Source organism: Haliotis cracherodii, unplaced genomic scaffold (genome assembly GCF_022045235.1).
Source record: "Haliotis cracherodii isolate W230 unplaced genomic scaffold, xgHalCrac1.p SCAF_4, whole genome shotgun sequence".
Taxonomy (NCBI): domain Eukaryota; kingdom Metazoa; phylum Mollusca; class Gastropoda; order Lepetellida; family Haliotidae; genus Haliotis; species Haliotis cracherodii.
The window spans coordinates 40,416,225-40,534,240 of NW_027266297.1; the positions used below are offsets into that span (position 1 = coordinate 40,416,225).

The 118,016-nt window shown below is 41.4% G+C and overlaps 5 protein-coding genes across 6 annotated transcripts; 3 read left to right on the forward strand and 2 right to left on the reverse strand.

Annotated features, from left to right (window-relative positions):
* Positions 1–358: 358 nt before the first annotated feature.
* On the forward strand, positions 359–14,025 carry LOC139480588 (uncharacterized). The gene is made up of 6 exons (XM_071263729.1): positions 359–455; positions 1,108–1,163; positions 10,038–10,112; positions 12,548–12,632; positions 12,964–13,112; positions 13,826–14,025. The coding sequence occupies exons 1-6, from the start codon at positions 433–435 to the stop codon at positions 14,023–14,025; spliced, it is 588 nt and encodes a 195-aa protein (XP_071119830.1). The 5' UTR covers positions 359–432.
* A 5,371-nt stretch (positions 14,026–19,396) lies between these two features.
* LOC139478629 (lipoamide acyltransferase component of branched-chain alpha-keto acid dehydrogenase complex, mitochondrial-like) lies at positions 19,397–37,582 on the reverse strand. The gene is made up of 11 exons (XM_071261189.1): positions 37,526–37,582; positions 35,932–36,064; positions 34,777–34,849; positions 33,754–33,932; positions 32,936–33,078; positions 32,272–32,368; positions 29,869–30,170; positions 29,093–29,170; positions 26,954–27,145; positions 26,138–26,209; positions 19,397–25,643 (listed from the first exon to the last, which is right to left on the reverse strand). The coding sequence occupies exons 1-11, from the start codon at positions 37,580–37,582 to the stop codon at positions 25,476–25,478; spliced, it is 1,494 nt and encodes a 497-aa protein (XP_071117290.1). The 3' UTR covers positions 19,397–25,475.
* Positions 37,583–37,630: 48 nt separating this feature from the next.
* Positions 37,631–56,335, forward strand: LOC139479084 (serine/threonine-protein kinase Nek8-like). Of its 2 annotated transcripts, XM_071261840.1 has the most exons (17): positions 37,631–37,763; positions 38,392–38,597; positions 38,827–38,882; positions 39,718–39,894; positions 40,572–40,621; positions 42,986–43,067; positions 45,053–45,261; positions 45,895–45,971; positions 47,110–47,282; positions 48,098–48,242; positions 50,191–50,267; positions 50,364–50,481; positions 51,534–51,684; positions 52,799–52,941; positions 54,791–54,949; positions 55,084–55,242; positions 56,107–56,335. In XM_071261840.1, exons 1-17 carry the CDS (start codon positions 37,717–37,719, stop codon positions 56,136–56,138), a joined length of 2,061 nt encoding a protein of 686 aa, XP_071117941.1. In that variant the 5' UTR covers positions 37,631–37,716; the 3' UTR covers positions 56,139–56,335. The 2 variants fall into 2 exon arrangements, with proteins under 2 accessions (XP_071117941.1, XP_071117942.1); XM_071261841.1 differs by lacking the exons at positions 37,631–37,763; positions 38,392–38,597; positions 38,827–38,882 and adding an exon at positions 38,977–39,048.
* Positions 56,336–58,551: 2,216 nt separating this feature from the next.
* On the reverse strand, positions 58,552–67,060 carry LOC139479085 ((R)-phenoxypropionate/alpha-ketoglutarate-dioxygenase-like). The gene is made up of 4 exons (XM_071261842.1): positions 66,430–67,060; positions 64,114–64,253; positions 62,188–62,343; positions 58,552–60,456 (listed from the first exon to the last, which is right to left on the reverse strand). The coding sequence occupies exons 1-4, from the start codon at positions 67,034–67,036 to the stop codon at positions 60,313–60,315; spliced, it is 1,047 nt and encodes a 348-aa protein (XP_071117943.1). The 5' UTR covers positions 67,037–67,060; the 3' UTR covers positions 58,552–60,312.
* Positions 67,061–71,261: 4,201 nt separating this feature from the next.
* LOC139480156 (uncharacterized) lies at positions 71,262–92,402 on the forward strand. The gene is made up of 2 exons (XM_071263190.1): positions 71,262–71,854; positions 89,886–92,402. The coding sequence occupies exons 1-2, from the start codon at positions 71,545–71,547 to the stop codon at positions 90,899–90,901; spliced, it is 1,326 nt and encodes a 441-aa protein (XP_071119291.1). The 5' UTR covers positions 71,262–71,544; the 3' UTR covers positions 90,902–92,402.
* The last annotated feature ends 25,614 nt before the right edge of the window (positions 92,403–118,016 follow it).

Genomic DNA, 118,016 nt, shown 5'->3' on the forward strand with positions numbered 1-118,016 from the left:
GTAAAACCTACATGCCAAAAATACACTGACGATTGGACCAATTTCTTATTGTTCTTTCTTTCACACTTTTCACACATGAGAGTCAGTGACGCGAGACAGTAGCGAAACAATTGAAAACGCCCGGTAATTTGATTTAATACCTAATCCCAATCTTTCAACTCAAATGGTGCGCAACGGCGAGTAAAAACAGCCGCATTGTCCAGCAATGACAACTGGGCCCAACGGAATACGATTCTCACAGTTAATTGGTTGAGGGCGGCACGTGACCATGTCAATCAACGAGCCCTGCCCCCTGGGAAAGGGCTAAATCAGTGTTGCAACACGTGGGAAATATAAGCTTACAAACATTAGAGGGATTTGGATGGAGTCAGTGCGAGGGGAAACCTTGAGAGGGGATATAGTTACAAAACACTGGAACATACGGAAATATAAATGGATTTATACACTACTGTCAGGTAAGCAAATCACGTTCGCTTCCTCAACGTGTTTTATTCATCTATCATACTTGTTTTGACCATGAGTGAAAACATTAGCATCAGCTGATGGGCACGTTAATGACCAAGTACTTTCTATACATATGAAATGAACTCCTTGGTCATGACAATTCTGTTTATTGGAATATATGTAAATAACTTACGTTTATAAAAAAAATGTTATTATTCGCGACAGTAATGTTAATTACTGTAAGTTACAGACCCACTGGAAGTGGAGATAATATACATGAACTCTATACACATTTGTTATAGTCGAACGGTTTTCTGTATTTAACTAGTAGTGCGAATATTGTATATTAATATTTCCCACGTTATTAGACAGGTCAGAAAAAGGGCACTGTGTACCTATTTGTTCGTTCTATCTTTGTTGACATCAAAGAGTTGGTCACGAATGACCATCATCTGTCAAATGTCATTTACTTGTCAACGTGCAGAATCGAGCATGACACCTCACACGGCCGAGACAGAATGCAATTTGAATAGAAATAGTTTTATATCCGAGTTGTTTTATTCATCAGAGTATAAGCTTCTCAACGTTTGATGGGGATAGTCGAATATTTCTCATATCTAATATAATACCTTAAGTGTACCACAATTGAATGATGGTTTTCAGATACCTGTGCACCCTTCTGATTTGGATTATGTATACTACAGAAACGATGTCACAAAGTAAGTAATATGTTTTTATTTTGTCTATATATTTTTTGTGCGACTCGCTGCAGGGAAAAGGAACATTAACCGTATGTTGAACTGCGTTCGTGTGAAGCGTGACAACAGGGGACTTCTAGCCAACACATCACAACACATATCTATATATACCAGCGTCACCGATGGATAACGCTTTAGAAGCGTTGCCATGGGAATCAACGAATTCTTTCTCCAACTGTTTCTTCCCATGGTACTGCGTTACGCTAAAGTATAGTGCATTGTGAGATGGAGGGATGGTTACAGCATCGCCGATAGCTATACACTAGGGGTTGTTATGACGCAATCTTCCCTATTGGGGGACCAGTGGTAATGATACCACACAGAGGGTTATGGTGGTGGGGAGAGCTCGCGTATCAATATTATACCCACTGTGGGTCCTAATTACATAGGATTACAAGGGTGTGGGTTTGATGGGAGAACACCATCTTGTGCTGCATCCAACTGCCGTGTGTTGACATAATGTTGCTAGGGATGGATAGACGCAAGTTGCATTATGCAAAAGGAATACCTAAACAGCCTTTTGGCTGTCACTAATAGTTAATTGTGGAGGACAAAATTGAATGTTTCCTTATTAACATGTAGCAAGCGAGTATAACCTTAACGCTGACACAATATTTGCCATTTTATGCATCCATATCACAATCTTTTCAAAATGCATTATTTTGCTCAAAATGATTTTCTGGGTATATATCCTTCCCTTACATCTCGGCCACGTACCACCAAGACCAATTAAATTTTCACTCGTAACATTGCCTTCCGACAGTTTCTCTTCAGCATCTTCGTCGAACGGGTACCAGTAACAATTTTGATCAGTTCGTAGTAATACCATATTAGCTCAGCGGTAATAGCAGGTTTACTTTGGAATGTGGATGGTATCCATGTACCCCACATGGTATTATGTCCCACGACCTAAGGATCAGACCATTGGTAATATACACAGCTTAACTTCATACTATATTAATCCCCATTATAGTATATAAAGATTGTTAACAATATTAAGTCCAGCTTCTAACGCAACACCGTCCCTTATTGCTTTAGCAGAAAACTCTGTAAGAAAACATGTCATAAGCTCTGGTCAGCAGGTGCCTGTCAGACCTAAACTCCTCGAGTGACTAGCCGTTTTGTCGCCCTCCGCTGACACTGGCCACAGTCCGGTCCAGTACATTGTCCTCACGCCCCCGGGGTGTCTTAATTACGATTGACACTTATATATGCCTCTGACTCAAAATCAGATAAATTTCATTCCATTTAATCCGGCTCTGTCGTCAGTAACAGGTGCGTCTTCCTAGAGGGCCTATTTGTATAAGATCTGAGATGTGGTCCGTCCTGTTTAGCACTGTCCCCCGGCATGCACTGAGAACAATCTTGCGAACAATCTTTATTTAAATTTATGTAAGATTAAATTAACGTGGCAACAAATGTTATTTTACCAGACCCATTCTATCCGTCCCGTGATTAGCATACATTTACATTAAGTAAATATTTTACCTGTACCACAGGCGGAAAAACTGGTATTACGTATTACGGTTAGCGAAATAAGGATCTTGACTAAATTACAAAACAAAATGTGTTGACTGAGTCTATAACTACAACTCACAACAATCTTTTTATGGGTCTACACATTCAACCACGTATACAATATTCTCGTATGAGTAAATGTGTAATAGTGAATCCAAAATGAAAGAAATGTTGTTCCCAATAACTCAGGGTCGATAGGGTCCAGCGTATCACGCTAGTCTTAGATATCGCGACAGCATCAGGTTGATGTATGAATTACCCCATACGTCAGACATAATATAGTCCATGAAATCTTATATTATATCTCCTTTTTCTTAAACGTTTTTCCCCTGATGTTCATTTCATATGTGGAATGGAGCTGGCTAAACATTTTCTTGGTTTCGGTCTTCTAAAAGACATGTTTTCCAGGGATGGAATCAGACAATACTCGGAAGTGTGAAAGACACTGGCACTCTGTGATATACCTGCTTCTAAGGGAGTATGTGGGATACATTAGCACCTACCGCTACTGTTACAACTCGCACTTCTGTTACTTCACTTATGACCTCAAAGAGAGTTTATTATCCGTGAACTCTCGCAGGTTCCTTGGTGGGTCAAACTGACCCCGTATGTAGGTAGAAGCAGCGCGTTACTTCCAGTTCACGGACAATGTAGCATCTTCGTCCCCCATTAGGTGCATCTGCAAGCGGCTTGTTTGAACCACTCGCCCTCTGAGTAGGCGTATCGTTATTGAGACGAAGAAACGCGGCGGTTGTAAACAAGGCGATGGTCGTTATCTTGGGTTTTATCGCCTGTCAATCTGACGTGTTATCATCGTTTTTGATGGATGTCCATCCATATTGGGGAGGGTAGAGTAGCTATCTATTTGCCTCGTTATAGCGCGGGAAGAATTTTGATTACTTTGAATAGCTGCCCGGGTCAAGCGATTGGTGTTATAGCAGGGTATAAACTTTAACAATGCTTATCTGATTGAACACAAGACTACATCAAAGCGCACAGAGCGGATATTGTTTTATACGTTTTTTTAATTTCATTCCTTGGCATTTGTTCTTTGTCTTTCATAGAAAAATTGAGATAGGTGCTATAGATAAGATTCGCCGATCAAGATACATGGAGCATTGTCACACCTCAACACAAAAAGCAGAAAAAAACACTTAAATTTTAAGGTTAGGTTTACCTTGCTTCACGATTGTTGACGTCAGACACGTGGAGCAACGTCAAAAGAACCGTCCCGAGAACGTATTCACCAATGTTTGATGGGGGCTAGAATTAAACAAATACACAGTTTTGTTTTGGACCTTGATTTTGCAGTGTTTCGGCGATTTTGTTATCAGCCTGGTAACGTTTTGATAACGTTTGCAATTTTGGGGTTAAATCCAGTTTATACTTCTTTTGCCCGGCAGTGCATACGAGATGGTGGCTCTATCATAATACAAACGTCAACTGTATATGGTCTCTAGTGTTAAGGATTAAATTTGGGTCAAAGAAAGCATAACGTTACTTTATGGTAAAATATAAGGTGCATTAAAACTATCACTCCTATGCACTCTTTTTTTTTACTGTTTCGACACATTAACCCCTTTACTTGCCACAATACTTGAGCCCAACACAAGCCCGGTACTATCAGTTACAATCACTGCTCGTGCTTTTAATTATCTGATAATAAAAACATTTGTCCCCAATTATTATGTTAAAATCCCCTGAGGTACCATCCTCCCCATCATTATGTTCCCCCTCAGCGTTTGAAGTTACCCGCTGTCTTGGAAGTCCGAACTAAGCATGAGAGCATCGCAATGCGCGATAAACGTAGTTCTAATTGACCCTTGTGTCCCGCGAGAAAGTTTATAGTGCCTGTTACCAGCGGGAACCAGGTCCGACGTATTGCGCTATCTGTAACGGACTACTGTCCATTTATCCCCGCATCTCCGGCCCTCCCATCTGGTCAAGGGGTTATGTTTGCATGCTGGGGCTGACGCTGCGAATGACCAGCAACAGCTGTAGATGTTGTAGTTGCAACTGTCACTGAAAATATGTCAGGGACGCCGTGCTTAATACGGTGAAGCCGTTTGAAGAACTGCAGGCATCATTTTAAACATATGGTGGGTACATGTTGAACATGGACGATGATAACAGGCTTTTCATTTACAAGTCTTCGTACCCTGGGCCCCGTTTCACAAAACAATCTTTGCGCTACGATATTTGTAAGTATATGTAAAAACATGGGAGTAACGATCGTCCTTGCACTACGAGTTTCGTAAGTTTATGTTTAAGTATGGGAGTTAGATCGTCTTAGCGCTACGATATTTGTAAGCATATGTGAAAACATGAGAGTAACGATCGTCTTAACACTACGAGTTTCGTAAGTTTATGTTAAAGTATGGGAGTTAGATCGTCTTAGCGCTACGATATTTGTAAGCATATGTGAAAACATGGGAGTAACGATCGTCTTAACACTACGAGTTTCGTAAGTTTATGTTAAAGTATGGGAGTAAGATCGTCTTAGCGCTACGATATTTGTAAGTATATGTAAAAACATGGGAGTAACGATCGTCTTAACACTACGAGTTTCGTAAGTTTATGTTAAAGTATGGGAGTTAGTAGATCGTCTTAGCGCTACGATATTTGTAAGTATATGTAAAAGCATGGGAGTTACGATCGTCTTAGCACTACGAGTTTCGTAAGTTTATGTTAAAGTATGGGAGTTACGATCGTCTTAACACTACGAGTTTCGCAAGTTTATGTTAAAGTATGGGAGTTACGACCGTCTTAGCACTACGAGTTTCGTAAGTTTATGTAAAAGCATGGGAGTTACGATCGTCTAAGCGTTGCAGTATGGGGGTTATGGTAGTTCTACGATTGTCTTATGTCTTTGTTAAAGTATAGTAGTTATGATAGTCTTAATGCTAAGGTCGCTTTGTTGAACGGGACCCAGGTAAGTCTCAAATCAGATTAAAATCATTTATCGGTTTAACAAGCTCACAATTAGAGAGAATTCGTAAAGCAACGATTTCAACCTGATTTTCGGCAAAGAGATCTAAATGAGAAAACTCATTCGTTTTGAAGTCAATGAATTAATGCGACTATATACAAGTAGTACTATTAAACAGGTTCTAGTTTCTAGTTAACAATGATAGGAGAACACAACGTCAATCAGACATTTCCTTGAACACGATAAGTCGATTGCGATGCTTCTTACACCTTAGCTCCATGCTGCACCAAACCCATCCCACTCCCACAAGAACAAAGATATATATCCGGTCGTTGAACCTGACCTTGTAGTTGTGGACACAGCATGAAAACAAGCGTAGGTATAGTAAATAGTGGCTGCTGCACGCTGTTAATAGCGTACTTATCAGAGATACCTCAAAACTGAGGGTACAGTGACCCTTAAGCACAGAGTTCATTCCGTTACTGTCTTATCAGTGTTTGTGCGACTTGGTAAACACCAGAATCGTGCTAATTGTTCCGTGATTATCCTATAAAGGTTACGTCCTTATGGTGTACTGCCATGGTGAAAGAAGTCGGTGTTTTGACGTAAACGCGACTCAAAGCGACGTGAACGTTAACAAGTCCTAAACGTGTACTGCGACATAAGATAAAAACACGTTCACAGAAATTGCCGGTTTAATTACATATGAAACACTGACGCTGACGAAACGGAACGAATAATAACTGAAATAAGTATTTAGTAGGCAATTATTTACATTGCACGTCTTGTGATACTACACTGCTATTTACAGGTTAGTCAGGGTATCCATGATCCTTGATACAGAGCCATAACGTTTACCCATAGTACTCGCAGTTGCCCGGGCTTTGAAAATATTTTTTCAAGCAAAATCATCGTACTAAGCTGACACCTGTTGTATCGTTTCGTTTTGTGTCAGTTGTCTTACGGATTTCAGTTTCTACAATCAGTGCAACGCGATTACTTGATAAAGGTATTAGCACCCATACCGAATCCTCCAACTCCAGTTGTCTTCCATAGAGGAATCTTCAAATCAGTTAGAATAATAATAAATCGTTTTCAGCTTGTTGCGCGAACCCATAACAGGGCATATGTTTCACATTAAACGAAGTGGTCTCTCCAAGCCTTCCGTCTAACCTCACCACCTCCCCAGCAAGCCAGTGGTCATAAACGTCCATTCACGAGTACCTCAAACGAGGGCGACGTCATGCGCCGCCAGCCGGGAGGACATGATTTATTTACGGTTGATAGTTTTGCACTGAATCTCTCCTTGAACCCAGTCATGATAAAGTAGAGCAATTTACCTTTGGTAAAGGCATAATTGCACATGATGCATGTAAGTAGTAGAATTTTCTTTGAACTTTACGACTGTTCAAGCGCATTTTGCACTCTTAAGAGTGTGCCATGTATACATAGCACCAACAGCTGGATGGTCATTTCCTGTTTCTGCAGAGTTTAACGGTATAGCAATAGACATGGTAGATGCAGTGCATGACACGCGTTACACATTATACTTACATACCACATCGCGTAATGGGTAATAATACAAGGCTACACGCAAAGGGGGCTGCGTGTCACGTTTGGTAGAGCTAAATAACCATGCATTAAGATTGCATTCAATACGTTGAGTCCGTAAATATATACGTGGGCTGTATAAATGCAATGCTGGGAAAACTCGTTAATATCGCAAAAATCCGAAGTTCGGATCTATGCCTCAGTAGGGTGTTTGATATCAAAAGAGGCATACACTTTTATAGTATTTAGATCTTACGTCTTCGATATCGTTACACACACTTGATTTGACCGGAAATTTACGAACGTTATCGAAACGTTACTAGGCTGAAAACACTCGCTGAAACACTGCATATGTAAGGTCCAATACATCAGGGCGCGGTCGGGTGGCCCAGTGGGTAAAACATTCGCTCGTCACGCCGAAGACCCGGGTTCGATTCCCGACATGGGTACAATGTGTGAGGCTCATTTCTGGTGTCCCCCGCCGTGATATTGCTGGAATATTGCTAAAAGCGGCGAAGAATCAAACTCACTCACCATCGAATAACCCTTACTTGTTTGTTTCATTTTTAGCCAGCATCAAACATGGGTGTATACTTTAACGCTGCAGATTACGTATAAGACGATATAACCTCATGGTCTATATCGACACCATCCTTATCTCGAAGTACGAAACACTAGACTCATCTTCCATGGGCTCGAGTACGGTTTTGCCGTGTATGCAGTGCACAATAAACCAGAATAACCCATAAAACGTTTAATTCGGATTAATAAAAATCTGACGTAGACACTCCGTGCTGTGTATGGGAGATAATCATCTCACTCTGTGGAACTGCGTCCGTGGGGTAGCCTTGTGGGTAAAGCGTTCGCTCGCCACGCCAAAGACCAGGGTTGGATTCCCCACATGGGAAGCCCATTTCTGGTGTCCCCTGCCGTGATATTGCTGGAAAATTGCTTAATACGGCGTAAAACCATCACTCACTCTGTGGAACTAGGATACCGAAAGACACTGAAACATAATCCCGAGGACGGTGCATAGTTGACGGTCTGATGGAGTTTTTGCATCACCTGCCGTTGAGCGTGTATTCATAAACCTGTCCAAGTACTTGCAATTTTAAGAAAAGTAACCACCCCAGGTCAAACTGATATGAAATCAATCACACGGAACGGATACATATCTCCAGTGAAGCAGAAACCTAATATTAACGTACGTCAACTGTGGACGTCAGTCCTACACTGGGTGATAAATGAACACCAGCAAGCATTGTCCGAGGAAGCGATGTCCGGCGGCATGACATATAGGTAAATTGTAGGCCTGAGCGGACACCCTATACTTGGTATTCATATCATGTCCACGGTCAGTATCCCTGACCTCGCTGACCGGGGTCACGGGAGATAACCCCGTGTCGGATAGCGCTGTGGAAGGTTCTGTGTGTCAGGCTGTTTGTTATGGTAGTCCACGGAACGCTCTTTGTTTATTTACACTTGTGAATATCCCACATTTTACTGTTCTGGTGACTAATATTTAGCTTAACGTCGCAGGTCATGTTTATGTGGTGTGAAAGTGTACATGCCTTTCCATATTGAACGTAAATAGTAAATGTGACCTATTCTCACGACCCTAATCTGACGATGACGTCAATATATTTTCTTTAAATTATTCTCTGCTTCATCTGAACCATTTCAAAGAAGATGTACGGCTTAAATGGAGTCAGCGTTATATGCATGCGATAGGGAGTCTGGGTTCTAATCCACAAGAACACCCTAACAAGTGAGCCGTATTTTCGTCATTTTACCACTAATTTAGTCGACAAAAGAGGGTTGGAAAAATCAAGAAATATCTTTTCAGCAGCCGCAACCATGTGACAGTTTTAACACATGACATAATGTATATATTCAATGTTGTTTGGACCAGACAAACCAACTAGTAGGTCAACGACGTATGACTTGACGAAACACAACGAACTCATTCATGACACATGTTAGCCTAATATGCTTTCCTTAATTAGGTTGTTCTGTTTTAATCACGAATAACCAGTTCTGGAAAAGTTACGATTACAAGTGCTTTTATACTACAAGTGGCTCAAGCCAGTAAAAGTCGATGCCATATCCTTCTTTACGGTCCTTACCACTCAACTTCAAGTAGTTCTGCCGAGAGAAAAAGTTACCCTAATGATGCTAATTGTTCGTCGCCACTAACGGGCGGTACTCTCGAAGCCCAAACCCTCTCTCATTAATCCTCGCACGCCAGTTAAAGGATTAACTCGGATCACAAGGTTACGGGTTTAACGCTCAATCTGTTGTGAGGTTAATCCGTTAACACGCCGCTCTGATTGTTTGAGCCAAGTGGTTGTCCGGGTGAAGGGAGAAATGAAAGAGATGCGATAACGAGGCTACTAAGAGCCAGGTAGATACCAACGATAGCATCTCCTTGCTAAGTGAATGAAATTGTGCGAAATATCTTCAGGAGAGATACATTACATGGATTTAGTCTCGGGAAGATCGTAAATGATAAAGTTTTGCAAATATTCCAGTGGTTACTTAGGTTGAGAGGGCAATTCGCGAGTCTGCCGTGTACAGATTGGCGCCATCTTCTTGTCACATGTCAGTCACGAGGCAACGCTGTCAAATATTGTCTCCACATGACTGTATGTCTTCTTGATGTATGGCCTGATAACGTGAATGTATTAGTGGTGTTTCGCGTTTATTAAACTGTCTGTACCGTCTATCAATTGTAACATGCAAAGACACGCTACAGTAGATTCACCCCAACTATGTTAAGGACACACTCTTGTAGCTTGTGCTGAACTGATTAAAACAATACTTTTTGTTTTTTTCAGACTCCCCAAGATGGTTAAAAAGCATCATACATTCCAGTACAAGAAACAAGCGATTCAGCTTCGGCTACAAAGCAGGTAAGCCAGAAACGCGAGAGGGAGAGGTTCAACAATACAGTAAACTACGGTTATAACGAACACCCTTATAACGAACTGACGGATATAACTTACTCTTTGGTCCCGACCACTTGCTGTAGTCATGCTGTATATGTACTTATAACTAACTACGGTTATAACGAACTAAAATTAGTAGTTCGTTATAACCGTAGTTTACTGTATATGAGTCATCACAGCGTGTTTGTGTGAGTGATACGTGCTGGCTACCCTGGCACAGCTGAGGGACTACATTTGATGCACATGGAAAAGAACATATACGTTCAAAATTCAATGGTAATGCCCACAAGAGGTACCACAGTAGCCACGTGTTTCTTTTAAGCTGTTTAATTGTTTTTTTAAGATTCGTAGCATCACAAGTACCAACCTTAAGGTTGGACCGCTCGTTAGCTAACTTTCACCACTTGCGTGTGATCAGTTAAGATAAAGACGATCGTGTAGAGGGTAAACCGGGGTGTTAGAACTGATACGGTGTGCTCGGATGAAGGATGCCTCTACAATTACCCACCAACCCCCACCGGCCTAACATCTGTAATTCTGCGGTATGTCGCAATGCCCCCACTCCGATAATGAACTGCACGCGGGGGAGTCAAAGGCAAGCATGTTTGTACGGAGATTTCTTATCTCTGTTTTTATTCCTTTAAAAGCTTTTGATGAGGTAATGAATTTCAGAGTTGGTTCAGCGATCTTACTGATACGTGCAAATGTTTGTAAGGCGAGCTTTGTGGCCATTTCGACCCTCAGTTGACTCAAGGTTTATGGTCAAGGTGTTATAAGAATGAAACAAGGCTTGTAATCTTGAATCAACGAAGACACCCGACATTGCAAGTACACATGATAAATGTACCTCAACTGAAGAAGCGTCCAACTCGATAGCTTGGTGATTTCCACTACAGATCTAGAAGCTGCTACTAGAACCTACACTCACATAGTCCCCGAAATAAATGTGTACGGTTAAATATAAGTAATAAACTACTCAAAAGAAGACGCTACACTGCTATACCAGATTAACTTTAGTCGAGTGTTCTTAACTTCTTTTAATCAGTGTATATAGGACACACCCCCCCACCCCCCACCCCCACCCCAGCAGCTAGGAACCCTCGTCTCTTTCTATTCCTAGAGCTGAAAAGGGGATGAGTAAAGGCTGCTTGAGCTGAAAAGGGGTTGAGTATAGGCTGCTTGAGCTGAAAAGGGGTTGAGTATAGGCTGCTAGCGCTGAAAACGGGTTGGGTAAAGGCTGCTCGAGCTGAAAAGGGGTTGAGTATAGGCTGCTTGAGCTGAAAAGGGGTTGAGTATAGGCTGCTAGCGCTGAAAAGGGGTTGGGTAAAGGCTGCGAGAGTTGGGGGTGTATGAAAATGGCAAGGGGTATTAAATATATGCTCTGAGACAAGTAGAACATTATGTGAATTTAGGCGTTGTCTTGATGTATTATTTTATTGTTATTGTTAATGAACTGATCCAGATTGCTGGTACTTCAAAGTGACATAAACCTTAAACACCACATTATACATTCTCCATGTTCACAATGACAATACGATTCTTAGTTTAACCCATACCCGCCCGTAATACAGTCCGTTCCCTATTGCGATGGCCCATGTCTTTTGAAGATGCCTTAAAAGATGCAAGATGCACAACCGTTCTGCTTCAACTGTTAGCTTCAAGATGGACCGCCGACATGCTTCAAGTGTTATTGCATAAACGTAATGGCTCACATATTTGCTCAATAGATTTACTTATACGTGTGGTATATAGCCGTTACATCACGACCCTGTGTCGTATACTGCCGTTAACGGTCATATATCGAGATGGCAAATGTAAGCACCAATCACCCGCCAACGTTATTTAACATCCTTGAAAGTTTATTCCCCTGAGAGCCATCAAGGGCAACCGTGGAGTATATTACGACCCTAGTAACCTAGCAATTCACATCAGTAAAGGAGATTACGTTCCTGACCAAAACAACCCAGGTACCCTAATTGCAATTAGGTCCCCGACTGACGCCATTCCTTCCTGTCCCCAACCCTCATAGTTACCTTGACCCCCACTCGGATGCCCTCGGGCGTTTCCGTAAGCTATTGTAAATAGGCATACATTAATCGCTACCTCTATTGTCGTCGTTGCTGCGTGTGGATGAAAACGGTGTTTGATAATACTAAATTGTGGCTATCTGTTCCATTTAATCTTAAAGGAGTGTACTTGAGGTTTAATAAAGGCGCGCGAGAAATTTAAGACCGGTCATGGACTATTGTTCGTTGATAAATGGTTACTGGTCATTTCTTTACTCAGCTAAAGAGTGAAAGTTAATCATTTTATGGAATGTGCATTGTCCCTGACAGTGTCGGGTAGTTTCAGTTTGTGTGAGGCTTTTTGTGTTTAAATCAAATGTTTCTTTCCCTCAGAAACCCAATCACCAGAGAGGTATCTGAAGGAATGCTGTAAGAACAACGGCGTGTGCATCCTTGGGAGCTTCTGCCAATGTAAAAAGTAAGTTGATATGTGTGATATCTACTGCTTTTTTACCACACATGTTTCCTGAATGTTAGTGGACTAAAAAATGAAATTTGAATATATATACTACTCCACAATTTTTGGAATATGATGGACAAAACTGATTCTCATGATATGTTATGTATAAATTTATTAAATGACGTCTGATTTCCCCTAGCAAAAGTAATGTAATATGGAATTATAACTAGATATAAAAAGAAAAATGTGACACAATGCAATGTTTTTATGATTGGGTAGATGTAGGATGATTATTGATCAAAGATCCATTTTGTGCAAAATGTCATTTGTTCCGATGGTATTGTTTCAGAGAGTTTTACGGGCGGTACTGTGAGTATGAAGTAAGACGGAGTTGGTGCGGCCCGGTCCGCCATGGGCAGTGGTTCCGGTCCGACTGCAGTCTCTGTCGCTGCGTCCAGGGACAGTCCATCTGTTTGGAGGGAGCCTACGGGAAGTGCTGTAAGTCATCAACCCGTGATACCGACCTCTCGTGCAATGCCAAGTATCGATACTTCCCTTATACTACCTCAAGTATTGATACGCCCCTCTTACCACCCATCGATACCCTACCATCATGCCACACAATGCATCAATACCCTTCCCCCAAATTCCCAAGCATCCATTTCTTTCATTCAGGCTACACCAAGCATATCAGCACGTTGCTAGTCTGAAGACAGTCGCCGAAACATTACAAACTTCCGGTCCATACCACAACTATGATCCCGTATCAAATACATCACCATCAAATAACCATTTCTTGTTAAGTCTAAGCTTTAGCATTTAGAAGTGATACACATAAGGAATAGAATTTATGGATGTCAACTTCTTTATTATGAGGAACACAACGTTTCGGAGGATATGCTTACTCCCTCATCACCTGATAATAAAGAAGTTGACATCCATGAATTCTCTTCCTCATTTCTTGTTTCATTTTTAGCCACGATCAAACATTGCCGGCAGTTTACAATGATCCGAGAAAAGGAACCCTTCTTACACACTTCCCAGAACAAAGAAATACTTCTCTTTACACTTCCCAGAACATAGAAATACTTTTTTCTTTATTTTCATAGTGACCCATAGTGACCGTTAGGTGTAAATAAAAACAACCCTTTCAAAACCATAAGACATCTCTGCTAAAGTCATGGTAATGCATTGACATATTTCGCTTTCAGCTGAGAAAATATCCAGGAAGGGCTACAAGCCAGAAGACCCCTCCAACATTGTGAAGATCTTCCGTCTAGAGGAGGGGGAGGACTACCTGGAGAACAGCTGGGCAGACGACACTAGCATCGCGTCATCAGTGGACAGACGGCATCCTCAGATCACGTTCCTGGCTCTCGTGACTCTCATCATCGGCATCGGGGTCGTCTGAAACTCCACCACGTTGTCAAGGTTTAGTACAAGGAGCCTCCCATTGGCTCAAAGTGTTGGGGTTGGGGTGACCCGACTTCCGCAGTGTTTCAAGGACACTAGCTCTGGACAATGTGGTCCACACCTGCCGAAACAGCCCGTGGAAATCGTGGAAACCTTGTTCCATCGAGTTGTCGTGTTCGTGACGACATTGGTAAACGCACCATGGTAACACATTGGAGGCGTTGGCTGCCAAGCTCGGTCATAAAGGTGTAGCTTTTACTGACCTCCAAAACATGGACCTTCCGACAGAACAGAAATCGGAGACGTCCAAGAATAAGCAAAGGAATGCTTGCAAATGAACTTTCCGCGACGGCCCAGTGATTTCTCAATGATCTCATTATATGAAGCACAAACAGCATGACAGGAGAGATGCAGGTTCCAGGAACCGCCCCGGACATCATGCGAACTGCCCCTCCCCCCAGCCTCCCGTGGCTATACATGTGATACAGATACTGATGAATCCACGCTTGTTTATTTATTCCTGTATTCCTGTATTCCTGACTCCGTGTATTCCGAGTTTAATTATTGACCATGGTCTTCCGACTTGAATGGAAAATGTTTATGGAGTACAGTTTGGAATTTCAACAGCCTGGGTTCATCAATGACAGACTAAGTGCATGTACAGAGAATATTTTCATATTTATTATATTTATACAACATATCTAGTAGCCTCATGTGCCAACTTCCAGAAACGATAGATATACCTTAATGTGATTGGTGGGATTTCAAATGTCTGACTTCTGATTGGTCGAGACACCCTCTGCATTTATGTGCTAATATGTAGTAGTGTAGTTATGTGTCTTTCTTTCGTCTTAATTGCTAGTCCTTGTCAGTTCTTCCAAATCAAATCAAGCATAGTCACGTAAATATATGATTCGCAAACCTATGGATTTTTTTCAGCTGTACTAATACTATGCAGATACATATGGGTACCATGAATTTACACATGCAAAGTTTATATTTTATTAATAAAACAATTCATAAAATGTATTCTTTATTTTTGTGTGATCAAAACTGACTGAACCTAGTAAACATCCAGACCGATTAGTGAACAATGAACCAGTTATCATCTTGACGCGATGACACGAACTCGCTGAATATTCAACGCTTTTTGGTTCGTCGAGAAAGAATACTACCCTTACACTCAGTGAATGCTCGAAGGCGATATACACGCACATCATATATTCAAGCAATATGACGGCGGTCTGTAAATAATCGAATCTCGACCAGTAAAATCTAATGATTGATATCATGAGCATCGATCTACTCACTTAGGATTCGATGACGTGCATCCACCAAATCAGCGAGCCTGATCACCCAACCGAGTTAGTCGCCTGTTACGACAGTGAGTCGCCTGTTACGACAGTGAGCGAGTGTGGTTTTACGCCCCTTTTATCAATATTCCAGCAATATCACGGCGGGGGACACCAGAAATGGGTTTCACACATTGTACCCACGTCGGGTTTCGAACCCGGGTCTTTGGCGTGACGAGCGAACGCTTTTACCACGAGGCTACCCGACCGCCAGCCTGTTACGACAACTATGGGTTACTGAAAACCGGATCTTCATGGGTCTTGTTAGTATGGGGCACAACATGACCTCCACCGTCTCTGGTGCAATTGTCCAGGCTGCTGCCCACAGCGCAACGTACATCACAAGATCATAACGGACCAGCCACCAAATGGAACAGTTTCCCTGATAAGTCCGGGTATTTATTCATTATTGGGTGTCCTCCATACAACATATACTCCGTCAGGTGCATGTAGGATAAATCTGCACACCAATCTCTAGGCTCGAAAACGTTTTCGTACTCTCTACTTAAACACAGTTTTGCGTTGGTTGGAATATAATTGGTTGTATAACTAAAATATATTTCGTGTTGCGTTGGCAAGGTTAAAAGGCAGTGCACATCGTCTTAAATTAGAAACTGGTAGATCTACACGTGGGCATACCAAAAGAAACTTTATGTGAAATGTGTTCCTATGAATATATAAAAGGTGGATATCTCTGATATTGTGTAGTGCAAATCAGTACTTGCCTCAAATGTGTGTTCTCACAAAGTATTATATTGTTCCTAGATTTCATAAATTGAACATAATGTATGTGAACAAGTCGTATATCATAAACAAACTATGGGAATGTTTATTTGAGAAAGTATTTGAGAAAATAACATGACTTTCCCCAGGCGCCGGATGGGATACCACCGTTGGTCTTCAGGACCTTGGAAGACCACTTCAAGAGGTATAGACGAATTTATTCTTTTTCAAACTACTGCTAGTCGACACTACTCGTGCCCATTCACGCCACCTCGGCTTCTGCGAGTCTACATCTGGTTAAGGCTAATATAATTCAAGTTAACATGTTTAATTTTAAGAAACTTTTAAAGTATTGTACAGCAAATAGTGCGGAGGTAATCCTAGAAGTTTCACTTGATGTTGATTTATGCAACCTATTTCCGACATGGCAAACGTTCGAGGGGTGTAACGCGACAACAGTATAAGGATCTATACCGAAACGTCGCCTTCACCATATTAAAGAAGTTGTTATCCACAAATTGTGTCTACTTTGTCATCCGTCAACTTCTAAGCAATGCCTATCAGACAGTTCGTACGAGGGGTAGCTGAAAGGATCTGAGCCTGTGTACGAATGGTGTATAGTGCAGCCTTAATAGTTGGCATGTATTGAATATATTGTACATGCTGCACTTGAACCATTAACACAACCAGGCCAGTTCTTTTCTGCAGGCATCAAAGTTACTAGGTATTCTCTGTTCAGTGTTCAGAAGGGGAAGAGAGAGCCTCCAAGATCAAAGATCAAGAAGACCTTCAACTGCCTTCTTCAGGAGAATGTTGGTAAAATACTGGTACATATCCTGATTATGGATGATTGACGACTCCCCACACGTCACATTGCCAATATGGCCAATGCAGCGGAAATGTAAGGGCGCTACAAAAGTCTCCTCCCACGAAGAAGGCAAAGTCTGTTCCATCAACTGACACGGCTTCGATTCTCTGATATTCCAAAGGTATCTTAGTGGTGGACTACCTCCCGAAAGGTCATATAATTATTAGCCAACATTATGCTAATCTGCGTGAGCATATCAAATCTAAACGTCTTGGAAAACTGGAAAACTAAAGGTGTGTCCCACTAGGTCAATGCACCTGAGCGCAATGCATAACTGTTGCTTTGAAATTGTTGAACATCCTCCGTATTCACCAGATTAGGCTCCGTCAGATTTCCACCCCTTTACAACTTGAAGAGTTACTGTCTGACAAGCATTATGCAAATGATGGGGTCATTTTTGGAGGAAGCCTTCTTGACCAGCGGGATCCAGTCCCGACTAATACCGGTTTTATATATAGTGCTAGTCCACTGAGATACCATGCCAGAGTATATCCCATTCACATGATACGGTATACCGAATCCGATCCACCAGTCCTTGTTTTAGCCCCTACAATGTTTTAGTCCTTTGGTATGACGAGGACGACGATTGAACCAACGATCTTCAGCTCCCTAGACCACGAGGTCCTGAAGTAGTGTTGTTCAAAGGGTTATTGAATAACGTAGTGTGGCAGATTGTAGTACTACCACACTTTGAGACAGCATTGTTGGCTGCTCTTGCCAGTTATGGCACTGTGCTGGTAATGTACAGGGATGTAAGCAGGTTTTCCCGGAAAAAGGAGAGGAAAAGTCTAGGGGGTCTGGGAGCATGGGGTAGTTTTCTACCTAATCACACGAACAACTGTAAAAAATCTCATTCACTTATAGGCTAAAAGACAACTTTATCTTAAAAACAAACCATCATCTGACTCTGAGTATTTACAATTTCTGTGTGACGCCACCCCACGTTATAGCGCAAATATTCGTGATAGTTAACGTATGATGTCCGAAAACCTATGATGCTGTAGGCTTTGACCGAAAACAGGACAATCTGTGCCCATATCCGGTTTTCGATCATATTTTTCGGAGTGTTTTTTTTAAATCTTTGATTATATTTTTACGCGGACTATTGCTTTAAAAAACGCGATTTTCCGCGTTTCCGTGCAGATTTCACATCCCTGAATGTACTATCTGACCATAGTAATTAAACCTATCAATCATCGCGTCCAAGATTACTGCACTTATATAGTGACGAGCGTGCATGCGTCTTCCAAGACCAACAGTGGCATCTCTTCCGGCGACCTCTTCGGGAAGATAGTTTACCAATTTGGTATCGGTTTTTACCATCATTTTATTCACCAAGTGTAGGCCATCGACCCATTGCATGTTGCCACAGCGCTGCACACAATGGGGATCGATGACATGCATCAACTAAGTCAGCGAGCCTGACCACCCGATCCCCTTAGTCGCCTCTTACGACAAGCATACCCACCTCTTACATTTACGGAAAGCATGGGTTGTTGAAGACCTATTCTACCCCGGATCTTCAGGGGTCTAAATTTTTGTATTCCAGAAAATATATGATAATTGTTTAGGACACACAATGGACGCAAGTGCTTATATGCTCAACTCAATATCAATATCAAATGATTTTCACCTTATCCATAGGAACACATTTCACATAATCTTTGTTTTTGGTATGCCCACCTGGGTGGGTGCTGTGGCTGCTTGTACTTGTCCCGACTAATGCTGCTTTGTATAGTGCTAGCCCACTGAGATACAAGACGCGGTTTCACATGGATACCCACTCAAACACAGAAAACTGACTCCGAGCCAATCAGTCATTGATTCAGACCCTTGATGCCGAGTGCCAGGCAGGGTATCAACAAGTACCATCTTTAATGTATGGTGCGGCCTGAATCGAACACTGCAAGAGGGATGCAATACATGAATGCCCAGAATCCAGAAAACAACAGAAATCTGCATATCTTTGCAGCAAATAGTGAGTGAGTGAGTTGTGTTTAACACCGCTTTCAACAGTATTCCAGTTATATCACAGCGTGTCAGCTTAATGTGTGAGTGGGTGAATAAGGTTTTACGCCGCTTTTAGTAATATTCCAGCAATATCACGGCGGGGGACACCAGAAATGGGCTTCACACATTGTACCCACTTAATGTGTGAGGAGAGTCGGAAGTGATGCAGGTATCAGACGTTTACCACTTCTGTGAAACCCACGAGCACGGTTATGGTGCTGACAAACATAGAAACACAATCAAGGCACACATGTATTTGAACCCACAATCATGTTTCTGGCATGCCCAAGCGACACAATTCTGCACAGCGAATCGCGACGACTTGGTCACCTGTGCACCCTGCAGAAAATAGATTTGAATAGTCATCACGTTTTGGGAAACAAATACAAACCACATTTACTTTTCATTGTCTTTATTATCAGCATACCAGTACCATGACCTGAATTACCTCACAACACACATCTCAGAGCAAACAATAGGAGTTATCTCCCTTTACACCACTACACATTCAAACTTACAGTGCTCAATTCAACAAATAATCGTCTACCACAACCGTCTAGGAATAAAAATGTGATATAAAGAGATTAAACATGGGAGACTAAGCATCTGTGGTTGTCCCAAAGAGAGCTTTATGATCTGTTCCCTCTGTAATGGCAGCTCTCTGCCTGTGTGTCTGTTTAAGGAGGCATTGTCAGTTGTTACTGGTCCTGACAATACCACTCAACTTTTCATAGTGATATTCCTGTTAATATACCACACACCAAACTAATAACTTATAGCATGGAACAGTGCATGAGTGAGTGAGAAAGTGAGTTGGTTTGATGTAACTTTTAGCAATATTCAGACTATATCACAGCCAGGAACCACATAAACAGTCTAAATAAGTTGGGAATAAAACCCAGATCTTGGCTGTGACGAGTGCACCACTAGGCTATGCCACCATATACACCCTAATATAGTAGACGGTCCCAAATGGTTTCCATGTCAGTAATGAAAGTTGAATAATATTGATAATTAAACAGTAGACAAAAGTTGTTTCAATGAACCAAGGCCTCTCAGATTAAATACAGGCTTGAATATATAACAAGCCGTGCAACTTCTGACCATGTTATTATTTCAAAGAAGAATCACAAACCTTCTGGCGTTCTGACTAATTGATATCAGCATATGTCACAGGCCAAAAAAAAGAATTATAACATTAATGCATTCAAAAACAAACAAAGATTGTGATCAACCTCAAGTTTGGCATAGTGGAAATTTGGTCAACTTTATAACGACTGCCTATTTATGGCACAACCAACCAGTTGTCAGTATTTTCACATCACATACTTAACAAATATTATTGTACAATCAGGATAGATTTTACACTTGGAATTTAATAACAAGATTGAGTTTGCCTCTGGCATGAATGTTCAACAACATTTGAAGTCTGATTCAAGAAAACAATCTTTAAGCTCTATCATAAGCCTATATACCAGCAGTAAGTATTTGTTCTAGTTAGCTATAAGACAGCAATCTGTGTTTGTTTGTTTGTTTCTTGTTTAACGCCAGACTCAGCAACATTAAAGCTATATGATGGCGGTCTGTAAACAATTCAGACCAGACAATCCAGTGATTGACATCATGAGCATTGATCCAAGTCACCGAGTCTGACCACCCAATTCTGTTAGTCGCCTCTTACAACAAGCATGGTCACCTTTTTCGGTTGCTGAAGACCTATTCTACCACAGATCTTCACGGGTCCAGCAATCTGTGAAATATTTTGTCTGGACCACACAACTGGGATGTGATAACATGCAATTTTAGCAATATTCCAGCAATATCATGGGCTTTACACATTGTACCCTTCCTGGGAATTGAACCTGGATCTTCGGCGTATGGTGTTGACAAACCATGGACCATAATCAGCACAAATATGGCGTTCAAGCTCATGAGAATAGGATCCTGGCACATATAAGGGATGCAACTGCAGATTCTGGAACACAGCCAACCGTGCCCACATAAACCTTCAGCATACTGTAACCATGGTAACTCAAATATTACTTGAATGGTCAGCAAACTGCAGCTAGCAGTAGGACAGACAGCAACTTGCAGAAAGACCACTGACCATATGAAATATCTACAGATCAATTCGTGAGTGTGCGCTTACAGTAACACGGGGCATCGCTGAGGTACAGATCATCACACACGTCATATACACAGGGAGTTGCGACAGGCCACGACTATCTAAGCTTGTGTTCTCGCTCTGATTCACAATCTCACCTCTGACAGAGACGCACACAACACAGGCTACACAAGTAGAACACTAATACTGATATGTCAAACTCAACCTCAAGGTCACATTAAAAAACCCAGAAACAAACATCATTGACGTTAAATAAAAGCCTAAGTAAACAAATTGCAAAACAATAATGATTAGTTATTTCTGAGAGGAATAGCCTCACGTACAACACATGACCAGCCGCTGCCCCCAGACACAAGTAGGAAATGTTTGATGTGGAATATCCTCACACATTCATGTCCTGAGCTAATCCTGAGTAGTATGCTAACTTAAACCCTTACTTCAATATGGTCATGAAGATCATTCACATAACATTTAAGTTATTTTAAACTTTTTTGCCAGTATTTGCCATTGATCAGTCTAAGACTTTTCTGAAAGGTTAACTTATTTTAAGTTATAGATTTAAAGGTGCAAGATCAGTGAATGAGTGAGTGAGTTTGGTTTTACGCCGCTTTTAGCAATATTCGAGCGATATCACGGCGGGGGACACCAGAAATGGGCTTCACACATTGTACCCATGTCGGGATTCGAACCCGGGTCTTCGGCGTGACGAACGAAAGCTATAACCACTAGGCTACCACGCCGCCCCAGGTGCAAGATCAGATTGGTCATCTTCTTAATTTTAGCGTTACCAGAATTTAACACAGGGTAAAACTGGACATGCCAATGGTTATCAACAGATTCATTGTGAAAACAACAAAAGATGCCAGGTCTACAAGCCATAAAACTGACCCAACTGACCCTGGAACCAGGCTGAGTCAGTGAGTAAATAAGAAAACATACAACTTAGTGGAAAACAACAAATGCAATAAACCAGTGGTTGTTATCCACACAGGTGTATGTTTTCTTATTGAACCTGGAACCAGTCGACATGACAAGGGCTGTAATGCATTAGGTAACAATGGACATCCCCGTGTGGAACTTCTGAAAATGTTTGAATACCCAAAATGCGCAGAAACTGAATGAGTGTGTGTTTAACATGACATTAGGTGAGTGGGTGAGTGAGTTTGGTTTTACGCCGCCTTTAGCAATATTCCAGCATTATCAGGTACAGGGGGCGCACATGGTACCCATGTGGGGAATTGAACCTAGGCCTTTCAATGTGTCGAGCGAACGTTTTAACCACTAGGCTACCCAACCACACCAACATGACATTAAACATATCAAACAATTCTATTGTGATGAAGAAATAAATATATTTCCGAATATGCAAAAAAATCATAAACCCACGAAGAAAGTACCATTCCTCATGCAAATTTGTTCTTGCACCTCTAAAGAGTTACACCCACAAACAACTGCTCTTTCTAACAAGCTTTCAACAGCCAAGTTGACACATCTTCACACATCAGTCCACACCAAAAGCAACATTTCTACACACATACAATCACAGCTGAGATTCTTCTCTAGACCTGTCTTCTGACATACAATCTGAGCTATTGTAGTCCAACATTAGTGGAGTGGAGGGCTTTGTTTACCAATATACCACATGGGTAAGAAAGTGTGTACCCTCCTGTCGCATCTGTTAACACACTTCAGGAAAAAAGAACCCTCTGACGATACTTAGTGTTTGAAGCAGAACATTTTTTTTATAATTTAGCCTTCTGACCATTCAGTCAAACGTCGTTGTTTTGAGATTTGAGGTGTCAAACGGTTGTCCCGAAATAAAAGTTTGGTCCCTGCGTATTCTGTCTTTATTCATCATTTTTGGTTGTCGGACCTCGGACAACTGGAGGTAATCACGTAGGTCTCTTTAACTTCGATATTGGTGTTTGACTGTACTTTAATAAGAGCTCACATTAACTTTGATATATATTTATGTCAGTGAAAAAGATACCTTTGTAAACCATGTAACAAAAAGTGACATTAGATGCTGCAGGAGCCTGTTGGGATAACATAATACTTTGGACAGTATTGACGAGAAATATATATCAATATATACCACTGTAATATATATGTTTATAATACATAGCTAGGCAGGCTTAAAGGGTCTATAATTGAATACCGGTAATTGGAATTATCGTCGATGGGAAGAAATATTAACGATCATCGAAATGAAATTGTCATTGATAATAACTCACTATAACTATTGTGATGGAATAAAGTTTAGATTTACCGAAACACACTTGCTATTGTCAATCTTGTCAATTGTCGAAGAAGAAAAGCAACTGTCCCCAAAGTAATCCATGCATAATGTGTCACTGCTCACAGTGGTGTGAAATATGTTGATTTCTTACGGGATTTTGTAGCACATTTCCTGAAAGTTACTTCTACAATAATTATCGATAAATTGATCGATATTTAGATTGCTATTATTGACCTAAATGATCTATATCGATAGCCAGCCCTATCCATGGCCGTGTGAAGGGAAAAAGAATAGTCAGAAACTAGGATAAATTGTTCTTGCTAGAAAAACCAGTAGTACGCAAATTGAGACAAACGTCCGGGGTTCAATGACTGACCATGGGAGCATGGCACAATGACTGTTGGCTTTACACTGTACATCTTGGTATTTGTGGCTAATCAGCTTTCAGTAAAAGAGTGAGTGAGTTGGGTTTAACACTGCTTTTAACAGTATTCCAGTCATATCACAGCGTGTCAGCTTAATGTGGGAGGAAAGCCCGAAGTGATGCAGGTCTCAGACGTTTACCACTTCGGTGAAACCCACAAGCACGGGTATTGTGCTGACAAACCTAGAAACATAATCGGGGCGAACCGGGATTCGAAACCACAATCATAGGTTTCTGGCGTGCCCAAGGGACGCAACTCTGCACAGCGAATCGCGGCGCTTTAGACGACTGGGCCACCCGTGCCCCTCATTCAGTAAAAGAGTGCCTCCATTTATAGGACATCAACATGATCAGTGTCCAATGCATGACTGCTCCTGTGAGTCACAACAACATCGCTGTGAGAGACAGTGAGTGAGTGAGTGTGGTTTTACGCCGCTCTTAGCAATATTTCAGCAATATCACGACTGGGGGACACCAGAAATGGCACACATTGTACCCATGTGGGGAATTGAATTCGTGTCTTCTGTGTGACGAACGAACGCTTTAACCACTAGGCTACCCACCGCTTCTGTGAGAGACAGGTATTTTGAACAGAATAATCCATTTTTTATTAGAAACCATGGTAACTTGATAATCTGCCATACACACTCTATACAAACTATATATACATCTTGGCAAGTCTTATATACAAACATAGCTGGTTCTGTTATATGACTGTAGAAACGTATGAATGGCAGCTAAAACCTTGTCAAGTGTATCAAGGGAAGTAATTTGTAAGTGTCAGGATTACCTCCCTTGTGTTGTCAATTTTTATCTTCAACAGGAGCGATAATCTGTTTTGGTCATATCACCAGCATTTTTATATTCAAGAATTGGATCATTTAGAAAGCATCAAGATAATTCTGCGAAATTAAATGTCAAAGTATTTTGAATAATGTCATTTTATCAGCACCTTTCACATTACGTTTTATGTTATCTGTACGATCTATTCCAGTAATGACTGTCGTCGGACTATAATTCCTGAGTAGCACAATGGAACATACCCACCCTATTTGATTGTACTCAAACATTATGACATTGTGCCATGTAGATTCTGGAGAAGTTACCTTGTATCATCTTCCCGAGGCAAGAGACTTAACTGACTATAAAAGTCCAGTGTCCACCCTTGCCGAACTAGGCTGGCAGTAGGGAGTTACAATTTGGCTGGACTAATGAGCCTATGCATAACCCAATCAAAATCACGCAACAAAAACGAAATTTGGTTCGTAAACTGTCATGCAGATTTCAGTTGATGGCAGGATTTGCAAAGCATGTGCACCGCCAACTCGTTGTCAACAGATATTTTCCATATGTTTTCATGTTTTTAATCAAGGTGCTCACCTGATTGGATGCATTTTGTGATGTACAACTCGTTTTATCACAATATAGATCTTGATTATCGATCAGATCATCCTGACTGGGTGCTGCCATTTTGTTTGAAGCAAATGCAAGTGATATGAGAAGTGGAATTTGATTGGTCCATGGGAGAGGCTTAGAAGGGGCATAACTTGTAATCATAGGTGCGACGATCGAGCCCAGGAATTCCAGCCTAGTTTGGCAAGGGTGGATACTGGACTTTTAAAGTCAGTTAACTCTCTTGACTCGGGAAGATGCCTTGTGTTTGAGTTGCAATGAGTAATATCACGAGAATACTATGTACATATCACATCACTTCAGATCCAGTATCATTGTGGTTGGGTTCTCTAAATACATCTTCCACAAGTTGGAGAATCGGGCCATGGTGGCACCATCTACAATTCGATGATCGGCAGACCAGCTCACTTGCATGATGTGAGCTTTACGCACGTTGCCATCACGGTCAAAACGAGGCACAGCCTGCAAGAACAGAAAGCAATCATATTCCTTTTGTATTCAAAGCATAATATCTATAATTATTTATGAAATATTTACATTTATGGAGCCTGACAAATGTATGGGCCACAGGCCAATAAGTAATTCCAAGTAATTTTATTGGCTAACCAAGTAATTATAAGGATGATAAAAAAAGATTTCAGAATAATATGAAATTTATCATCGGTTCTGGGGGACTAAATGTTAATGTGTATATTGTAATGGCATGGATCACAAAAGTGACCCTTGATATAATGAAACCGGCAGAAAATTCTTATCTCTGGTCAACAATTTGATCTGGACCAGGCAAACCAGTGATTGAAATCATGAGCAATTATTCATGGCATTGGGGCACGATGACACACAATACGCAAGTCAAAGAGTCCAAGTCCATCCCTTCTCTCATGACAAGGAGCTTGTGGATCGTTTTGTCCCTGAATACCCCCGTGGTCAGTCACACGCTGACATCAAGCACTCACCTGTATCCTGCCGATGGCACCGATGGCAACTTCAGGAGGAACGATCACAGGCCTAGCATATGTCCCTCCAATCTGTGCGAGTGAAGGAGAGTTAGTGAGTCAATGTCATGGTACGCTGCAGTCAGCCATAGTCAGGCTTTATCAAGCAGCTTGAAAATAATGTCACAGTGGTGTTAGAAATAGCGAGTGACAATCCATGGCCATAATGGCAATAATGTCACAGTGTTGTTAGAAATAGCGAGCGACAATCCAGGGCCATAATGGCATATTAACATGCAATCACCAACTAGAATGAATTTTTATTCAAAAACATATGTCTTCCTGCTCCTTTTTCTTTATACATTAGTAAAAGTTGTTACTGTAAATGTGTTTGCAAAACTGAAACACAATAATAATAAATCATAGCTCAGAAAGGTAATGGTTTCATTAACTGTTGAGTTTTGGCATGAAAACAAACGTCAAATTGTTTCCATGGAAACACAAATAAAAAAAATAAAAAATAAAAAATATGGAAAGATAATAGCTGAGCATGTGGTCTTTGCACATGTATAGTTTCATGCAATTATATTCATTAGTTTGAAAGTGATTGCTTGGAAACAAAGTCTAGAGTTGTTTTAGACAAAATCACATTGCCTAACCACCCATTTCATTAATAGGTCACCCCTTATGACCAGCATCAACCAGCAATACTCCACTTGGATCCCCATTGGTAATTCATTAAAGCTAAAGGGATTACAGATTCGCAAACCCCTTTTCCACTCAATGATTGTTTACTTTCAATCTGTCTACCTATCTATACACTAGAAGAAGACTTACCGATCCTATGTTTGACAAGGAGAAAGTTCCACCAGTGAGATCTGATGTGCCAAGTTTCCCTGCTGACCCTAATTGCTGTAGTCGATTCAACTCCGCTGCTAGCTCGAAGATGCTTTGTGATTGGACATTTTTAATATTTGGAACAGTTAGGCCATCCCCTGTGTCCATGGCAATGCCAATATTATGAGAAGCCTGTGAAATAGAAAAATTACATGAGCTGACCAAAATCCCAAAATCAGGATGAATCGGCATTGGTACAATCAGAGAATCCTTGCATGACAAAGGGACCCAACTCTGCACTGCTAATTGCAGTGCTTAGATGACGGTCCCCAGTAAGTGATGGTTGTTGATTGCTGCAGACAGCAAAGTTACAACCACTACACTGATTCCAGTTACCTATTGTACCGATTCCAGTTACCTATTGTACTAATTCCAGTTACCTATGTGTACTAATTCCAGTTACCTATTGTACCGATTCCAGGTGCCTACTGCACCGATTCCAGTTACCTACTGCACCGATTCCAGTTACCTACTGCACCGATTCTAGTTGCCCACTGCACAAATTCCAGTTGCCTATTGTACCCATTCCAGTTACCTATTGTACCCATTCCAGTTACCTATTGTACCGATTCCAGTTACCTACTGCACCGATTCTAGTTGCCCACTGCACAAATTCCAGTTGCCTACTGTACCGATTCCAGTTGCCTATTGTACCAATTCCAGTTACCTATTGTACCGATTCCAGTTACCTATTGTACCGATTCCAGTTACCTATTGTACCGATTCCAGTTACCTAATGTACCGATTCCAGGTGCCTATTGTACCGATTCCAGTTACCTATTGTACCGATTCCAGTTACCTAATGTACCGATTCTAGTTGCCCACTGCACAAATTCCAGTTGCCTATTGTACCGATTCCAGTTGCCTATTGTACCGATTCCAGTTACCTATTGCACCGATTCCAGTTACCTATTGTACCGATTCCAATTGCCTATTGTACCGATTCCAGTTACCTATTGTACCGATTCCAGTTACCTACTGTACCGATTCCAGTTACCTATTGTACCAATTCCAGTTACCTATTGTACCGATTCCAGTTACCTACTGTACCGATTCCAGTTACCTATTGTACCGATTCCAGTTACCTAATGTACCGATTCCAGGTGCCTATTGTACCGATTCCAGTTACCTATTGTACCGATTCCAGTTACCTACTGCACCGATTCCAGTTACCTCTTGTACCAATTCCAGTTACCTATTGTACCGATTCCAGTTACCTTTTGTACCGATTCCAGTTACCTATTGTACCGATTCCAGTTACCTACTGTACCGATTCCAGTTACCTATTGTACCGATTCCAGTTGCCTAATGTACCGATTCCAGTTACCTATTGTACCGATTCCAGTTACCTCTTGTACCGATTCCAGTTACCTACTGCACCGATTCCAGTTACCTCTTGTACCGATTCCAGTTACCTATTGTACCGATTCCAGTTACCTATTGTACCAATTCCAGTTACCTAATGTACCGATTCCAGTTACCTATTGTACCGATTCCAGTTACCTATTGTACCGATTCCAGTTACCTATTGTACCGATTCCAGTTGCCTATTGTACCGATTCTAGTTACCTCTTGTACCGATTCCAGTTATCTACTGCACCGATTCCAGTTACCTCTTGTACCAATTCCAGTTACCTATTGTACCGATTCCAGTTACCTATTGTACCGATTCCAGTTACCTACTGTACCGATTCCAGTTGCCTTATGTACCGATTCCAGGTGCCTACTGCATCGATTCCAGTTGCCTAATGTACCGATTCCAGGTGCCTACTGCATCGATTCCAGTTGCCTGCTCCACCGATTCCAGTTACCTACTGCACCAATTCCAGTTATCTTTTGTACCAATTCCAGTTACCTAATGCACCGATTCCATGTTGCATGCTTTGAGGAATTAAAGTTGATAATTGTTCTCTTACAATTTCCAGTCACACGGTACTACATTGTACTTGAAAAATGATGTTCCCCAGAGATTAAACCCATACCCCTGTTCCTATTTCATATCATGTTGTCCAATAGAACCATCATAGTAAACATGCTATTACAGTAATGAAACCAACAGTCAATATTGAACTTGAGTACCTTGAAGATGATGTTTTCTACTTTGTCATCAATGCTGGAATTTAGAACAGGGAACTGAGACAAGGCCAGGGACGCTGCCTGTGAAAAGAATAATATTTAGCATGCGGTATTATCGGTATATCAGTAAATGGAGGTTCATCTTTCCACGATACGTATCACAATATCATTTTGTCATCCTATATATATCGGGTGATGTCAAATAGCGACTTTTTAATGTCATTTTCTTGCCAAATGTCTTCACTGCCCTGAAGCATGCGTCAGGGGCCCCAAGATGGCTGCGTATTTATTGACTGAGTAAACATCATGTTGTACCAGCATCTTGTTTTTTTCCATTTACCGGTATGAACTTCAGTTCATACCTTAATGTATCAGATTGCTGCTGAATTCAAAATTTATAATTATACAATATATCGTGATACACTTTAAACTTCAAATACCCATCCCTATTTATTACATTGAGTTTTAATTCAGATGCTGCAAATAATGACCTGATGCACACACACATGAAATAACCAAAAGAAGAATGTTTTTTCTTTTTAATTAACCTTGACATTGTTTCACTGTGATCACAATATATCCACATGAATTTATTTCGGTACAAACTTTCTTAATTGATTCCATAGCTGAGAAAATGACTGTGATGTTAATAAAAAAGTACCAGTATTTATTTAAACAAATCTGTTAGTGTTAGACAAAGCAAGACAATAATCAGGTTCTGAGTTATCTCCCCTGAATGCATTCACAGGATAAAGCTATCAATAGTCAATGGCACAAACCTTGATAAAAACTGGCATGTACGAAAACTTGATGCCCCTTTTTTCCGCCACCTTCTTGAGATCTTTCCTGAGATTAACAAGTGTTGTGACATCAATTTCATCATAATATCCAAAATGTGGAATCTTGAGAGCAGCACTCATTGTCTTCACCATAACCTTCTGCATGCCTTTGATTGGCTGAGTGTAGTCCTTTCCCACAGGAGTGGGGGTCCTTAGGACAGGGGTTGGGGTGGTGGCAGGTGCCCTGGCTGCCTGGGGCGACGAGGCGGGGGATGGAGGAGCAGCCTGTTTGCCTGTAAATGCTGTAACATTGTAACATGTCGATGTAAACACTGTATAATGTTGATTTAAACATTGTAGCATATCAATGTAAACACTGTAACATATCAATGTAAACACTGTAACATATCAATGTAAACATTATACCATGTCGACGATGAAAACACTGTTCATATCGATGTAAACATTGTAACATGTCGATGTACACACTGTAACATATTGATGTAAACATTGTAACATGTCGATGTAAACACTGTAACATGTCGATGTAAACATTGTATAATGTCGATGTAAACATTGTAACATGCCAATGTGAGCATTGTAACATGCCAATGTAAATGCTGTAACATGTCAATGTAAACATTGTAACATGCCAATGTAAACATTGTAACATGTCAATGTAAACATTGTGCCATATTGATGTAAACACTATAACATATCGATGCAATCATTGTAACATATCGATGCAATCATTGTAGCATGTCGATGTAAACATTGTAACATGACGATGCAATCATTGTAACATGTCGATGTAAACACTGTAACATATTGATGTAAATGCGGTAACATACTGATGATGCCATTAGGACACAATGATCAGGGCCATGTTCTCAAAGTGATCTTAGTGCTAAGGTGATCTTAACTCCAATACATTAACACAGACTTCAGTGCAGCGTAACATGGCTTGGTGGAAGGGGCGCAGGGTACCGTGGTATGAAGCCATCTTAGTGCTAAGGTGATCTAAACTCCCAAACATTAACACAGACTTCAATGCAGCGTAACATGGCTTGTTGGAAGGGGCGCAGGGTACCATGGTACGAAGCCATCTTAGTGCTAAGGTGATCTTAACTCCCATACATTAAAACAGACTTCATTGCAGCGTAACATGGCTTGGTGGAAGGGGCGCAGGGTACCGTGGTACGAAGCCATCTTAGTGCTAAGGTGATCTTAACTGCCATACATTAACACAGACTTCAATGCAGCGTAACATGGCTTGTTGGAAGGGGCGCAGGGTACCGTGGTACGAAGCCATCTTAGTGCTAAGGTGATCTTAACTCCCATACATTAACACAGACTTCAATGCAGCGTAACATGGCTTGTTGGAAGGGGCGCAGGGTACCGTGGTACGAAGCCATCTTAGTGCTAAGGTGATCTAAACTCCCATACATTAACACAGACTTCAATGCAGCGTAACATGGCTTGTTGGAAGGGGCGCAGGTCACCGTGGTACGAAGCCATCTTAGCGCTAAGGTGATCTTAACTCCCATACATTAACACAGACTTCAGTGCAGCGTAACATGGCTTGGTGGAAGGGTCGCGGGGGTACCGTGGTACGAAGCCATCTTAGCGCTAAGGTGATCTTAACTCCCATACATTAACACAGACTTCAGTGCAGCGTAACATGGCTTGGTGGAAGGGGCGCGGGGGTACCGTGGTATGAAGCCATCTTAGTGCTAAGGTGATCTAAACTCCCATACATTAACACAGACTTCAGTGCAGCGTAACATGGCTTGGTGGAAGGGGCGCAGGGTACCGTGGTACGAAGCCATTTTAGTGCTAAGGTGATCTTAACTCCCATACATTAACACAGACTTCAGTGCAGCGTAACATGGCTTGGTGGAAGGGGCGCAGGGTACCGTGGTACGAAGCCATCTTAGTGCTAAGGTGATCTTAACTCCAATACATTAACACAGACTTAATTGCAGCGTAACATGGCTTGGTGGAAGGGGCGCAGGGTACCGTGGTACGAAGCCATCTTAGTGCTAAGGTGATCTTAACTCCCATACATTAACACAGACTTCAGTGCAGCGTAACATGGCTTGGTGGAAGGGGCGCGGGTCACATGTTGGGTGATGCCAACATCCAGTTAGTTTTGGGAAGTGATTGATTGAGTAGATGATTGTGAGTGATTGAGTATGGTTTTACATCGCTTTTAGCAATATTCCAACAATATCATGGCGGGGGACACCAGAAATGGGCTTCACACATAATATCCATGTGGGGATTCAAACCCAAGCCTTCAGCGTGACGAGCAAACTCTTTAAGCACTAGCTACCCCACTGACCCGTTTTGGGAAGTGACAAATATACATAAACATTAAACAGTTGTATGACTGAAGCTAACCAGAATCCCCGTGGTCCAGACTTTCGATGTGTCTGGTGATGTCCTCCTTCAGTATACGGCCATCTTTCCCCGTGCCCTCCACATCCTTCAGGTGTATCTGACAAAATACAAAACAGTGGAAATGATGTTGATGAATAACATTTCACAGACATGGATCTTTTCACCTTTACTAACAATGACAACAGCCAGTGCTTCTGGTAAATAATCATCTTCTTGCAACTGTGTTCAGCATCATGTAAAGTAAACAAAAAAGGCTGATGCTGGTCATGTCATGATATTAGTGTCTGTCACAACAATAAATACAGTAAAGTACCGTTATAACGAACTCAAGGGGACTACTAATTTTAGTTCGTTATAACCGTAGTTCGTTATAAGTATATATACAGCATAACTACAGCAAATAGTCGGGACAAAAAAAGTAAGTTCGTTATATCCGCCAGTTCGTTGTAAGCGTGTTCGTTATAACCGTAGTTTACTGTAAAGGGTAAAGAAATAGGAAGCAACAAATTCTACTTCACAATATTCGTTCACAAATCACAGTGAAGTTACAGCTGTGACCAGTTGTTCGCTAAAAGCATAATGTCCTGCCCTACTGCTTATTAGCGGTATCATGAATGAAGGTCAAGGTCACAGTAGAGTTTTCCTCCCCGGTGCTGTCACGTACCTTGTTCTCCATGGCCAGTCTGCGGACCGCTGGTGTTGCCAGCACTTTGCGGCCGGACCTGGTCATCTGCATAGAGTGGTCCTCGAGCCGCAGTTCGTTGCCAGAGATGTCGACTTCCTCAACATCTTCCTCCTGCTTGTGACCTGGGGTGAAAGTGAGTTTGTTTGTTTGTTTGTTGTTTAATGCTGCACTCAGCAATATTCCGATCTGTAAATAATTAAGTCTGGACCAGACAATCCAGGGATTGACATTATGAGCATCGATCCACTCAACTGGGATACGATGCCAGGCATTGACCAAGTCACGGAGTCGACATCTCGATCCCGTTAGTTGCCTCTTACGATAAGCGTGGGTGAGTTGGGTTTAACATAGCTTTTAGCAGTCTTCCAGTTATATCACTACGTGTCAGCTTAATGTTGAAGGAAAGCCCAAAGTAATGCAGGTCTTAGACATTTACCACTTTGCTGAAACCCATCAGCATGGGAATGGTGCTGACAAACCCAGAAACATAAGCAGGACTAACCAGGATTCGAACCCACAATCATAAGTTTCAGTTGTCCCAAAATCTGTTTAATGTTTATCTCCCAAAACATCAGCTTTGGTCAAGGAATTGCCTATGTAAAACAAAAAAGACAACTCTCAAAAACTCATATGTCAGTCAAACATCTACAAAACTAAAAAGTGTTGAAATACTTCCAGTCAGGAATAAACTTTTAGCAGAATTTGAAATCTGGCAAAGCTGGAAATGGGCTGATATCATATGGCAATAACAATAGATGCTGTATATCATCTGTGCAACTGTTTCACACAAGACTTACTGGTGCCCTCTGTCTCGATGTCCACCAACGCCTCACCCACCAATGCTGTTTCATCCACACCATAGTGGAGTTTCTTTATGATGCCATCGTAACGACTGGTAATAGTCACGGATGCCTTGTCGCTCTGAACTTCACAGATGCTGTCAAACTGGGCGACCGTGTCGCCTTCCGACACATACCTGAAACATCGGAGCCACGATTCTTCAAAACAAAGGAAAACCTAATTTGTAGTTGAAAAGATGCCATTTTCTATGACACATTTTTTTGCAGGTTATAATAAAGTGAGAGAGTGAGTGAGTTTGGTTCAAAGCTGCTGTGAACAGTATTTCAGTAATGTCAGCTCGTTGAGGAAGAGAACCCAAAGAGATGCAGGTCTTTGACATTTACCACTCGAGTTAAAGCCACAAGCATTGTGCTAACAAACCTAGAAACACAATTTGGGCAAAGAGATTTGAGCATAGGTTACTGGCTTACCTAAAGGTTGCAACTCTTCACAGAGAATTGCGCCACCTTCGAAAAATATGCCATTCATGAGCAAATTATGATAAATATTTTGTTCATGTGCTCATTTTTCATACAGCTGGCTGTATTGTGTATCTGAGGTAAAGTCGAATCTCATACAGCTGTATTCTGTATCTGAGGTCAAGTTGACATCCATACAGGTGTATTCTTTATCTGAGGTCAAGTTGACTCTCATACAGCTGTATTCTGTATCTGAGGTCAAGTTGACTCTCATACAGCTGTATTCTGTATCTGAGGTCAAGTTGACTCAGAATGAAGGGCGAGTGAGTTTGGTTTTTCGCTGCTTTTAGCAATATTCCAGCAATATCACAACTGGGGACACAAGAGATGGGCTTCACACATTGTACCCATGTCGGGAATCAAACCCGGGTCTTTGGCGCGATGAGTAAACACTTTAACCACAAGGCTACCGATCGCCCTCTGCTCCAAGAAGACAAGACAAAGATAAGGGTGGTCTAACCAAAGGGGAAACATAATCCATGAGATTGAGAAACACCATACCACTCCTTGATGATCACCTCTCTGATCCCTTCACCAATATCGGACAACTTGAACTGCATAACATCTTCAAGTGCTGAAACAAGAAGAGTGAGTCAGTCAGTTTGGTTCAACGCCACTCTTAACACAGGTCATCTTGATGTAGGGGGCAAGCCCGAAGTGATGCAGGTCTCAGATGTGTACCACTTTGGTGAAACCCACGAGCATGGGTATGGTGCTAACAAACCTAGAAACATAAGCAGGGAGAACGGGGCTTCGAACGATCAAAGGTTTCTTGCATGCAACTCGGCAAAATTCTTTTGTTAAAATTGAAAAAGACATATTTGTGTCAACAAAGACAGGCAGCGGTAAATCACTTTCATAGGAAGGTGTACCAGTTGTGGATGATAACTTTGTGAAATGTTTTTTGATGGACTATTGATATGTGCGATAGTCCAATCATATTTAGGGGGCTTGATGTGGCAAGGGTGGAATCAAGATAAAAATGCTAGTGGACGCTCTTGCCTCGGGAAGATGGTGAGAAAAAAGCCCGAAAACGTTGCAGATGCCCACAACCTTGATGAAACCCAGAGGAACAGATTGGGTGCTGTGGAACTAAGAAATGGTTGTCATGATAACCAAGACAAAAGGAACCCACAATCTGCATTCCTGATCAACTCATGTTATTCCAGGAAAAGCCCAATAGCGACTCGTGCACCTCTCATCATGCTCATGGCCATTTTTGCGACTGGGTTCCGTCTTAGCGCAAATGGACATACCTAAAACAATTGTCAGCTCGTTGCGTAATGGTTCACATATATTTCCCCATATATTATATATATTTCAGATGCAATTTAAAGCACATCGGGACGTGCGGAATTATACAGTATGATTGAACACATTTAACTGTGTCTTGGGTATATTTTTAGATGCAAGATATGTAAAATCAAAAATTATTTCTGAGGGATTATTTGACAAAGAACACCAAATCATACGCGCATTCTGATTGGTTTGTCATATTTTTGCCCATAACATTCATCGATAGGGGGACAAGTCTTCTTGCAGGTTACGGAAAGGGGCGAGTGGTGGCGAATGCAACAATCTGCAGCAAAGGGACACAATTCTGCAAACACCCCCAAAATGTTTCACTGTCAAAGGAATAAAACATAAAACAATTACCTGTAGATGTTTGAAAATATCTTGGTTGAAGAGTTTTCTGTCCAAACTTCTGTTGGCTTTCACCACCAATCCCACAAATGTGATTTGTTGCGGACAGAGTCTGGTACTGTCTGCACTTAGCAACACCATAGGCCTGTTTGAAAATAAACAATATACCTACAATTACAAACATGAAATAACAATATCTAACCTTGAAGTAAGATACTTGTTTCTGATTGGTAACTGATTTTTGCCAACATACCCCACTGACAAAAAAGGTACAAATTTCATATATCCAGCTGGGAAATGACAAAATTCTTACCCATCGAACACAACAATCTGAATATGTCATCTTGAAACTGAACACCTATCAAATGCACTGCCTGCAAGCTGTCAAGACGTCCAATATCTCTGAGAAACGGTTCGTTAGCCAAACATTTAAGAAAAATGCCATTTAGGATCGGATGCAGGGATAAATCCCTGGGTCATAACTTTCAACCAAACGCTTTTAAATACAAATATTTTGTTGTGCACTCATAACAGAGTTTAGGTCGAAGTCCAAATTGGCAAGATACTATAAGAACATTAATGAGTGAGGGGCTCATGGCACTGTTAGCAACTAATACATGTTGGATAGCAAAACCCAAGCAGTAGAAGCCACAGTTTAACTTCTAGACCCCAAAAGATGCTGATAACATAGCTAGAAATTGAAGCTCTGTACTCCTCTGTCTTTATTGTCGGTCACTGAATTCCTCCTCCAAAACATACTTGGAAGTTGTCCAAGTTAGAGTGAGTAAAGCTTTCAGGAATATTCCAGCCATATTCCAGCAGGTGACACCAAAAATGTCATTCAATGAACCCATTTTGGGGGGATGCCCTTGAATCTTTGGTCTGTCGATGTTACAATTCAACACATTAACCACTGCCCTTTCGAAGTCAGAGGATCATTCTTAGAATTCATACTGCATTGATATTTTAACATTAATCTCTTAACCTAAAAAACACTCAGCTAAAATACAGAGTAGATACCATGTATTAATCAAAACAAATAAGAAACATATTAAGAATAGTATTGAGAAGAACCATATTCTCTGAATAGCAAAATAAATTGCAAGTTTCAGATATGATCATTTATTTATACTGGCAAACTCATAACAATATAACAACTGAATCTGATAAGCGTGACTAAAACATTTTCATGAGGGCAGGGTGACCCTTTACTTGGGGAGGGCAGGGTGACCCTTTACTGGGGGTATGTCGTGGGTGTGATGTTTTTGACCAATCAAATTCGTTCAAGACACAAGAGAAGATAACTTAGATTCATGTATCACCTGTCCTGTCATTATATATTCATTTTAACCAATATTGCCAGTCAGTGATTGAAATAAATATACCATGTGAAAACTCATGTTATTAACAAGCAAAGATACACATTCATTAATGAAAATCCCGAAACACTGTTCAGCATTAACATGGCCCTTGTCGGAATGATACATCTCGATCTAGATTTTGGTAAATACTATATGAATCGTTCATTTGACAATTGCATAATATGCACTTGGTTGTCATAAAAAACACCGTGCATGGTGCGTTCATAGTCAGCCTTGATACACACTATTAAACGAAGCTTTCTTATGCTTGAGTTGACGAGCCGTGTAGAGATGGTAGCCATTTTCCTCTCCTCTCGCAGGTGCGCGATTTCCGCTTCCGGCAAACTGGAGGCTGCAGATCGTTTACATGTTGTCAGAGTGATGCAGAGTCTCGAAACTTCCTGACTGATTAAAATGTGAAACAAAACGGGAAAATATGGATAAATACGAGAAGATCAGAGTTGTCGGGCGTGGTGCTTACGGGTAAACAAGAATGGTTTTATTGAAACAAGGATACTCATATAGTCTGTAGGCTAAATGATATGTTTTAGAACTTGGTCTATCTTGACACAAGGCACAGGACCATGTAACTAATTATAACAATAAAAATTTAAAAAGTCGCAAAAAAAATCATAGACGAGTCCAAAGGCTTTATCAATAACATCATCTAGGTGGCAAGTGGTCCTGTGTACAGTGCACAGGTCACAAATCAGATGAACGTCGATCACGGAGAGGAGTTAGATACATGACCATGTACGTGTGGCATCTCTTTCAAGTTGTTAGGACGTCAGTCATGTCCACACTAAGCAAAGGCTAGTGACTTTGTTCTAAACATGCCTCTGTTTACACAGCAGTGAATGGGTACCCGGTAGGGTTAAATGGTAATGTGAATGTTTACCTTCTAGCACCTCACAGCTAACATGGGTTGTGTACTCCCCAGGGAGCAGAGAATGACAGTTGATTGAGTGCACACTGATCCATTGACTGGGGTACTACTTAGGGTGTAGATTTAATACATTATATGTAAAACGCTCATTCTTTTATTATTACAGCATTTCTTGTCTGAAAGCCATATCTTCTCAATACAATTTTATTTCTACTTTTTTTTCAGCACTGTCCACTTATGCTGTCGTCTCAGTGACCACAAGCTTGTAATAATCAAACAGATCCCTGTGGAGCAGATGACGAAGGAGGAGAGACAGTCGGCACTGAATGAAGTCAAAGTCCTGTCAATGCTGCATCACCCAAACATTATAGAATACTATGAGAACTTCCTGGAAGACAAGGCTTTGATGATTGTTATGGAATATGCACAAGGTGCTTTATAGAATCATTATCCCTTTGAACAATGACGTGTTTGTTCAGAAAATAATTTCTTATGCCTTCATCTTAATGTTGAGATCAAATAACCTATAGAGTCTACAGACAAATTGAAATGTCTGATTGAAATGAGATGGTACTCAGTCGACCCAATATCATACTCCGAATCATTTATCAGCTCTTCCAACACAATGTGTCACTATGGTAACCGTCATATCTGTTTCAGGGGGCACACTGCTGGATTATCTTCAAAGCAGAAATTCAATTCTGTTGGAAGAAGATGTAAGATGATTTAGTTTTTTTTCATATTCATCGTGTTCATGCTCATATTCTCCTAGGTGGTGGGACCTCCTTGTCTTGAAGCCTTCAGGACCAACAGAAATATATCAGTGGAGATATCCGATTATGGTGTAATGACCAGGATCCTGCCAGAACCATCATGCTACAAGTTAATGGAACAAGTTAACTGTGAAATTATAAACACATTTCTCAGTACCGTATTCGACGTAATAAGCACCCAGGGCGCTCTCAAAATTAGAAATATGGGGCTCTTATTAGAATATTATTTTGTCGAAAAAAACAGTGTTGACAGATAAATTCCGTGGTTTATGCTGACAGCCTGAAATGTTTATATAAGAGAGATATATTTTTCCAGAATTTAATTGCCCATAATTAAGGGTGCATGTAACACACGAGTGCGTATTATACGCGAATAAATAAGTCTTGTGTACATTGATCAATCGGAAAGGGTGCTAATTGGGATTGTTCAAGAGCAAGTTTTTTAGCAAATATCGCAGTGGGCGCTTATTAGAGCGGGGCGCTTATTACGTCGAATACAGTATTTGTTTGTTTGACAATGTGTGAAACTCATTTCTGGTGTCCCCCGCCGTGATATTGCTGGAATATGGCTAAAAGCGACGTACAACCATACTCACTCACTCGCTCATTGTTGATTTGAAAAAATGAATAAACATTGCCTTAAGAATGCTGATGGATAACTACCAGCCTCAGATGAAATGAATGTGTTATATTTTACCATGTTTGCAGTATCCCCTCTTGAGATATTATAATGTTTTACTCCAAAGTATTCATAGATATGTATTCTGTTTGTTTTCAGGAAATACTGAAATTCTTTGCCCAGATGCTGTTGTCTCTGCAACATGTCCACTCCAAGAATATCCTGCATCGAGACCTCAAGACACAAAACATCCTCCTAGCCAAGAAGAAGGAAATAGTGAAGATTGGTGACTTTGGGATATCTAAAGTTCTCAGCAGCAAAAGCAAAGCATTTACTGTATGTATATCTTCACTTGACAGCATAATTTAATTACTATCTTTATGGTGAAGGAAATTCACTCCTGAAAATTGTGCCTCAATATGTTGCGCAGGTTTTGGATGATTGTTATTTCATGACCTGTTTTAAAAACTCAATTAAAGAACAGTAGCTTTGATATTAGATAGATAGGTAAGAAACAGTTCTGAAAGTAATTGTGATCCAAAAATTGAAGAAAGCAACCATTTGGAATTCCTGGGGAAGATGGGGAGTAATTTGTTCAAGAAAATGCCTGAAAAAAAGGAAAATGTTGCCTTTCGCTGGACATGTTGGCTGTCATGAGTGTAATCAGTTGTAAGAAAATAAGAAAAACTGTTCAGGTAGTTCTTTCCAAGAAAAGGGGCGGTCGGGTAGCCAAGTGGTTAATGCATTCACTCGTCACGCCATAGACCCGGGTTCGATTCCCGACATGGGTACAATGTGTGAAGCCCATTTCTGGTGTTCCCCGCTGCGATATTGCTGGAATATTGCTAAAAGTGGCGTAAAACCATACTCACTCACTCACTTTCCGAGAAAAATAATGTCTTAAAGCGTGACTGAAAAAGAATTCAAACTACGAGAATACTTTATATAATTATTACACATTTGTTAAGCTGTTTGTTTATTTACATATCTGTCCCTTTTTTATGTATTCCCAGGTTGTGGGGACACCTTGCTACATATCTCCTGAACTCTGTGAAGGAAAACCGTATCCTTGTGTTGATGATAATGTGACAATGATGTCTAATCAAATCAAACCTTGCAGAGACAGACTATGTCTCCAGTCTCCCATGTTTGCCATAGGAACTGGACCCATGAAGATCTGGGGTAGAATAGGTCTTCAGCAACCCATGAAAAAGGCAACTATGCTTGTCGTAAGAGGTGACTAACAGGATCGGATGGTCAGGCTCGCTGACTCGGTTGATACATTTTATCGATCCCAATTGTGTGGATGGATGTTCATGATATCAATCACTGGATTGTCTGTTCCAGACTCTATTATCTACAGACCACTGTCATATAGCTGGAATATTGCTGAGTGCGGTGTAAAACAACAAACCAACCAACCATAAGAACTGACTAAATGTGTTTGGGACAATAGGTGTCCTGGCTGAATGTTGGTCATCCTACCTTGATAATGCGGTCCTTGCTCATGCTATCAACCACTGGTTTGCCTTGACCATAACAGAATATTTACCAACTGTTGTTATATAGCTGGAGTAAGAGGACTGTGTCATAAGGCAACATTGACATGAAAGGGGGATTAGGATTCGGGAAGTCCCCCTTAATGTATGGGATCAGGTGACTTGGTTGATGCATGTTATCTTATCCAAAATGTGCATATTGATGCTCATGATGTCAAGCATTGGTTTGCCTGGTCCAGACTCGATTATTTACAGACCGCCAACATATAGCTGGAATACTGCAGAGTGCGGCGTTTAACAACAAACAAACAGATGTGGGAGGAAAACCCATCTCCCAGAGGCAAGGGGGTTAACTGACTATAAAAGTCCAGTTTCCACCCTTGCCGAACTAGGCTGGAATTCCTGGGCTTGATCGTAGAGCCACCAGTGGCTATCACCACTTATGTCCCTTTAATGCCTCTCCTATGGACCAATCAGATTCCACCTCTTGTATCACATGCATTTGCTTCAAACAAAAACAGCGGCGGCGCCCAGTCAAGATAATCTGATCAATAATCAAGGTCTATATTGTGATAAAACGGGTCTTACATCTCGAAATGCATCAAATCACATGAACAGCTTGATTAATAACATGAAAAGATTTGGAAAATATCTGTAAACAACGAGTTGGCGCTGCACATGCTTTGAAAATCCTGCAATCGACCGAAATCTGCACAACAGTTTACGAACCGGATTTCGATTTCGTTGTGAGATTTTGATTGGACTATGCATAGACTCGTTAGTCCAGCCAAAATGTAACTCTACTATACCAGCCACGTTCGACAAGGGTGGAAACTTGACTTCTTTAGTTAGTTAACTCTCTTGCCTCGGGAAGATGGGAAAACCGGAAGTGATGCAGGTCTCAGACGTTTTCCACTTTGGTGAAACCCATGACCACGGGTATTGGGCTGAAACCTAAAAACATAATCGGGGCGAACCGGGATTCAAACACATAATCATAGGTTTCTGGTATGCTCAAGGGAGGCAACTCTGCACAGCAAATTGTGGCACCTTAGACGACTGGGCCACCCATGCCCTTTAAACAGATAAAATGGATGCGATTTCAATTACTAATTATTATTTTTTTTACTGTAGAGTTTGTTAGTGGTCAAATACATGTTTAACTCACCTGGCTAAAAACTGCTAGAATTGAGTTGATTCCAGCAATGGACCCATTATAGCCTCCAAACAATGTGAATTTGGTTTCTATGGCAACCATATTGAGAAAGGTTTTATTTGATAAGGACATAATTGGTTAGCCTTTGGCTAGTACACAGTGCAGGTTAGTTTGGGAATCAAGGGATAGAATCATGCCTGTGCTTATTCTAGGGGCTGAATTAAGTAGGTTTAGGAATTGGCAACATGTGACATGACTGATTGTTTGAACATGCCCCAGCTCAGACTGATTGTTTCGTAGGCTTCCATGTTTGGGCTGTTGTACATGATAAAAAAAATGTATGTAAACCAATAACAACTTTTTTAGAGTGGGAGAATTCCTCATATTAAGAAAGATTGAGACTGAAAAATTCTGCCAAAATAATCATTTTTAATTATCCTTTCTCACACCATTGCATTATTTCTCTGTTTCAAACAAACAGTGGCAAATGGTTGGCTGGTTTGTTGTTTAACACCGCCCTCAGCAATATTCCAGATATATGATGCGGTCTGTAAATAATCGAATCTGGACCAGACAATCCAATGATTGACATCATGAGCATCGATCCACACAATTGGGATCAATGAAATGCATCAACCAAGTTAGCGAGCCTGACCACCCGATCGCGTTAGTGGCCTCTTATGACTGCAGTGGGAAGCAATATTATCAACGTCTGTGCAGACATGGTATATAGGCTGTATTACACTATGTTATCACAACTTAACGTTGTCAGCTACAACCAGAAGAGTGACATCTGGGCTCTAGGCTGTGTGCTGTATGAACTTGCCAGCCTCAAGAGGGCTTTTGAAGCTGCGGTAAGAATAAATTAATCACCACTGTAAGAAATTTTACTGAATACTGAGACATTATAAAACTGTAACAGTTGTATCATTAGTATACCCAGGACACGAAACAATAAGGAGTTGTATAGACAGTAGTACCAGGACACGAAACAATAAGGAGTTGTATGGACAGTAGGACCAGGACATGAAACGATAAGGAGTTGTATAGACAGTAGTACCAGTACATGATACCATATGGAGTTGTATAGACAGTATTAGGATATGAAACGATATGGAGTTGTATAGACAGTAGTACCAGGACATGAAACGATAAGGAGTTGTATAGACAGTAGTACCAGGACATGAAACGATATGGAGTTGTATAGACAGTAGTACCTGGACATGATACCATATGGAGTTGTATAGAAAGTAGTACAAGGACATGAAACGATATGGAGTTGTATAGACAGAAGTACCAGTACATGAAACGATAAGGAGTTGTATAGACAGTAGTACCAGTACATGAAACGATATGGAGTTGTATAGAAAGTAGTACAAGGACATGAAACGATAAGGAGTTGTATAGACAGTAGTACCAGTACATGAAACGATAAGGAGTTGTATAGACAGTAGTACCAGTACATGAAACGATATGGAGTTGTATAGACAGTAGTACCAGGACATGAAACGATATGGAGTTGTATAGACAGCAGTACCAGTACATGAAACGATATGGAGTTGTATAGACAGTAGTACCAGTACATGAAACGATATGGAGTTGTATAGACAGCAGTACCAGTACATGAAACGATATGGAGTTGTATAGACAGCAGTACCAGTACATGAAACGATATGGAGTTGTATAGACAGTAGTACCAGTACATGAAACGATATGGAGTTGTATAGACAGCAGTACCAGTACATGAAATGATATGGAGTTGTATAGACAGCAGTACCAGTACATGAAACGATATGGAGTTGTATAGACAGCAGTACCAGTACATGAAACGATATGGAGTTGTATAGACAGCAGTACCAGTACATGAAACGATATGGAGTTGTATAGACAGTAGTACCAGGACATGAAACGATAAGGAGTTGTATAGACAGTAGTACCAGTACATGAAACGATATGGAGTTGTATAGACAGTAGTACCAGGACATGAAACGATAAGGAGTTGTATAGTCAGTAGTACCAGTACATGAAACGATATGGAGTTGTATAGACAGTAGTACCAGTACATGCAACGATAAGGAGTTGTATAGACAGCAGTACCAGTACATGAAACGATATGGAGTTGTATAGACAGCAGTACCAGTACATGAAACTATAAGGAGTTGTATAGACAGCAGTACCAGTACATGAAACGATAAGGAGTTGTATAGACAGTAGTACCAGGACATGATACCATATGGAGTTGTATAGAAAGTAGTACCAGGACATGAAACGATATGGAGTTGTATAGACAGTAGTACCTGGACATGAAACGATAAGGAGTTGTATAGACAGTAGTACCAGGACATGATACCATATGGAGTTGTATAGACAGTAGTACCTGGACATGAAACCATATGGAGTTGTATAGAAAGTAGTACCAGGACATGAAACGATATGGAGTTGTATAGACAGAAGTACCAGGACATGAAACGATATGGAGTTGTATAGACAGTAGTACCAGTACATGAAACGATATGGAGTTGTATAGACTGTAGTACCAGGACATGAAACGATATGGAGTTGTATAGACAGTAGTACCAGTACATGAAACGATATGGAGTTGTATAGACAGTAGTACCTGGACATGAAACGATATGGAGTTGTATAGACTGTAGTACCAGGACATGAAACAAAATAGAGTTGTATAGACAGTAGTACCAGGACATGAAACAAAAAGGAGTTGTATTATTAAAAATTCCAGGAATGAAACTGTAACAATATGATCACTTCAGAAATCTTATTAGATGTTCCAAACTATCTTCCAGAACTTGCCAGCACTCTTCTAAATATTCTATTCCAGAACTTGCCAGCACTCATTCTAAAGATTATGCGGGGGACATTTTCGCCCATCTCGGACCACTACAGTGAAGAATTGCGGTCCCTCATCCTCAGCATGCTTCACCTTGACCCAAACAAGCGACCTGACATCAACCAGATCATGGCACAGCCAATCGTCATCAACGCACTTCTTACTCTACACACAGACATGGGCAAGGTCCCTTGTATCAGGTGAGTCACTCATATCATGCTTAAGTGTTGATCCGTGTCAGTATTACGAGGACATATACGACGCAAAAGAAGTTAAAGACCACCTGATTCTTTCCTATTATGAGAGTTAATTTGTCATGGCATGTATAAGGGGCTAAAGCAAGGACTGGTTGGCTCGGAGTCAGTATACTGTGTCTGAGTGGGGTATTCATATTAAACTGCAGCATGGTATCTCAGTGTGCTAGCACTTTAAATCAGCATCAGTCCGGACTAGTACAAGTAGCCTTCCCCCCACACGTGCATGCATGTCGCTATATAAGTGCAATAATCTTGGACGTGACGTTAAACTCAATTTCACTTCACCGGAACAATTAGAAATATTCGGTTTTACAAACCAGATTTCGATTTTCATTGCCCAATTTTGATTTGACTATGCATAGACTCGTTAGTCCAGTCAAAATGTAACTCCATAATACCAGCCTTGTTCAGCAAGGGTGGAAACTGGACTTTTATAGTCTCTTGCCTAAGGAAGATGTTATGTCAAGGCCCAGAATCAACTCACAGGGAAGGTACAGTTTACTGTAACAACTGCTTGTGATAAAAAGTTGTATTTGTTTATGTCAGTTCTTCAAGCGTTTCCCTTTTGTCATTCAGAATCCAAAGACCTTTATCCAGCATCCCCGGAACTGGGAGGGGCCGGGTGTCAGCCCGGGGGATGCTGTCGTCTCGAGGTGAGTTGACAAATTATATCTCAATGACGGACATCTACAACTACTGGTATTAGCGGCTGTGGCTCGACTAGTTTCATGACCTTGCGATACAACTGGTATACAGCTGATTTATGTTATTCAACAACCCATGATTGTGATGTCGCCACCAGATTAAGACCAAATCTGCAAACATTCTTCATTTAGGATAGCAGCTATTTGTGGAATTAACTTCAATCAGAAGTAAAAGAAGCAAGGTCATTACAAGTGTTTGAATAGAAAAATAAACAGAAACAAAAACACTCTGCCATTTTGTATTGGAGGAAAATAGGAAAGGAAGTGTTCTACATACAAGACTTAGGCATGCAGTCTACTTATTAAAGCCAAATCTTATAGAAAATTATATCTGTAATTGTGGTTCAGACTCTGAGAGTGTATTATGATATTTACTTGAATGTCTTAATTACATTAGATCTTGAAGACTAGTAGTACTTGGATTTGGCATTATAAGTTGTAGCAGGATCACAAGGGATGTATAAAACCCTATGTACCCCGAGTGATTCTGCTCCAACAAATTTATCTTAACGACATGTTTTAATGTGACATTGTAAAAGAATTTACACAAATTAGAAATTGATAGAAAAATGCTGTTCGATTGAGCTGAGGTGTGCTTGCGTAATGTCACGTGACTTCCATTGACTGGGAAAAAGCGTGCATCTTTTTGCTTTGAAGCGGGGTACAAGGGATTTATTCCGCCTCACAGAAATCCACATGCAGCCTGTATTGCTCGTGGCGGGGTATAAGAGATATATTCCCCCGCTGAGAAATTTATTACCCTCAAAGGCGGGTTCCACTTTATCAAGATCACGTTGACCAATCAGATCTCATCATTCTGACATGGGCGTATGATAACCTTTTTTATCTACCGTTATTTGTCGACCAAAACTCAGATAACAATTTCCTTTTTTAGGCTGTACATAATTATAATTGGTCAACTCATAGATTTAACTGATCCATGCTTTTGTGTGCAATTATGTTTTTTGTAGATAGTTCATTGCAGTGTTGATATTTATTCTGTACCTTTGAAAAGGAAATTGAGTAAGCTCCTGGAGCTATTTTCCAATCCTGTTGATTGTGACTAAAACATGTGTGAATCAATCAGAAGGCCTCCCTGCCAAGCCTGCTGCCCTGAGTTCTGTGTACTGCTGGGGAGGGGGCAAGACCTCCCCGGTCAAACTCCCCCTCCCCAGCTTCGAGACCCAGGTGATCCAGGTGTCCACTGGTCGAACACAGAAGGCGGCCATCACAAAGAATGGGAGGCTGTTTGTGTGGGAGGTAAGACTCTTCTTTTGTTGAACTGGCATGTGGAGGGCAGGGGAGGCCCAGTGGTCTATCTAACTACAATTTGCTATGCAGAGTTGAGTCCCTTTTTTGTGCCAGGATCAGTTGATACAGGTTGAAATCTCAGATTTGCCCTGATTATATATAGCTTTGGTTGGGGTAGCCTAGTGGTGCAAGAGTTCACTTGTTATTCTGAAGGCCTGGAGTTTAGTACTCTCACTCACTCACTCACTCACTCACTCACTCACTCACTCACTCACTCACTCACTCCATCACTCACTCACTCACTCACTCACTCACTCACTCACTCACTCATTCACCTCACTCACCTCACTCACTCACTGCAAATACGGAACCAGTCCACCCGACCCGTGAAGATCCGGTGTGGAATAGGTCTTCAGCAAAAGACGACTGTGCTTGTCGTAAGAGGCAACTAACAGTATCGGGTGGTCAGGCTCGCTGACTTGGTTGATGCATGCCAATTGCGTGGATCGATGCTCATGATGTCAAGCACCGACTCACTCACTCACTCACTCACTCACTCAAGCACCCATTCACTCACTCACTCACTCACTCACTTACTCACTCACTCACTCACTCACTCACTGCAAATACGGAACCAGAAATTGGAAGTATGCCACAGATACTCTAACACTTCCAGGATCTGATCCCTTCCATGGAGTCTCAAATAGAAACAGTAAGTGAGTAAGTAAATATGGTTTTAACCGGGGGAACCAGAAATGGCATATTCCAACCAGCATAAGGCCTGACCCACTGTTTTGTTGAGCTTGTCAACACACTTGTTTCAGTCTCCTGGTGTTGGGGCGGAGATGTCCATCCCCGGCAGCGTGGACAGTGCTAACCCAGCGTACGTCCCACGCTACCTGGAGGGTCAGGCTGCAGTCACCATACAACACGTGGCCTGTGGGGATCTCTTCGTGGCCTGCCTCACAGGTGAGTAGCTTAGACACACTTCACCAGCCTTCCACATTCACATGGTTTGTGAGCCCAAACTACAAAATTACACCCTAGTGACACATGTGTAACTCATAGTACACCCTGCTAGTGACACATGAAATTCACAGTACACCCTGGTGACACATGAAACTAATAGTACACCCCACTAGTGACACATGAAACTCACAGTACACCCTGCTAGTGACACATGAAACTCACAGTACACCCTAGTGACACATGAAACTAATAGTACACCCCACTAGTGACACATGAAACTCATAGTACACCCTGCTAATGACACATGAAACTAATAGTACACCCCACTAGTGACAAATGAAACTCACAGTACACCCTAGTGACACATGAAACTAATAGTGTACCCCACTAGTGACACATGAAACTCATAGTACACCCTGCTAGTGACACATGAAACTCATAGTACACCCTGCTAGTGACATATGAAACTCACAGTACACCCTAGTGACACATGAAACTCATAGTACACCTTGCTAGTGACATATGAAACTCATAGTACACCCTGCTAGTGACATATGAAACTCATAGTACACCCCACTAGTGACACATGAAACTCATAGTACACCCTGCTAGTGACATATGAAACTCATAGTACACCCCACTAGTGACACATGAAACTCATAGTACACCCCACTAGTGACACGTGAAACTCATAGTACACCCTGCTAGTGACACATGAAACTCACAGTACACCCCACTAGTGACACATGAAACTCACTGTACACCCTGCTAGTGACACATGAAACTCACTGTACACCCTAGTGACACATGAAACTAATAGTGTACCCCACTAGTGACACATGAAACTCATAGTACACCCTGCTAGTGACACATGAAACTCATAGTACACCCTGCTAGTGACATATGAAACTCATAGTACACCCTAGTGACACATGAAACTCATAGTACACCCTGCTAGTGACACATGTAACTCACAGTACACCCTGCTAGTGACACATGAAACTCACTGTACACCCTAGTGACACATGAAACTAATAGTGTACCCCACTAGTGACACATGAAACTCATAGTACACCCTGCTAGTGACACATGAAACTCATAGTACACCCCACTAGTGACACATGAAACTCATAGTACACCCTGCTAGTGACACATGTAACTCACAGTACACCCTGCTAGTGACACATGAAACTCATAGTACACCCCACTAGTGACACATGAAACTCATAGTACACCCTGCTAGTGACATATGAAACTCATAGTACACCCCATTAGTGACACATGAAACTCATACTACACCCCACTAGTGACACATGAAACTCACAGTACACCCCACTAGTGACACATGAAACTCATAGTACACCCCACTAGTGACACATGAAACTCATAGTACACCCCACTAGTGACACGTGAAACTCATAGTACACCCTGCTAGTGACACATGAAACTCACAGTACACCCCACTAGTGACACATGAAACTCATAGTACACCCTGCTAGTGACACATGAAACTCACAGTACACCCTGCTAGTGACACATGAAACTCATAGTACACCCCACTAGTGACACATGAAACTCATAGTACACCCTGCTAGTGACACATGAAACTCATAGTACACCCTGCTAGTGACACATGAAACTCACAGTACACCCTTCTAGTGACACATGAAACTCACACACTACACCCCACTAGTGACACATGAAACTCACTGTACACCCCACTAGTGACACATGAAACTCATAGTACTAATTATCGCTTGTCACCCTGAAGACCCAGGTTCGATTCCCCACATGGGTACAATGTGTGAAGCCCATTTCTGGCGTTCCCTGCCGTGATGTTGCTGGAACATTGTACACTCATAGTACAACCCCCGTAACACCTATATCTCATATTCTATGTTGTTTGTTTCTTTCTGCACTGTGTATCGTCCTATCTTTGTTTCCTCAGATCGGGGTATACTCATGACGTATGGAAGTGGTGCCAATGGCTGCTTGGGGCATGGAAACTTTAACGATGTCGCTCATGTGAGTTGTGTTTTCACTGGTCACAGTGTTGTAATGATATTTGTTACAAGGAACCTATATCCTTTATTGTAACAATATTTGTATTTCTACTTCAAGGCCAAAATTGTGGAAGCGTTGCTAGGTTACGAAGTGATACAGGTGTCATGTGGTGCGTCACATGTTCTGGCTGTGACCAATGAACATGAAGTGTTCTCCTGGGGACGTGGCGATAATGGTAGGTACAAGATGGTGAAGTGGAATTAACTTTCAACTCATCTCTGAACTTGTATTATAAAACATTGATACATTGTTGAAACCAGAGTGCATGACCTCAGTAACATTGACTTCCATGGCTTGTAGACAAATGCTTAGTCTCAGAAAATATATAATTTTGCTAGAAAGGAATAACTCAGTGAGATGTGATATTCAGAACCTAAAAATCTAGACTTGCTTCATTGATTAAGGGCTGGGGGGAAGGGAAAGTAGTATGGTTAAGGGACAGTGAGACAGACTATGTAGTGTCTGGTTTTACTAAGAAGCTGAAAATGGGGGCATGATGGGGGCCATGAGCTGTAAAAACAGAAGACATTCTTTGGAAAAAAACAAATGATCATCAACTGTCTTGTGTTGATAGAACATTTAGTGTATTGCGTAAGCATGACTTCTGTCCTTACATAGAAGACAACATGGCTCGTTCCGGTCACATGGAACACAGTTGGCTCAGGTTGGGGTTTTGGTAGACAATTGGCGTTTGACTGTTTACAGAACATTCTTTTACCAGTACTGGAAAACATGTCTGCGACATTCCAGATAAAAATAGTCACTGTCTTTGGAAAAGAGCCGATCTGAAACCCTGCTAGTAAATAATACGGAACGCAGTTTACACTTTCAACTGGTGTACCTGTAAGATGGTTTCTAAGAATGTTAGTTTAGGGCTGACCCGTTTCTACCCCTGTGGAGTTGAAGTGAACAGACGATTGTGATACAGCGAGTAAACATACAGGCTGTCTTTGCAGCATTCAGCAAAAATGCCTCACATCAACAAATTAAGTCATGGAGTGAAATGTTAACATCCAGAGTACATTGCTGATAATCATGATAATAATAGTTTGTTTACGACGAGACAGTGTCATGCCAAACTCAGGCTTCTTTGTTAGCCGTTCCTTTCTTCCTTCCCTCCTTCTAACCATCAACATATATCATGAATAATATTCCAACCGAAATTATACGATTAAATTTCAAAGATTCAACTGATCAATCTGTACAAGGCACGCATATCTTCACCAGGTCGTCTCGGCCTGGGGACGCAGGACTCGTGCAACAACCCCCTGCCCATCCAGATCCACGACAGCCTCCTCCCCTGCTCGGTACACTGTGGGGTGGACTGCTCCATGATCGTCACCCTTGACAACAAACTCCTGTGTACTGGCAGCAACAGGTATACATATTCACTGTTGTTCTAATACGTGCTGGCCGTAAAAGGCGACTATGCAAGTTGTAAGAGGCGACTAATGGGATCGGGTGGTCAGGCTTGATGTCATTAAACAACAAACAAACAAAAACCCATGCTCTACTAACAAGTAATTATGATCATGATCATGAGAAAGTATGGAAAGTTGTACATGATAAACAAAATGTATGTAAAACAATAACAACTTTTTTAGAGTGGAAGAATTCCTCATATTAAGAAAGATTGAGATTGAAAAAGTTCTGCCAAAATAGTAATTTTTAATTATCTTTTCTCACACCATTGCATTATTTCTCTGTTTCGAATAAACAGTGGCAAATGGTTGGCTTGTTGTTTAACGCCGCCCTCAGCAATATTCCAGCTATATGACGCGGTCTGTAAATAATCAAGGCTGGACCAGACAATGCAGTTATTAATATCATGAGCATCCATATACGCATTTGGGATCGATGACATGCATCAACCAAGTCAGGGGAGCCTGACCACCCGATTGTTAGTCGCCTCTTATGCCAAGCATAGTCGTGTTTTATGGCAACCATGGGTTGCGGAAGACCTATTCTACCCCGGATCTTCACGGGCTTGGTGGCAAATGCAAATGCAAACAATATGTTGTAGATGATTTGAAAGATGTTGTGATCCTGTTGTGTGTCATCATATAGTGACATTGTTGATCGTTGTACATGCTAGGAGGTTTATTTTTCTATCATGTCATGTTACATTATTGTTTGACGATTACGAATTGATCCGGGTAGAATAGGTCTTCAGCAACCCATGCTTGCCGTAAGAGGCGACTATGCTTGTCGTAAGAGACTCGCTGACTTGGTTGATGCATGTCATCGATCCCAATTGCATGGATTAATGTTTCTGATGTCAATCACTGGATTGTGTGGTCCAGATTCGATTATTTACAGACCGCCGTCATATAGCTGGAATATTGCTGAGTGTGGCGTAAAACAACAAACCAACCAAACATTACGAATCACTAAGGTAGAGCAGGAATATTACTGGCATAAAACACTAGACCTCTTAAGGATTTGTGACTGAGTAGTGATGTACCAGTGTATTAAGCCTCTCTGCCGGCTAGGTTCAACAAGCTGGGTCTGGATGAGACTGATGGTCGAGGAGTGGAGGAGACATCCATCTTTACACTAGTTGCCTCTCAGCCAATCACAAACTGCCTGGTGAAGACTGTTGCCCTTGGCACCTCCCACTCAGCCCTGGTCACAGGTAAGATTGACAGGTGTCACAAACATGGACAGAATGTCTGAATAGGTTGGTGCAATTTCTGTGTTGAGTGAGTTTCTGAAGTGTAGCTTCGTACATTGTACCTACCTGTAGAATCAAGCCCGCATTGGGCTTTGGCGTGACAGCCGAATGGAGCCAAAATGATTGATTATAAAACAGTGTCTAAGATTTAGTAGCTGGTCTCTGGTACATGAGATTTTTGTGATTAAACCTTTAGCTTTAGAAAGCTTGGATCAATAAAGATGAAACCTCAAGTAATGATTCCCACCAATGATGACACCCAAATTTGTTCAAAATGTTCTAATCCTATTTTCAATATGGCCGCCACAAGACGGCCATATTGGAAAACCTATTTATGACCATGATTCCACTATTTATGTTCAAAATGGAATGAAAGTTGGGACATATGTAGATCATAGTGGGCATCAACATGTGTTATAGGTTCCATTTTGTAGAATATTTTACATTGTGACCACGACTTGACCTTTGCACTTAGACCACACTGAAAGCTGTACTGCTGATGGCCATATTCTCAGCCATTTTGTTATAAAATTGAAAAACTGTATGGCATTGGAAAAGTTATTCCCCTTTATGGAAGGTATATAAGGCTCAAAGTTGAAACTCTTTGTAAAGTAAATGGAACTGTTTTGTCTTACATCAATATTTTACAATAGTACATTAATACTTGCTGATTTTGAAAATTTGTGGAAATTTAGATACTTGTTCCATGTAAGTCAGATCTTTAGTCCTCAGTATTAATACAGAAAATATTTGAATCGCAATGCTGACAGTGACTGTGGCTGTTGACTACCAGGTGAGCTATAGTGCAGTGGTGCTATTCTGTTCTAACTGAAAGCTTTTCGCAAATGTGTCATCCCAAAACCAACACAAGAACAGGTGCAATGTATGTAGAGAAGTGGAGACAGTTGTAAGACTAATTATCATGTCAACAGTGGAGTCATTATGGTTACAGGGTGTCCCCAAGGGCACACAAAGTTATTTTCTTAAGAATTAGCCTGCCCTAAGTTTGGTAGAAAGAAGGTAAAAATGCTGGGTTTTGTTTTTAAAGTATGTTTATTTTGAACAATGCCATGTATTTGGTCTTTTTTTTCTTCTGCCTCCCACCTTTCAAATATTGACCAAGAAAGTGTCACCATCAGTACTTCATGGGTATGTTTTCATTCACTACATTCCTCCATCTCAGTTGACTATTTATTTATTTATTTATTTATTTATTGTTCTCTGACCAGTAGAGCTATGGATCTACATGTATTTGCATCCCAATTATATCATTCTCAACTCCATGGGGAGTATACAACCTAAACTGCCTATGGGCACTATAAGGTTTTTACATCCACCTTACATATTGGGTACCCATTCCATGACGGGTGAACAGAGGCACATTTGAACTAAGTCACTTGCCCAGGGTGACAGCAAAAGTTTTGACACTTGTGTTTCTAGTGAATGTAGGTATTCGTGTTTCGACCATCTGGTCATCTACCATCGGACGAGTCGGTTCTTTTGAGTGTAAACATTGTTGGTCCCAAGGCAGAATAACAACCTGGTCACTAGCGGGATACGATCTCGGCACCTGGCGATTTTGACCGCTTGCCCACTCAGCCCCCGGGGTATGTGACTATTTGTTGTCAGCCAATGAAATGAGGTTATGTATAACTCATGTTCAATGTAATCTGAATGCTGATTGGTCAGGGGAGTCGCTGGAACCAGGCAGCGGCTTAATTCATTGGTTAAAATTAGCAACTACACTGCAAAGATGATGAAATGTATTATTGTGAATAACAACATGCATTTGATACTCTTACAATTCCAGTTGAAGGACAGGTATTCACATTTGGTGCTAACCAGTTCGGTCAGCTCGGCTACGAGTCAGACTTTCCAACCAGGCGTCCAAACCAGGTGCAGTTCCAGCAGACCTGTAACATCAGTCAGGTGGCTTGTGGGGATACGTTCACTGTCGCGGTGTCCGAGGGTAAGATCTATATGGCTTATGCTATAATCTGTTGCATTACCAACTGTAGTTATCAACACTTACTGAAGCTAACCTTTTATTAAGGAAATCTTATATTTTGCAGCTTAATAGATATCAATGTTTACACTAAACAGATGGGGAGGTGTTTTCCTGGGGAAAGTCTTCAAGAGGTCGGCTTGGACGAGTTGATGAAGAGACAAATGTTCCAAGACAAGTGATATTTCCTGGTGAAGATGTGTTTTCTGTGGTCTCAATATCTTGTAGCCATGGCAACACAGTACTTGCGACACGACGTAAGTCTTTTTTGCAACTTATACCAATCAAAACTTTTAGCCTGCTGGTTCTTTGAGACTGAATTTATAACTTATCCAACAATCATGACAATCATTCTTTCCGTATTTATATTACTATCATTAATAAAAATGTCAAATCATATGGAACTCATAAATGCATGTGAGATGTTTATGACTGTTAATTCAACAACTGATCCATTGTGCTGAAGTCCACAGGGCTTCCAAACTGGAGAGACCGCCTCCGTGGTCTAGTGGTAGAGCGTCCGCCCGGAGAGCGGAAGGCCCGGGGTTCGCTCCCCGGCCGCGTCATACCAAAAGACATTAAAAGATGGTACTTGTTGTTACCCTGTCTGGCGCTCGGCATTAAAGGGCTAAAACAAGGACTGGTCGGCTCGGAGTCCGTATAATGTGTCTGAGTGGGGTATTCATGTTAAACTGCGACATGGTATCTCAGTCAGCTAGCACTATAAATCAGCAGTACAATAGTACAAGCAGCCACACAAACACCCACACGTACATGCACGTCACTATATAAGTGAAATAATCTTGGACGCGACGTTAAACCCCATTTCACCTCACCTCACCTCACCTCCAAACAGGAGAGGGGCTGTAGGGTAGCCCAGTGGTTACAGTGTTTATTTGTCACACTGAAGACCCGGAATTGATTTCCCTGATGGGTACAATGTGTGAAGCCGATTTCACTTTCAAGAACACAAAAATAACCCGAAAGGTCTTTTGTAATATGAAAAGGTTTGGAACAGTACATCCTCAAACCAAGAAATGTAAGAGTCTGTCCTTGTGAGAAGCTGTAACACTGATGTCTATCTCACTCACTCACTCACTCACTCACTCACTGCATTTCAGCTTTCCACAGATCTGAAAGCCCCATTGAATGACAAGCAGCATGTGACCCACATCTCAGTCCAACAGTCCATGAAGGATGGCTATCCCTCCAGATGCACCTTCTGACTCTGAGACTGGGATACAGCCGTGATGCAGGTCATCTGTAACCAAGGAGTCCAAGATACCGAGGACAACTGTCACCGACATGTAGTCATGGAAACACCAATCTCATTATAATCAGATCTTAGTTCTCGCTATCGCTAAACAAAGATCTGAGGACATCCCATTACGGGTCACGTCAGACCGACCTTGCACGAACTTTGACCGACCAATGGAATGACCAGTCAGAAGGCAGCTTTCTTGTGCTTTACGGCACTAATTTCAATTTGGCAACTACGCTACGAATCATATTTTGACAAATTCTTGATTACAAATTTGAAACCTGAACAAAAGAACATTCTAGAATGGCTAATAGATGGGATAGATTGTATGGATTAGGTCGTTAAACCCGTTACTATCGTTCGGAATAAAGTTTTCGAGGTTGCATGATTAGAAATCACATTCCGACTGTCACTTTCATGATCTGGTAAGCGACACTCTGATTGGTCGGATGAAAGGTCGTTCTGACGTGACCCTTAACGGGATGTCTTTAGATCTTTGTTTAGCGGTAGCGAGAACTAAGGTCTCATTTTAATGAGATTGTGGAAATACTGCAATAGAAGGATGTGATCTCTGTTACATGAATGGTAGAGAGATCCACTGATCCAGGTGGACCAGATAATATGGATCCGGTCATGTGGATCCAGATTGTGAGGACAGATCCAGCTCACCTCGGTTAGAATAGGTCTTCAGCAACCCACTCTTGCTGTAACAGGCGACCATGCTTGTCGTAAGAGGCAACTAATGGGGTCGGGTGGTCAGACTCGCTAACTGGGTTGATGCATGTTATTGTATGCCAAATGTGTGGATCGTTGCTCACAATATCAATCACTGGATTGTCTGGTCCAGACTCGATTATTTACAGACTTCGGTCATATACCTGGAATACTGCAGAGTACGTTGTTAAACAACAAGCAAACAAAAATGTGGATGTCCCAGGTTAAATTTCCCACATAGGTGCAATTTACTTGATGTATGTTCAGATTTAAAAGACCCTAATCATATTGCCTGTTTTTCAGTCCAGTCCTTTAAATGTCTTTGTACGCCTTTTTGGGCTGACTGGCAGTATTTTAACTGTTTCATATTTTGTAACTAAATTTAGATTTGTACATGCCGTCCATTTTTAGCTCACCTGAGCATTTTAATGTGATCTTAAGTCCATGTGTTGTTTTAGATGTATAAAATTGTTACTGTTTAGCACTTGTTTTTGAAATGTAGTGCATATTGTTATCATTGGCAAAGAGGGACAAGATGTATATTGTTGTTCATATAGATTGATGTTGACCAAATATTTTAAAAGATAGTGAGTGAAATAGTGAGTGAGTAGGGTTTTACATTGTTTTTCGCAATTTCACGATGGGGGACACCAGAAATAGGCTTCACTAAGAATAAGTAGATTTTCACCACAAGTGCAATCTTGGTTTGTCAAGTTCCCCACATTACTGGGAGTTCTGGAAGACATTGAGAGTTCTGGTATGCTCTAATGGGCACGCCAGAAACCTATGATTGTGGGTTCGTAACCCGGTTCGCCCCAATTATGTTTCTAGGTTTGTCAGCACCATACCCGTGCTCTTGGGTTTCGCCGAAGTGGTAAACGTCTGAGACCTGCATCGCTTCAGGCTTTCCTCCCACATTAAGCTGACACGCCATGATATAACTGGAAAACTGATAAAAGCGGTGTTAAACCAAACTCACTCACTCACTCTAATGTTGGAACTCCCTGTGCAGAGTTGTGTCCCTTGACCTGGCCAGGATCCCAGCTTGCCCCAGTCACAATACTTGGTTAGTCACAAGATGCCTGTGGGTTTCACAAAAATGGTAAACATCTACTGTTTCAATCTTTCATGCTTTCCTCTCACAAGATGCTGACAAGCCACAGTAAAACTGAAATACTGTTCAAAGTGGCATTAAACACCAACTCATTCACAGATATTAACATGGCATTTGACAAGTGTTTCTAAATTCCACATTTTTTCCATTTTGGGCAGACAAACTTGATTTCCAGTGGATGGAGTTTTTGGTCCCTTTATGTAAAAAAGCAGGAGGTAAAACTAATCAAATACAAAATAATTTCTTTTATGAAATATACAAGAACTTCAGGACGTTATTATGATAATGTTCACTATATGCACTTTTGGTGCAGTGTCCTTTAAAAAGTCTTGAAGTGAAGTTAAAAACAAACCTATTAACTGAAAGGGCTCTGAAATAGGTGTACATCTATTCTAAAACAACAGTATGTTTTCTTACTATTTCGCAACTAAGATAGTCTCCACTGTATAAAACAGTGAAAAACACTTAGTCCATCCACCCAACCAATATTCCCAGAAATAAACATTGAAAAGTAATAATTAAACAATTTATTCTTTGTCTTTATTTATCACATTATGAAGGAAAACAATAATTATCATACAAGAAATAAGCAAGCCATTGAACAAAGCCTGTTGAACAGCTGAAAACACTGATCCATAGGATCAAGCAATGCTTGCTGCTTTGCTTGCTGGATTATGTCAAACATGTGCATGCCAGTCAAGCTATTCTGTCTGGTGACAGCAGACTTGGCAAGTCTAATTGTTCTGACTATTTATGTTTGTCTCTGGCAAAATTCTTCAGGTCAAAACTGATATATACACAAAACTATGCATGAAAATATTCATCATAATCCTGGTGTTTCCCCTCTCATGATACTGTAGATGACATACTGACAATTGGCAGGGGTGCACATAATCACCTTCTTTTGAAGTTTGTTTCCAAATTAAAAACAGTCTCGGAAGGAAGAGAAATTGTATTAAATATGATTCCTCATTTGTAAAATTTGGTATCAAGTAATTAAGAAAATGTCTACAATGGACATACAGTCAAGTCTCTTTAATCCGACACTCGTCTTTATGCGACACAACTGATGGGAAACAATTAAATCAGTGCTATTTAGCCCGTTAATCCAACAGTCTCGCACTCCGACCCCGACAAATCTAATTTGCAACGAATTACCGAAATCACTCATCAGTCTCGTTTATCCAACACAATGATCAGCGTATTCTCTGATACACAGCCCCATGATTTGATGCCAGACGAGTTGGCTTGTGGCTGCAGAGATAAGCTTGCTTAACAATAAACAATTAATGCTTCAAATAAACAAAACTGGTAACTTCCATTCCAGACTATTCTTTCAAAAGTATTTTGAGTCAGTCGACAGTAGTGAGTGAGTGAGGTTTTACGCCGCTTTTAGCAATATTCCAGGAATATCATGGCGGGGGACACCGGAAATGGGCTTCACACATTGTACCCATCAGTCAACAGTAGTTTTGTGTTAAGCTTTAGAGGTCGCATGATTAGAAAAAATATTCAGCTAACAATGTAACATAACTATATCAGCATTTCATTTTTCATTTTTTTATTATGTGTTTTTATCGTTATCTAATGTATAGTTGTCCGATTTTCGATCATGAATGTTGATACAACTTAATTTCGTTTATCTGACATACTTGTTAATCTGACATTATCATATGCAACCAACCATGTCAGATTCAAGGGACTTGACTGTACTATGATTATCAATCTTCATAAAAGATAATGAGTCCTGCACCGTCTCCGTGGTCTAGTGGTAGAGCGGAAGGTCCGGGGTTCGATCACTGACCGCGTCATACCTAAAGACGTTAAAAGATGGTACTTGTTGTTACCCTGTCTGGCGCTCGGCATTAAGGGGCTAAAACAAGGACTCGTCGGCTCGGAGTCAGTAAACTGTGTCTGAGTTGGGTATCCATGTTACACTGCGGCATGATATCTCAGTGGGCTAGCACTATAAATCAGCATCAGTCCGGACTAGTACAAGCAGCCACACACACACATACACATGCATGCACGTAGCTATATAAGCGCAATAATCTTGGACGCGACTTTAAACCCAATTTCACCTCACCTTAAAAAGTCCTGCACATGTCAATGGCACAGAAGCTAAGATCACAGATGCAAACAAGCACATTAGAACACATAACAGCATATCAGTAACTTGTCATTTTCAAATATGAAGTTGCAGATTTACATATGTCAAGGCAACACATAATCAACATGCTACTTCTTTGGTTCGTGAGTTCCCTTGACCGTCGTTCGGTGTAAGACTCGCAGTCCGACCTCTGACCTTGGGTGCTGTGTCTCCGGAGTGGCCTCGTGACCTACTGACAGGTTGTCCGAGATGATGAAGTCTCCAACCTCCCACTGGAGAAAACAACAGTGTAGGTTTGATATCTGGTGAGATAATCCAACATCATTACGTATGACTTACACCCATGGCAGTGTTAGAAATTGGCACTAGTCCTACAGATCTTGCCAAAGTGCCCAATAGTTAAGGTATCCTAAGGACTAGCAGAAATTTACCCTTTCTTAGGGTTTTGCAAAATTTTATAATTTTAAAGACTAATGGACTAAAACTGTTGGTTTCTATCGCTGCATGGGGATCGCTACTTAATGGATCGGGAGATCAAGCTTGGTGATTTGGTTGATGCACGTCATTGTTTCCTGATTGCGCAGATTGATGTTGATGATATCAATACCTGGATCGTCACACGGCTGGATGTACTGTGTTAAACGACAAACAAAGCAAACTAAAAAGAACTTAACTGGGTCCAGATTTGAGTGGGACAAATTACCTTGATAACAATTTATTAATCATAGCTATCAGACAAATATGACTGTCAAAGACTTCCTAGTATTGACAACAAGCAATGAAGCTACATGTATTCAAAAACGTTTCACTAATCTTCAGAGAACTTGACAAATATCAGTGAAAGACTGTATCCAATTGTATGCTGGTTGTGATGGCTGGTTAAAATGGCTTGTGAAACACATAAATGGAAGTCTTGTACAGTATTATGAAGGTGAGCTCTACCTGTTGTTCTGTACCTTTCTCAAAACCAAAGTGCATAATCGTATTCCTGTTAAAAATACAGGCTCTAATATCAGTCGTGGGGCTACACAGTATACATTCCACATGGATGACAGAGACATTCTGCTCTGTCTCTACTCTAGTGCCACACAAGGCATTATGGAGGGATGGGGTTCATATTAATCATATCATCATATTGTATCAGATTTGTATCAGATTTTTTATTGTTGCTACAAGACGTACAATCTATTTCCTGAAAAGGGGAGCAAAATAATTTCTTTTCCAACACAATTTTGTCAGTACATCCAGTAACTTTTTTCTGGAAGGATGGTTTTTTTTTACCAAAACAGCACTTAGCCCGACTGTATCGCTCACTTCCTCATGTTGGGTGGTTGATATGAGGATATCAGAACATAGTTCTATACTTGAGCATTTCCTGGTGAGAATAAACAAGGCACCCGTTATCCTCAAGCCCTACCTTATGCGAATACACAAGGCACCTGTTATAATATAGCCCTACCTTGTGAGAATACACAAGGCACCTGTTATAATATAGCCCTACCTTGTGAGAATACACAAGGCACCTGTTATAATAGAGCCCTACCTTATGCGAATACACAAGGCACCTGTTATAATAGAGCCCTACCTTATGCAAATACACAAGGCACCTGTTATCCTCGAGCCCTACGTTATGCGAATACACAAGACACCTGTTATCCTCTAGCCCTACCTTATGCGAATACACAAGGCACCTGTTATCCTCGAGCCCTACCTTATGCGAATACACAAGGCACCCGTTATCCTCGAGCCCTACCATGCGAATACACAAGGCACCCGTTATCCTCGAGCCCTACCTTAAGCGAATACACAAGGCACCTGTTATCTTAGAGCACCACCTTATGCGAATACACAAGGCTCCTGTTATCTTAGAGCACTACCTTGTGAGAATACACAAGGCACCTGTTATAATAGAGCGCCACATGGTGAGAATACACAAGGCACCTGTTATAATAGAACCTTACCTTGTGAGAATACACAAGACATCTGTTATAATAGAGCCCTACCTTGTGAGAATACACAAGACGTCTGTTGTCCTTGGTTATTTCTCGGTGTATTTCCTTGAGGATCTGCACTGTTTCATTCATGTCGGTTTCTCTCTCCTTGTCTGTTCCCATGTCCCAAACAAAGGAATCGGTCATTCCCAGGTGAAAACACAGCGTCTGGAAATCAAGCAACACACTTGCAGAACACTTAATAACAGCAACATTTACACCTTGATTGCATGGTGATGTGATAAATCTTTAAAATTTGTGTCCTGTGATACATATCATTATCAACATTATTCAAGATAAGTGAGTTGACTTAAAGAAATACAAAGCACATTAAAAATGCTTTTAAGAGCCCAACATCAGTACTGAACTCACTTTAACCTTGTTAGATCCCCAGAATCTGGTTAAGACATGTCTATAGATACAAATGTATTAATCTAAAACTTTTGACAGCAAAAGAGACATAAAATGGTATTATTCAAATCAGAATATGGTTTTCAATATGGAAGACACTTTACACCCAAGAATAAATGGTTGGTTAAAAATATAAAACTTCATACCTTGCTAATAAATATAAAACTTCAGACCCTGAGAATATTCAGTTTTGACTATCTGCCGAAACTGATTCCATTGGGCGTAAAAGGCAAAAAAAAGATGAAAAGGGTAAAGAAGAAAGGGCAAAAGAAATAACAGAAGTTTTACACAAAGACAACCGTACAGCATGTTCATTATATTACACATGCACATCTGGTTTTGAAGAGGGCCAGAGTTACACATGGCACTATTGGCAGCAATGATACATGAAGATCAAAGGTTGAAGTTGCGCGAAATTATATAACAAATACTCAGAGATATATAATATGATATCAGGAAGACTATGTCCTTTTTTGCATGTCAGTTTTCATGGTACATGCAGAAATGCTTGTTCGACAAATAGGCAACAAATTTTCACCATTCTTCATTGTGGAATCAGTTTTTCAGGACCGTTTCTAGTTTTACAAGAATTGATCCAGGATTCGAACTAAGGGCTCTTGGCAGACAAACTTGTATAAAAGTTTGTATTGTCTTATTTCAGAGCTATTTTACCATTTTATTCAATGCAATAATGTTCAACTAAGCAATAATGTTCAACTAAGCATTAAAACCTTTTCCAATATAAGTAGCAAATTGTTTTTGAGTAGCTTAGCTATTAGACATTAATGTGATAGTAGGGGAAAACATATTTTGCAAATATGAAGCTAATTTAAACATGTGCAAACAAAACAGAAATAATTGTGAACACAATATATTAAACCAACTTCACAAATTTTATTCAAATAACGTCTGAAACAAGTCCAAAAGCTAAAATCTGATCTGAAGAGTCCCTTCGATTTGTCCATTTGACCAGGACTGTAAACAAAGAAGTATGATTTGGCCTTGCCTGCTTCAGAGAAACCCACCAGCAGTGAAAAGGTGCTGACAGACCAAGAATAAATTCGGCAGATATTACATCCTGATTTGGCTAAGGGACACAACTCTGCAAAATGAATTATGACAAATTTAGACCACTGTGCCAAGCTATTATGCAGAGTTGCCTTGCCTGCTTCAGAGAAACCTACCAGGACTGAAAAGATGCCGACAGACCAAGGATAAAATCGGCAGATATTATATCCTGACTTGGCTAAGGGACACAACTCTGTATAATGAATTATGACAAATTTAGACCACTGTGCCAAGCTATTATGCAGAGTTGCCTTGCCTGCTTCAGAGAAACCCACAGCCCTGAAAAGGTGCTGACAGACCAAGGATAAAATCGGCAGATATTACATCCTGACTTGGCTAAGGGACACAACTCTGGATAATGAATTATGACAAATTTAGACCACTGTGCCAACTGTGCCTACAACTGAGATGGAATTCCACTGACTACATTCCCTCAACACCTACTGCAGCTGGACTTACTGGATGCCTTGTAACAGGATGGGGATAAATGAGAGGATGGAATAGACTTGACCGACGGTCGCTGACCATCCACAATCTCTCCCACCGCTGCCGCGTCTCCGAACTCAAACTCTCCACCAGCTCCTTCAGCGGCACAAAATCTAAATAGAATTGTAGAATGAATGAGTTTGGTTTAATTTCTACATGCTTTGAACATATTGATCAGTTTTTCAGTTATATCACAGCGTGTCAGCGTGATGTGGGAGGTAAGCCCGAAGCAATGATGCAGGTCTTTGATGTTTGACGCCTTGTTATCATGGTTATAACCCATGAGCATGAGTATGGCGCCAACACACAATAACATAATCATGGCAAACCACGTTCACAGGTTTCTGGTAGGCCTAAGCATGCCAAGGGATGGAATGAATGAATGAATGTCTTTATTTCCTCCAGATAAATCCGAAGATTCTCAAAACATCAACATTATGTAATTAAATAACAAAATAATCAAACACATGTATATATATATCAATGTCCCGCAAAATGTAAGGCTATAATTTATAAACAGTGTGAAGTATTGGTAAGATTACCGCACGTTGTTTAGGATATGTTTAATTTGATATAAATACTTTCAGAATTCAATAATAGTGAAATGTCACGTTATTTCATCAATGTCATTGTTATCTGCACCAAGAAAGAATGCTAACATATCATGGTCTTCCATCATCTCTATTTTATCACACATTTCAACATCAAGATTATCAATTAGAGTGGAAAAGAATATATCTCTCTCTCTGAAAGTAGACATTCACGGTTTAAGATGAGATGATATGATAATAATCATTATCAAAAGTATTACATTTTGTACATTCCCCAGTTATTTTGCGTCTGGATCCAATCCTAAAAACATACTGTATTTTTTCTCTCAATTCAGGATATAACATTAACAAGAACCTTGCCTGTCAACTAGGGCTGGGACGAGTCCAAATTTACTCCCACTCCCCCTATTACCCCATCCTACCCGGGTACCCACTGTAGGTCTCAGGAGATGTCTCAAAATGTCCGATTGGGAACATTTTTAGAATAGCCCTGGCAAAACATATGTAGATACATGCATTAAACAATCTGGTCATTCATACACTGATTGCGCAAGTGTATGAGTGAGTGAGTGAGTTGGGTTTAACGCCGCTTTTAACAGTACTCCAGTTATATCAGGGCGTTTTAGCTTAATGTGGGAGGAAAGCCCTAAGTGATGCAGGTCTCAGACACAGAGCTCCAGATAAGCTTTTGGTGTTGTGGGTATTTTACCCATGCATTTTAAAATCGTTGGGTATCAGTAATTCTATCTGGGTATTCAAATTTCTGTTACCCACTAGTTTTTACACATGTGGGTATTTAAGTTAAATATTTAAAAACACTATTCATCTAGTCCCAGCAAACTGGTGTCGTGTGGGTTCCAGAGCTTTATAGCACTCAAAAATACCAGGATACTTCCACAAGAAAGTGTGATGGCAAATGATCATGATGTAACTGTCATCGTGGAGTTTGGCAAGTTTGACGGAATGTCCATATATAATTTTTAAAAAAGTTCCTGATTTGCTAATCGAATACACAGGGTTACTTCACAATATTTTGATGATAAGCACAAGTTTTATTTTTGAAGCGTATCTGTAATGTTCGTTGCGTATTTGATACGCTTAGAATTTATTTTACTGCGTATTTCTGCATTTCTGATGCGTATTTTATGCAGATACGCAGCTTATCTGGAGCTCTGCAGACATGAACCACTTCGGTGAAACCCACGAGCACGGGTATGGTGCTGACAAACCTAGAAACACAATCGGGGCGAATTGGATTCGAACCAACAAAAATAGGTTTCTGGCGTGCCCAAGGGACACAACTCTGCACAGCGAATCGCGGCGCCTTAGACGACTGAGCCACCCATGCCCCATTCAACTATATGAAGAATAAACAGGAATTAGTGACTTGTAGTGTAACCATAGAGCTCAAGATAATTTTTGTCATTAAACAATATATCACGTGACTAAACAGCACAGTTCCGGGTTGTCCTGTGGGTAGCTGGGTCATACTCAGATCCCACCCGACCCGGGTACCCGAGTTACCCGTCCCAGCCCTATTGTCATCATATTAATCATAACTCATCATTTGTTCATCATATCCTTCACCTGCACATGTCTACAATAGCTGATGATCAATGGATGAGGTCATGCATAGGGTAAAATTGACTGACATGTCACTTGAACAAATACATAGAAATTCTAGCTCTTCCTCCTGTGCTCTAGGACTAAAATCACCGCCCCACTCTTTCCCATTTACCTGTATTACCCATCTTGGGCACAGCAACCATGTGATAGATGGAAAACGAGAACGGTGCCCTCATAAAACTCCCATCTATGTGCCAGCCCGTCCGTCCCACGTTCCGACATCCCTCTCGTTCATCATTCGACACCCGAAACACGTCAGGATGGGTTGATCGCTGGTGTTTGTAAAACGTTGATTCCAACTCCCCAAACCATCGACTTATTTCTACGTGACGTTCACCTGACACAACACCCTGGTCTTTGAAGATTAGAAGACGATGTTTATGAACGTCCTCTTTAAACTTCTTAATTAAGTCTTCTGACACCGGTTCATTCAAATTGATTCCTCTTATTTCGACTCCAATGGCAGCTTCTTTGACATCGTAAGCCATTTGGGAATTACTAGAATCTGAAGAGAATCTGTTGAGTTGCTGACTGGTTGGTGTTGACTTTGAACATGTGGGATTTTCAAGAATTTGTCGTATGTCGTTTACATTGATAGAATGCAAATTTGAGTGTGTCAGTCGTGTAATTCCACCCTTTGTCAAACTGGAGATTATCTGAAAATAGATCAAGTAATGTTTGTGGTTAAATAGACGCAAACCCGGTAAACAGAAATTCATCAATTTTGATACTTTCTCCTGACAGCAGCTGAGGGAATATTATCTAGAGTGATCTCCCTTTGAATGACTTCGGTATGTTCCGTAGATCCTCCGAGTTTCTCCGATCATAGTATGGCCATCACAGTTGCGTTTCTCTACAGATATTTGAAAACAAATTCGTTGGAAAACGAATCTCGAAATTTCTGTCTAATCAATTTTATGAACCCAATCATCCTAATTTATTACGACCAGAGCACTGATTTAATTAATAATCTAGACAGAACAATGAAGAGAAACGATAGCTACGCTTCCTGCACCTTGACTGCCTAAAGTCTGCATTTAACTAAATCAGTCAATCTGTTTAGTTAAACAGTCAAGTAGACATAACACAACTTGCCCAGCTAACTATATTCCACATCTGAACTTAATATATTCAAGTCAACTTTAGGTGTATTGGAATCTATTCACCTCGATCGCATGGTTGTTTAACATTGAACCAGATCAGATAGAGTACTTTATAGAACAAAACAATGTTTATTTGTTTGTTTGTTGTTTAACGCCGCACTCAGCAATATTACAGCTATATGACGGCGGTCTGTAAATAATCGAGTCTTGACCAGACAATAAAGTGGTTGACATCATAAGCATCGATCCACGCAATTGGGATACGATGACATGCATCAACCAAATCAGAAAAATGAGGTATGAATGTAAATCTAGGCTCTGTCTTAAAGAAAAGTGAAAATCGCTTTAGTAGCAACGCCTGTAAGGGATACATGAGGTTTCCGATCACTGTGGACAGTGAGTGAGCATTCTTTTACGCCGCTTGTAGCACTATTCCAGTCATGTCAGCTGGGGCGGTAAAAACGCAAAATGTGCTGCGTGGAGACGCGGACCCTCTCTGTAACCTCCAGTTGAGAGTTTGTGCCATATAGATATGGTATTGCTTTTCGAAGATTGTTGGAACCGGATTTACACAAATTGTACACTTTCCCAAACGCTTACTCATACGGACGCCTATTTTCGGATAACCTGCCTCTTCTTATGCAGGTTTATATTTACTAACCTGAAACCTGGGTTGTCCGGAAACCCTGCTCTCCGGATGATTGAGTGAGTGAGTGGGGGTTTCGCCGCTTTTAGCAATATTCGAGCAATATCACGGCGGGGGGAACCAGAAATGGGCTTCACACGTTGTACCGTTCGGAATCGGACCCTGGCCTTCGGCGTGACGAGCGAACGCTTTGATCACTTGGCTTCCGAACCGACCCTCTGGAAGATTGCTGCCAGGACGTCTACTATGTTATCATGACTTGTAATCCGGACGATTGTGATTTTCGGGATTTTTCTGCATGTGAATATCCTTTTAATATTTATTTTCTTCGCAAAGACATTTAAGACTACTGTTATTTTACAACAAAACTCACGCGAACCTCGTTTTTCTTAACATATCTCATTTATCCGTTGTATATCTTTCAGGGACTTTTAAGATAATTGCAGACAGTAGAGCAGATGACAGTCGTATACAACAGGCTCCAGAGACAAGCATTTCGGTACGGCGGCAGTCTGTCTGGGGATATAACTGACTGTTTAACCCGTGAAGATCCGGGTTAGAATAGATCTTCAGCAACTAATGCATTGCCGAATGCGACATTAAACAACAAACAAATAAGTATTGTGGCAATATGCACGGGATCTTATGACGATAGAATAGCAAGTAGGAGTGAGCAGGTGGCAGTTTATCTCCGCAAGAACCTCGGGCACAGCTGCAGTGTCTGATCCCCACGTGACAGGTGACAGGCGAGTTTCACGTGCTGCACGAGCAGACAACTGTAAATGCCCATTAGATTCATCGGCCATTGGAGATGACAGCGGCTGTGTTCTTGTGAAATCTCCTCGGAGAATGACACGTTAGTGCTAACATGGAGTGCCAGTGTGAAGCAAAGAACCACTGACCACGTCTCTGGCTAATTGCACGACGGATACATGGATTAGATAACTCGAATATCAAGCAAGACCAATCTGTGCATTTCATCGAAGCACGTCTGGGAAAGGGCTCCCAATTTAATGAAATGGTTATCGAATATGTTCCGTATTCCCTAGCCAGACAAAATGTGCTCCTTTGACGACTCCTGCCTGGTCCAAGGCACTCTGTAGACAGAGCAGGCTGGCCGTCTTGTTCAGTGAACAGCACCAGTGGACATAATTGCAATCTCGTCTGAAGCAGGGCCGACAGAATCGAGCTCGTGTCACTGCAACACGAGATGTAGAGAGTTTTTATGTTCCCAGGCGAACCTTGCCACGCGCTTTGAATGATAATAACTTCATATTTCAACAACAAACTGCGCCCACCCAACTGGAACGACCGCGGGGCTCCCGATGAGGGGTTTAGCTTGTACTCGTTTTTTTATACTATACGAGAAATGGTTGTTGCAGCGAGCTGTTTTCCTTACTGACATGATGGGTGGCCTTGTGGTCAAGTGCTTTCTTGTCATGCCGAGGACACGGTTTGAATTTCCAAAGCGGTTAAAATGGAGCTGGAATATTGCTAAAAGGGCTGAAAATAGTCATTCAAATGGTGATATTTATTTTATGGGCGTCTTCATTCAGACAAGATCTGATCAAATGTATAATCTGTTTGTTGCACCAAGAAGGTTCTTACGTTGAAGCAAGGTTTTTGGTATGATCTACAGGCGTAGGTCAAACCCCTGAATACGCCTGAACGACTTTCAAATTGTCAACCCAAACATTTAACAGTACGTGTCGCTGTCCCCTGTTATCGTATATGGTTTGTCAATAAATTGGTTATGTTAAAACATTGATCAGATGAATGACTAAATATTGTGTGGTTTTCAATAACTTCACATTTCCACCACTTTACATGAAGCAGTTACTTTTTTTCGCTCTATATATAGTACATGAAACATTTGTTTGTGATTGACTAATGGTTTCATTTTCGAACGAGTTTAATTAATGAGCACTCATAGGCCCAAATGCTTGTATATATTTATTCCAACGTTGTGACGCCTTCCTGGTGTTACATTGCCAGCGCACCGCTTCCTCGCGCACTGATGTTGGAAGCGTTGAAGTTTACGTACTGGCACAGTGTTCGTGGTATTTTATGAACTGGTTAACTATGGATCGCATTTCACGCACTGGTTTAGCGTCAATCTCACTGGTTTAGCGTCAATCGCGCTGGTTTAGCGTCTATCGCGCTGGCATAATGTGAATCGCACTTTAGGCACTGATACGGTGTGAATCGCAATTTAGGCACCGACTTGTTAAGTGTGTCGTTAAACAACAAGCAAATAAATAAACCCAATTTTATGTCGCCTCACGTCGCATTTCACGGACTGTTTATTATTCCGATTAACATTATACCTGTTGAAAAAAACACTCTCACTGACTTATTTGTTTCGTTGCAGCGCACAGAACACTTATGCACAGTGAATGCTGCGCTATACAATTATATATATATATATATATATGTATATAATTATCATTATTATTATTATTATTATTAATTACACTGTTCCTTGTAGTTTTGTGTCCATGGAACTTTACACAAGCGCATGTAGATCATCTTTTACCCAGTGACTTTGCATGTATCTCACATCTCGAAATCGTATGGTGGTTTTGTTTGTTCGTTTGTTGTTAAACGCCGCGCTCAGCAATATTCCAGCTATATGAATGCGGTCTCTAAGTAATTGAGTCTGGACCAGACAATTCAGTGATTGACATCATTAGCATCGATCCACGCAAATGGGATACGATGACATTCATCAACCAAGTCAGGGAGCATGACCACCCGATCCTGTTAGTCGCCTATTAGTCGACAAGCATAGTTGCCTTTTACGGCAAGCATTGGTTGCTGAAGACTTATTCTACCCCGGATCTTCAAGGGTCTCGTATTGTGGTTCTGACATTACTCACAGACACAATATAAATAATTGATTATGATTAATAAAGTCCTGTGTTAAATTACTTAAAGGTTAAATTACCACAGAATATTTAATGATTTATGGAAACGGGTTTACTTAAGATTATCACATCACTTGATATTCATATACATGTACAAAATGAATTCTCCAAATGATTTCAGTCATTTTTCCATCACAACCCTTGAAGGTAGAACGCCACTAACCCGTCAATGCATAAGGAGGCCACCAGAGACCCCCCCCCTGAAGGGAGCCTCGCGTTACTCACACCTGCTAAGGTGAGTGCAAGGGAGGTAATCCTTCATGGACGGGTGGGTTCAGGGTGGTGAAATCAGTGACGAGACAGGAATGTAGACTCGCAAAACAAGGAAAACTCTGATCTCCATTGTGAAGCGCTGGCAGTGGCCTAGAGAGACGTAACAGTTTTTCCGCTTACCCACGACCTGTTACGTACGTGCAGACATGTTTGAAGCAGGATAGAAATGAAAGGCGACCAGGAGACGAGGTTTTCCTCAGTCAACAGCCAGTGTGGAGGATGGTGGCTACAGAACAGGGTCATGATCGGGTGGTAAAGTTAAAGACTTTGAGTTGAATATGGGCCTGTCTCGCAAGCTTGGAGGGTGCTCGAAACCCGAGCCGCTGAGTGATGTCGAGTATCAATGGAGTACCCAGAGTTACACCCTGAAGGAGATTCTGGGCAAGTTCAAGGTACCCAGGGTGGTCCAGTGCGCGTCTCCGTGTTCGGTACAGTTGTCGGAGTTTCAGTTCGACCTGCAGCAACCATTACTTATCTACAGCAAGCGATATGTACGGAAAGCCTACGCCAGGAATCTAAAGTATGAGAAGGCGTCCCAGGAAATGATGGCGTCTGGACCCCCTGTCATCATTCCAGAGGATTACGATGGTAAGTAGAGAAAAATACGGGGCGCAGATCACTGAATTCAACAGCCACATGAGTTACATCTCCTTGTTGAGCAAGGAGAAACGTAGGAAAACTTTCACAGGCTTGTATGTTAATAGTCTACTACAATAAATTTAAAAAAGTTAGGAATCATGATTATTTTGGGGGATATTATTTTCTTGTGAAGACTAAGCACACAGTGTCATAAATATCCCCATAAATACAAATGATTCCTAACCGTTTTGTTCAGTAAATACGGTAGGTCTAGGGTTATTGCATGACGAGCTTACAGCTTGATAAATATAAGAAATCAACAATAATATAGATTTTGTGTGGGGTGAGTTAAATTTAGAGTGTTTCAAATGGTACCTTTAAGAACGAACTTTAAAAGATACAAACATTTTGATAGGATTAAAGTTATTATCTCGTCATGCTAAGTTGGAAAACGGTCGGTCAGAATTAAGTGGGGTGGGGTATTGTGTGAATATGGGGATTGGATGTCTGTACAAAGAGCGGTCATACCTCAACGATAACCCGATCGTAACTGAACAGATCCTCATTGAAGTAGTGTTGTTGTCGGGCTCTGTACAAACACCCAGAGCATGTAAATCAGCGGTAGCTGTCGCCTCCAGCGTGATAACATGAGACAGTCATTGTGGGGAGAGAGTAGCACTGAGCGCCCCACAATGGGGGCAGACCGACAGGAGAAAGCCGCATTTTGTTCCCCTGGATGCTTTTCCATTGTGATAGATACGACACATGGGCGTTATACACATACGTCCGGGGCAAGTATAGAAGTCATGCTGCTGTAGAGGGGTGTAATCAACAATATGTCTGTATTGGGCGTTTTGATTGTCTTTGTATTATTTTATGTTAAAGAAGAAACGAATCTCTGTAACTACAATCAAATCAGAAGGACTTGAATACTTTATTTATCCAGAATACAAATGTAAAATGAGTAGAAGCGACCAGCGGGATCAGGCTCGCTGATGCATGTCGTCGTATCCCAATTGCGAAGATGTAGACTCCATTATTTACAGACCGCCATCATATAATTGGAATATTACTGAGTGCGGCGGTAAGCCACATGCGAACAGTAACATGCGTCAGTTTGCTTGGGCTATAGAGGTTTGGCAGAAACAACAGTACTCGAAATCGATTTTATGATGTAAAATTGTCTTTTATGGTTCTTAAGTTGTGTTTATTATTTGCTTACACAATCAAGAAACTACACGATTCCGCATCGCAAAGTTGGGGATTATTGATTAAGCAGTCGTAAAACAATTTGGAACGTTTCTATATTTTCCTATCCATAAAAAATGGACGAACCCAAATCTGTTCACCTGATATTTGTTATGTTGACGCAGAGCAAACAACAAACCTACTGAGGCGCATTGTTTGTAGGGCAGTGCACGAGAAAGCCCAGTTTATTGACCCAGTGAATCGAAGGTGATGTGTCAAGCGCAAGAACTCAGTCAAGTATGGCCGAGCTGTTGAAAGGAATCAAGTCTATTATAACCTACAGTCACCTCGTGACACGACTTAATTGTAGGGAGGGGCTTGAATGAGATTAAATTTTGTGATTTAAATTGTCCACTTTCTGCCATGGAATATAATAACTTCTGCAGTTTCTGATACGGAACGGCTGCTCTGCCACGACCCTGGTATTAAGTACTTCATGTACTTGGTGAACGTGTTGACGAAGCAGTTCAATGTCGGATAAATTTTTTTATTCTTTAAGTATTAGGGTACCGGGTTTCAAAGGTCTGCAAGTTTTCCATCCGACAAATTTCTGCAATGACACACAACTTAAGTCTTTGGGAGGAATTAGGTCTTTAACTCGCCATCAGTAACACTTTAAACTCGATAAATAGCTTAAGACCATGATAAGGAAGATTTTAATTGATTCTGTGGCTTAATATCGGTATTCTGTTTGTTATGGTATCCAACATGGGTACAATGTGTGAAACCCATTTCTGGAGTCCCTGTCGTGATATTGTTGGAATATTACTAAAAGCGGCGTAAAACCACATTCACCCACATCGGTTGCCTAGTTAAAGTTTTGAAGATTTAACTATCGTTCTTTGTTTCCATGGGGCAGATGGGTTGCCTAGTGGTTAAAGCGTTTGCTCGTCACGCCGAAAACCCGGGTTCGAATCCCCACATTGGTACAATGTGTCCCCCGCTCGTGATATTGCGGGAATATTGCTGAAAGCGGCGTAAAACTATACTTACTCAAGCATTCACTCTTTGTTTCCATGGAAATGCAGGACGCGTTATTTGTATGCATGAAGTTTTTTATACTGTAGCTGTATGTTTTATTTATTTTGTATTCCTTTTGTGGCCCATTTCTGTATTTCCATAACAAAATCGCTGCTGAATAATATGAATGTAAGCATGCGATCGAGATTACTAATCACATTTTGACCTCCAGACTGAGGCGGTCGGGTAGCCTAGTGGTTAAAGCGCTCGCTCGTCACGCCGGAGATCCGGGTTCGAATCCCGACATGGGTACAATGTGTGAAGCCCATTTCTGGTGTCCCCCGCCGTGATATTGCTGGAATATTGCTAAAAGCGGCGTAAAACCATACTCACTCACTCACTCCAGACTCAGACTGCCCTGGGGTTAAAGCGCTCGTTCATCAAACAGGGGTGGTAGGATAGACGAGGACGACGTTCACTCGTCAAGCGGAAGGCCCGGGTTCGATTCTCAACATGAGTACAGTGCGTGAAACCCTTTTCCGGTGTCCCTGGCCTTGACATTTCTGGACTGAAGTAACGACTCACTGCAGATCCAAACTGACGAACATATTGGCAAGCCTTTAGTAGAAACGCCGTGATATGTACTGGAAACTATCAAAACTGGCAATTTATCCAAATTATCCAAAGAAGTCCTTTTGCCATAATCAGTTATCCATTATCAGTTATCACCATTACTGTTACGATAAATATCCTGGACCCATTTGTGCGACGTCGTTATAGCCATTATCTTCTGTCATTAACTTCCCATAGAAACGATACTCGCCCATGTGCGTAATTTGATTGGACAGCTATTTTTTAGTGTACTGTTATTGAATCGACTCAAAATATGGCTATAATATTAAATGGGTCCATGGGATTTATTTTATACGGACCGCCTCCGTGGTCTAGTGGTAGAGCGTCCGCCCGGAGAGCGTAAGGTCCGGGGTTCGATCCCTGACCGCGTCATACCAAAAGACTTTAAAAGATGGTACTTGTTGTTACCCTGTCTTGCGATCGGCATTAAGGGGCTAAAACTGGTCGGCTCGGAGTCAGTATACTGTTTCTGAGTGGGGTATTCATGTTAAATTGCGGCATGGTATCTCAGTGAGCTAGCACTATAATTCGGCATCAGTCCGGACTAGTACAAGCAGCCACACACACGTGCATGCACGTCGATATATAAGTGCAATAATCTTGGACGCGACGTAAAAACCCCATTTCACCTCACTTATTTTATACGAATGGAAGACGCTAGATAATCGAGACGTTGCTTGAAGTCGTATTATGCTTCTTGTTGTTGTTTGTTTGTTGTATTACGCCGCGCTCAGAAATATTCCAGCTGTATGACAACGACCAGTATATAAATCGAGTATGGACCAGACAATCCAGTGATTGATGTCATGAGCATCGATCTTGGCAATTGGGATACGATGACATGCATCAACCAAGTCAGCGAGCCTGACCACCCGATCCCGTTAGTCGCCTCTTACAACAAGCATGGTCGCCTTGTACAGCATGCATGGGTTGCTGAATACTTATTCTAACCCGGATCTTCACTGGTTAATGCAATTTGTTCGGTCCCTGCGCTGCTTGACAGGCGCGCAACATGATCCGGTTTGATTTCCCCGAATGTTGATTGGGTGGTAGATTTGTTTGTGTATTCTGTGCTAATGGCTGGAACAGAACAAGCTCTATATCTGCCGTCATTTCTGGAGTGCCATTATCTTCTCACATTTCTCCTTAAGGCTTTCGTTAACGTAGACGTCTACAAATCTCGTGAATTAGAATTATCCATCGTGCATTGCATAGATTTAACTTTTGTGTTGCCCACGATAAAAAGAAACACACAGGAATGTTGTGTATGAAACTAATGTGTCTGCTTGAAGAGGTAAGGGTTCCTGAAGTCTGACATGAACAATCGTCAGCGACATGCATGGGTAGCTCTCTCTCCGTGAGGAAAACTGAAGGAATGCACTAAGTCCCACGAATGGGTTATACGTTGTTGCGTTCTTGTTGGGCCTTAACTCGTTGTAACAACAGATGGATTGGCTACCAACCACTCTGGGACGGTGGGGTAGGCGAGAGGTTAAAGAGTTCGCTCGTCAAGCCGAAGACCCGGGTTCGATTCCCCTCATGGGTACAATGTGTAAAGCTCATTTCTGGTGTTCCCCGCTGTGATATTGCCGGAATATTGCCAATAGCGGCATAAAAACATGTACACTTTATACCCCACTGATGATCATTATGATACTGTTATTCCTACAAGGAAACACCCAGGTTTTATCGAAAAAAATAAATGACTTTGTTGCAAGGTATAATTCTTAACGAAAATATTCAAGCTCACACACACACACACACACACACACACACACACACACACACACACACACAACCACCACCACCACCCACCCCAAATGGTTTGTCCCTAAGACGACCATATTTTCACAATCATTGACTATTAACTTGAGATTTCTAACATTGCTTTGCTTTGTGAATCGGGTCCCCGGATCGAGACAATAGATTATAGATTTTAGGCATACTTTCGAATTCCATCTACATGCACTCACTATCTTATTTATTCGTCATTCAATTTGTAATTAGTTTTCCCGAGTTTATTTTGACGCTCTCATACACAGAACAGGTAAGCTCATTCGACACGCCAAGAAGCCGTCTTCAGAAAAGACAGTGGCCGCCCATTCTTCTCCGTATACAAAAAATACAAACGGGTATCAGCACACAAGTATATACGCCTGGCCAGTTTTACCTTGAAATCACAAAACAGATATACTAGATTTTCATCTCATAAATTGTGGCATGGTGACTCGACATAAACTTGTGTGGCGAATACACGGAAGAATGGCTGCGGTCTTTAGAAGTACATTAAGGCGAATTCCAGCACGATCGTAAATGTGGATATATTTCAACAATAAGATTCCCAGCCCGAGGGTGAACGTATCCACAGAGCGCCTCCCCACCAGACGGTGAGCGTATCCTTTCGGTCACGGCGGTCAACAAAACAAACGAATTGTTTTGAGGGTTAAACCAGTCATTGACTGTTTATTAGGCTGTAAATATCAAATTATTTCACACCCAGTGAACAATATGTCACTGTGTTTACTGGCGATTTTGCCCCCCTGAGTTGTGTGTCATGCTTTTCATCTGTTAGGTTATCAAATATGTAGAGACTAGGCACCCACTTGAGATTGTTTTATTAGCCAGTTCAGATATCTTTATTGAAGACAAGGGCGGTGGGCTAACCTATGCTTAGTGTCGGCTTTACGCCTGAGACCCGTTCGACTTCCCGGTACAAAGGTTGGAAGTCCTGGTTAGAACCCATGCTTGCTGTAAGATGCATCTTCCCGAGGCAAGAGAGTTAACTGACTTTAAAGGTCCGGTTTTCAGCCTTGCCGAACGAGGTTGGAAATCCTGGGCTGGATCGTAGCGCCATCAGTGGCTTTTACGGGTCTTTTCTAAGTCTCTCCTATAGACCAATCAGATTCCACTTCTCGTATCACTTGCATTTGTTTCAAACAAAATGGCGGCGCCCCGTCAGGACGATCTGATCGATAACCAAGATCTATATTGTGATGAAACAGGTCCTACATCGCGAAATTCATCAAATCACCCGAGCAACTTAATCAAAAACATGAAAAGATTTGGAAAATATCTGTTGACAACGAGTTGGTGATGCACATGCTTTGCAAATCCTGCAATCGACCAAAATCCGCACGACAGTTTACGAACCGGATTTCTATTTCGTTGCGCGATTTTGATTGGAGTGCGCATATATTCGTTAGTCCAGCCAAAATGTGCCTCCATAATACCAGCCTATTTCGACAAGGATGGAAACTGGACTTTTAGAGTCAGTTAACTCTCTTGCCTCGGGAAGATGTGAAAGAGGCGACTATGCTTGTAAGAGGCGACTAACGGGATCGTGTGGTCAAGCTTGCTGACTTGGTTGATGCATGTCATCTTAGCCCAATCGATTAGACCGATGCTAATGATGTCAGTTACTGGATTGTCTGGTTTAGACTCGATTATTTACAGACATCCTTCATAGATGAAATATTGCTGAGCGGAGCGTTAAACAACAAACAAACTAAAACACGTTTGGGTTTCCGCGTGGTTGACCGTCGTCTCCAATCAGTTTCAGTGTCGAATCTGCTGCGACTCGCAAGGGTAGCATATTCGTGAGTGAGTGAGTGAGTTGGGTTTAACGCCACTTTTCACAGTATTCCAGTTATATCGCGGCGTGTCAGCTTAATGTTGGAGGAAAGCCCGAAGTGATGCAGGTCTTAGATGTTTACCACTTCGGTGAAACCCACGAGCACGGGTATAGTGCTGACAAACCTAGGAACATAATCGGGGTGAACTGGGATTCATATGTTTCTGGCCACTCTGCACAGCGAATCGCGGCGCCTTAGACGACTGGGCCACCCATGCCCCTATATTCATGAGTCATTACCGGCAATTCATATAAGTCCCAAACTGATCGTTCACGTTTCACTGATACAGCCCCGACACACACAGCCAGGCACGCCAAGAATGTATACCGATATTGACAGAGAGCTGTAAGAACGTTAATGTATCTGGGAGTTGCGTGCCTAGTGCTTGATTGTTAAGGATGTGTGTCAATCTCCCCCACCCACCCTCAAGGCGCTGTCAGTATACACGGGCGTCAACGCGCGTGGCCTACATACGCACAATGATTATTCAAGTTTGGGATACAAATTCAATAAGTGAGGCCACCATCACTTGTGAAGCAACAGTATCAGCACTGATGGTTCCAGACCCACGTGATCTAAGGGTGCACGCGATATAACTGACCTACCGCTGTATACAGAGGAATGGGGAGAGTTTTGGATGGTTTTACAAATGTTTGATAAGAGGTACAACTGCTTACTGATCACAGTCCTGACCTGACTCGGTGTTGAATCTTGTAAAGTCGAAGTCATTTTGACCGTGTCGTAATATTAGACAACTGAGTCAAACTTGAATTTGATAAGACCTTCTTACACTATAGTCGAGAAAAGGGAATTCGACCTTACGAATTTTCACTGTTTATTGATCCATTTGTTCTGGCGAGTTTAGACTGATCATTATATAATATAATATAATATAATATGATATAATAGCCAATGTGAACATGGAATTAAGCCCCCACGATCGGCCTATCCGGCCACGACTAAGGGAAGCAACTCTATACAGCGAATCACGTCGACTTAGACCACTGTCAGAATATCCAGAAACCCAGCTCTGAAATAAACAACACGGAATCACAAACATTACGTGTATATTCCATATGTAATCTAAACACATTGTTCTACATTGCTTGATGTTTGTACAAACAAAACGCCATCAGTTAAACTCTCCCGAAAACTGTTTTCATAGAGAAATATTTAATCCAATGTTTAATCGTAAACAAGCAATACGCCCACAATAGTGGCATGTCTTCTTAGAAAAAACGTACATAATCCTTTCTGTAGACACGACAATTTATTAATTTCCCACATCAAGACCCGAACATGGTCGACTTTCCCAGATCAATATTTCCTAATCCTTATCAGGGAGGATCTATTACTTCAAGAAGGGCGTACCGAATTGAAACGTGTTTTCAACTCCCCCTACCACCCCACGAACGTGTTTACATAACTCTTTAAGTCGGTGACCAAAGCCATCGATCAAACTCCAATAAATTCTTTCTTCCACTGGAGCCCTGACTTACATTGAGATTCAAGCCCTTTCATGGCCTTTGACTTGGAAGGGAGCCCCAAATTAGCTTTAAGAGCTTCGAGTGTATTCAACCCATTTGTAACACGCAAATTGCTCCACAGCCGCACAGCAATCAAGGCGCCCCTACATTGAAAGCTGGTCATGTAATGATAAACTGCGAATGAAACGGCGCCTGTGAGACCCACGCCGTAATTTGGTTCTTTGGAAACTCTTTTAGGAGAATGTTTCTGTGGAGAGAGTGCTGTGATAGAGACAGCTGTATACTTTATTCTTGTATTGGACTGTTGTGTGTTGCGTATTATTAGTTTGTTTTCTCGTAGATGTGTTTTCACAGTTGTAAGGGACCCGTAAAGATCCGGATTAGAAAAGGTCTTCAGCAAACCATGCTTGTCGTAAGAGGTGATCGGGTGGTCAGGCTCGCTGACTTGATTGATGCATGTCATCGGTCCCAATTGCGTAGATCGATGCTCATGGTGCCAGTCACTGGATTGTCTGGTCCAGACTTGATTATTTTCAGACCACCGTCATATAGCTGGAATATTGCTGAGTGCGGCGTTAAACAACAAACAAGCAAACAGTAACACGCGTCACATTGCTGGGGCTATATTTATGTGGCTTAAATAACAGTATACCCCAAATTAATTTAATGATGTAAAACTGTATTGTCTTAATTAGTTTTTTAATGATTACCCAATCAAGAAATTGCTTTCCTAGATTCCTCTTTGTAATTTGCGTGGATCGATGCTCATGATATCAATCACTGGATTGCATGGTCCAGACCGCCGTCATGTAACTGACATATTGCGTCGTTAAACAACAAACAAACAAACACAGTTGTATGGTTTAAGTGTATGACCGTATCGTATTACAATTACACACAGTCGAACCCCAAGTTCTGAGAACCGTCGATTACTCACTTGGAAAGAAATGGTCTTGTCAAGCTCGGACAGAACACGGGGTGACATCTAATAGGACATTTTCCACAAGTCGAATGGCTTTCCTGAAGTGGTTCCCGATGTTGATTGCGTTGGATTATGTCAGAATGTTTTGGATTGTTTTGGATTGAGGTTGGATGTTATGGATTGTGTTCGGTTGTTTTCGATTGCTTTGGATATTTTGGGTTGCGTTCGACCTGAAAGTCAATATTATTATGACATTGAAAATGTGTCATTCCAGATTAATCGACCCACATGCGTATAATGCGTATAACATAAACTACCAGTCGATGTAATGCGTATATGGGTAAAGTAGAATGCGTCAATGAGTGAGACCTTAGATTTATACCTTCGAACAGCTGTGAATATCTTACGCTGTGAATATCTTACGCTGTGAATATCTTACGCTGTAAATATCTTACGGGTAATGAACCTGTGATTGCACCCAGTGTGTAGACAACTGCACAGACAGACAGATTTTTATTTAAGTCTCACCTCATAAATGTACATTCTAAAATACAGCATCTTATTCAAATTTGAGGCACTCCACATGGAGTTATGAGAGACAATGTATACTAATTACAAATATATACAAATATATATTTAAAAAGTATCTAAACAACATGTTTAACGACGATATAAAATGTCTTTTCTTTTCTTTAAAATATAATAGCAGGTTTGGCCGCAACATAGTAAACATCATGGCTGGACAGTATAAAACATAACTTTTTAATATCAGGTAAAATATCAAGTTGGACAAGTGTTAAAACATAGATCAAGTAACTGGGATCTCTCAACATAGTATATAGGACATTTAAGTAAAACATGGCATTCACTTATAAAATATTTTGACATGACATGCTCAGGTCATATAGAATTTACAATGGGTGGGCCGTACTCAGGGTGCAACCAACTCTCTGTAGCCGTGACCTCTTTCATCCACACACTATTACAGGACGGGGCCCCGTTTCACAAAGCTATCTTAGCACTAAGATTATCGTAGTCCATGTTAAAGTATGGCACATACGTCAGTCTAAGCACAAAGATTGCTTTGTGAGACTGGCCCAAGCTTCTCAGTTCAGGGGACTGTTGTGTTCTGTCTGTGTTGCTTGTGTACAACATAAGCCTTTGTGTGCAGTTCATGACGCGTTAAATCTGCTTTGTATGTTTGACATTGCGATTTTACGTACAAACTTTCCCACAGCCTTTGGTTACTGGGATTGAACAAAATTGTTTACGAGATTCGGAATAGTTTCACTGTTAGAGAACACATGAGGCAAATATATACGGAGCACTGCACGGGGTGTGGTTTACATTTATACGGAGCACTGCACGGGGTGTGGTTAACATTTATACGTAGAACTGCACGGGGTGTGGTTAACATTTATATACGGAGCCCTACGCGTGGTGAGGTTTACATTTATATATGGAGCACTGACTTGTTGAGGTTAACATAAATACGGAGCACTGCGCGTGGTGGGGTTAATAGTTATATTCTGAGCACTGACGTGTTGAGGTTAACATAAATACGGAGCACTGCGCGTGGTGGGGTTAATAGTTATATTCTGAGCACTGACGTGTTGAGGTTAACATAAATACGGAGCACTGCGCGTGGTGGGGTTAATAGTTATATTCTGAGCTCTGACGTGTTGAGATTAACATAAATACGGAGCACTGCGCGTGGTGGGGTTAATAGTTATATTCTGAGCACTGACGTGTTGAGGTTAACATAAATACGGAGCATTGCGCGTGGTGGGGTTAATAGTTATATTCTGAGCTCTGACGTGTTGAGGTTAACATAAATACGGAGCGCTGCTCGTGGTGGGGTTAACATATATACGGAGCACTGCTCGTGGTGGGGGTTAACATATATACGGAGCACTGACGTGTTGAGGTTAACATAAATACGGAGCACTGCTCGTGGTGGGGTTAACATATATACGGAGCACTGCTCGTGGTGGGGTTAACATATATACGGAGCACTGCTCGTGGTGGGGTTAACATATATATACGGAGCACTGCTCGTGGTGGGGTTAACATATATACGGAGCACTGCACGTGGTGAGGTTAACATATATACGGAGCACTGACTTGTTGAGGTTAACATATATACGGAGCACTGCGCGTGGTGGGGTTAATAGTTATATACGGAGCACTGACGTGTTGAAGTTAACATAAATACGGAACACTGACGTGTAGAGGTTAACATAAATACGGAGCACTGCGCGTGGTGGGGTTAATAGTTATATACGGAGCACTGACATGTTGAGGTTAACATAAATACGGAGCACTGCTCGTGGTGGGGTTAACATATATACGGAGCACTGCTCGTGGTGGGGTTAACATATATACGGAGCACTGCTCGTGGTGGGGGTTAACATATATACGGAGCACTGACGTGTTGAGGTTAACTTAAATACGGAGCACTGCTCGTGGTGGGGTTAACATATATACGGAGCACTGCTCGTGGTGGGGTTAACATATATACGGAGCACTGCTCGTGGTGGGGTTAACGTATATATACGGAGCACTGCTCGTGGTGGGGTTAACATATATACGGAGCACTGCACGTGGTGAGGTTAACATATATACGGAGCACTGACTTGTTGAGGTTAACATATATACGGAGCACTGCGCGTGGTGGGGTTAATAGTTATATACGGAGCACTGACGTGTTGAAGTTAACATAAATACGGAACACTGACGTGTAGAGGTTAACATAGATACGGAGCACTGCGCGTGGTGGGGTTAATAGTTATATACGGAGCACTGACATGTTGAGGTTAACATAAATACGGAGCACTGCTCGTGGTGGGGTTAACATATATACGGAGCACTGCTCGTGGTGGGGTTAACATATATACGGAGCACTGCGCGTGGTGAGGTTTACATATATACCCGGAGCACTGACGTGTTTAGGTTAACATAAATACGGAGCACTGCGCGTGGTGGGGTTAATAGTTATATACGGAGCACTGCTCGTGTTGAGGTTAATATGAAAACGGAGCACTGCTCGTGGTGGGGTTAACATATATACGGAGCACTGCGCGTGGTGAGGTTAACATATATACGGAGCACTGCTCGTGGTGGAGTTTACATTCATATACGGAGCAGTGCACGTGTTGAGGTTAACAGCTATATACGGATCACTGTAAGTGATTAGGTTATTTAAGTTTTGTACTTTTTCATTATGAAATCTCGATCAAATAGTTCCCGGTCATTCCTGCCTCCTCGAAAGACGCATGCAGACTAAGAACGGTCGCTGCAGAACGCGTGAAGCATTTGTCATGGCCGTCGTTCTACACTTTCCTAAGTTCCTGTGCTTCTTCTTACATCTCTGTCCCAAACTACCAGAAATTCACATGACCTTTTTATCATTCTACATCACATTAAAACACTACCTATGACTTTCATAACCGTATGCCCGAGGGTCACGAAAGAAGTGTGATTTACAGACTCCGGAAAACCTCGACTCTTTATTGACGAGATGGCGAGGTAGTCTGGACACCAAATCAATAACACGGGCTCACATATTTGTTAGGTTTAAATCAGAAGCTTCTAGGTGATGGGCTGACGGGAGGATATATCCATTTGTTGTCTGAATGATGCTCTCGGGGCGCATCGCTTTACGGACACTGCTAAGAGAGGCTGAAGTCACAGTGTTGTCTGAATCCTAATTATACGGTTCTATCAGTTCATCTCCTAAACGATATACATTCATGACTTGGATCAGTTTCTGATCTGACGCTTTTCTGAATCAATGTCGTGGTTGCTGTTGGTTTTTGTACCCACACATATGACATTGTCGTCGTTGTAAGCGGCACTGTTACCACAGATGACATTGTCGTCGTTGTAAGCGGCACTGCTACCACAGAAGACGTTGTCGTCGTTGTAAGCGGCACTGTTACCTCAGATGACATTGTCGTCGTTGTGAGCGGCACTGTTACCTCAGATGACATTGTCGTCGTTGTAAGCGGCGCTGCTAACACAGATGGCATTGTCGTCGTTGTAAGCGGCACTGTTACCTCAGATGACATTGTCGTCGTTGTAAGCGGCACTGTTACCTCAGATGACATTGTCGTCGTAGTAAGCGGCACTGCTAACACAGATGGCATTGTCGTCGTTGTAAGCGGCACTGCTAACACAGATGACATTGTCGTCGTTGTAAGCGGCACTGTTACCTCAGATGACATTGTCGTCGTAGTAAGCGGCGCTGCTAACACAGATGGCATTGTCGTCGTTGTAAGCGGCACTACTAACACAGATGACATTGTCGTCGTTGTAAACGGCACTGTTACCTCAGATGACATTGTCGTCGTTGTAAGCGGCACTGCTACCCCAGATGACATTGTCGTCGTTTTGAGCGGCACTGCTACCACAGATGACACTGTCGTTGATTGCGTTACTGCTATCCTAGAGATGACTATCCTAGAGGTGGATTAATCGACACGTGTATCCTTTGTAACGGGTCATCAAATAAATGGTTTCTTTTGCGCGTGCGTATCCTTGGTCATGGGTCATCAAAGAAATGGTTTACTTTGCACGTGCGTATCAATGGTCACGGGTCATCAAAGAAATGGTTTACTTTGCGCGTGCGTATCCTTGGTCACGGGTCATCAAAGAAATGGTTTACTTTGCACGTGCGTATCATTAGCAGTGTTTCTCATAGAGATGATTTTCCTTGACCAGAGACAGAGATGGTTTACGTGCGGAAATTATACAACAGGTTAGTTTACACGTATGTATCCCCGCCCGGTACGGGTCAAATATTCCCATGTGTAAGAGGTACATAACAAATATGTGGATGGCAATTCCTAAAGGAATTGTACCCATGTCGGGAATCGAACCCGGGTCTTCGGCGTGACGAGCGAACGCTTTAACCACTAGGCTTCCCGGCCGCCCCTCCTGAAGGCGAAAGAACATACCCCGAAACATATTGTGCTTATTCACACGAAAAAACGTTTACCTCAATTTTTTTCTTCTTACCAATTAATATTATAGTTTACTTGTTATTCATGAAAGAATACAAGCCATATAGGCACAGAATAGATTTTCATCACCTTTTGATTGAAAGGAGGCGTCAAACAATGTTTGGATCCAAAACACATGGTGTTTCATTATCCACCATGTGCAGTGGAACATTTTTTGTAAAACTTGCGGCATCTTTTCTCCAGCATTTTCGGCAACAAACTATTTTAAAAAATAACATTACAAGTCGTCTCCAGAGGGGTGGTAGCACCGTTAGACCCTTGGGGACTTGAACTACGTCCGTTGTCCCCGACATGGACATCTCGGAGGGAGCCTTGTGTCCGGGACTTCGGCTGGGTCAACTTAACCTCCCCTGACTGACATGACGACCCCCGCTGCACACAGACACGTGGGCGGAACGTCCATTAGGGAAGGTAATAACTGACGCCGGATCGATCACCCCAGTCATAACGAGGACCTGAAATACATATTTCAGTGTCACTTTACATGATGAAGTAGTTATTTAAGGGAACTGGAACCTTTTTCTGAAAACGTTTCGCGAGGGTTGTTAATAAACTTTTAAGTTGCACGACAAGCACGAAAGTAGTACGGGATGAAGCAACACCATCGATGCCATTTTAATGAGCATTTCCTCCATCATCTGGGCGAATGTTGTACTCTCATAGGAGTGATCGAAATGTTTGGCAAATGTTTGGCAAATGCTGTAATGATATAAGGCGATGTAATGTGATATTACGCCATCAACGTTGCAACTCTGATTTAGATATATTCCCAGAGCCCCCTACTTGTTACAATCGGATGATGACAATGTGTGTTCATGACATCAATCACTGGTTTGAATGGCCCAGACCCTGTCTTTGTTTAATTTAACAATGCCAAATCCAGAGTGAAACATTTACTCAATTTGTCCGCTTAGGATACGAACACTAATTGAGTAAGAAGGTTTACTTGTCATGTTCAATTCCACCAAAATAGTCTCCAATCTAACTGTGTAGTAGTGGGCGGTCGGGTAGCCTAGTGGTTAAAGCGTTCGCTCATCACGCCGAAGACCCGGGTTCGATTCCCGGCATGGGTACAATGTGTGAAGCCCATTTCCGGTGTCCCCCGCCGTGATATTGCTGGAATATTGCTAAAAGCGGCGTAAAACCATACTCACTCACTCACTCACTAACTGTGTAGAAGGAATACGACAACTGGGAATGGTTTTGTATACATTTTTCTCCTGAGCTGTCGCAAAACGCGACGTCACTACTGAATTAAGCTATGGTCGTATGGTGTATTAATCAGTATACATTATGTAGATAAGATAGATGGATAAATCAAGAATGGCGAATGTTGTACTTGAAGCAACATCCACACATTGCAATCGTTGGTAAAGGCGGAGCCTCGGGTGTATTGTCATGTCACGTGACGACAGAGATTTATAAATATCTCATATATAAAACAGATGTTGTTGATCTAGCACGGGTGTAGGAATCAGATCTATGAAGGGTTCCAAATGTCTGTCAGATTGTCAGATTGTCTTATTCGTGACCGTAATTGTCACACGACGTCGTGTCTTTAGTAACATCATTGCGCATGGCGTCATTTCCGCCATAGCGTCATGTTAAAGTGACGTTTTTGTTTCGATCTCGGTCCCCCGCTTGTTTTTTTTGTCCTTTGGAACGAAGCCTGGAATTTTCCTTTGGTCGATACTATGTAATAGAGGGCAATGGTATTCAAAATGAATCAGTTTAAGTTTAATTATATTTATGGCAATGTCATAGAAAGACCCCAAGGAATCTGCGTCAAAATAGACCCCAAGTCAACCATTACTGGCCTTCAAACATTTTGTATTTGATCGGGTAGTCAGACTAAGTGACTTGGCTGATTGGTGTCATCATGACCCGATAGTGTGGATCGCCGCTCATGTTTTCAGTCACTGGTTTGCCTGGTCCAGACTCGATGTCCAGGCCGTAGTGATACAGCTTTGATGTTGCTGACTGTTGCGTTTGACATCATTCATTCACTCACTCACTCACTCACTCACTCACTGCAAATGTGAAACCTACCAAAAATTGGAAGTATGCCACAGATACGCCAGCACTTGCAGGATCTGATCCCGGCCATCCAGTCTTAACTAGAAACAGTGAGTGAGTATGGTTTAAAGCGGCCGGGGTACACTAGAAAATGGATCAGACATTGGACCTATGTAGGGAATCTAACCAGGGTGCGTGCCACGAGGCTACCCCAACGTATCGCGTAGGCACAGTGGAACTACTTCTGTGTACGTTATGCAGAACCCGACAAAATAAACCCATACTCCATTCAATCCAGATCCCTATTGTCTTCAAATGAAAGAAATGAATGCAAAACCACGCTTCAGAAAGAACAATTCCATTAGCGAATGACGCCGTCCCCTTCAGCACGACCGCTTCGCGACGGGACGGACGTGGTAGATAAATCAGTAATATACACCAGGTCTGCGAGTTTAGGCACCGACCCAATAAGCTGCTAGAATATATGTCCTCGTCACTGTCTGTGTTGGAAGTACGACCAATCAGCTGGTAGAATATAGATCACTAGATGTCTGGGAGGTTTTGCCAAGTGTGTGATACTGAATGCATTCGGGTTCAGTCGGCTAAATCCATTACCTACATAATACCTCGACAACAATGGTGTAGTGATTGTGCATAATTTCACTTTAAACCGCACACCGACCCTTCAGCTGTATATCGTGTGACACCCATGGTTAAAAGAAATTAGGTATTCCAGTCGATATCCATCAAAATTTGCATAAGGGTAACGATTGCCCCCGGTTTCAGTGAAACTAGTGATCTGGTTCCAATATGGTTTCCTCCCAATGCTGGCCGAGATCACCTATGGGACTGAGGTTCGCCGAGTGATTTTGAATGCATACTTGATCTGTAGACTGGCAGGTAATATCCAAGTCTATGGTGAAAAGGGGGCGGATGTCTCAGTGGTTTCAGGCAAGCGTACGCTGGTCGAGGGATCGAATACTACATTGCCCAATTCGACGTCATTAAAACCCTCTCTCTATTCTTTCCCTGCCAACGAAGCTGACACAAAGACATACAAGTGGAATCTTGAAAACGCACTCACTCGATAGCAAAATCAGGCAATGTTGCGTTCAGCATAAAATAATGTCTATATTTAATTATATTTCGGAGAATCTGTGTAGAACCAATTCCATATTGTCATTTGCAATCGGAAATGACATTATGGCTACGAGTGACAAATTGAAAAGGGATTACACTTTATGAATTTGTACTAAAAATATATATTGTTTACATTTTGTTTTGTTTGTTTGTTGTTTAACGCCTCACTCAGCAATATTCCAGCTATATGACGGCTCTCTTTAAGACATACATTTTTTTCTCAAAGAAGGAGCCAAACAATATTTTTGGATCAACAACACATTATTTTCAGGATATCCATCATGTAAAGTGTCTAAGACCTGCATCAACACTGGCGTTCCTTCCGCAGTAATTAAGTTACCACGTCGTGATATCACTATATACTGTTTTCGTCGTCGTAAACCACAGACCGCCTCCGTTGTGTAGTGGATAGAGCGTCTGCCCGGAGAGTGGAACGTCGGGTTCGATCCCTGGCCGCCTCTTGCCAAAATACTTCCCGTGAAGATCCGAGTTTAAAACAGGTCTTCAGCAATCCCTGCTTGTCGTAAAAGGCGACTATGCTTGTCTTAAGAGGTCATTAACGGGATCGATGCTCATGATGTCAGTCATGGATTGTCTGGTCCAGACTCGACTATTTACAGACCGCCGTCATATAGCCGGATAAGTGCTGAGTGCGGCGTTAAACAACAAACGAACAAACACAAATACGTTAAAAGATGGTACTTGTTGTTACCATGCCTGGCGCTCGGCATTAAGGGGATAGAAGGACTTGTCAGCTCGGAGTGAGTATACTGTGTCTGAGTGGGGTATAAGTCACGATATCTCAGTGGGCTAGCACTTTAGAACTAGACTAGTACAAGCCGCAACACACACGCGCACACCGACTGACGCACGCGTGCAAGTGGCATAAAATGTGCACTAATCTTAACGCGACGTTTAAGCCCAATTCAACTCACCGTAAAACACACTCCCTCATTGAAATCACTCTTCCTGTTACAGGTTGGTTCACCGTGGTCAACTCGGAGTCGGACACGCTGCCTCGCCACACCAGGATAGAAACGATCGCAGGATGTCCCTCTGAGCGCTTCCTAGTGGGTACGCAACTCCCAGTACTTATCCATACTCCGGGCTATGATGGCGAGGCCCAGTACGTGGAGAGTGACGTCATGCCAGGAGGGGTACTGCGCAAGACCGGTACTTGTGAGAGCGACGAAGCCATGGCGGAAGTGATGGTCACTTTGAGGAAAGGCAGACCGTGTTTACGATGCACAGATGAGAAAAATGACGATTTGATAATACCTTTTCACCACAGAGCAAAAATGTTTGAAGTGTCTGACGAAACGTCACCTACTTCAAGCGGATTGGTCAGCATGAGACACGTGATTGAGACTGGAGAGGCGTTATTCCCGACTGTTTTACGTCATATGTTCGGAGAACTGCCGGCCGTGTCTTATTGCTTTACAGGAGACTTGAGACTGGAGAGGGTGTTTCACGAGGACAGTGTTCTTGCGTCCACACTTGACAAAGAAGCGCCATTCCCACTTGAAATTAAAACCGATTCGAAGGTGCGTTTCACAATTGCATTAAACGAAGCAGACATCAAACGAACGAGCGATTACAACGACGCGTTTTGTGCATGTGAGGAGCTTGGAGATAAATATCTCTCGGGAATGAAAGTGTCCTTCACCTTGCAACCGGAAATGGTACCATTGGATCCACTTGATTGGTCAATGTCAGAAGCCGGAAGTGACGCAGAGGATGTAGATGCAAAGTCTGAATTTGAGATAGACTGGGATCCTGACAGGACAAATAGTATGATTAACTTAGCGGAAAAGGCAGAGAGAATGCCACATCCGAAACCTGATGTCGTTCTAACGGACAAACATGAACGGCCTGGGGAACCGCAACACTCTCAGAAATTAGAGAAACGTTCCGGTAAAACCGACTTGTTTACAATTGATAGTGGATTGAAAGACATTGTTTCGTTGGACGACATGAGAGAGGAGATTGTGTGATTGGCCGTGAGGTATATGAGTTTACCCAACGTGTAAGAGTGCAATAATTTCCGTGCGTGTATTGCTCACATGCCAAATGGACATCAAGTAATCAAATAGACCACGCAACTATTAACTTCGTTTATCATAAAATGAAAATCATAAGAATATTTACACCTAGCAAAAAGTTATGTACCTTCCCTTCATTTCATATATCCCGAACTTCCATGTATATTTTTGAAATATCTACATATGGCATTGACATAATTTTGTTACTAATCTAAGATACCACTTATACCTGGTGAAATAGTTCTCCAGATGGAAACAAGGTCCGAGTAAACCAGGGTAGTGAAATCACCGTTGCCATGAAACAGTAATTACCAGAGAGCCGATTTGGTTTTCCGTTTGTCAATAATTAAAGTGTCATTTACATACAAAGAAGACGAACTTCGTAAATATATTGATGGACATAATTTCAAAAAGACTTTTTTTTATGAAAAAAGTAAGCGGTGTCATTTGGTTTTCTGTTTGTCAATAAAATTGTGTCTTTCAGAAAACAAACACGACTGTATTTCGTCACACAATTGACAGAGGATTTGATTTCAAAAATACTATTTTGTATGGAAATAGTAAGCGGTGCTTTCCAGGCGTATACATGCATAAAATATTATTCATCTGGAGGGAAACGTTTTAATGTCTACTATGATATCATTTTTCATTTCCCCGCCGTGATATTGCTGGAATATTGCTAAAAGCGGCCTAAAACCATACTCACTCACTCACTCATTTTTCATTTAACTTGCATTATGATAATCTGAGAACTAATAACCTGAAATATCTACTGCATTATCTCTGTTGGCCTTTTGTGCACTCGTTGTACTGCACATTGGGTCTCACTTGCAAACAGCGACCTCGGTGATAGGGCACTTGTTAGAGCGTGTGAGGAACATTCGTGTTTCGGTATGGTATGCTGTTCCATGGAATGTATCCATTAATAGTTGAGCAATGGGTGTTATGCTGCTCAGCATCTGTAACAAACTGTACCCATTCATTTACCATGTGTGGCATGGGGGCCCAGAAGTCTAAGACGTCATTGAAGTGCTGGGTTGCGTCCCTCAGTCTTGTAGGAACCAAATTAAATCGTAGGTTCGAATACCGGAATCGCCCTGATTATGATTCCTAGTTTGTCCGCGCCATATCCTGCGGTTTCCCCATAACTTGTATCACTACAGTCTTTTCTCCCACATTAAGCAGACACGTCCTTATATAACTGAAATAATAAAGTGGCGCTAAACCCAACTCACCCACTCACAATATGTCACAATGTTTTCTATCATGCTATATGAAAAACACATGTAAATAAATATTTTTTGTGATTTTTTATCATTTGTAGGCAGGAGTGGGATGGTAATAAAAATTTCAGGCGAAATTAAAGGAAATATTGTTACCAAGACTGTGATTCTTATTTATGCCGAATATTTGGACAACGATCAAAGTACTTACACTGTGTCAATAAAATCAATGAAGCACACTCTGCGTTATTTTCTGTTACAGTAGATCCGTGTCGTACCGATTTGCCAATTATGCGTTGAGTTCAGAAAATGGCATCCTGCGACATATAGTTTGGAAGCACCCAGAGTCGAGTCACGTCAAGTCACGTCAACACCCGAGTAGACTCACAGCGCAGGAATCAAGTTTATGTTTTCAGGTTTCCATGTTTATGAAGCCTTTAATCGTCCCCTGTTTCATTACACTAACCTACCTGCGAACAGTGAAATGTTAGTTCCAGACCATCTTGTTTTCTAACAGACGAATAAATATCACGTGACAGGTCCATTGTGATCATGTGACGAGTGACTATTCGAGATAAGTGCCTGTCACGTGATTTGGGAGTCAACATTGAAATGCATTGTTTCGTAACGTGGTACGGATTAACCACTGGAATTGCAAGTTTGTAAATAAAGGTATAACGACAAGTGTTTTGGTGTAAAAAGTAACGGCCAACCAGCTTCAGTGGCAGATAGATTAGTGATGTCCTTTGATCATGACGTCAAAGCAAACGATGGTCTGTAAAACAGTGTTGCACTTTCATCTCCAGTGGTTCCAGTTTTGGATGAGTGAGTGAGTGAGTATAGTTTTACGCTGCTTTTAGCAATATTCCAGCAATATCAGGCGGGGGACACCAGAAATGGGCTTCACACATTGTACCCATGTCGGGAATCGAACCCGGTCTTCGGCGTGACGAGCGAATGCTTTTAACCACTAGGCTCTCCGACCGACCCGTTTTGGATGATAAACAGATTATTACACACGAGTGCAGTAATCTGTTGCATACACACCCTAAAATCACACATTTTTAGCATCGTATATTTGGTCTATTGTTTTGATTAATGCATTAATACATAACAACGGCCACGAGAGTGACGTCACTCGACGTACTGCTTACTACTCATAAATAATGTGACCCTACACAAAAGCTTTCCGACTTATCAGTGTATTATGAAGACGATGATGATAATGCAAACTAAAAAAGGCAAAAAAACATGCATTAACCCACTGGATGCCGAGTTTTTCACCTCAAAGAAATTATCAAATATATACAAAAATGTTCACTTCCGTATGACATCACTACCGGTGACCGACTTTTACAAAGTGGCGTGTTTACTGACAACAGTACGCGGGATTTTTAGAGGAGCATTTTTGTTGATTGAAGGATCGTATATACATAAACGGTCATGTAAGTAACCAAGTAATTTCCCAATGTAACCATTAGAAATAGTCAGAAATGCAGGTTGCTACCACCTCGTCGTGCGTGATTTTGCATCAGTCATGGCGTCACACAGGACGGAAACTTAGAGTATCGTAGCACGGACTATAAAAAAATTAAGACTATATACATTACAATGATCGGGTAAATTCCACAGAAATCGTAAACTTCCCATGAATATTCTCAAACACGTGAGCCAGTGTGTGCAACAAATAGACGACGGATCTCTTAAAATAGGAGAAAATACTACACCGTCTAAAATCTGTATTTTGCTTTGTTTTCATTTCAAACAAGTACAGTTTTACGAGCAGAGCGTTCGTTTGCAAGCCTAATTTATTTCGCTTGATTTCATCGAGATAATTTGTATTGGTGATAAAGACCTTTTGTCATTTGATTCTAAAATGTATGAGGAATCCATGCAGGGATGTATGTGTCGCAGCTGAGTTTGAAATATACTGATATACTAGGCGTCACATAACCGGTACACGTTTAACGTGATTTTGTAAACAGTATCCAATATGGAGTACACCAGTATTTGAGTAATTTCCAAAATATTCTAAAATATTCTTGGGTTATCACGACGTTTCAGAATTATCATTGGTCATTTGATGTAATGATCACTTATATATATGCTATTTCTGAAATTCAATTCTTAAAGTATGGGTTCTTGTCCGTAGTCCGCCGATTCGCCGTGATCATATTCTTGGTTTGTCATCACCGCATCGATACTCTGTGGCTTCATCACGTGTATGTAAAGACCTGATGCTCTTCCCCATGACGCCGACCGGCTGTGAATATCCGAGTGAGTGAGTGAGTGAGTTGGGTTTAACACCGCTTTGTACAGTATTCCAGTTATATCACGGCGTGTCAGCTTGTTGTGGGAGACTTTCCTGCCACATTAGTAATTTCGCATATTGTGGAATAACCGTTACAATGATGAAAGCGGCGCATGTCACAACGTCGAATAACGGATGAAGAAGCATTTTTAGATGACTCAGATGTTCACAGCATCGCAGATTCCATATACAGAGTGTCATTTAGGCGTGACATGGTCCCTTTGGTTCGAATCCCATATTCGCCTTCTTTATGATCCTGAGACTGTAGACAACTTTTTACCCATACACATGGGCCCCACCCTAGTCAAGATGTACACCTCTTGGATCACTTCGGGCTTTACTTCACTCACTCACTCACTCACTCACTCACTCAAAGAGTTGGTTGGATTAATGTTGCTGTACTTCGTTAAAATCTATAAAAATAAAACTTCTTTCTAGGTAACACCCTGAAAATTCTCTTCTTAGAAGCACAAACGTAAAAAGAACTCAGGGCTTAAGTTATTTCTTTGAAGTATTTCAAAAAAAATAATAATTAGAGCTCATTTTAAATGAAAGAAACTGTTGTGTCTGAAAAACACCAAAGAACTGAATTCCAGAAGGATCGTTTAAGACGTCCAACACGCACAATAGACCCCCCTGGTCCCCATTTGCAGACAAAGGTTCTCATTTGTGCAAAGTGCGACTCGCCATTTTAGATCCACATTACAGCGCTCAGGATTGAAATTGTCCTCACGTATAATTAACGGCGTTAAAGAATCCCATGTGTTAAAAAATCGATTGTTTGTGCAATCCCAGCGCCTCTCGAGACAAGACGGAGGGGTCGATTAATAGCGCAGTAATCCCGTTACGCCGTCTTTGCGACCTGTTATAGATTAATGGCTTTAGCTATGGCAGTCCTTGACGCAATGAAAAACGGGGATTATATTCAGGACAGATTTTTGATAGCGTTTATGACTTCATGGTTTTCCCGTAGACAGAATTATGAGACACTATCAGGAGGGGCGATCAGGAGTGGATCGTATGAAGTGCATCAAAAGAGGCTGGAGACAACTCCTTCAGACGTCTCTATGCTATTGAGGAAATGTAGATTTTGTTTTGCAGCGTCAGAAATATTCCAGAGGTTTCACTTCGGCCTGTAAACAGCCAACTCTTGGCTCTGACTGCGGCGTTAAACACCATGCACTTATTATACTGCCCGAATTCCCACAAGGCCTAAAGGAGTGAGTGAGTATGGTTTTACGCCGCTTTTAGCAATATTCCAGCAATATCACGGTGGGGGACACCAGTAATGGGCTTCACACATTGTACCCATGTCGGGAATCGAACCCGGGTCTTCGGCGTGACGAGCGAACGGTTTAACCACTAGGCTACCCGACCGCCCCAGGCCTGAAGGAAGAACTGGTTGATGCACGGATGTCGGTAAAGATTGCACACGAGGACGTCTAAAGACTCTTACATGTGACATGTGACATGTGGCATTTACCTTCTCCCCTCTCTTATCTCATGTAGACGACGCCCGATGTGTAGTTCCTAGCTGGTAGTTAGTAGGGAAGGCTTTGGTGTCATCGCATTGGATCTACCAATCATGTCGTGAACAGTCGACATAGGGGAAATAAGGGACAAAATAATCCCGTGAAACGCATGTTTTATAGATGCGCCTATGATAGGGGTCATTTGGTCGCAATGGCCGACTAAGTGTGGATCGTAAACGTAGTTTGATGAGCGACCACTGGCTAGATCAGGACACAATGTGAAGACACGTCTGTGAGCGTCCGGTCACTAGCAGGATCCGACGTTTCTGTGACGTCGTCATCCAAAGCTCATTCATCATTAACTTTGCACAGAAGTTCTCTTGCTCATGAGATTTGTTTTCTTTGTTTGCTGTTGAACGCCGCACTCAGCAATATTCCAGCTTTAAGACGGCGGTTTGTGAATAATCGAGTCTGGACCAGACAGTCCGGTGACTGACATCATGAACATCGATCTACGCAATTGGGATACGATGACATGCATCAACCAAGCTTTTAAGTCGGTGAGCTTGACCACCCGATCCCGTTAGTCGCCTCTTAAGGCAAGCATGGGTTGCTGAAGACCTATTCTCTACTCTGTTCTCTTCATGGGTCAAGAGAGTAATTTGATTGGACAGTTACATATATGTGATTTTAATCGGACTCAACAGGAAGCTCTGTGACATTGGATCCTAAATAGTCATCTTAATAATGTGAAGATATAATACACTCCACATTTGAGGATGTTTATGAAATCGGGACTGTTTACTAGGGAACCATTATATTGTTAGATTTATCTACTAGATATTAAACTTGAGCTTTTAGACTGTAAACTGATGTAACTTGTAAGAACTGCTTGTCCATTTTTAATCTCCTTTCAGACCCGTGAAGATCCGGGTAGAATAGGTCTTCAGTAACCCATGCCGTAAAAAGCGACTATACTTGTCGTAAGAGGCGACAAATGGATCGGGTGGTCAGGCTCGCTGAGTTGGTTGATGCATGTCATCGTATCCCAATTGCGTGGATCGATGCTCATGATATGAATGACTGGATTGTCTGGTCCAGACTCGATTATTTACAGACCGCCGTCATATACCTGGAATATTGCTGAGTGCGGTATTAAACCAGAAACAAACAAACAAATAAATAAACATGATATGGATGTCCAAGGTTTAATTTCCCACCTAATGTTCAGATTAATAATCACCTAAATCATTTTACAAAATATAACAAAAATATAGTCATGTTTTTCCGGCGTTAAACAACAAACAAACAAACAGTCTCCTTTCTCTTGCAGAAATTCTGCGACATAATTGGTCCTCAAACCCCATGCTTGTCGAGTGCTGATTATTTAACATGATTGGACCGGGGGGCACCCAGGAAGAACGCTCGGTGTTGCCCGTTTGGGGGATGCCATTAAGGTGAATTAACATTTGATAGGGCTTCCGAGAGGGATTATGTCGGCAGTAGGAGATGTGCCACAATTCTTGACAAATTGACCCATAAACTAAATCAATTCAACAGACACGACAAATCTTGCCCTGAGAGTCAAAACGTTATCAAGATGGTTTTAATGAAACTGAAAATGGAAGGACTTAAAAGCACAGTCATTGGGTCGAAACTTCATTCTAATTTACATTGTATTATGTCTGTGTGTCATCATCTGGCGCGTACCAGTGAGTGAGTGAGTATGTTTTTATGCCACTTTTAGCAATATTCCAGCAATATATCGGCGGGAGACACCAGAAATGAACTTCACACATTGTGGCGCGTAACAGCCACCCCAACCCCCTAACCCACGCATGATGTTTCATAAGGCCGTGTCATTGCTATTCTTTGACAAAACAACACTCTTATAGCAGCAAAAGAATTGGATGGAATCTGAGGGGTTTGGTATAACATATGCCTTTGTAAATACAACAGATTTTATAACTGACAGAAATGGTTGGCGAAGTTTTCTAATTTACGAAGTGAATTTCACTGTCCACTCAAACACTAACTTGTTAGATGATTTTACTAACCAGTTCGTAAATATTTGCTAATTAGACTAGTAGGTGGTCTATCTTAGACTAGTACAGATTACTAATCAATTAGCAGAAATTATTATCCATCTTTCAAAATATTTTCTCATTATTTACTAATTGCAATGATATATTTACTAAGCTTATAGTAAGTTTTACAACGCTTTAATACAGGCTCGTTTGTTGGTCATTTTGCTATTCATGTTGACAAAAGAGTTTAAAAAAACAAGTAAATGACATAAAAATACAGGTGAAAGATAGCATATAAATGATTTTCAGCAGCATTTTAAGTTTATGTACACAATACAACCAAAATGTAATTGACAGGTAAATATACAAATATTGTTTTACACGGGTAAACTTAATATACCTCCCTTCATTGAGTACATGCTATAACTTTTTAAATTTTGTCAGTCATGAAAAAATACATTAAAAAAGTTACAAGGCCAATATATGTCTTACACACTGAATCATAATCATCTAATTGTTGTCTCAAAATGAAACTGAATAATAACATAGCTGTGACGTCATTCTGTTACTTAAACGCTCCATTGTGTTGAGGGGAGTGCCTGAGTAACTTTCCATTCCTTAAAAATAACGGAGTCGACGCTATGGGTTACGAGGATATTTCCCTACTTAAAAAATATCCCTACTTTTACATATTGCGTGATATTGCTGGAATATTGCTAAAAGCAGCGTAAAACCATACTCACTCACTCACTCATTTTGACGAAACATTGTTATACTAGAACTCTTTGAAGTTTGTATTTACTCTGAGTCGCCGTTGCATGACGCACGAGGACTACGTCCCCTGCCGCTGTTGCACGTGCACCGAGCTCCATCGCAAGCTGATATTTCAATACACTGCGTGCTACACGGCACTTCATAATTTCGTAGGGCCCTGAAGTAGGATTTTATCTATCGCTTGCACGTTGCAAATAAATGACGGAAATATTGAGACCCGAAAAAGGATACATAGTTTACCTTATTTTTTTCTCTTCAGATGCTAATTTAATCGCTTTATATATGAACATTGTTTATGTAACCTGCTATATAACACGTCATTATTCACATATTATGTTTTTTAGCATGTACGTTTGTTTGTTTGATTGTTTAACGACGCACGCAGCAATATTCCAGCTATAAATAATCGTGTGTGGACAAACTAATGTCACATATAAGGCCAGTATGTTAACGGAGGAAGAAGTTTGCCAAAACCATGCACCAGTACTATTAACTTTTGGTTTGACGACACGAAGACATGTTCATTCCACTTTTGTACTGGATTCCAAAGCTCCATAAAAATCCTTACTAATAGAGATATATTGCTGGGTCCAGCAAATGCACCACCAAATCCCTGTCTCAACGATTAACAATAATCCTTAACACAATCAAGGAAAGACTTTCTTCATATTCAAGAAAAAAATTGAGACAAGTGGAATTAATACCATGTGGATTCTCAAAAACCAAAAACAATTGCTTGACTTTTTACAATCCCAGAAAAGAAGCAGGTTCACTTCTGTCAAAATGTCAAAACTTAAGGAAAAACTTTATTCCTTGATCCATAGGGGTTTTGTTACAATACCTTGTGATATAGTTACATATCTATCTTCAGAGGTTCAGGGCAATTGGTCTAAAAAGAAAGCTAATTGTGATCCCTTCTCGCTGTCAGTCTATTTATGCATTTGAATCGGAATTTCTGCTCAGACTGGCACAGTCAAAACGAAACGTTTCACTTTAGCGTCAGGTAAATCGATGATCTGATATCGTTCAATCATCATCAAATAGCCAACTCGCTTCCACTGATTTACCCACCTGAACTATATAATATAAAAATAAAGGAGACCTGTGATACCGCCTTTTCTGTTTCAGATTAAGATCTTTGCATAAAGATTCAGAGTAACAAAAAACACTCCAAAAGACCTTATGACAAGAGGGATGACTTCAACTTTCCCTTTATGTCGAAAATATTCCGACAGCTCCACCCTTTGGTGTCTACATTTCACAACTTTTGAGGTACAATCGAGCATGCTTTCTACCAAGATTTCAAAGAGCGTCATACGACTCTTGCTCAGAAGATGTTTGATCAAGGTTACAACATTCAAGGCCCCAGTAAAGCTTTCAAAAAGTTCTATGGTAGACATGTGGAGGACATTTCCAAATTTGACGCATCAGTGAAAAATCCTGAGAAGCGTACGTCATTGTCATTAACAATCATCTCCAACCCTATACCATTACACTCCCACCTAAAACTGGCGACAGTGAGTATGGTAAGCGTCGCTGAAACTCTCTCCTAAACGCACGCAGACCCTTACAGGTCCACCAGAGCTGTCCTGGATTCATCAGTGAACAGTATACTGTCACAGTCTTGTCTTCTGAACCTCAGATGCTGTCTGCACCAAGCTAGGCGTGCCTGATGATGACGTGGAAGCCAAATTGGGAATATCGCTGGACGTCGGGCCGGATATTGTGCTCCCTAAACCAGTTGCGTACGATTCTGTCATCAATTGTCCTCAACCCAGGATTTGTCCGATGTTAATAAGGCAGTGAGTGAATGTTGTTTAACGCTGCATATTCCACCTGTATCATACGACAGTTTATAAATAAACGCGTATGTACCAGACGATTCAGTGACTGCAAGCATGAGTATTAATTGAACAGGGCGGTCGGGTAGCCCAGTGGTTAAAGCGTTCGCTTGTCACACCGAAGACCCGGGTTCGATTCCCGACATGGGTACAATGTGTGAAGCCCATTCTGGTGTCCCCCGCCGTGATATTGCTGGAATATCGCTAAAAGCGGCGTAAAATCATACTCCCTCCCTCACTCACTCACTAATAATTCAACATCGTGGCACAATGGCACGCAACCATCCGAGTTACACAGCCAAACCACTTGATCCCAGTTTAGTCAGCTTTTACGACAAAGATGAGGTCATGGGAATTTATACTGGCCCTGAATCCCCACGGGAACAGCCTAATTCTGAATCCAGCATCGTTTATCCCCACGGCGTGACGGCGAAGTGAGACAACGTTAAGAGGGTGGGTCCACATGGAATTCCTGCTACGATTCAGTGATGAAAACACTCAAGAATCTAATGTCAATAATCTGACTAGTGACATCCAATCAGTGAATGAAATATAAGAAAATAATCACAATATTTCTCTCACCGAGTTAATGTCATTCAGGGCCCATCAGGCTGTCATCTGTCAATACGACGTGACGACCTGGTGTTGTCACCACTCGCATATAAGTGGAATGGTTTTTGAAAACTAATAAAAAGAAAGTATACACCCATAAATGATGGTCGTTAAAGAATGAAACTAACAAGAAAGGGTTATTCGACGGTGATGTATTTGATACAGTTACCATGTGTTTTGGACATGGAGTGTTTCGGCGTCTTGTTTTCATCCCAGTAACGTTTTGATAACGTTTGTAATTGTGTGGTCCAAAAAGTGTATACTTTCTTTTGCCCGGCCATGCATTACCTGCTTACAGTATAACCATATCAATCATGTCTCTACCACGATATAAATACAGAGTTGTCTCATCTGGTGCACACAAACCATTGTTACGTTATGTGGCGTAGAACCAGGACACCGGGGAATAACGGTATACCACTGACAGCATAAACATTGAACGGAAGAACAATCCTTTCAAACCTCAAGAAAATGCTGTGAAGTTTACACGACATCAACTGTATATGTCTTTCTAATTGTACGAGACGCCGATCACGTGATCGTGGAGCTGACCTACTTAGCGAGTGAGTGAGCGGGTTAGGAGATAGCCATACTATGTTTTCAATGTAGAGCTAGGTTACCTGTAAATGTAACAACGCTAAGTTGAACATTTAGACCGGAACGTGCAGCATGAGGTTTCAAATTCAATTTAACGCGGTTTAATCTCCATTGTACCATGACTAAATACAACGCGAAGTCTTTGGTGTTAGCAAATACATTGAGTGAAGGGGCATGGGTTGAGTCCAGTGTTTTGGGTGGTTTTGAGCAGTTCGTTTACATCGTAACACTTCACTCGAACATCTGTTACATCATTAACTTTGCACCGAAGTTCTCTCGTTTATTGGAGTAATTTGATAGGACGGTTACAGTTTGGTCATTCGAATCGGCCTCAACACGAAGCAATGTGACAAAGGATCCAGGGTATTTATCGTAATAATTTGAAGTTATAATACCCTCGATAATCGAGGATGTTTGTGAATCGAGACTTTTTACAAGGAAATCTTCATGTTGTTAGATTTATGTAGATATTAAACATGGGGTTTAAGAAGTTCTGCGACGTAATTGGTCCTCAAACCTCATGCTTGTGAAATACGAGTGTTGAGTGAACATGACTGGACAGGAAGGCACCCAGGAAGAAAGGTCGGTGTTGCCTGTTTGGGAGGGCCATTAGGAAGAATTAACATTTGACAGGGCTTCCAGGAGGGATAATGTCGGCAGTTAGAAATGAGGCACAGTTCTTGACAAATTGACCGATAAACTAAACCAGCAATCACCAACAGACGCGACAAATCTTGCCCCGGGAGTCAAAACTGCAATCAAGATGCATTTTGTAATGAAACTGAAAATGGCAGGATTTAAAAGCACAGTCAAGGGGTCGAAATTTCATTCTAATTAACATTGTATGATGTGTGTGTCATGATGTGTCTGGCGCGTAACCCCAGATCATTTCCATTGCCTTTATAATTTCCGGTTGATGAACATTTAGCATGTTGCCATCAATATCTGCTGACCGTTGGTTCGAGACCCAAATTCGTGACCCTTGGTCGATCATCACATGCCTGGTCACTCGTTTCACAAATATAGTACAACTGAAATATTGTTTAAAGATGTAGTAAACCCAACTCTTCCGCTCGATTAAAGAAACTTGACAACATAATGCCGTATGCACAATAAAACAGTCAACTGTTGAATGCATACTAAATGAATCTAAGAACACAAGCGCGCCAGACAGTAGAGAGCTATGCATATAGATGCCTTCTGAGGATCACTGGGTCAATCACAAAACATTATTCCAACACTTAATGTAAATTGTCTTCGTTTTTCCCCTGAAATATGGTAATGGTGTCATTCCCAACCAGAAGGCTGAGCAACCCGACGGTGCTAGCATCAGACTGATAGAACACATGCATACTTCACTGTCTTCATAATCATATCTGAAAACCATCGTGCCAGTCATGGGTGAAATCGCCATTGATTTCCGATGTGGATCAACCGGTGAGGTTCTCCAGACCCACTCTACTGTGTAATATACCGGAATGCCCGTGAACATCAAACCCATTGGCAGACTTGACTCTTGCAGAATCACGAGGAAGTTATTGGGTCAGAAAATCTGAGAAATCAAATGTTCCAAATATACACAGTAAAAAAAGTGTTGCACCCCCACATTAATACGTTTGATACATCACAACATTTAAAACGCCCGACTCTGGTTTTAATGGTAGGTATTCCTTGGGGATCTGATGTGAAATGTGTAATGTTTTCGGAGGGAAGATGATCACCAAAACGTAGCAATCAGCACGTGAATTGCATGGTGCATGACATTTGCAGATTGCAGTATCTTCTTAAGCTCAACATCGCCTATAAAAGATGTTCTCTGACAGCCCAGTTTATTGTAACCCACAATGCCGGGTAGACGATTGTCAGAAGCAGTCAAGTGGCAGATTATTGGCCCTCATGGAGCAGGTCTTTCGTTCAAGGAGATTGGCAGAAGAACCGGACATCACTACTCAACAATAAGCCGTTTGGTCAGAAAACACGCACAAACTAATGATGTAAGGAATCGCAGACCCTCTGGCAGACCACGTGAGACCACAGTTAGAGATGACAGAGCGTTGTTGAGGGTGGTAAGGCGTCATCCATTTGCTACAAGCACAACCTTGAAACGTCTTTGGCTTCCTCGTCAACAGTTCAGTACCCAGACCGTGAGAAATCGTCTTAAAGCTGCAGGGTTGAAGTCCAGAAGGGTTATCAAGCGACCTAAACTCACAGACAACCACAAACGACTACGTCTAGCCTGGTGTAGACTGAGACAGAACTGGAACTTGAGGTCCTGGAGAAGAGTCCACTGGTCGGACGAAAGCAGGTTCCTTCTGCATGTTGTGGATGGCAGAGTGAGAGTATGGAGGCGTCCTGGAACAGCTTATACTGCAAGAAACATCATGCCAACTGTACCATATGGAGGTGGATCTGTTATGGTCTGGGGATGCTTCTCATTTGATTGTAAGCTTGATTTAGTGACCATACTAGGCAACTTGACAGGGGAGCGCTACATCCAAGAGGTGCTGAATCCAGTTGTGGTGCCCCATTTTGACAATCATCCACTGGCCACAGACCGATATTCATGGATGACAATGCCAGACCACATCGTTCACGAGCTGTGACCCAGGTTATCCACAACAATGCTCTGACGCAGATTCCATGGCCAGCAATGAGTCCAGATCTGAATCCTCTCGAACATGTATGGGACATTGCGGGACGCCTGATTTATCGTCGGGACCCTCCTCCACAGAACTTGCGTGAATTGGAAGCAGCATTACACGAGGAGTGGCAGCAGCTGCCCATGGAGCGATTCCAACGTCTGGTGAGGGGTATGAGACGAAGACTTCAAGCTGTGATCCAAGTGCTTGGTGGAAGTTCTCGATATTGACTTACTGTGTTCGTCAAATCTCCATATGACATTCTTACCCTATTGGATGAATTTGGTCACTAAAAATTATTGAGATGTCACCATACTTAATGCGTCTTCGTTGTTCGTTCATTTTTCGTAAAAGTTCAGCATGAGATTATTACATGCCATAAGGTCATGGAATACCCCATTTAAGTTCATTGTATAGACAATACACTGGTTTGTTGGTATACACGAAATCCTGGTTATAATATTAATTCGGTTATCTTTACACCCTTTCAAAACACCCCTCCATGAAAAAGTATAGGGGGTGCAACACTTTTTTTACTGTGTATATGTTTATATGACTCTTAAAACTGTTCTGGAACACTCAGGATGTCTAACGGAATCTAGATGCTTACAAATTAAACCGACAATCTGCCAAATAATTCATTCTTTCAAAGATGTATATTTAAAAAAATATTGTTTAGCATTACTTGTAGAGCCAGCTGCTATGTGCATTGTGCATTGTGTCCTCTGATCCTACCAAAGATAATATATAATATTAAAGAAACAGACTCTTTGTTTGAATGTTTACTGTGTGATGGACTCAATAGAGTTGATATATAACACGCTGGCCACAGATAATCGGGGATTGTGTTATTTTTTAGATGAAAGTACAAATTTATTATAACTTTGTGCAAATGTGTGTGCAAGTGTACACTGAATTTTAATGGCAAATACTATCGGTAGTGTTGTCGTAAATTGGAGATACCAACTTTGAACGTGGTTCCTGCCGAAGAGATCTCACTCGGATCAACTCAGTGTATTCCGTTTCCTACGCAATTCTACCCCTAACATCACTGGCTTAGATATGTAGCAGCATCCATAACCGTTAGACTGGTTCCCTTTCGTTTTTGCGAAGGGAAGAAGCGACACCAAGCTGAGGATTCTACATATCTGTATACCCCCGAATCCTAACGCATGTTGCTCCTGAAGCATAACTATTTTGAAAACAGGATAGTGTAGGTTTTGACTAAAAATATGTATTCACTTTGATTTACTGAAAGAAAAAAATATATATACAGTCTACTGTCCTAGCCACAAGTGGTGACATAAAGACATAAAGAAATCCTGACGTTGAACGATGAACGAGGAGACTCATGACTTGACACACTCGTCGCCGTCCTCCTATTTCCTAGATAACTCTTTTGCCACCTTGACCTTCACACACGACGTAAGCGATCAAGCCATTATTACCCATGGATCTCATTACACTTAAATCCTTGAGTTTGTCGTTTATATTTTGTTTGGGCTCTGTTCCTTTTTGTGACATCGACAGGAATATGAATACCTTAAATACCTCGATAGCTTCTCTTTACGCCTGATGTTTAGGGATTAACATGTAATAATAGTTCAATTATCAAGCCCTGCACTTCATGCATGAGCTAAATGTGTTGTGTCTGGGGTTCCAGATTTGCATCTATTGGTCTAGTAACAGAACGACAGATATAAAAAGTGAGATTCAGGAAAAAAACAAATATGCGGACCTCGCTTGCCAAGCACCAAGTTGTTCGACTCACCAATGTCCTCGGGACCTTAGGATTGGTACCTCCCAATCTGTTGACATTATGAGAGTACCCACGTTTGCTGTCAGGAATTCAGCCTTCTGAAAAAGTGGTAATGCAGAAGGACGCAATTCTCGTTGTTTTCGACTAGGCAGCGCTACCTGGGTGAGGTTCCATTCGCTGTCTGGGTTGTAGAGGGGGCAAGGGCCCTGAGCTGATGATGAGCCTAGCCAGCCTGATTGTGCCAGGTATTTTTAGAAATTTAATCTCTATAATAAAGATCATTATAACAATGTATATCTCTATCAAACGTTGAGTGCTGTACATCATTTTCCTTCTTGTGTGTGCATGTTAGTTTTATCATATTTGTTTTAAATGTCCTATGAATGTAGTTCACTCAAACCAATAATTCAAAAGAGCATCTGCAATAAATGGCATCTGCAGAAGCCGAAGTGAAGATTTTCCTTGCATGAGGGTTGAAGTATTTACCAAAGAACAAACACTGTAAACATGGTGAACAGGTATTTGCGTTAATGTTAACATCTTCCTCTTACCACTGCCAGTCATTTCTGTCACAGAACTTAATTTTGCCTCAAGAGTTGTATTTTGTTCTTTGGCTGTGGAAAACATGGCTCTAATTAGTCACTGGACATTCCCAATCGAAACAGAAAGCACCATGTGGAAAGTGTAAAAGTGAATTTTCTATTTCTGGAAAATAATAGTTTGTCCACTTTCTCAATCAGTTACCGCGCTTGAACAAGAACATGGCAAATAAATGAGTTGTTAGTTTCGGGGTGGGACAGTTTCTAGAAGGAGGCTTTTCCTATGAACGGGAGGGCGATCTGCGACCCTTAAATCCGAATCAGCGCCCTTCCGCATCGCCCTCACGTTCATTGGAAAAGCCTCCTACATCATCAGCCGCCTGCTCAAACAGCAAGCCAACATCGACACACACTTCACCACCTCCAACTCCCTCAACACCCTGCTAAGAGCCACCGACAGGAACATAGACAAACCCCAAGAGCCTAAAGCTGTAGTTTACAAAATTTACTGTAACTGTGGACAATCGTATGTAGGTGAAACATTCCGCCCCATCAACACCAGAATCAAAGCGCACAAACCCTCAACCATTAAATCAGACAGTAAATCAGCCATCTCGGACCATATCAGCAACTGTCCTAATCACAACATCAACTGGGACAACGTCCAAATCCTCTCCAACAACCTCCATGATTTCACTAAAAGATAACTAACAGAAGCAGTCCACATTCGCCGCCACAAGCCATCAATCAACGGAGATCAGGGCTTTTTCATCCCATCCGCCTACCATGAACTCATCAAGCAAAAATCACTTATCCTGTTTAATTGGCTTCATGTCCCATTGGCTTCCAGTCCCATTGGCTTCCACCTATGTGTTCTCTGTCCATCGTGTTGTGACAGTATTATCCCCCTGTTGTCAATACTTACTCATGTTATCCCACTCACGTATGCAACTGTTGTTACTGTTAGTCCTCTACTGTTAATCCCCCACCTGCTATATATATTCTGTACGATGTCCCTCATTTAGTCTTGCTTGACAACGGTATAAGGACCTATATCGAAACCTTGCCTTTACAGTATTAAAGAAGTTGTTATCCATAAAATTGTGTCTACCTTGTCATCCCCTTGTCATCCACTTCTAAGATATGCCTATCAAACAATTTAACAATCTGAAAACACTGAATTCCTGCAAGCCTCCATGACCATTCCGGATTCAAGAACGGCGACAAGTCTATTTCAAGACATTCGACAGTGACTCAATTCTAGACATTCGGAAGTGCACTAACATTAACTAAATGGTCTATATTGCTGCCACCACTTATTTGACCCACTGTATTTCCTGTTTTGATAATCATTGTAAAGCTATCAAAACTGTAAGTTTCAATAGGCATGTAATAGATTGATTGTTCATTGATCTTGTGTGGTCATTTACAGATCCCATGCTGCTTGTTGAAATATAACCATCATCGAGATTGGGACAGAATAAACAGCATCATTCTTACTGGAATAAAACCCGGTCCGTGACAGCAGACATGGGAGCATTTGGCCACCAGTGACATTATGAGTGAGTGAGTTTGGTTTTACGCCGCTTTAACAATATTCAAGCAATATCACGGCGGGGGACACCAGAAATGGGTTTCACACATTGTACCCATGTCGGGATTCGAACCCGGGTCTTCGGCGTGACGAGCGGACGCTTTAACCACTGGGCTACCCGACCGCCACAGTGACATTATGAACAAACCACAAGGCTTCTCCCACTGTCCACGCTTTACTTTATTGAATGTTCAAACACCGAAACACAGGTTGGTGTTTTATAAAAGCTAACCAGTTTCTTACACCTGTGTCTAGCTTACACCCATATGAAGCTTCCATTCGCTGTTCAGAGTTGTGTCCCTTGGTCTTGCCAGAATCCTTTGTTCGAGTCCTATATTCGCCTTGATGATTCTTGGCCCGCCAGCACCATTCCCGTTCACACAGGCTTCACCAAGTGGTAAAGGCCTAAGACTTGCATCACCTTTGGCATACCTTTGCTGACACGCTGTGACATAACTGAAATATTGTTCAGTGTATCCAACCCATTCACTTAATGACACATGTACATAAAGAAATTGGCTGCGCCCGTGGTCTAGTGGCTAGCATCTGCCGGAGAACGGAAGGTCGGTAGTTCGATGCCTTGACAGCGTCATACCAAAGACGTTAACATATGGAACTTGTTGTTACCCTGCCTGGTGATCTGAGTGGGGTATCAATGTAAAACTGCGGCATGGTATCTCAGTGAGCTACCACTATAAACCGGCATAAGGTCAATCAACCACACATATGCATGCAAGTCGCTACATAAGGGCAATAATCTTGAGGGCAGCGTTAAACCCCATCTTACCCCCGATTATTCCTGTACATCTCACTATCACCAATATTCATATGGTGTATGTTGACGACCTCGTTCAGCAGCGATGTATTTACGTAAATGTTCAAAATATATCCGTAATTATCAATGATTCATACGTCAGTCTCAAGTTTGTGAAAATAATCCCGCTTAATCATTGAGCTGACTTCAGTTTTCATTGTTTTGTATGATCAAAATTTTGACGATAAATTTGGGTTTTATCAGTTTCTCAGCGTGTGTCCTTGAAATTAATGAAAACTGAAAGTTTCGAAATAGAAAACACTTGAGATCAGAGCATGAATAATTCAACATTTTTATTCTAATGACAATCACTGACGTCAATTCAAACCTATTTTACACACGTAATTTCCGTGCCAAATACATCATTGATCGAGCAACGACCAAGTTGACAGCTTTCATTACCTTATAAAAAGTACGATTCCTCGTGAGGAATCATTCAGACCATTGCACGAAAAACATGAAACGCCTAAACCGAGGGTTATACCGATGTAAATGTGCACTGATTTCACTGATGTAATTTTCACATTAAATACGGTAAGGGCCCATCAGCCAGAGAAGGTTTCAGCGTTTTATATCAGCAGAAATCACATCAATAACACGTCTGTTGAGTTGTTATTGTAGAATCTTCTCATTAGTTCCACGTCATTCTCCTCCTCATCCCCCATCAGTCTCAGAACGTGGACGGCATGAGCGCCAGGCCACGCCATTCACGACATCTGGCTGCCCATTAAACACGGGGCACGGGGCTTACAAAGGGCTTAACTATTTGCCAAATGCATCTTGAGGTAGCGTGTGAAGAGAATCATGTGATATTCCGTCTGATGGGACTGTATCTGTGCCTGACACTGACGGGCTGTATGAATTGTAGTGCTACCGATATAGACAGGTGCATTGATTAAACACAAGGAAGTGAAACCTCGTTAAACCGCAAACCCCACATTCCGGACACTTGTTTTCTGTCTGCGATACATTACCCATTTTAAGTTATTCCGCATAATGTTACACGGGATAATTAACTAGGTACTGTGTGGATTTAGTGTTAACTCGTTAAACCGCAAACCCCCACATTCCGGACACTTGCTATATTTCTGAGGGGCCACACCCATATTTATAATAGGTTGCTCCGGAAATACGTTACTCGGGATGATGAACTAGGTACCGTCTGGATTGACGGGTATTCACTCTAGTTGGTTGTGAGCAAGCTCATGAAAATCAAATCTTTGGCTCTGATACGAAACCTTTCTGTGTTAAGATCTTCAGAGAGGCGGCCTATCGGACGCAAAATTAATTAGTTGTTAGTGGGTCTTTTGTCGCGCTAAGCTATAGTCGTGCATGCCGGGAGGAGGGGTGGGGGTGCTGTCTGTACTACCGAGATTACTTATTATCGTGCTGTTTATCATAACGTCAGACATACTTATAAAGGCTAACGCTTGGTTCTAAGAATTTTAAGGGAAGATGAATTAATGATTAAAGTGGCGTGAATGTACAAACTGAAATTGAATTACGCGGCGGGATAGAACCCAAATATAGTTTTTGATTTATGAATTGCTTTAAATCAAATGAATAAAATCACGTCGAAAAAATGTTAAAAAATGAAAAAATGAATCAAGTCAAATAACCAAAAAAATCACCAAAATCCTGAAAGGGAATATTAGGCTTATATGACACGAAATGCACAAAATCAATAATCCGATCGCGATAAAATGTTTAAAAGTCTCTGCCCCGTGGGCAAGCGTTAATCAGAGATAGCAGTGTGCCCAGATGAAGACGGCCGCCCTGTAATCACGGATACAGAAACACGGAAGTCCATTGTATTTAATCTGTTACATTAATTCCATTGTTGACACAGAAAATGTTTGCAGTCCGAGAATATTGGCAAAAATTCAATTTGGAGAAAATCAGTTTAACTTCAGGATGTTCCTTGGGCAATTTTGGAGCCGGAGATCATAGGTTGGGAGATGCTACAGCCTCCTCCCCATCGGACTCTCATCTGTCAGTTCAGTTTATTTCCAGAAAGACCCACCAACGGTGGAACATGAGAAAATTATGAAATAAATTCATAATATTATAAAAATATCAATATCAAGATGACAGGAGAATTGTGCAAATACATATAGTGATGAAAGGTTACAATGAAATATGATAGAAAGAAAGTAACAAGTGTCTCATTTCACGTTTTCTAACAGCTTCAACATTTCTAAAGATGGTATTGATGAATTGCCGTAACCGCCATTCGCAGATGAGCGGGATGTTTTTTTGAAAACTAAACTGCCGGGCAAAAGAAAGTACCCCCCGAGTTTGATGGTGGCTAAGAATGAAACAAACAAGAAAGGGTTATTCGACGGTGATGTATTTGATACAGTTACCATGTGTTTTGGACATGGAGTGTTTCGACAACAGTGTTCATCCTAATAACGTTTTGATAACGTTTGTAATTGTGTGGTCCAAAATGCGTCTACTTTATTTTGTCCGTCAATGTATTACCTGCTTATAGGATAACCATCTCAATGATGTCTCTACCACGATATAAATACAGAGTTGTCACCCTGGTGCACACAAACCATTGTTCCGTAATGTGGCGTAGAACGGGTTATGACGGTATATCACTCAAGAGAGCATCAGCTTTGAACGGAAGAACAATCGCATAAAACTTCAACTAAAAATAATTTGAAGTTAACACGATATCCACTGTATATGTATGTCTAATTGTACGAGACGCAGGTCACGTGATCGTGACACTGACCTTCTTATCAAAGCGTATGAGCGAGTGAGGGAGTTAGGAGTTAAACATACTATGTTTTCAATGTAGGGATAGGTTACCTCTAACTGTAACCACGCTAAATGTAACATTTGGAACCGAACGCCCAGCATGAAGTTCAATTTAGCGACGTATAATCTCCATTCTACCATGACTAAAAAAACGCAAAGCCTTTGGTGTCAGCGAATACATTGAGTGAAGCGGCATGGATTGAGTCAAGTGTTGTGAGTGGGTTGACGATCATAACTTACGGAATCACCGACAACAGCCTTTGACAAAATGTGGCATTCTATATGCTATATATGCTCAGGCAGTTTGGTCACCTGCACCTGTATTGTAGTAACAGTACCTATACATATAATTATGTAATGACTGTAAAGAAGTACAAGTACCACAACGAGTCCAGTGTTTTGGACATCCCTGACATCTTTCACTCGACACATCCTTGTGAACGAAACGATAAGTACGCGTAGTCAGCAACAGCATGTTCTGATACATGATATGTTTGTGTGTTTGTTGTTTAACGCCTCATTCAGCAATATTCAAGCTATATGGGGTGGTCTGTAAACAATGGTGCCTGGACAGAAACAAACAAGCGTCATCTACATCTTACTTATGTTTACACATAATTTAGGTCATTCGAATCGGACTTAACACGAAGCTTTGTGACAGTGGATCCAGGGTATTTATCGTAATAATTTGAAGTTATAATACCTTCGATAATCGAGGATGTCTTTTAATCCGGACCTTTTACAAGGAAATGCTGTTATATTTAACTAGATATTAAACTTCAGGTTTAAGACAAGTAAACTTATGTTTGAATGACCTGATCTAAACTTTGCAGAATTCTTTGCGACGGAATTAGTCATCAAACTGATGCTTGTCGTTGATACGAGTGTTGAGTGAAAACATGACTTGGCAGGAAGGCACCCAGGTAGAAAAATCTGTGTTACCTGTTTGACAGCTTCCAAGAGGGATTATGTCTGCAGTTAGAAATGAGGCACATTTGACACATTGAGCCTTAAACTAAACCAAGTCATCAGCAATTACCAACTGACAGGACAGATCTTGCACTGAGAGTCAAATTACAAATCAGGATGCATTTATCTTATGAAACTGAAAACTGAAGTACTTAAAAGCACAATCAAGGGGTCGAAATTCCATTCTAATTAACATTATTCCAACACTTAATGTAAATTGTCTTCGTTTTCCCCCTGAAACATGGTAATGGTGTCATTCCCAACCAGAAGGCTGAGCAGCCCGACGGTGCTAGCATCAGACTGATAGAACACATGCATACTTCACTGTCTTCGTAATCATATCTGAAAACCTTCGTGCCAGTCATGGGTGAAATCGCCATTGATTTCCGATGTGGATCAACCGGTGAGGTTCTCCAGACCCTCTCTACTGTGTAATATACCGGAATGCTCGTGTACATCAAACACACAGGCAGACTTGACTCTCGCGGAATCACGAGGAAGTTATTGGGTCAGAAAATATGAGAAATCAAATGTTCCAATTATGTTTATATGACTCTTAAAACTGTTCTGGAATACTCAGGATGTCTAACGGAATCTAGCGGCATAAAAATGTAACCAAAAATCTGCAAAATAATTCATGCTTTCACAGATGCATATTTTCTTTTAACTTTTAACAAAACTGTATTAACAAATGTTATATTTTGGAATAGCACTTTCTTAGTAAAGTACAGATTCCCGTACTTATTTTAGTTGAGTTCCTAATCACCAGCACGCAAAGTCATCCATCTAACCCACTCAGCCACTGAGACTTTTGTATTGCTTACCTATCTAAGATAATATATAATATCAAAGAAATCAACTCTTCGTTTGAACGTTTCCTGTGTGATACGCTGGCCATAGATAATCGGTGATTGTGTTATTGTTAGATGAAAGTTTATTGATAATTTGGTTTTTGACTTTAATGTCAATAATGTCTATATTTGAACGTGGTTCCTGCTGAAGGCATATCACTCGGATCAACTCAGTGCATTCCGTTTCCTACGCATTTATACCCCTAACATCACTGGCTTAGATATGTAGCAGAATCCTCCCCAAATGTTTTACCGCTTATAGCTCATGCAGCATGACTATTTCGAAAACAGAATATTGTAGGTTTTGCCTAAAGATATGTATTTACTTTGATATGCTGTAATGATTAAATATGAATATAGTATACTATCCTACAATGAACATTGGCAGACTATTCTAGCGGGACGATGCCTAGCCACTAGTGGTGACATACAGAAAACATGAAGTTGAACGATGAACGAGGAGATACGTTAACGGCAGCTGGGGGCGAGGTGAGCCGAATGGGACACGAAGCTGTGCCGAGCGAGTCTGAATTAGGCTGCCGTGACATTGAAGCATGCACTCAATGCTAAAGCGCTCGATTCCGAAATAAAAACAACAGGTATCGATTCTACAGTGTGACGAGCTCAAAATGCAAAACACAGTAGGTTTATCTTCTCAATAATTGATACTTGAATCGGGTTGTGACAAATGAACTACTTCATCACCGATACCTGACAAATAACATGCGGAGTGTCCATGTCAAACCATACATCATCAAGGGATATGTTTCCTCCAGGGGGGAGTTAGACGAACGACCATTGGTGCCTTAATGGTTATCTGACTCGTCACAATGGTGCTTCCGACTGCTTGTCGGTCAATAATGAGTGAGTAAGTTTGGTTTTATGCCGTTTTTAACAATATTGCCAATATTGTCAGAAGCTACCCTATCGCCCTTTTGGTCATAAGAACCATTTCCTGTCACCAATGACCCATACTTCAATGGCTTGTGTACACTACATTCAATGAAGCAATGAAGCCCTTGAAGTGTTGACGATGTCGGGCAAAGGCACCCCTGATAATTAAACCCCATGACTTGACACACTCGCAGCAAGGATCGGTACTTCAACCCGTCCTGTTTACGGTTTACACAGGAAGTCAAGCCAAGATTCCTAGCTCAACACGAGATTGACCATCACTCCTTTGCTAATGACGCGTATTAAGTTCATAGTTTCCAGGCATCTGAAACTAAAGCTGAAATCTCTAGTGCACAAAACTACGATGTGACGTAAAGTATTAACTCACTCACTCTCTCTCGTGCACAAAATCCGTGAAATCATGGAGGACTGAGATCGGCTAAAACTTAATGATAGCAAGTCTGAGGCTATGCGTGTAGGTACTGCCACAATGCAAGAAAGAAGTAATGTTGGCGAAATTCTTGTTCCTGATGCTCATCTCCGTCTTGGAAACCTATATAAGACTATTTGGGTTTACCTCGAGCCGGGACACTATGGAATCGCACATCAACAAATGTTGCAAAATCTGCAAGTACAACCTTCGAAACCTTGCTAAAAACAGAAGCAACACATTCCCTGGTGAAACCTTTAGTACTATCAAGACTTGACTACTGCAACAGGCTTTTCATCAACATTTCAAAAGATCTCCTTAGTAAACTTCAGTCTATGCAAATACAGCAGCCCACATTGTAATACTCATATATTATACCAACTTTAAAACAACTGCACTGGCTGCCACTTGAGGCGAGAATTGAGAACAAAGTCGCCTCTCTCACAAACCAATGCTGCATGGACACAGCACCTGAATATCCCTCTGAGCTCTTGGACAAACATACGCCTATCAGACCTTTCCGCCCTGACAACAAACTTATCCTTAATATCCCTGCAACCAGATTGAAGTCATTTGGTCAGAGAACTTTCAAGTTCTTGGCCGCTTCACGATGGAACTAGCTGCGACTAGAACTGAGACCGTCACCCTTCCACCTTTCAAGAGTGGCGTCACATGAACTGTGTCCATTATATCAGGCCTGTTTTATTAACTCTTTAGCGCTATGATCATCCACTTGTGAATGGAATTTGGCGCAATATAAATGTCGTGGTTTTGCCACATAAGTCCATCCACTGAACGACCCAGAATATATAGAAGGCTTCAAGGAAAATGGTAATTCTTTGGAATAGGTCCGTATACAGCCTCATACCTATCCAAGCTAACACAACTGATCTTGTCCTAATAAATCCAATGAAATCATTTGTGTCATTGAATTCTCTGTCCCTTTTGACACTAATGTAACTGACAAGATTCAGGAAAACACATGGCAAAAAAGCGGACCACGCTTTCGAAATGACACGCTTGCATCCTAAGTACCAAGTTGTCCGACTCCCCATTGTTCTCGTGCCTCAGGTTTGGTACCTGCCTATCTGATGACTGACAGTGGGAGAGTGCCCGCGTTTTCTGCCATGAACACATCCCTTTTGGTAATCTGGGTAACGCAGAAGGCTGCAATTCTCGGTGGATTCGACAAGGCAGCGCTACCTGGATGAAGTTTCATTCGCTGTCTGGGCTGCGTGTAGAGGGGACAAGGGCCCTGAGCTGATGATGAGCCTAACCAGCCTGGCTGTGCCAGGATCACCCAAACCCTCTTTGCTGCTTTTTATAAACTTTAAATCTTCCTAATAATAATCATAATATTAATGTATATCTCTATCAAACTTGTGTGCCATACATCATTTACTTTCTTGTGTAATCACATTTGTTCTAATTGTACTATGAATGCAGTTTACTCAAACCGATACTTCAACCAGAGCATCTGCAATAAAGCGCATCTGCAGAAGCCAAAGTGAAGGTTTTTCTTGCATGAGGGTTGAAGTATTTGCCAAAGAGTAAACACTGTAAACATGGTGAAGAGGTTTTTGTGCTGATGTTAACATCCTCATCTTACCATTGCCAGTCATACTCTCACAGAACTTAATTTTCTTTGTCTGTAGAAAACATGGCTCCAATGAGACACTGGACAATTCCTATCGAAACCGAAAGCATCATGTGGAAAATGGTAGAATGAATTTTCTATTACTGGAAAATATTAGTTTGGCCAATCAGTTACCGCCCTTGAACAAGAACGTGGCAGACTTCATTGAGTTGATAGTTTCGGGGTGGGACAGTTTCTGGAAAATAATAGTTTGTCCAATCAGTTACCGCCCTTGAACAAGAACAGGGCCTTCATGAGTTGATAGTTTCCGGGTGGGACAGTTTCTGGAAAATAATAGTTTGTCCAATCAGTTACCGCCCTTGAACAAGAACGTGGCAGACTTCATGAGTTGATAGTTTCCGGGTGGGACAGTTTCTGGAAAATAATAGTTTGTCCAATCAGTTACCGCCACTGAACAAGAACAGGGCCTTCATGAGTTGATAGTTTCGGGGTGGGACAGTTTCTGGAAAATAATAGTTTGTCCAATCAGTTACCGCCCTTGAACAAGAACAGGGCCTTCATGAGTTGATAGTTTCGGGGTGGGACAGTTTCTGGAAAATAATAGTTTGTCCAATCAGTTACCGCCCTTGAACAAGAACAGGGCCTTCATGAGTTGATAGTTTCCGGGTGGGACAGTTCCTGGAAAAAATAGTTTGTCCAATCAGTTACCGCCCTTGAACAAGAACGTGGCCTTCATGAGTTGATAGTTTCCGGGTTGGACAGTTCCTGGAAGGATGCATGTACCCACTAAGAGCAACAAGAGGACAATTCGAGATCTTAAAGCTTCTTTCAAATGTTTTTTGGACGTCTGCTGACTCTTGCATGGCCATCAGAGTTGTCCAGGTAAAACCTGGGCTCATCACTGACGTCAGCATAAACCTATTGTAAACGCGTAATTTCCATGACAAATACACCATTGATCGAGCAGCGACAATGATGACAGCCTTCATTACCTTATAAAAAATACAATTCCTCGTGAGGAATCGTTCAGACCATTACACTAAAAGCTTGAAACTTCTTAACCGGGGGTTTTACGGATGTAAATTTACACCGATTGTACTGATGTAATCTTCACACTAAATACGTTAAGGGCCCATCAGCCTGAGAAGGTTTCAGAGTTTTATATCAGCAGAAATCACATCAATAACACGTCTGTTGAGTTGTTATTGTAGAATCTTCTCATTAGTTCCACATCATTCTCTTCCTCATCCCCCATCAGTCTCAGAACGTGGACGACATGAGCGCCAGGCCACGCCATTCACGACATCTGGCTGCCCATTACACACGGGGCACGGGGCTTACAAAGGGCTTAACTA

Bases quoted from the DNA above. Each gene is read 5' to 3' on its own strand.
- LOC139480588 (XM_071263729.1), top strand. From the start codon at position 433: ATGGATTTATACACTACTGTCAG. The intron at 456-1,107 runs GTAAGCAAATCA...GATGGTTTTCAG, and splicing joins GATTTATACACTACTGTCAG to ATACCTGTGCACCCTTCTGA. The intron at 13,113-13,825 runs GTAAGTCATCAA...TTTCGCTTTCAG, and splicing joins GGGAGCCTACGGGAAGTGCT to CTGAGAAAATATCCAGGAAG.
- LOC139478629 (XM_071261189.1), bottom strand. From the start codon at position 37,582: ATGGCTACCATCTCTACACGGCTCGTCAACTCAAGCATAAGAAAGCTT. The intron at 30,171-32,271 runs GTTAGCTTCAGT...ACAATGTTACAG, and splicing joins TCTGGACCACGGGGATTCTG to CATTTACAGGCAAACAGGCT. The intron at 29,171-29,868 runs GTTTGTGCCATT...TTCTTTTCACAG, and splicing joins ACATGCCAGTTTTTATCAAG to GCAGCGTCCCTGGCCTTGTC.
- LOC139479084 (XM_071261840.1), top strand. From the start codon at position 37,717: ATGGATAAATACGAGAAGATCAGAGTTGTCGGGCGTGGTGCTTACGG. The intron at 45,262-45,894 runs GTGAGTCACTCA...TTTGTCATTCAG, and splicing joins GGCAAGGTCCCTTGTATCAG to AATCCAAAGACCTTTATCCA. The intron at 50,268-50,363 runs GTGAGTTGTGTT...TTCTACTTCAAG, and splicing joins ACTTTAACGATGTCGCTCAT to GCCAAAATTGTGGAAGCGTT.
- LOC139479085 (XM_071261842.1), bottom strand. From the start codon at position 67,036: ATGAATTTCTGTTTACCGGGTTTGCGTCTATTTAACCACAAACATTAC. The intron at 62,344-64,113 runs GTAAGTCCAGCT...CTTGATTTCCAG, and splicing joins ATCCTGTTACAAGGCATCCA to ACGCTGTGTTTTCACCTGGG. The intron at 60,457-62,187 runs GTAGGGCTCTAT...TGTTTTCTCCAG, and splicing joins GTCTTGTGTATTCTCACAAG to TGGGAGGTTGGAGACTTCAT.
- LOC139480156 (XM_071263190.1), top strand. From the start codon at position 71,545: ATGGGCCTGTCTCGCAAGCTTGGAGGGTGCTCGAAACCCGAGCCGCTG. The intron at 71,855-89,885 runs GTAAGTAGAGAA...TTCCTGTTACAG, and splicing joins CATTCCAGAGGATTACGATG to GTTGGTTCACCGTGGTCAAC.